Source organism: Lissotriton vulgaris, chromosome 9 (assembly GCF_964263255.1).
Source record: "Lissotriton vulgaris chromosome 9, aLisVul1.2, whole genome shotgun sequence".
NCBI classification, from domain to species: domain Eukaryota; kingdom Metazoa; phylum Chordata; class Amphibia; order Caudata; family Salamandridae; genus Lissotriton; species Lissotriton vulgaris.
In genome coordinates, this window is record NC_141697.1 from 218,615,642 (window position 1) to 218,759,820 (window position 144,179).

Here is a 144,179-nt window from a genome sequence, read left to right on the forward strand (position 1 = left end):
GATTGGTTATGTTTCCACGGATAATGGCGCCAATGTACATGGAGCTGGGTCAGTATTTCAGAGTGCCGTGTTTGGCGCACTGTATAAACCTGGTTGTTAAAAAATTCTTGAGTGATGAAGACAGTTGAGCGTGCGAGTTAGTGGCCACCTGCCGAAAAATGTGCAACCATTTCAGCCATTCTTTTAGGGCTGGAAGCATCTGAGGAGCCTGCTACATGAACGTTGAATGCCAGAGAAAGGACTCATCCAGGAGGTCCCTTTCTCAGACACTCTGTTCATCACCACCCCCTTTTCTAAATCATCCAGGAGGTGGCAAAATGTTGGAACTCAACCTTCTACATGCTTGAGCGTCTGTATGAGCAGTATACGGTACTCGATCACTATTTCTTAACAGTGGGTACAGCTCTGAAGGACCTGAGGCTAGATGCGGCGCAATGGAACCTAGTTAAAAGCCTGACAGACATGCTTCGTCCTTTTGAGGTCTTCACGCGTGCAGTCAGCAAGGAGGACTGCAATTTGGGAAAAGCTATCCCATTGTTGCGCATGCTGCAGCACCAACTGAAGGCGGTGTCTTCTATGTTTCAAAAAGATGAAAAAAAGAAAGACGCTTTTCTTTTGGCGGAGCAATTATTAGAGCGCCTACTTGGTGATGAACATCTTAAAATGATCCACTCAGAACAGCATTACATTTGTGCTACTATTCTGGATCCACGCTACAAAAAGGCGCTGGCAGGCCAAGCATTCTTTCCTTTTGGTGATCAAGATGTTACAAAGTACAAACGTTGGCTAGCCTTCTCAGCCAAGAGGTTTGAAAGAGAATGGCAGAAAATTGAAGGAAAAGGCAGTACATCAGCCATCCCAAGTCAAAAGAATCCACTTCTGCACCTGTGGCTGTGGTACAAGTGACCTCTCAGCCGTTAAAGACACCGGCAACCGGATCATCTGCACCAGACACAACAGTAACATTGGATGCAGAAGAGGATTGGCTAACTCGGCTTAGGTTTGGTTCTCAAAAGGTCACAGCAAAAAGTAAGCAAAGTGGAGGAACCTTGGAGGATCTTGAGTCGATGGTGCAGGACTATCTGAATGACTCAACAGAGGTCTATGTTAATGCTGACCCATTGGCGTATTGGCATGGGAAAAAAGAATTGTGGGCACAGCTCTCAAACCTGGCAATAAACTACTTGTCTTGCCCACTCACAAGCGTGTCTTCTGAACGTGTTTTCAGTGCTGCTGGTGGCATTGTAACTTCCAAATGGTGCCGCCTCTCGCCCGAAAATGTGGAGAGGTTAACAATGATCAAGATGAATCAGCACCTCATACCACCAGATTACAAAGTACGAGAAAGCACGCCGGATGAAGACGAGGTGGACAGCAACGTAGATGAGGGAATTTCTTCTCTGTTAGGTGACACTGACCTCACCCTGCCTGAATTCGCAGAGTATGAGGACGAAGCCTTATTCTTATTCCCTGACACCGAGCCCTGAAAATGAGACAATAAATCAATAACTTTCTTTTTCATCCTTATTCACTTTTATTCCTGTGTGTCTGTCTTTCTTTGTTGTGCACAGTTGATATAATTCAAACTTCAACCCCTTCGATGCTCATGACGAGCTCAGCTCGTCATGAGGCACGGTTGAGCTGTGCTCATGACGAGCTGAGCTCGTCATGAACAATGGGACTCATAGAATATTAGCACAGGAGAAAAATCTCCCTAGCAGCCAAAGTGTTAATCACCTAATCACAAAAACAAGCCCATCAGCAGAACTGTCTTCACTTGTTTGCTTATTGATTTAAAGGTGCCGCAGTCTGCATTCCTCAGGTTCACAAGTTCACAAGAACATGCTCCTCTATCCTCCTCCTCCAGACTCCTATTTCCCTCAAAGCAGAGAGCTGGATTACGCCCATTGAAGAAAGACTCTGCACTTGCGGGGGTGTTCTACTTCTTTGCGGGTGAGTTGACGGCTCTGGAGCCATTGCTGGGAAGCTCTAATACCGGATAGAAGTGGTTTGGACCAAATCGGAGGCAACATTTTTTTTTGCGTTTTTGCTGACTTGCTTGCCTTTGAGGTGCTCTTTGGGGGTGTTCCGGGTATTTGTGGGTGAGTTTTGGGGTCTGGGAGCACTGCTGGGACACTCTAATTTTGATTGCATTTGCTTTTCAGGAAATCCGTGGTGGAAAACGGGAGTTATGACCTAGCTGCACAGCGCGTTTGGACCGAAGGCCGATAAATATTGTAAGTATGAGATTTCCCTTTTTGGCTGTTTGGGGGTGTTGGGCTTTTTTGCGGGTGGGTTGGCGGGTCTTGGGGCATTGCTGGGAAGGTCTAATACCGGATAGAAGTGGTTTGGACAAAATCCATGCAGAATTTTTTTTTGCTATTTCTGACATTTTGCTCAATGTAGCGTTTTCAGGGGCCTGTTTGGGGGGCTTCCTGGTGTTTGTGGGTGGGTTTCGGGGTCTGGGAGCACTGCTGGCTATGGATACTTTAGATTGCAAGAGGTTTGAAGCAAATCCATGGTGGCAGATGGGAGTTAGGGCCTAGCTGCAGAGCGCGCGCGGAGTGATTTTGCTGACTTGCTTGCCTTTGAGGTGCTCTTTGGGGGGGTTCCGGGTGTTTGTGGGTGACTTTTGGGGTCTGGGAGCACTGCTGGGACACTCTAATTTTGATTGCATTTGCTTTTCAGGAAATCCGTGGTGGAAAACGGGAGTTATGACCTAGCTGCACAGCGCGTTTGGACCGAAGGCCGATAAATATTGTAAGTATGAGATTTGAGGGTTTGGGGGTGTTGAGCTTTTTTGCGGGTGGGTTGGCGGGTCTTGGGGCATTGCTGGGAAGGTCTAATACCGGATAGTAGTGGTTTGGAAAAAATCCATAAGGAAAAGCCTTTTGGCCCTTTTTGTAACTTAGGGTTCATTAGGGTTAGCCCTAGCAGCAGGATTGCATGTGTTTCGGGGTGTTCTAGATTTTTGCAACTGAGTTCTGGGGTCTTAGAGCACTCGTGGGAATGTGTAATTTTGGTTGCAAGTGATTTGAAGAAAATCCATGGCGGGAAAGGGGGGATTTGGCATAGTTAAAGAAAGCCTTTGCCACTATTCTTAACTTAGGGCTCGTTAGGGTTAGCAGTATTTGTATTGCATGTGTTTGGGTGGGGGGGTTTGCGAGTCTTGGAGCGATGCTGGGTATGGATACTTTTGTGCTTGCAAGTGGTTTGAATACAATACATGGTGGGTAAGGGGGTATTTGGGCCTACTTTTACTTTCAAAGTACGTTTTGTCACCAGTTTACTAGGCCTCGTTTTTTGAGATCTGATTGGGGGTCTTCTACATTTTTGCGACTGGCTTTAGTAAGGGTCTGGGTGGGAGCACTGCTGGGAATGTCTAATTTTGTTCTAAAACACAGTTTACAGTACACCTAGCTTGAGGGGAAAGATCCGCTAAATTAATTTGCCCATACTTATTTTTCCTTCAAAAGGTGACTCAGACAGAGTACGCACTTTCAAAAATATTGTACTGTCTATTAGGAAACTCAAAGTGTGACTTTTTGCACTACACAGCGTACATACCTTACATTTATTTATCAGTGGTGTTCTAATATCACTTCCTGTTTTTCCGTCAATAATTACAGGCCGGGTTTCAGTCTGTGCAATGGGAAAAAAAGGATGGAGTCAGGCATCACATTAGCGAGCCGCAATTCAGCATCTGCCTGGCAGGCAGTGGACAGGGTGTCTTCTGGTCACCAACATTGATGGACGAAGCGTCAGCTGGAATGGAGGAGTGCCGCTAATAAGAGGAATTGTTTGATGCGTGCAACTTACTTACCAAATTCAACAGGACAACTACAACAACATACAGATACAGTATTCAGTGTTTTCTTCTATGAGTGTGACTGCATTTCTTGGATCTCTCTCTGCTTCTAAATTGATCCCTACAGCCATTCTATAGGTTTTACTTCGGCTATTTTTTAAACCTAATTTAATGTAAGAAGTGTTTCTCTGGGTGCAGAGATAGGCAAGTGAAAACGCTGCAGCCCTGTACTGTCGCATTCTGTCATTCACGGTTGTCGAAAGTACTACTTACTTTTCAGTAACAATGCATGCAGTAGTGCATGCACTTCCTTTATGTCACTTAAAAGATTTATGGTTAGCTTTGTACCCAAAGATTTCTTTATCTTCAATTATTGTTTAACCATGCTGTGCTTTTTTTTCTTCTCTCAACAAAACCTACCCAAAAACAAACCCCCATTCCCATCCATTTTACAAACCCTTTCCCTCTTTCCCCGGGCTGTGTGGTTTTGATTGATGTGTGACTAAATTACATCAATAATTCCACACACTTGCTGGGGAGGATAAGGTCATAGCAACAGGCTGGCGAAGGAATCCGAGGATATATTCTAGACTTACTCAGCTTCAGTACTATTTCTTGTAGTAGTAGCCAATGTCAAAGAAATTCAACGCAAGTACTAGTTATACTTTCAATACTTTACCATTTGTTAGGCTACATTGTGGCACTGTTCTAGTGTACTGTCACCTGCTATATTTTCTATCGTACCGTTGTAATGCTACAGTAAGGACAAACCAGGTTTCATTTTCTTTTTTTCCATAGGCATGCAACTGCCACTGTGTCACACCACTAGTACCACTGCAATGAGTACATTTCATCTGCCCAGGATTGCCAACCTTAATCGCCATTTCCGGTGGAGCCAGCCCTGGGCCTAGCCCTACTTTCAAACACAAATTACAGGTAAGATAAGCGTTTGGTGGGAGGTAGTATAATGGAGTATTAGGAGAGAGGGGAGATTGACGGTAGTACTACTAAAGTCATAGGACTCTTGAATTCACTTACTCTGTGAGAGGCATTTATTGTTTAAAACATTTAGCCATTTACACTTAAAGGAAGAAAATGACACAGACTTAAGTTTTAGGAACACAAACTTTCTGTTAAACCCCCACCCAAAAGACTCAAAAGCAGTAAAAAACAGGTATGCTCAGATAAAGTTTCAAAAAGTATATTTTTGTAGCCCTAACAAAATAATCTCCCGCAAGACCCTCCCTAACCCCAACGATTGTCCTTCAAAAGTCCCAAAAACAACCCAACTCCCAATTCCCACCCCCCAAAAGTCTCTAAAAAAGGGCAAGGGATACTACGGCAGGGTGCTGTTCACTTTTGCGGCCAGGGCATCATACTCCTTGCGGAGGGTGGCATGGTCGGAGCGGAGGCCCTCCACCAAGGTCTTATACGTTCGGACCTCCTGCTCCAGGTAGGACACTCTGAGGCATAAGCGGTGCTGGCGTGCCTTGCGACTCCTGTGGGGGGCAGCTGCTGTCTTTGTTGCTCGGCGGTGGCGGTTGGCTTTGGTAGCCCGGCTCCGTACCGCTGGAGCACTGCGCTGGCTGGCAGCCTGTGGGGGCATGGAGGAGGATGCAGCTGTCCCAGTGGATGTTGTACCAGTAGACTGCATGTCCTCCTCCTCCAGGACCACCAGCCGCCGATATTGGGCGACAGTGGCATCCAGCCTCTGTTGCCGGGCCATTCGAGCCAGCTCCCTCCTTGATGGTCTGTTTGATTTGGAAGGAGCAACTATATGAAGAAAGAAAGACATAAAGACATAGTCTGTAACCAATGCTCCTTAAGATTAATACAAAATGATTGAGCAGAAAGTTGTGTCACAGTACAAGTAGCAAATTGAAAGCACAGTACATAACTATTGAGGGCAGTATCTATCTAACCTCCCACTTCTTCATCCTTGCTCTAACATTAGTGGGAGTTTAAGGAACAAATTCTACGAGCACTATGGACTTCCATTACAGTCGACTATGACAGTACACCAGTCTTATTCTTCTTCTTCTCTCTTGTTTAGGAAAATTGGTACGTTATCTTATGCAAGCCGGCATAATGCCAGCGCAGTGAACTTGCACCCGAGAAAAACAGACGCACACCATGATGAGTGAGACAGACTTGCGTTACTGTACCGGTCCAGTACATTCAGGTGGTGAAGCTCTTACTTTTCTATTACGGGTGGCACTGAGAATACTCTGTTAAAAGGGCTACTGCTTAATTAATTTAGCTTTCACCCTACAGTGCAAATGAGTACTAGAAAAGGAACATGAAGAAGCTAAATAATCTGATTATCTATCACTTCACATGGGATGTATTTGATTACATATGGAATGACTTACTACTACTAAACTAAAGTTATTAGGAGAGGTAGGGAGTGTCCACCGTAAGAACCGGACATATGCTGTGCTTGCAGTTGCAATACAAACTACTGCTACTATTCATGGTAGTATTTGGACAAAATTACAACTTCTTTTCCTTGCCTTTCATACACTGGAACGGACGTGCGGGTGCGGTGTTACATGCTCTTCAAAGTAACACTTAGTTCATCCAGTGACCGTCTACTCTCTCTAGATACACATATGCTATCTAAGAGTATATGCTATCTAAGAGTCAGATAGTACTACGATCCAGGCATCCATCCATTCAAAGTATATGCACACATACAGTTTCTGTTTCACCCACCCAGGCTGTTCTCCTTCCACCGATCCTTGCTTCATCATTCACCCAGCCATGCACCATACCATATTCTTTCCTTCCCAACCACCTCGGGGACCAAGCAAACACATATCATTCTTCTTTGCCAGTCATCATTAAATTTCTCGTCCTTCCACACTTACTTACACCCTTCTTTCGCTTTTCGTTCATCCCATCCATCAAGTTAATCTCAGATCTGATTGGGATTCTTCTCGCCAAAAACTACACAGCTAAGTCGAAGTACATTTAGAGGAGGCTACTACCTGGTTGATTTATAATACACCCGTGCAGATAGCGGGCGCAGGCTCCTTGCACTTGCTGGTGCGCCCCCTCCCCCTCCCAGAGCCCCAGATAGCACACTCTGCAGTCTTCAATCTCAATAAGTAAGGAATATATAGCTTACCTCTGCCCGCCACCACCGTGTGAACCCTCACAGGCACAATGGTGTCGTCCGGCACTTGCACCGCATCCTCCCCAGAAGTGTTCCCCTCATCCACCACCACCACCTCCGCGCTGGCCCCGCCACCAGATGTTCCACCTACAAAGTACATTTAAGAATGTTAGAATACACCACTCACTACTATATAAAATGTGGTCTAGGAATAAAGAAATGTTAAAAAAACAGCAAACAATGTAATAATTTGTGGCTGTCTACTCTAAAGTAAAAATGTCCCTTTTTCCAGGGAAGGCTGTTGTCTTGCTGCACTTTTGGCACAACTGATGAATGCTTGCTTTTTATTATTAACACGCACCACTTTTTCTCCTAACAGACAGAAGCTTGACTTCTAAGAACACGAGCAAGATCAAGTTCAAACCAGGTGAGAGCTCGGCTCGACCACAAGAAATGTGTTCAATTAATCGTCAGCACTAAGCACTTTTCCATTTTCAGTTAAACGTTTAGTTTTATGACAAACTTGATTTTAATAAATGTGTTTACTTTTAATAAAGCTTTTAAACTTAAATAGACTCTGTGGTTTTTGGTCCTCCAGACTAGAGTGGCTGAGCTAAAGGTTTTGGAATTTTTGCAAGCATGAGTCCGTGCCTCTGACACTTCTTGACTCTGACTCCGTACTCTTGTCCTGCTTTGGATAATTTAATCATCATTGGGGATCAATCATCGGTGACTTTGGGAGCTAAATGACTCTGCCACACTATCTAGTCAGTAAGGAGATTGGGGGTTCAACTACAAAGTCTGTTATCACTGAGGTATGAGGAAAGTCTAACAGCGCCTATTATAATTGATAAGCTAAGCAATGCATTATTTAGTGTCCATACTTCTGTTGGCGCAGATTTGTCCCTGCAACAGTAGTAGAATGGATTGTCCTCCTATACAAACCAAAAGTAAAGTAGTATCTTATTATTTCTTGGTGGTCATTCATCTTTTTATTGTTGGCAATTGTCAAAGCATAAATATTTAGAAGACTTGAAAAGACATTATGGACAATCCCAGAGGACTGCACTCAGTGCATAGAGCTATTGCTGACTTGAATGGGAGTCCAATGGAATTGCCAAATGTGCAATCTTAGTTAGATACACAGACAGACTAATAAGAATAATCTAGTAATACCACAGGGAGTCATAGTCGAGGCAGGAAAATAATTTAGATCCAGTCTACAAGAAGATCAAAGACGATTTAGAAAAAATCGAATGAGGAACGCTAGGAAAAAATAGGTACTCTATATTAAAATTAAAACTTACAGGGGCCAGCAAAGGAGCTCTCGCCTGCCTGATCCTGGCCTGCATCCTGTTGAACAGCACTCTCCTCCTCCTCCTGTGTCCTCTTGCCCCTGGGGGGAGCTGATGTACAACATGAAAGAAAGAAAGACCAGAAAACATGGATGATATTTGTCAACCAAATCAAACATTTCAAAAGAACAATAACAAAATATTTTGGCGAAATAGCAAATAGACAACTATTCCACGGGATATATTGACCGATCTCATGTGGCCTACTACGTTATTAGTATTGCTTGATTTCCGGACCGTCGACTTGGAAAGTTCTTATGTAACTCACTAAACAAAGTACTAAAAAGGTTTGCCTAGGACTGGCAGGCAGCAGTCCGCAGCACGCGAAGTGACAGACAAAGTCCATTGTGATTGCAGATCAGCGACAACACTAAAGTTTCCTACTACATTAACCAGTTGTTAAAATACTCAAACTATCAATCCACCACCACTATTTCTTCTTATCGCCATGTGTACAAAGGAAGGACTGGACTTGAGTCTGTAGGGGCTGATTTAGAAGCCCCTTGAGGCTCTTTTGCTCCATTGTTGCGTGACTTTTGTGACGCAGCGGCAGAACTAAAGAGGCGCCATGGTGCGGCGTATATTAACAACGTGACGCATATGGGAGATGCATCACGTTGTAAAGCCCTGCGCCATCAGGGGGCGTTCCGGCGCAAGGGAGGGCGTTCCTGCGCAGGAACGCATCCTAAAAGTGGCAATGATGCGTGACTCAAAACCTGCACCTGCTTGAAGCAGACGTACGGCTTGACACAGCATTGGAGAGATAGGGCACCCCAGAGCATTGATGGAGCTGGGCCATCGTTGCGACGCAACTCCAGCACTGCGCCGCCTTTACGGCACAGATGTGTAACGTTTTGGGCCATTTTGACCCGCATTGTAAATACGGTGCACCATGGGTGGTGTTGGCGTGGCGCACAATTACTGGCGCATCCCTGCTACTTTGCAGGAAAGCGCCGGTAATTAAAAATCTGACCCTTAGTGTCTAGCATTAGGCAGTTCTTTAAACTACACTCATACATAATTTCACAGGCCAATGAAATGAACACAAAATCGAAAACAAATAAGCATAGTAGCAACACTACTGAGAAGGAGAGCAGTGCACCTGAAATGCACAGACGATTTTGAAATATAATTTACCTACAATGTAATCAGCAGCATTATTGCTCTTGGTAAAAAACAAAAATTTGCAATATAATAACACACAGAGCAGGAGAAAACAGAGTAGTAAAGAAATAGCTACTACTACTCACCAAGCCCGGGGATCTCAAGGCCGAGCAGGTCGAGCAGATCGCGTTTCCGGTCCAGGACATCTGTCCAGTGGTGGGTGGCCTGGTTGTAGGTTCGCCGGACGCGAGAGTGGTGGTACATGGCCCGGCACACCTTCTCCCACCGCTTCCGGCACTCCCGGATCCCGTACCCGCTACCGATCTTGCTGCCTTCCATGATGGTCCTGGGGAGGCGGCGCTGAACATAAAAAATTAGTGCGCCCACCTCCTCCGGGCTGAAGATCTCCCGGGGTGCGACCTGCTTCCCCCTCAAACGCCTGCACGGGAGCCGGGCACGGGGTGCAGGACCCTTCCCCTTCTCGGGATGCTTCCCGGCTCCCTTTACCATGGTCTCGGCAGAAAGGAAGCTAAATATTAAAGAAAATAGAATAGGGAAGAGAAGAAAAGAAAAGAGTTTAAAAAAGTAGTTAAAAATTAACCAAAAGTAGCAGAAAACACAAACATATAGAGCTAGAAAAATAGAGGGATAGATAATAAGTAAAATAGATTAAAAAAAACTTCAAACAAGCAAAGGATGGCAGAGATTCAGAGAGGATAGAAGAAGCATGACCAGAACCATAGCAATGAATGAGAAACAAGATGGGCGCGCCGGTTCACGACCGCGTGGGTAAGTTCGCGCGAGATTTTCCTCACGAACACACGCGAAATTGTACTAGCGAGCGGCACACTTTGCGAGATTACACATCGCTCCCGGAAACGGAAATACGTCATGCAAACAAGATGGCCGCGCCTGTGAACGACCGTGAGGGTAACTTCGCGCCGCTGCGCTACAAGCGGCTCGCTAAAACGCACAAAACATAGTGAACTAACACTCCGCAAAAAACAAATCGCATATTCGCACGAATTCGCGGCTTCCGAATTCGATCTCGCGCAGGTTCGCGCCCCGCGAATCCCGCGAAATTGCAGAAAAACGAGCTTTGCAAAACTGAAAGCACTCAGCAGGTGCAAAAGTTCAAACTCATCATTAGTAACCATTCCCTGTAGTGCTTCCTGACTGGGGCCCCTCCAGAGCTCAGTTGCTAGTTGCAACAATTGTATGACCCTGCTCTGACCCTCACAGCAGGCTCATAGAATAGCTACAAGTAGGCCACAAAGGTCCTGGAAAAAAAATTGCACTGCAACAGAAAGCAATTTACAGATAAGGAAGCAGGTGCCAGACTGGAATTTTAAAACAGTGACACATTAATAAATGAACCCCAAATTAATTCATGTCAGTTGATGCAGGGCAGGTGTGCTTGCTTTTCCCCCCCATAATCTACAGTGATGATGAACCAGAGGGTGGCATTGATGTACCAGAGGGTGGCATGGGTGAAACAGAGGGTGGCAGTGGTGAAACAGAGGGTGCTGGGAACCTGTGATGATGAACCAGACGTAGAAACAACATAGTCGCGACCGTTGCGAGCCGACAAGTAAATTTGCAATTGCAAACTGGTACAAAACCCTCGCGAACTGGCAGAAACCCTTGCGAACACAAAAAAAAGAAAAAATCCGCAAATTCGCAGGAATTCGTGGATTTTGCCGACTGCCATTTCACAAATACGCAGATTTGCGAACGCCAGATTCGCAAAATTCGCCCATGCTTAGTCGGCACTGAAACATTCCCATTGATGGAGATGCATCGCCACTCCGAGGACATCTCATTGCTGGCTCCCTGGCTCAATGGTACCACATTGGCTTCATCGCCAAGGGTTTGATGACAACACATCCCCCAACTATGCAACTTTGAACCAACACATCGCCTACAATACTGTTTATCAACTCCGACGCATGACCTCCAACTGCTTTCCTTTATCTTGTTCCTTGATGCAAGCGCTTCCTCCGTGAATGTGCTATTTTCAGCAGATCTTGCTTGGCTCCTGTATCAGACCCACGCTCCATCACAGTCAGCCTGCCTTTTCGGATTCAACCCGGTCTAGTGCAAACAGATTGCCCCAGTTGGCGCTTTATGTTGCTAAGCACTATATTTCTAGACTCAGGTTCTATTTATTGTATTTTTTTTTCTTGCTCTTGTTTCAGTCATTAAATTAAGCTCTATCTTTCTAACCTGGTGTGGGTTATTATTATGTGATGTTTTCACTGTTGTACTGTATTAGGTGCCAATCTACCAGATGGTGAGCACAGGTTAATTTACAGTGTATTCTGACATATCCTGAGTAAGCTTGTGGTCCCTACTTGGACAGTGTGCATACCTCTGCCAAATAGAGACCTAATTTTAAACACGCTCCTCAATTGGTAATCCAATTATTTACAAATAATTTATTAAAATGTACTCCATTTGTCTAAATTGGAGCTGGATTTTTCTTGTTTTGTGTTTCCACTTTGTTACTGTTTGTGTGCTGCAAAAATATATCAAAAAATGGGGGTGCGGGGAGCACTCCTATCCTTTGTGTTCTCGAAAAATATTCCATCCGGTGTATATTAAATTACACAAATGCGTGCTGGTAGGATTAGTGCCAAAACCCTGTGGCACCTGTGAATAAGTCCATGAAAGGGGCAAAAGCGTTCGCCCCATCCGACCGCACTATTGCATGGCGCCTCTCTGGCAAACACTTTCTTCGTTTTAATTATTTTGTTCCAATGTTTTCATTCTTCAACCTTTTTTAATCTATTTATCTGAAATTATCATCCTTTTACTTCCATCCACAGCCGGGATCTTAATGCCATTTTCAAGTTTCTAGTGAGAATGCTGTGCCCATCCGGACCTCTAGCACAAACATGACAGATGCAGGGGTTCCTCCAAAACAGCGTTTATTAAAACCGATGCATTTCAAGCATCTAGTGCTCTTCGTCAGGGTACGCTGTAAACAATATAGAAACACATGTACATTAACTTCATTACACTACTACGTATATAATAAAGTCATTCATAATCATTGCTTGATGCTTGATACCTTACTAAAAAAGCTTAACTCAATATCATTGCGTTTCTGAAAATGACAGTTTTTAAGACAGTTTAAAAAACCATTCCAGACTATTTACTTTTTTTCTATAATGTGTAGACACATAAGCAACAGCACTTTTAACTGAATGTGACCCCCCCCTTTTTTACCATGAATCATTTGTTATCCTATTGCTCACTAAGTAGCCTCCCTGTGTCTTCACTCGTCCCGTGCCATATTAGTTCACCACCTTTCATACTGCATTCATTCTCCGTTCACCATCTTATAAACACCTCGTATAAACACCTCCCTCATAAATCAAACATTCTCCTTCCTTGCACTTGCGTGTATGCTTTCCTTTTAATGCCTGCCCCTCGGTCTTCCAACAGAACCTCCCAATCTCATTCTCACAGTATCCGACTCTCAAATATCTCACTAATCACTCGAAAGAAATTAACAACCACCCACACAGTTTAAGCTTACACGCAACTCTGACGCCTCACAGCAATCATACAACAAAAATAATAATCGATCTTACATACCCTCCTAAACCCATGATGCTCATCCAACAAAAACACACATCAAATCACATACCTGTTTCAGGCGTTTTGCGTCAGCCCGATTCGTATCACTAAATGACCATGGTAATCGCCCTTATTTAAATCCCACCCTTGTGAAATCCCTCCTACTAATTAGGGTAATAATTGCCGTTCTGACGCCTATGTAACGCTTTGGTGTACGCCTACACTAGCCCATGATACTACAATACCCAGAACACAAAAATATATCACATCTTGAAGTTAAGCCCGACTGCATTTATGCCATTCTACCGGATGGTTAAGCACAGGTTCATTTAGTGTCATATGTGGTTCACCCTGACAAGGATTATGGCTGCTGCTTATGAAGGGCTCACACTCCCCTCTCAAAAGTGTGTGCGTGTAGTGAGGTTGTCCAGCCCTCCATTAGGAATGCATGGGGAACGTATGTGTCCCTGGTAGTTCCTGATGCGTGGGGAGAGCAACCTTGAGTTTGGTGTGTGCGGACTCGTGTGATTAAATGCTGCGCGATGATGTGTGCGGCGTTAATGTACCTAGTGTGGAAGTGCCACTTCAAGAAGTTGACCTGTCTGTGTATAAAAGGTAAATTGGCTGTCTGGCTTGTGATTGGCTGTGACTGGCTGGTGTGCCTGGCTCCATGAGTCAGGATGGGTCTGCCCCGGTGGTGAATGGGAGATCTGCATGTTAATGTGAGGGAGGGGTGCACCTGGGACCTGAATAGGGCTGGGCTTTCCCCACACAATGCTGGCTCCGCCCCCTGTGATGTGACTGATGAACCTAGCCTGACTAGTGAATGAAGAGAGGGGCTGAGCACATCAGAGTGCTCCAAAAACAGCTGTGACTGTTTTTCCCCCACTCTACAGACACAGACAAAGGGATTTAGTGTATAAAAAGGGTCTGCGTCTCCATGAAGGGAGTTCTTTCCCTGGGTCTTACTTTGAGGGGGGACTGCTGCTGCTGGGCACCAGGAGGACCGCCACTGGGGACTGCCTCCCTGCCTGGAGGGCCCTGTGAGCTGGCCCCTGCGCCCAGCTTTGCGCCCCCTGCCTTCCTAGGACTTTTTGCTGGACTTCATCTGGGAGTGCGCCTTGGAAGCGCTGGCTTTCTCCTCCAGTGGAGCGCTGTTGTCCCCAGCTGCAGCCCGGAGCTGCAATCTCCTGTCCCCGAGGGATTCCCCGGCATGGGGATCACCCCTTGCTTAATTTCGATGCGCAGGTGCCCAACTTGCGTCTTTGTGTGCTGGCGAGAATTAATTCCTGGAGCCTGCCCTGTTCCTGCTGGTTTATATCCCTGGCAGGTGCCCACCCTGCCAGGGACTTTGTGTGTGCTTTGTACGGGTGCCAACCCCATTTTTAGTATTTAATTATAACGGGAGCCTACCCCGTGTTCAACCACCGCGGCCCACGCCGCAAGAAGAATCACCCCCGGGCCGCTGCCTAGTGCGACCCGGAAGTGCTGCCCACAAGTACCGGAAGCCGACGGGAGCCCACCCCATGCCCTGGTGTAGGAGAAGGTTGCCACCGCTTGGAGCCTCTGAGGCTCCCCAAAGGTGCTGCAGCCCCCGTTGTCAAGGGGGGCCGAGGCACATTGTCGGCGCTGCCCCCCACTGTCAATTAGCCCCGCCTGCAGCCTCCGTGCCCTACTGCGGTGCAGGAAGAGAAAGAGGCCGTAAGAAAAGCAGAGTTCCCAGCACCGCCCGGTGAGTAACGGAGGGCTGGTGGGGGCTCCACGAGGGTGACAGAGGGGCCGGTCCCAACCCGGCTCCTGTTCTGAGCGGGCCCGCCATTGCGGGCCGCTCCAACATCGAGGGCATTCCTGATTAAGTGCACGAGGGCTCCAGGGGGCACATCAGGGCATTTGGTTTATTTCGAGCCGGTCGAGGCTCCAACGACGGGTCCAATTGTATTCAGAGCCCACGAGAGGCATTTCCTGTGTTTTCGAGTCCCCAGAGGGGGGACTCCAACGTTGGGGGCCACATTTCTTCAGGGCCCACGAGCGGCTCCTGGGCATCTTTGTTGTCTCGAGTCCCCGAGCGAAACTCCAACAATTCCGTGGGCACTCCAGAGGGTAGAGCAGCCCCGGTTGGCAGCGGGACGCTCCCCCAGTTCAGAGGGCACATTTTTGTATTCGAGCCCGAGAGGCTCCAGCGAAGGGGCCATTGTTTCCGAGCCTGAGAGGCTCCACCAAAAGGAGCATAGTTATTTCGGAGCCCAGAGATGTTTTACAGCTGCCCAGCACTTAGTGGGCAGCTGCTTCTTTTGGGCTTGCCCCCCCCTTGCGTAATCTTCCTTTGGCTGCCTGCGCAGCCTGCCCCGACAATCTGGACACAGGGCGTTTTAGCCCCTGAGAGGCCAGTTGGCCCGCGGATAGTTCTGTTGTTGTGCCTTTGCGCGGGGTACGTGTTCTGCCCTTTGTGATATTTTGTGCTAAATGTGATTTATGCGCTAATGCTTTGGGTGTTAGAAAATGTACTGTGTGTAGTATGTTTTGCGCACCCTGTGTTCTGACACCTCTGAATGTGGTTTTATGCATCATGTGTGAAGTTTCTGGCCTATACTCCTAAATGTGTTTTTATGCTTAGGTGTTTTTTTCCTAGTATAGTTATACTAGTGAGTTCATGGTTCCCTGCGTGATATTTTCCTAAGGTGGTTAGGGTTGCGTAGGTGGTACTTACCTGTTACCAGTGATTACTGGTAGTGTGCTACGTTTGCTATTTGGTGCTACAGTTATTATATGTTCTATGTTCTAAGCGCTATTCCTACAAGTATTCTATGTTCTACAAAGTGCTAATTCTACCAAGTGCTAGTTCTAAAAGTGCTTATTCCTGACAGTGGTCCACGTGGCCCTGTCCTGTACATATATCCCCTGTAAATTCTGCCCGTGCCTGTTGGCACATTGTAAAGTGTGTGTTTATTATCTAATGTGTTTGGTATAATACAAAGGCTATTTCTATATATAACCTTGTGTGGAGCTTCCTTTATGGTGGGCCTTGGGTGTTGTTGCTGGGTGCGTGCGCAAATACTTAACCTACATTGCCTCCGGGATAAGCCTTACTGCTCGCGTCACATTACCTAGATAGTGAGCAAGGGTTATCTTTGGTGTGTAACTCCCTTGCCCTGACTAGCTGTGTTCCCCTCCTGCTCCAGGAGGGGAACACAGATATTCTAGGAGTTACGGAGACATGGCTGGATGACTCTTCCGTGCCCGACCTAGTGGCCGCCCTCCCACCCAACTTTGGTGCTATCTCTCATAGCAGAAACGATGGCAGAAAAGGGGGGAGTAGCGCTGCTATATAAAAATGCCTTTAAAGCAGAAACTATCTGTGCTGAATGCATTGAGGGAGCAGACATCCTAGGCGTCAAGCTCTGCTCCCCAACCAATTGCCCCCCAACATTTCTAGAACCTTTCTTGGGTCTGGTCCACGACCTCCGTACGAGATATGAGGGTCTCGTGGTGATGGGCGATTTTAACCTCCACTGGGAGGAGCCCATTAGGGATATCACGTCCAAACAGCTCGAAGACGCATTGACCGCACTAGAATTAACCCAGATTGTGACAGGCCCAACACACTTGAAGGGCCATACTTTGGACCTGATATGGACTTCTGTTCCTGCCCTGTGCCCAGTCACTTCATTGCCCTGCATTTGGTCAGATCACTACCTTTTACAGGGTAGCCTACTTTTCCGAAACAAGAAAACATCTCATCCGACAAATGGCGGGTAGTGAGAAGATGGAACTCCATTAATCCGGATACTTTGCTATCAACTTTACAGCAACCTTGCCACCTAAACAGACTACCTGAAGATGACCTAAAGAAGGCTAGTCAAAAGCTATCGCAAAAATTGGAATCTGCAATAGAGGTGGTTGCCCCAGCATGTAAGATAAAAATCAGGGAAAAAGGAAAAGGCGCCCCCTGGTTCAATGACGATTTGAGACTCCTAAAACGGGCCCCGCGACAGTGCGAGAGAGCCTGGCGAAAGGGGTATGATCTTAACTGCCAGACTCTATATAAGGAAAAGCTCGCCTTGTATAAACAAGCCATCAGAACTAGAAAAAGTGAGTTCTATGAGAGCAGAATTGCCACAGCACCTAACCCCAAGAAGGAAATTTTCTAAGTACTTACTGAACTGAGGAAAAAGAAGGAACAACCGCCCTCTTTTATGCAAGAAGACTGCCATAAATTTCAATCCTTCTTTACCTCAAAGATATCTGACCTTCTGATAGAAATCGAAAGCACCCCCAGATTTGACTGCCCGGTAACTCCGCTAACTCTCCCGCCCACAATCACTGAGCCTTTAACCTCCCTACACCTATTTACCAAGGACTCCCTGACAAAAGTGATGAACCAAGTTAAATCAGGTTCTCCAGCGGACCCTTGCCCCCCGCAGATATTTAAACAAGCATGGCCAGGTCTGGAGGAGGATATTTTATCACTCCTAAATAGTTCCCTCACCTCGGGACTCGTCCCCTCTATTCTTAAAGAGGCGAGACTGATCCCCCTGCTAAAAAAGGCCGGTGCCGACACCAAGATTCTAAAGAATTACAGGCCCATATCTCAACTGACTTTTTTAGCTAAAATACTGGAACATCACGTGCTGTCTGCCCTCTCGCACCACCTCGAGAGTAACGCACTACTCGAACCCAACCAAGCTGGGTTTAGAGCCCACAACAGCACGGAACTAGTCATGCTATCAGTGCTAGATGACCTACGCCTTAAAACAGATAATAAAGATCCCTGTGCCCTGGTGCTACTCGACCTCTCTGCGGCATTTGTTACGGTCAATCATGACCTCCTTCTGTCGCGGTTGGGGGAGTTTGGCATCAAGGGCACGGCCCACGCCTGGCTGACCTCGTTCCTTGGTGGACGGGTCCAGAAAGTACAACTGAATGACCTGGTGTCAGAGGCTGCTAAAATTACATGCGGCGTCCCGCAGGGCTCTGCCTTGTCCCCCTTGATGTTTAACACGTATCTGCAGCCCCTCATTTCATCTCTGAATCAGATGGACTGTAATATATATAATTATGCTGACGACACCCAGATCATCATTCAGATAGGCAATTCCCCTATGGCTGATCAAAAACTGAAGAATATTCTAAAATTTACCGTCAACTGGATGACGGCAAACTTTTTAAAGATCAACCCGGATAAGACGGAGGTTCTTCCTATCACAACTTCATCTAGCCCCTGGTGCGACCTCCTCTGGCCCTCAGAATTAGGTAACCCCCCAATACCGGCAACAGCAATAAAAAGCCTGGGCATAATCATCTACACAAATCTCACTATGTCAGCCCAGGTCTCGGCGGTGGTGGGCACCTGTGTAGGCCTCCTGAGACAACTGCGCAAGCTAGCTCCCATCCTAAAGGCAGACACCCTCAGAAGAGCAGTGTTAGCCTTAATTCTGGCCCGACTGGATTATGGCAATGCCATGTATTTCGGCATCCCGAAAAAACTCACCAAGAGACTTTAGATAGTCATGAATGACGCGGCCAGACTTATTTACAATAAACCAAGAAGGACACCAGCCACTCCTCTCCTCCGGGAGCTACACTGGTTGCTAGTGAATCAACGAGCCAAGTTCAAAGGCCTATGCATTACGCAGAAAGCCTTATATGGGCAAGCCCCGAAATACATAAAAAAACGCCTTGTCCCATATGCCCCCAACAGGAACTTACGCTCAGCCAACGCCGCCCTATTGATCTGTCCTAGGATCAAACGATCCACTATCGGTGGTCGGACATTTTCCCACACAATGCCCAAAGCCTGGAACCAACTGCCTGAAAATCTGCGCAAAGAAACCAGACTCCTGCCTTTCAGGAAAAAGCTAAAAACCGTGCTTTTCCAAGAGGCATGGGGTAACACCTAGTCTGTTTTCCTTCTGCCAGTATTCACTCGCTTGTTAAGCGCTTAGAGACCCCGGGGTGATAAGGCGCTCTACAAGTCTAAAATACAAATACAAATACAAATAGAGTGGTACTTTCTGCCTGACTTTGGCGCAAGCCTTAGCCAACCGGAAATCCCATTTCTAATAATATTCTGCTACCATGGCAAATAACCAATGTTTTCTGGATTTATATTTTTTTCAAAACATTGTAGAAGTGTAAAAGAGTTTCCTAAGGAATTCATGGAAGTCTCCCTTGATTTGGCACACTTGGATCACCTCAAGTGAAACAGTTGGAAAAACAGCTATGTATTTTTCTGCAGGAAAGGCATATAAGTCAACTTCTTTACCGTGATTCATTTAGATTGTGCCGTATTTCATGAAGTGCCCCGGGGCATGTTGGTATTACAGAAGGGGCCACAGTTGCTATTTTTTGCCTCTAGCATACCACTTATAAGTTTTGATAGAGTCTTAGAATGCTGGGAACTTGCTAAACATGTTTCAAATCATTATGTTGTTTTTGTTCACCATGTTATACATTACTGCCTTTATCTTCTCATTTTGTGTCGTTACCATTCATATTTCAAGCACCAGACTTGGGTTTTAGATAAAAGCATTTTGAAGATGTATTCCCTTTTTGATAGTGCTATTTTGGGTATGTTGTTCATTTATGAAAGAATGTTAGGAGTTCCACTTTGTCCCTGAACTCACCTAGTGGGACTAGTTGTGACAAGAAAACACCACCTGAACAGTACTGCTCAGCCGGTTGTGTATGGGTCACAGACATACTCCATTTCTAATTAGAATTGGTACATTGAACTTTTACCTTGCACAAGGGGGTTAGCAATCTGGCTCTGTGGCTGTCTGGGCGGCTAGATCATGACATGGGGCCTTATTTATGAAGGCCTTGCATCAGTTTTGCGCCGCCGGTGCGTCACTTTTTGTGACGCACCAGCGGTGTAAAACATGCACCTCGTTGCGCCATATTTAAAAAGTGACGCATCTAGGTAGATGCGTCACTTTTTAAACCCCTGCGCCACATTATACCTGTGTCAGGTATAATGTATGCAGAGGGGGCGTTCCCCCGCAAAGAGCCTCGTAATAGTGACGCAGTGAAATCTATGAGATTTCACTGCGTCACTTTTAGGACGCTGTTGCGTCAAAATCTTGCGCCTGCCTCACAGCAGGCGTAAGACGGACGCAAGTCCTTTCACATGGGGCTTCCCCCATGTGAAAGGACGCATTGCTGGAGTTGCGTCACTTTTGTGACACACTCCAGCAATGCGTCACTTTTGCACTTACAGATACGTCAGAAATACTGACGTATCTGTAACTCCTTGCGACATGATGCCTCATACATTAAATATGACGCATCAGGAATGTCGTAAGGAGTGCGCAGTGAAAAGTGACGCATCGCTGTTTTCACGCAGCGATGCGTCACTTTTCATAAATGAGGCCCATGGTGATTAATGTGACTTGTTGGCTGAGGATATAGTAAAGAAACATTCTTTGATATCTTTATGGACTATTGTGTTTCTAGAATCTTTTGTAATAAAGTGTAGGGCTGGGTGTAGGACATTTTCCATAAGGAGAAGGTCATTTAAGCTGTTCTGGAGTTGTGATTTCCCGCAAGGGGGGATTCACTGAGATACCCATCACCCACAGCATAACTACTCAACAATAATTCCTCAGCTTTAATACCAGTGTAGTTATGGATTGTTGCAAGCAACAGGCTGTCATTGCTAATGGCAGTGGAGTTCTGTCAGTATCTGTTGCCACGCACAGAAGCTACTGAGGTTGATAGTCTGAGTGCTTTAGAGGGGTGTTTTTACCCTCTTGCCAAGTTGCTTTTTTGGACTAATACTGAAATTAGTTTGAAACTAAGGGGCAGATTTATGAAGGGCTTGCGCCACGTTTACGCCGCATTTGCGTGACGCAACGGCGCGGAAACGTGGCGCATCCCTGTGCCCTATTTACAACGTGACGCATCTAGGAGTTGCGTCACGTTGTACAGCACTGCGCCATGAGGAGGCGTTCCTGCGCAGGGGGGGGGCGTTCCTGCGCAGGAACGCCTCCTGAAAGTGGCTGAGTGAAATCTATGAGATTTCACTCAGTCACTTTCAGGGCAATGCTGCGTCAAAACCCTGCGCCTGCTTGAAGCAGGCCTAAGGCTTGAGGCAGCATTGAAAGAATAGGCCCCCCCAGAGCATTGCTGGAGCTGCGTCGCGCTTGCGACGCAACTCCAGCAATGCGTCACTTTTACGGCACAGATGCGTGACGCATCTGTGCCGTTTTTGCCCCATGGTGCGCCGCATCATAAATGCGGCGCACCATGGGTGGCGTAGCTGTGGCGCACTGTGGCGCATGTTAACTGGCGCATCCCTCGGGATGCGCCAGTTAACATAAATCTGCCCCTAATTCTATGAGTCAGTGCTTTTCCATTGTCATCTCATTACAACTCCATTAATAAAAGTGGATACATCTACAACGAAAAGCAATGAAATCTAATCTAGGCTGTTGAGTTCAGTCCAGATTTTCAGCTCTCATACAAACCAATATTTGCATTTGCTGTCTAAAAAGCTGTTTATATTTTCTTACAAAGCCTAACGAGTTAATTTTCGCAACAAAGAAATGATCAGCCCTTATAATTAGTAAAATGTGTAGTCATACTTTCACATAAAACGACTCTTTGTTTAAATTATCCATGTAGACATGATGGTAAATCAGAAAAGCGTCCTCATATACCAGCAAGCAAATGTAACCAAGAGTTCTAAAAAACCCATACACAGATCCCTTGAAGACTGTGCAGTCTTTTCATATCCTTTCACCTCTCTCTTAATAAAGTTAAACTGTGAGCTCTCTTCAATACTCATTATCTGGGACCTTGGAGTTGGAATTCCTTCAAAAGAGGCACAAAATGGAACAAATTGACTCTCTGCTACTCCATAACACAAAATGCCACAGTGGCTAATCTGACCTGCCAGAAACCTTCTCCTCGTTTGTAGAAGCGGCTGGGAGACTAAATTGACAGCACATTGATATGAATGGGAGCCAGTTGTGCACTCTGAGACTAACCTCGCCGAAATGCTGTGTTCGTGTGGAGAGAGTCGCATTTTAGCATTTTAATGTTATGTATTTTTGACAAGTGACCTAGTTTTTGATTAATGAACTGAGCATGATATGTTCACATTCACTGGAAGTCACTGGGTTATTTTTGTCTGAGTACAGTATTCAAACAGAAATTGGGTTAGCCTTTGTGCAGCTGTACTGCTCAGATAGATATTTTATCATGCATATGAAATATTGGGGTTATAATGCACACCAATTATATCTGAACGCATCCAGCGTTCCATCATTTGTAAAGCAGATTACATATGAGAATTTCTTCTTGGTTAAATAAAAATACAGGGGGCATATTACCAAGCCTGGCGATATTAGATTATCGCCGCTTTAGCGGCCGTTTTCGGCTGCTAAGCGGCGATAATTATATCGCCTTATTAGCAAGCTGTCGCTAACTGATGTTAGAGACGGCTTTGAGGCGATAGCGAGCGGTTTGCGGCCCGCTTTGCATGTCAGCGATATTTATCGCTTATGACATGCAAAATGGATGTACCCAACCTGTTAGCGACTAAAAACCGTTGCTAACATCGCTATCGCCTATTATCAACAAAGGCGTAACATTGGAAATATTCGCGCTAAGCGAGAATTTCTCCAAAGCTAACGCCTGCTCAGACCAGTTCTTCGCCATTATATCCATTGGAAGGTGAATATTATGGCTAAGACCCTATTGGCATTAATGCGTGAATATCGCTGTATTCTCAGCGATATTCGCGCATTTCGCCGCTATCGCCGGATATTTTATCGCTTTAGAGATAAACGTTGCTAAAAGCGCGTTATCTCTGCGATAATATCCGGCGATGCTTGGCGATAAAAGAACCTCGCTAAGCCCATTTAGCGATAAATATCACTAGTTGTTGGTAATATGCCCCACAGTGTCAAGTGAGACCAGTAGGCACCGCTAGAAGTCAGTTACCCTTCTCAGTCAGTTGTAGTTATTTCCGTAAAAGTTAGGCCTATATATACAAGAATGTATGCACTAGCAACCAAGTCGGTAAAACCATTAGTAACTTGTCTAAAAATAACCAGCAGGTCTTCTGAAAGCCAAAGTAAGTTTGAATTTTAGACTACAAACTAGAGAAATAATTAAAATTGCATGAGGTATCATAAAGGTACATATATTGCCCCCCTATGAAGTAAAGAACAAGGAGATATTGCCCATGACAATTAGGAAAATCAAAGAACCATCTACAATTAAAAAAAATACCTTCTGAACAAAATCAGTATTGGAGTGCAAGGCAGCAGGCTGCCACATCAAACAATACATTGCGAAGATTTTGTTCATTTTATTTTCTTAAATGAAGATACACCAAAGTTTCATATCATTGAAAATGGTGGCTGACTAGACAGCCCTTTATTGAATAAAGAACCAAAGGCTTGATTATTCACAAAACATTGTTATTAATAGGCGCATATTATACCTTGCTTAGGTGTGACTTTTGCATGTATTTGCAGTACATATATATGCCTACTTGCGTTACTGGAGGTATGAGCATGTCCTACTTTTAAAAACTCCTCAAAGAAAATGCTTTGTGAGTCAGGTCTGGGAGCTCCAAATTTATCAGCTGTTTATGGAATCTCAAATGGCTAGTTTGCCTCGCAGTTTGAAATTTTACTTAGTCAACTGCGTTGGCAACATCAACTAGGAATTGGAAGACCCTGACAGTATACATTTTGGGACAAGGAGTTTGATGAAGTTCTGGCCCAATCTTTCAATTTTCTTACTATCAATGGACCTACTTTGAAGACTGAGAAGAGAAGAGTTTCCCGACAAGTTTAGATCTATATACTGTGTGACCAAATGTGATCACACATTAAGAGTCAGAGTCCATATCTTAAAGTTGAAAAAAGATTGCTTATACACTCAAAGCCAAAGTAATATAAATCAGACAAAAAAACAAACTGTAAATATACAGAATTATTAAAGGACGGCCAAATTGACGTACAATATCGGTCCCCAACAGTAAAGTGCACAAATGATTTCTATTGTTCTCCCCTTACCTGGTAAAGGATTGCAGTAACCAGCTATCTGTACACTGAGTTAAGAGTTAAGGAAACCCTATTAATCCAGAAGCAAGAAAAGGTATCAGCAAAAGTTCATGTATAGCATAACGCCACAACATCAGGTAAGTTTACTAATAAGAAGTGCACAGAAAGTTTGAGGTACATGACCTCACATTATTCAACCTTATTATTTACATTTTCCATGAAGAGTTCTAGAACCTGGTATAATACTCAATTTTCCAGGCTTCACTTCTTAAGCATCCTTGAATCCCTTCATTTGACAGATATCGCCAACATGTACTACTTCCTTGTTCTTTTCATTACATTTAATTGACCTTGCCTGTTCTTCCTTACCTCACTATATTAAAATACAAAGGGGCAAATTAAAAAAGAACAGGGAAAATTAACGCTAGGGGCGCTTAGCGTTAATTTTGTTAACGCTCGCTATCGCTGGATAATATCGACTGGTTATCAAGTTATTAACAACGCTAACCGCCTAGGGAGGTTATCGCTGGTAATGCAGCGATAAAACTACAAGGATAGGAAATCCTTGTTGATAGCCCATGGTGGACTTAGCCATGTATTCCACCTCCTATTGGATTACATGGCTACATCTGAAAATTAGCAGATGTAAAAAAACAGCGTTAACCGTGGTTAGCGCTGCTTTTTTTTTCTCTAACAGGGTTAGAGTGAAGCTTCATAATAGGAGAAATGTCGCTTAGCCACATTTCTCCTATTATTTTGCTCTGGAACGCCCACTTTGCATCTCATTAGAGAGGGAGTGTAGTAAAAAAGGGTGCTAACATGCGATTTTGCATGTTAGAACCCTGTTGTTGATAGGGCGATATTTTTATCTCCGCTTCTTTGGCTTTTAAAGCCCAAAAAGCGGAGAAAAAACCCTTGCTAATATGCCCCATAGTTCTTTTACTAAGAATGGTTTGGTCTGCACCTGTAAGTGGGGAAAATATATCACAAATAACTTTCACATTCAATGTTGAATGTCCCAAATGTAAGCTTAAGGTTCACAGTCATGCTTACCTAGCAAATACTTTCAAAAGCACATCATTGTGCAACACACATACAATCCTGTAAATACATTAATACATATGAGGCCATCCATCTATATAGCACTTTCGTGCATGAATACACTTTCATTTATTAGAACAACCACTGATCATGCTCTAGGTACAATGCCAACACTCTCATGATTAATTGTATTATGCGCATACATGAGGCCAAAAGTACACACACATATGTTGCCTTATCAAGATAAGAGTTAACAAAATGATGCTACCCCAAGTTTCGCATCTACACTAAGTTTTGGGCTTGCAACTTTTGCAATAAAGTTGCATATTTACTTATAATAACTGCACATCAAAGGTCAGCACACAAGCTTTGGAATAGTGTAGCCACATTCGCAAAAAGGAAACTATCATACATGCAGGACAGCTGGCAACCTGAAAAAGAAGCATGATAATATGCACACCAACGTTGTGACCATGAAATACCACTTTGATTAAGAAATTGATCACAGTGTGAATACAGACATTATTTACATACTATGGGAAAGAGCATCGACATGTGAATCCACATCATATTTGTGAATGCAATCAGTAACAGCACCAATACATGGATAGAAGAATGAGAACGTAATGCACTGTTGAAAGGAAAGCATTTCCCATATTTTTAAGATTCAGGACTCAGCCAAGTGAAAAAGAGTAGATTCAAGGTAAAAAGGGCACGTGCCACGTTCCCAGGAAGACCAAGAGCAACATTGGTTCTATTCAGCGTCCCATTCATCACTGCCTTGCTGCTAAGCCTGTTTGCAAAAACATGTGCACACACACACATACCGTGTAACATACCTATCAATATGAGGGCCGCCATTGACTGTAATGAAGACTGAAATTACTAATCTAACTCATGTACACTTTGATAGTAGTGATGTTATTAAACAGACCAAAGCAAATATTACTGATCTTTTAGTTTTTTTATAAACTCGCTCGAAAATACCGAAACACACTACCAGGACCGGTCCTCATTTTCTTAAAACAGATTTTATTGAGTTTCATAGTATCATCAAACCGCTAGAACATGTTTGATATTGTATACAATGCAGTTATTCAAGCCCATCCGCCCTTTCTTGTATTATCCCAATCCGAACTCCCACAACTCCCCAAGTCATGCCCAAAGGAAATCCATACAGCAGATAGTGAAGTCTCATCAGAAAGCATCCCATTATGACATTCAAATAACAGGAGGAACCTGAAGTGCATAGCCAGTAGCTGAGCCATTGGGGAGCAAGCTGCAAGAAATATGCTTGTGATTATATCAACATTTATAAGCAGGGGTCAAAGCCAGGGTTCCCCTCGGGTATGTCATCTGTAATAGGGAATCTGGATCCCTCCCTTAAGCAATACACTAGTGCCTCCCTGGCCTGGGCCATGTTCAATGAGCCACGTCCCCGACCCAGCCTCCCTTAGCAGTACATTGCGCTCATATTCCGTGCACTGCTCGAGTTCTCTGTGGCAGATGATAGCAACCTGGGACTCTTCCAATGCCTGGTGATTTCAATCTTTGCTAAATTAAAGGCCACATCCTGAAATTGCCCGTGACCTTCATCTTGGCTGTGTGTGGAAATCGATTCAGAAAAGGGGGGTGGTGATGAACAGAGTGTCTGAATTAAGCAGACCACTCTTACCCAGTCCAAAGATCGGGGCTTGATCCATCACCGTTATTTATCTCACTGCACCATCCCAGCTCAGAACCTGGCTATATGCAAATCAGTCTGTCCCTTGCCCAGTGCATCATGGGAACAGGGCAGACTAAACTACCAAGCCAATTCTTCACCAGAAAGGAGACAAGCTACCGGGGATCGGTTTCTGGCATTTCAGCCTTCTTCGGCCCGGCTTGCTTGAATCCTGATGGTGCAGTGAGAAAGGGACTCAAGTCTGAGTATACCCTGCCACACCTATAGTGGCCTAAAACGATTCGTGTGTGGAAATCAGCTCAACAGGAAATGTACCAGGGAGCAGGGACCCTCTCGCATAGTAACATCAGCAACTATGGCCATTATCTCTTCCCGCTGGCCAGCTTTGCAGCATGTGCAGGGGTTCTGCATCCACCTCGCCACATCTCGGACATGCCACTCCAATCATGGTGAAAAATCTATGTATTCTCCTCAGGGTTAGATACACCCTATGTAGGATATAGAAGTTGAATCATTTGAATCGGACGTTCCTGGATACCCTCACCAGTAGGGTATTGGAACCCCAAAGGTCCTCCTCCCACCATGTCCACACGGTTTCTAGAGGCTGCAGCATGTCATTCCTAAGTGCCAAATAGAGGCATGTGACTGCTTTGATGGTGCCTAAGGATAAAAAGATGTATTGCTAGCTTTTATGAGTAAGTGACTCTGATGTGCCAGTCCCCAGTGCTTGCGGACCGCAGCTGTCACCGCCCTGTGGAGTAGAAAGTGTTCTTGGATTAAATCAAATTCTGAGCGTAAGTCCTCAAACTTGAGAAGCTCCTCCGCACTGAATATGTCCCTGATTCTCAAGGACCCCACTGCCATCCATTCAGCCAACCCCCAGATATCACCATGAGGCAGACCTTTTAGCATATAGTCACAGATATTTTGGGTGAGTACAGTACTCTCATTTATGTTTTCTGTAGGCATTTTGTACAACAACGCCCCATTGCTCAGAATTCATGGGTCTTGTGATCTAAAGGGCATCCATCCCTGACAAAACTCCAGAGAGTCAATGAAGCTCTGGGACAAACTGCCCAATTGCATGATCCGGTGTCAGCCTGCACGCCAGCCACTGCACCAAGGTAATATGACTCAAAATCAGGGACAGCCATTCTGTGGACAGAGCTACTCTTCCGCAGCCAGATCCCCATATGAAAGTGGTGAGAAGTGAGTTGAGTTCCATAAACAGTGCACGGGGTATCCACACTGGCAGCACTACAAAGAAATACAGCAGTAGGGGGAGCAATTTTAGGCAGTGCTACTTGCTCAGCTACAAATAGAGGAAGTATATTCCAGAAATCGGTGCTTGTTCTAAGTACCCTGATAGCCATCCCTATATTCCCATCCAGGAGATCAGCCTCATTGTTGTATATTTTGACACCCAGATATTGAAGGAATTGGGGCTCCCACTGAAACACCACTAATCCCCCGTGGGGTTGCAATTCACAACTGTCGGTAACAGTCTCGACTTCAGTCAATTGGCCCTCAATCCCGATATTAATCTAAACTCCTGTAACAGGGCCCTAGCACCATCTAAGCCTACCGTCATATTCTGAAGGAAGATGAAGAGATTGTCCGCATGCAAGGCAATATAGTGGTGTTAATAGCCAATCGCTCTGCCATGATACTGGTCCCCAGTTTTAGCATACCTGGCCAGAGGCTCCATGGCCAATGCGAAAAGTAAGGGCAACACAGGGGACCCCAGTCTGATTTCACAGCCCACGCTATAGCTCTCAGAAATGACCGAGCCTGTGCGGACTCTGGCTTTGGAGTCTGTGTATGGCAACCTGGTCAAGGTCAAAAATCTGTGTCCTAACAGTTGGTGCCCCATCACGCAATAAATAAAGTCCCACTAAAAACTGTTGAAGGGTTTTTCCATATCTACAAAAGACACAGCCACCTTCACACTTCATAGGTATCAGCCTCCGATAAAGTCAAGAGGTGCCAAATATTGAGCACCACGTTACGGCTGGCAATAAACCCTTCTTGATAGGGTTGGACACGTTTGGTCATATTTAGAATTAGCCTGGTAGCTAAAACCAGACTGAGAATCTTGTAGCTGATATTGAGCATAGCCAGTTCCCACTAGACAATAGTCAATAAGCTATAAAGTCATGGGCATCTCCAGAGCTTCCGCAGTGGCACCACCAGGTAGACATCCTGTGTCTCTGGCTGCTTTATATAGGTCTACCAGCTTGTTAGCTAGCTCATTGATATGGATTAAATTTTTCAAAGAGCCGCCCAAGTAGCAGCTGGTGCAGTCCAGCAGTTGGTACAGCCTCTCTGCCCTGGTCCAGGGGTCAGCAGGGCAGTCTTTCTTTGATCCTTTCCCCAGTCCAGGTGTCATCTGAGGTTCAGGATGACAAAGGTGCCTCATTTATGGATAGAAAATGCCCTGGGGATGATGCTGTCGCTACCAAATGGGCTTTAAGGTCCCCTCCCTGCTTTTGATGACTTCTGACTAGGCCCTATTTATTGAGTGTGTTTGCCATCTGTCCATCAAAGGTCAAGTCAAGTCATAGAATTTATATAGCGCACTACATACCCAGAGGGTTTCAAGGCGCTTAGGAAGGGGAGGAGGATTACTTGTCAAATATCCACGTTTTAAGTTGCTTTCTGAATGCTAGGTGGTTCTGGGTAAGGCGAAGGTAAGCGGGGAGTGAGTTCCATGTTTCAGCAGCCAGGTTTGAAAAGGATCTGCCTCCCATGGTGGTCTTGTTGATGCGAGGTACAGTGGCGAGGGCTTGGCTGGAAGAACGTAGTTGGCGGGACTGGGGTGTAGAAGGACAGTCGTGAGTTGAGGCATTCTGGTCCGATGTCGTAGAGTGATTTGTGTGCGTGGGTAAGCAGTCGGAAAGTGATCCTCTTATTGACGGGTAGCCAGTGGAGGTCTTTAAGGTGACCAGAGATGTGTTCGTTGCATGGGATGTCTAATATGAGCCTGGCTGAGGCGTTTTGGATTCGTTGGAGTTTCTTCTGGAGTTTTGCGGTAGTACCTGCGTAGAGGGTGTTTCCGTAGTCCAGTCGGCTCGTGACCAGAGCGTGGGTGACTGTTTTCCTTGTTTCGGAGGGGATCCAGCGAAATGTTTTTCTGAGCATGCGAAGAATGTTGAAGCAGGAAGAGGATACGGCGCTGACTTGTCTGTACATTGAGAGTGAAGAATCCAGGATGACGCCTAGGTTCCGTGCGTGGTCTGTCGGGATGGGTGCTTTTCCGAGGGCTTCCGGCCACCAGGAGTCGTCCCATGCAGAGGGGGATGTACCTAAGATGAGGACTTCTGTTTTGTCTGAGTTCAGTTTCAGACGGCTTTGTTTCATCCATTCGGCAACTTCTTTCATTCCTTCGTGTAGGTTAGTTTTGGCGGTGCTGGGGTCATTGGTGAGAGAAAGGATCAGTTGAGTGTCATCCGCGTAAGAGATGATGTTGAGGTTGTGTTGGCGTGCGATGGCCGCGAGGGGGCTCATGTATACGTTGAAGAGGGTGGGACTGAGTGAGGATCCTTGTGGTACGCCGCAGATGACTTCAGAGGCCTCGGACTTGAATGGTGGAAGGCGGACTCTCTGGGTTCTTCCGGTGAGGAACGAGGTGATCCATTCAAGTGCTTTTCCTTGGATTCCGATGTTATTGAGGCGTTGTAAAAGGGTGCTGTGGCAGACTGTGTCGAATGCTGCAGAGAGGTCAAGGAGGATGAGGGCGACTGTGTCTCCATTGTCCAGTAGAGTTCGAATGTCGTCTGTTGCTGCGATGAGGGCAGTCTCAGTGCTGTGTTTTGCTCGGAAGCCGGACTGTGAGGAGTCGAGGGATTTGTTGGCTTCGAGGAAGGCGGCGAGCTGGTTGTTGACAGCTTTCTCGATGACTTTGGCCGGGAATGGAAGAAGCGAGATGGGGCGGTAATTTTTGAGTTCGGTGGGGTCCGCTGTGGGTTTTTTCAGAAGGGCGGTGAGTTCAGCGTGTTTCCAGTCTTCCGGGAAGGTGGTGGAGTTGAAGGAGCAGTTGATGATGTCTCGGAGGTGCGGTGCTATGACGGAGTCTGCTTTGTTGAATATGTGGTGAGGACATGGGTCTGTGGGGGATCCTGAGTGGATGGAATTCATCAGGCGGATGGTGTCTTCAGTGGAGATTGGGTTCCAGTCGTTAAGGGTGTTCACGGGGGGAAGATGATCAGCAAATGGTAGGGTGGGTTGGTTTCCGGGTTGGTTGTCAAAGCTGTTGTGGATGTCTGCAATCTTGTTGTGGAAGAATGAGGCTAGGGAGTCGCAGAGCGTTTGAGAGGGGGTGATGTCGTTGGAGTTGGCCGAGGGATTGGAAAATTCCTTGACGATGTTGAAAAGTTCCTTGCTGTTGTGGGCTTTGTTGTCAAGTCGATCCTTGAATGCTGTTTTCTTGGCTTTTCGGATTAGTTGGTGGTGAGTGGCTTCTGCTTTGAATCTCGCCTTAAGGGCCAACACCCTGTGTGGTTTCCTGTGAGGGGTAGGTAACATCTCTCTCTTCAGTAGGCTTCTATTTCTCTTGTACTTGGGAGTCTATTACACTCCTCCCCAGGAGGGCAGGATGCTGTCTGGTGGCCAGCAGCTGTGATTTGCCACTGGAAAAACTGGGCAACAGAGAGGCAATGTTCTAAAAGTGGCTTTTCCTAGAAAGTGGCATTAAATTCAACTTGGACATCAAGTCAGGTTTAATGCCACAATCAACTTGATATCTTAAAGTACTCCTTTAGTAGTCCCTATCAGAAGTTAGCAGGGCTGATGTGTCAACCTGCACCTCTTTATTGGCAGAGGTGGCTACTAGCCTTACCACAGTAAAACCGACAGTTGGGGTATTTCTTAAGAAAATATATGTCACCCTTAATAACATAGCGCTCATTGCCTTAAGATTATACTAGGAACTTAAGTATGTTATCTTATTGCAACTGGCGGTAGCCAATTCAACATACATTTTGCAAAGGGTTAGAACATGGCTGAGGTCTGGTTAGCAGGCTCTGTGCACTGTCGAAAAACCAGCAGCATCAGTTAAAAACTTTTGGGATGATCATGCTAATTTGAGGCATTTCCTTATAGGAGTTATGCTCACAAAGCTCGAAATTGTTTGAGATACTGCATTGCTAAAATTCCTTTTTTTGTACAAAATTAGTTAACCTGTAAATTTGGGCTAACTAGTGATAATTCTCATACCAGGGTCACACTCGCCTGGATCCATACCAAGTAGAATTGCAGTAGAGGGGCTAGGGTCACAAATGTTAACAGTGGACAAATGTTTTTAGATCTTTCAGCAGCCCTTGGGACCGTCATATCTTCAGTCATGCTGGAACTTGGACCTGCTGAGCTTTTTCGTGAACAACGGCTTAGCCTTTGCAGTTAGTTAATGCAATGTAGCATGTTCAATTTAAAGAGTGATAGAATGCAGAACCTTACAATTAGGGAATAAATAGTGTAATCTCAACACACCTCAGGTCTATTTGACTCTGCACCTACCTATTACTGAAGCCTGTGGTTGCAGAGGGTAAGGTAAGTCACACTCGTAAATAGGAAACACGCAATAATTCTTCACAATCTGGTTCAAAATTATTTTAAGTAGAAGTTGTCCAAAACATGATGCATGTTACTCATATGACTCTTCTAAGTCAACCTCTACAGTGTCACATTTACTTTCTATACTAAATACTTCAGGTACCCTTATATTCACTTGACTGCACCCCTTTCATCTACATTTGGTATGACAGTGATTGATCCCTTTACATCATAGGGAAATCACATCGCTATCCATGTTCAGGAATTCACTTACCCACCACCACCACCGTCCAAATGTAAACAAATTCATGAAAGGGAAAGCAAAAATATAGTGTCATGAAAGAAATGTTGATGAATGGGTCTTTCTTCTTTTCCCATTCCACTTATAGATGCATTGATGGCCTCCAAATCCCATCTAAAGTAAATTCAAAAGTTCATGTGGGTTTTTTCTCTTCCACTGGAACTCACAAAATAGTAAGGATACCTAGGCAATAAATGAATGCTCGGGTACCAGAAAAAAATTCCACCCCCAGCAGGAAAGTCTTAGAAAATGCATAAAACACAAAATGGCGCACGCAGTAAGTAATTATGAAGTAATCACCTTATGATATCATCAAGGCAGGATTACACGTCTCTTAAAAAACTAGGATTTCAAACTTCACACAAGGTTTATTTAATTCCTTAGTGTGCAACAAATGGGTTCTGAAACCTTCTAGGCCAATCTCCAGGCCTAATATGTCAAATATGTTACGTCAAGTAAGTTCAGCTGTTAGAGAAACTTCGAGATGAGGTGAGGGATGTTGACTTGTGGTAATCATTGTCGTTTTGTGAGAAGTTGGGTTCGGGTTAAGCATTGTTGAAACAAAAAAGGATAAAATATTTCTTTGACAGCAAGATCTAGGCCAAGTTCTTTGGCGCAGCCATGACACAAAATGTTAGGTTATATTTACTAAGCCACCCAAGGTCTGATTTGTGTTCTTTGTTGTTGATTGATAAAAAAAATGAAACGCAACACAGCCTCTTGTGCTCTATTGTGTTACAGTACGTCTGGAAGGCATTCCACATATGCCACATGGGCATTCTCACACATACTCCCATAGATTTTGGGCATTCCGAAATTTACTATAGCTAGTAAACCTGGAAATGTGTGAAGATTATATCTTTATTTCTCATGGTTGCTTCTTGATTCGATTTGTGATGCTTTCTAAATCACTCATAGAAAAAGGAAATTGTCTAACAACATTGTTTTTGTGTAGTAAGTTATGCCTTCCTACACAAAAAAATCCTAGAAAGTAATACATACACCGGTGCACCATGGTGCATCAGGGCCTACGTTGGCACTTGGCAGCCACAAGTGTGCCAGTGCTAGGAGGATATGTGGAACTCTAATCCTATTTGTGTTATCCAGGTCTGTGATACTCGACATGTGAGCCTGCAGAAATGTGTTAAGACTGAAATGCCTTTGGTGAACTCTAGTACTTATAGAAGTAAACAGCTTGTAATGCAAGACCTGCTTAAAAAACATCACTTGTGACGTACATTGTCTTGCTAGCCTAGCAACATCCAGCATTAGCCTATCATGCATTTTAGAACTAAGGGGGTCATTAGGATGACGGGGCCACCCGCCATAAGAACGGGGGTCCTATGGTGGAATTAGGATGCGCCCGCCACAGTGGCAGGCGCATCCTGTATTTTTAACATTGAGGCGGGCGGTGTTGAATGCACCGTAACCCGCAATCTCAAAAATACATGTTGTGCATTTCAAAGCACAACGTGACAGGCACCGTGCAGTGCCTGCCACATTGTCGTTTGAAATGCAGGGGGGTACCATAGGTACCCCCATGTGCACCCTCTACCCCCAAAGTCCTTGGGGGGCCCACAACGGGCCCCCAAAGTAGACTCCGCATGCCTCGCCACGGAAAGGCATTGGAAAATGCCCATGGTAATATGGCTGTCAGTGTCTGAGAGACACACCACTATATAAATCCTTTTCTGCCCCGGTCACAAGGCGACCGGGGTGGAAAAGCGGCGGACGGTCTTTCCGTCCGCCGAGGACCCCCTAGCCATACTAATATGGTGGGGGATCATTCCGGCAAGGATGGTGGGCGGATCGCTCCCGTCAGTCCGGTGGTGGCTACCGCCGGCCTGGCGGGGGCAATCCACCCGCCATCCTAATGGGCCCCTAAGTGTTTGTTCCTGATTGGACAAGAGCATGTAGCTCAAAATGCTATTGTCAAGGTTTTGGAAAATTCCCACTGTCCTAATCATGGGGCATTTGAAAATCACGTAATGTTAGACAATATATCACATCGGTGGCATGTCCCACTGCTATTTGCCTATTGGTTATTTTCTTAGTATTTTGCAATTTGTCATGCCTGATCAACAGTACTGGATGTATTTATTCATGATAATTAAGAAATATCCATGTAACTCTATTTTTATTGGATATGTATTACAACACCCTTTGTAGTTTACAGAAATAAAAGGCTGCACTGGACTTCTACAATTTGCACACTATGTTGCCACACCTGTGTCCCTTTGTGCAGGTACAGTAAACATCCTGCCTATGAACCTTGGTGGAGGATGTGTCTCATTTCACTCAAGTTCCACATTTGGTGGTTAATGCCCTGGACCCAGGATTGGTGACTTCAACTTCTTGCCGCTTGCTGCCTTCGCCCTAGACTGGTGGACAGATGACTCCGCCACTGTCTTCAGCCTGGTCACCTACGGTCCTTCACGTCTCTCCCTATTCCACTGCTGGATGCTGCCATCCATGAGTCCCTGACCTCTGTCTGGCCTGCTCCTTGCTACCATACTTTCCCCAGCCTCCTCTGGGTGTATACCCGAGGTATTGCTAGTTTTGTTATTCATTAGTGGCTTTTGTCCTGGGATGACTGATCTATGGATTGGCTCTTTTGTTCAATCTTCTCTCGCGTGTGTTTCTTTTGATTTTTTTATGTATATGAGGTTATGTGTCAGGTGCAGGGCAGGTGGTGCTCAACTTAGGAAGTGCAGGACAGTGGTGCTCCACTGCGCGCCTTCACCTGGATGGAGTGAAATACTCAACCATCAGACCAAATACTAATTATACAGCTAAATACTCAACCATCCTTCCAAATCATTGGTACGCAGTAATACACTGAACAGTCAGGCATTATTCCCTGGGCCCGCTGACCTCACCAGGGCATCTTCATCTATTGTCGCCCTCCTCATGTAACTAGGTCCCACGCACTACATTGCATATGGAGGTCCTACTGGCATCCAGGGGGAGGGGCGCAGTGGAGCATGAGGGACGGTTTTTGCACATGTTTGTATGTTGTTCTGGTACCACTAATATGCTCTCAGTGTAGAATGGAAGATCTGTTAGTGTTTCTGTTATATTGCACATCACCCCTAGGTTGCATTGTGTTCCTCGTGTGGACAGGGATTCTCATCACACTTCTATTGTTGCCATTCCTTCTTTCCTGGGATTAGCGTCCTTGGGTAGGGTACACTGAAGCTGCTAAGGACTAGTTTTCCCCGCTTATCTATATGTGTATAATGTGTGAATGCATCAAAGAAAGTCCCCTCAACATGAGAGGAAAAAGCTGCACTCACGAACTGGGCAAATGTGCTCTTTATTTTCGTTTTGTTAGCTGCTGAAGGGCACTCCTGACGTGTTCCTGTCAGTACGACCTTGACCACAGGTGAAAGCGATCTCGTGGCAGTCTATTCCTTTTATTTATAATCCCGCCCCTCATGGGCTCCTGCATGGGTGTTGGAATGATTGTTGCAATTTGTGGTCACAACAAATATTTCATTTTCAAAGCCCCAGTGGGCAATGTCACTTTCAATATCTATGCAGCAGCACATCACCAGGCCAATAAAAAACACACCAAGCAGCCAGTGGCTCCTTTTGCAGACTGATATCCAAAAGGCTGCAGGGACCCATACCGTAGTCAATCCTCGGTGGCACCGTTACCCAATACTGCTTAACAGTCACACCTCCAAGGTGGGTAAGTAAGGTAAGAAAGTTCCCTCCAAATGAGAGGAAAAAGCACAACTCATGAACTGGGAAAATGTGTGAATGCATGCAGGGTTCACCATTCCTTGCACTTTAATGCCCCGGTTACTTATTGTAATCTTTATTACTCCGAGTCCTAGTCTTCCTCACCACAGCATAGTTTCCCTTCCCTCCTGGCCCTCTGTTGTGGCTTCATGTCTATGGCTTTGTTTACAGGTCGTGCTCTGACTAATGTGTCCTTTTATCTGATTTGTTATTGGCTCTGGGGGCCATATTGGAGAGATAGGAAGACTAGTATGTAACTTTTTACTTGGAGTTTCTGTAGGAGCAGAATGCTCAATGGTAAGTACTGTGGCAAGGAATACGGACGAGGAGGTAATGCTGTATGTGAAAACAGCAGTGGATTTTGCAGAATTCCGTTTGCAAAGAGGCCCAGACACTATCTTCCAACCTTTTCTGTCTTCTCCCTTCAGCTACAAGGACGCAGGTCGCCTAGAAATTTAACACCTGTTCACCGCCATCCTATTATTCCATTGTGTCTAGTGTAAGTGAATTTCTTCGTCGTGCTGCAGGGTCAGCTGCCACCTCCTTCTGTACAATGGGGAGCTCCTTGAGTAAAGATGAACTGCATAGCAGTGAGCTTTCACCACCCAAGTACTCCCGTAGCATTCCTATGGTGTGTACACCCGCTGAGGATGAAGAGGAAGAAGCAGATCCAGTGTTAGAGAATATTATTAAGGGGCGCCTGAGGAGTCCACCCTCATTTGCTCCAGATGATAAGAGCACCGTTCAGGGGAAGACCTCCACAGGTGCTGAACCTCCCTTGCTAACTACAGTCGAGGAGATCGAGGGACGCGCCCTGCCACGGCGTCTCGTAAATAGATCATGATAATATTTCAAACCTCCCTTCCTTTGTATTCATCAGGGAGGAAGCAGCATATGCCATCTGCTAATTGTCAAAAGAGTGTACCCATTTAAAGAAAGCATGTAAAGAGGGAAGCGTGGTGCTGCCAAGATGAATTAATCCTGTATGGCGACAACCATTCAGCGATAAGTCTGTAGACCATTCACTATATTTAGTTTCCAGAAGGCGGGACTATCTTCTTGTACAGATGCCAGCATAACTGACACCTTGCAATATGCCATAGACAGCTGCGCCAGTGGAAGGAATTACTGGACCCCGTTGTTATCATAGGTGTATTGTAACAGTTTTAGTAGCTCTGACACCTACACTGATTCTGCCCCTACAGGAAGTATGACCTGGCGCACATACATGTTACATGGAATTAAACAGGATGGTAGAAATGGGAGGTCTCATTTGGTAGGACTAAGATATTTTGCTCAACATAATAGCACCAAAATACCTATTGGAGGAATGCAAACAAGCAGCAGTGTGGCCTATTGTAGAACTGGAGAGGAAGGATGGAGGAGAACCAGGGGATGAAGAAGAAGAGAAATTGAAGACCTCCTTTGACTGCTGACAACAGGAGCCGATAGAAAAGGTGCTAGCGGCTCCTAAATACTGAACCGACTACCAGGTGCATTTACAGGGAATGCAGGTAGAAAATATAAAGGAAGAAAAGGTACGACTGATGTAGGTGCAGGAACAGTTTTACCAAAATAATGAGCAGCAGAAAAGGGGTAGAAGAAGGCAACAAGTAAAACAGCTGGGAAAATGGGAGAGGACAGTTCAGCCCCCTCAGCCACCACCAGGGACAACTTGCTTCAACTGTAATGAGCCAGACCACTGGAGGGCCAACTGCCACCTGATAAATATCACAACACAAGAACAATGAACGACACAGCAAAGGCCCCATAAACAAACTAAAGTTCCCTAGCAAAACAATGTCCTATACCCACACCACATATTTGACGCAAGCACAAATAAACACTAGGGTCCAAGAACATTTCAACCACAGTATGTGCCAACACATAACCTCCAGCTCCACCGGCCCTGGCACGCAATACAGAACAATGGATCCCAGAAGAAAAGATGGCAAGTTATTACGCACAATACCCCAGTCACCACCGGAATTATTTTCTGATGCTCAAGAGTGGTTGAAATCAACTGCACTAGTAGTGGACCAGGACAGCTAATAAATGAGTACTTGACCAAACCACAGAAACTGGTGGTGGGGTCTATCACTGTACACTACCTGTTCATTTTTTAACAGGACATGCTCTGTAAATATATTGGGCCGAGACCTGCTTTGCAAGTTACAATGTTTTATCCACTGCTCACCAAGGGGGTTTTATTGGAAAGTATGAGAAAGGGGCAATTATTTCAAGCATTCTTGACAAGCGCAGAGCCAGTGAAAGCCCCAGAATTATGAGATAGTGTACCACACCATGTCTGGGCGCACCACCAGGACGATGTAGGTCAGGTACTTGGTTATCCACTGGTGCAGATATAGCTAATGCCAGGAGCATCACTAGCTCATGCTCCCGAGTACAATATCACAAAGGAGGTTGAGGAAGGCATAACTCCAATAATTCAGTATCTCCTACAGCAGGGCACAATAAGGGAAATATGCTTCAGCCCCTGAATCCTATCTATGAAAAAGGATCCCAGAGGCCTAATGCAATCTTCCTTCCAAATGGTGCCCAACCCTGTTACTATACTATCCAACGTCCCAACCACAGCTAGACACTTCACCGTGCTGGACTTCAAATATGCATTCTTCACTATTCCCCCTACACCGCACTAGCCAGTACCTTTCTACTTTTACATACAGCGAAGGATATATACTTGGTGTAGACTTGTGCAGGAGTATACAGAATGCCCCTCAATTTTCACTTATACCATGAAAACAGACCTGGATTCCCTGGTGCTATCAGGGAGCTCCACATTCATTGATGACATGTTGCAAGCTTTACCCTCACAGATGGCATACAGAGTACACTATGTCTCTCCTGTATCACTTGACGCTCAAGGGCCATAAGGTGTACCCCAAGAAGCTGCAGCTCTGTCTCATGATGGTCAGCTATCTGGGACGTGAGTTGTCCAAGGTAACACAAAAACTACTACCTGATGGAATGTCCCCGATTACACACTTCCCCCAACCACATATGCAGAAGAAAGAGGTGCAGGCCGTCTTGGGGGGAGTGGGGTACTGCGGACACTGGATACCAAACGTTTCTTTGATCACCAGCCTCTGCAAGGTTTGGCACGCAAAGGTGTGGCCGACCCAGTGTCATGGTCCCACAACTGCAATAAAACATTCTCTACAAAAGTGTGGCACCGGCAATGGGTGTTCTGGATTACAAACAAAGGAATGTAGGCGTGGCGCACTGCAATGTTGGTTGAAAAATTGGTTGAGACGAAGTTAAGATGGGTTTAGCTAAGTTTATGGTGCTCCTACAGGTGACGTAACTGTTCTGGTGCGTCCTAAAAGGTTGATAGGTTGAGTGCGCTACTGGGGTGTAGGCACATCCCTGTTGTTGGGCACACTTGTGTGGTTCTCGGTGTTGAAACAACACGATAGATTCCATTAAGTTCAAACAAAGTTCCAAATGAGTAAAGTTGTAGGATTTATTGATGTTTATAGTTGTAACGTTTTTAACGCTTTTTTTACAAATCATCAAAGTTCTTGATAAACATCATCAAACGACATTAGATTGATGCTCCAATGCATTTCGAACTAAGAAGTCCTTTCTCAAGGAGCGCTGCAACAAAGAACATAAAATGACCCAAATCAGTTTTTGTACAATGAAATACAAAAATGCATAAACTAAACAATATTACAAAACATGTATGAGTGGGTCAACCACATGCATCCAAAACAACAACAAGCTAATATTGTGAAACTTCAGGGGGGGTTTAGGCAGTGTCGGGAATTAGGGTGGACGTGCTGGAAGGTTGAACAGATCATGCAAGAAAAACGGAGGGTAGCGTGCCTTAAAAAATGCGAAGTGAGGTCGGGGAGTGTGGGGACTATGAACAAAGTGAAGAAAGGGGAAACAAACTACTCGAAGTTGTCGAGTCTTACGTAATCATCTTCAAGATTATGGGTAAATTCTCTGGAAGACATAAAAATGGAGACATCATTAAGAAAAGAAGTCAAAGGGAAAGCAGGTAACACGCGAGAAAAGGTCTCGCTGAAACTTACTGGAGTGACGTCGAAGGCGTGTCTGTAGTGATCGAGTTCAAAGTGCGGTAACTTCGCGGAGTGAACGCGGATTTCCGGGAAGAAATAGACAGAGTAGTAGAAACAGGTGGAGGACTACTCAAATGGCAGAATCAATGGGGAGGACATATTGGAGTGGGGAAAGAATAACATGGTGGGGATTGTGGATGCAAGTAACATTTAAAAAAGAAACAATCAACAGAATACGGATACAATGTATCAAAAAGTGCCCATAGGCTTTACAAGTAGCAACTTAATTCAGTCCGGTCATTAAGACCAAAAGGCTTTTGTGATTGGAGTCTGTATATCCAAGCTGTCTCTCTTTGTAGGAGGGTTTTGTTATTGTCTCTCCCTTCAGTCTTTGGAACAACTTCAAGGACCATGTATTTCAATTGGGCCACGTTGTGGTTGGATTAATTGAAGTGAATGGCCACGTTGGATTTAGTGTTTTTTGTTTGTATGTTTGACTTGTGTTCGTTGACGCGAACCTTAATCTTCCTGCTGGTCTTGCCCACATAGATTTTCCCACAAGGGCATTTGAGGAGATAAATCAAGTTTGAAGAGTCACATGTTGCATCAACACTTAGTTTGATGTTAAAACCTCTCATCGGGTGGCTGATGTAATTGCCTTTTATAATGTTATTGCAATTGTTGCAATGATGACATGGACGTGTGCCAGTGTGTTCCACCTGAGTGGTGCTGGGTTTTGTTAGAATTTCCTTAATGTTCATGGAACGGGTGTATGCAAAGATTGGAGAATCCTGGAAAAGATCCCCGAAGTCTGGTTCAGGTGAGAGGTGCGCCAATGTTTCAGAATGATGTTCTTGTAGGATTTGCTGACAGTAAAGTATCTTGAGACCAGAACCATCCTTTGGTTGTCTGAACGTGAGATTGCAGAAGTTCTGTTGATGGCCTCATTGAGTATTTCGTCGGGGTATCCTCTGTTGTAGAATCGTGTAGCCATGGATTTGATTTGTGCATTTCTGTTGGCCGAATCTGAAACTATGCGGGTTACTCTTAACATCTGGCTGTATGGTAGGTGTCTTTTCAGAGAGTTTTGGTGGAAACTACTGAATAGTAAGGCATTATTACGGTCCGTGGGTTTACGGAAAAGGTCTGTCTGAATGCCCTGAGAGGTGATTTTGATGAGGACGTCTAAAAATGCTATCTCCTGGTGGTTGATGTTCCACGTGAATTCGATTCGATCGTCTTTAGTGTTCAAGTCTGTTAATGCAAGTTCAAGGTTCTCTTGAGAGTCCTTCCAAATGAAGAAGAAGTCGTTGATATAACGTACATAGAGTTTTAGGTTCTCCGTCCAATTTTTGTTAGAATCGAAGTGATTGTATTCGAAGTTGCCCATGTAAAGATTAGCGTAAGTGGGAGCCGAACAATTGCCCATAGCCATTCCGGACATTTGTAAGTACCATTTCTGTTCGAATGTAAAATAACTATGATACAAGGTAAATATCATAAGTTCCAGGATGAACGCTTTTAAATGATCGCTAATGTCAGATTGGAGTAGAGCTTGTTCTACAGCATAAATCCCTCCTTCGTGGGGGATGGAGGTGTACAAGCTTTTTACGTCAGCTGTGCATAAAATCAATTTCTCATTTTCATTGATTTGTAAACATGCAAGTTTGTTCAAAAACTCTGTGGTATCTTTGATGTAGCTATCCAGTTTTGAAACCATGGGTTGTAAATACCGGTCAATGAGTTTGCCGGTTCTTTCGTGTATAGAGCCTCTGGTGGAGACGATCGGGCGGAAAGGAGGGTCCATAAGGTTCTTGTGTATTTTCGGCAACATGGTGATGGAGGGGCTCCTAGGATGTTCTACTATCAAATATGTTTTGGTTCTGTCGTCAATGGTGCCATCCACTGTTGCTTTCTCAACGATTTGGGATAGTTCAGTTTTGTATTCACTGGTGGGGTTCCCATCTAGTGGCAGGTAAATGTTAGAATCCATGACGTGTTCCGTTATCCGTCGATTATACAGTTCTGTGTTGAGAATGACTAGGGCGCCCCCCTTGTCGGCTTTCACTCATTTGATTGAATGATTTGGTGTCCTTGGGGGTTTCTAGAACTTTCTCAAAGCACTTTTAAATTCACAAAAAAATTCCAGTTAAAACATTTCTTTGAGAAAGTTCTAGAAACCCCCAAGGACACCAAACCAGATTTACTTATGGGTCTACGACATCCCAGTACCTTTATGCCACCCAGCAGCCATAAAAGCATCGACACCTTCGAGACTCTGGTCAGACAGGACATCTCCAAAATCAATTGCAGAAAAAAGATCCGCAAAAATCTAACCAATAAGGATTTGGATGCGTTAAAGAACATCGCTAACAATCATTCAATCAAATGTGTGAAAGCCGACAAGGGGGGCGCCCTAGTCATTCTCAACACAGAACTGTATAATCGACGGATAACGGAACACGTCATGGATTCTAACATTAACCTGCCACTAGATGGGAACCCTACCAGTGAATACAAAACTGAACTATCCCAAATCGTTGAGAAAGCAACAGTGGAGCATCAATCTAATGTCGTTTGATGATGTTTATCAAGAACTTTGATGATTTGTTCTGGATTACACCCAGGATTTTCACTTGTTTTGCCATGAGAAAGAGGCTGTTCACTGGGGGCATTGCCATAGAAGCATGGATCATTCTACAACTCAGTGGCCTACTACTCTGGGCACTGTGGCTTCGGCCCTGTCACCTTGCTTGCGGGTAGTGTTCTCCACAGCCTTGGCAGTAGAACAATCTGTGGACACGCTGCTAAAATATACTAAGTCAGAGCACTTAACAAGTGCATGCCTCACTAGATATGAATTGATGCTTTTAGCACCACTCATTGTAATTAAAAGATGCACCACCCTGAATCCTGCCTGTCTTTTGCAAATTGATTATGACAATGATGACCTAACAATCAATCAATCAAATATTGCTTTATTTCGACAACAAGTATCATAAAAGCATCAAACAAGCCATTTAAAAATATGCTATATACAGATAAAAAGTAAAATAAAAAGTCATATAAAGTACATGATATTTGATCAGTCGGGACATACTGACACATCATTTCATCATAATAAAATGTTCCAATTTGATAAAAACATGAGTTACAAATTTTAGGTTTAAAAGGGCAAAACCTGATGTACATTATATGAGTGACAATGCATAGATATTAATTAATTCAAAGAATATATAATCATTCTACTTGTACTATAGTATGTTCTCTATGGGGCTTGTGAAGTGAAGTTAGTTCACCCTTTGTAAAGCTTTATGCCTGACTATCCAGGTGCAACTCAAAAATGTGGCCACTCCGCAAACAAAGAGGGTTCTCGCGTCAGATTTTAAGATACGTAAAGCAGTGCTGTGATCCAGAGTACCTAACTGTTTACAGATTGGTGTTAACCATCTAGACCTTGCCTTTTCGTGCGTTGGACAGGCAAACATTAAATGGGCGGTCCTCTCCTTCGGCGCCCTACAGCAAGTGAAATCTTCCGTTGTCTGTTTCGGAAGGTGCCATTTAGCAGTCAACTCGTGGACAGGAGGCAATCCAAGTCTGAATTGGCAATAGAGCGCCCTGTCTCTGGGTGTCTGGATTACGTCCAAATATGGTTCAAGGCTTCTAGATTATTTGTGCTGGAAAAATACTTCCGTTAGCCTTCCCACAATTGGATTGCTTAGGTCCCTGGCGTTAACCCAGTCCCAATAGATACGTTTGAGCTTGAGCTTGCTTGGGGGATTTTGATTGTCCCAGCAATCCTTAAGGCCGAGGGTTATCATTAGTTTCTTGACATTAGCTATCCACTTCACCCCATGGTTTACATCTAGACTCATGACTTCTGTAAGTGCTTTAGAATATAGGCCATGAGTTCCGTGGTCTGCCTAAGGTGGGCCCAAAAGAGAAACGGGAGCAGTTTAGCGATATCACTAAATGAGCGTCTGCCCATATCGTACATCATAGGAATTAGTGGGGCATTCCGGGGTAACATGGCCAGATCCCTCAAGAACGTGTGCTCTTACCTGCAGATCTCATCGAAATTGTCGAATCCCCATAGCTCGGCTCCGTAAAGTGCCAAGCCAACTGCCTTTGCGTCATAAACCATGAGAGCCGGAGCAATTGGCCTACTTTGTGAAGAGCGGTGTTCTTTGCTCAGTGCCCCGACTGCACGTTTGAAGCTCAAGAGCATTTTGTCGAGATGGGACCTCCATTGTATTTTTTCTAGTAGGTGGATACCAAGATAGTCAAATGTGCTGACTCTCTCCAGAAGTATCCCATCTATGGTAAGATTATTTCTGAAGGATTTGTGGGGGTTTAGTGTCATAAACTTGGTCTTAGAGGTGTTTATGACCAACCCCCAAGAATTACAAAAATATTGTAACCTATTCAGTAATTTCTGTAGCCCAGCTGTGGTCTTAGAGATCAGCAGTGTTTTGTCCGTAAACAGGAGGGTAGGTACCTTATCACCCGCCAGGGCCGGGGCATCAGCTGGCTCTTCCTGCAAAAAGCTAACCACCCCATTCATGTATAACGAGAACAGGGTGGGTGCCATCACACAGCCCTGACGTACTCCCCTGTTTACTGGAATCCTTTCCGTCAACGCTCCTTTGTATTCCCATCTCATGTGTGCATAATTGCCCTCATGGAGATGGGTCAATAAATTGAGGATTGGTGGAGGAAGGGTCAGGTCTCCTAATATTTGCCTCAACTTCTTCCTCGGGACTAAGTCAAAGTCAGTCCTTAAATCTATAAAGGCAAGGTAAAGACTGCCTCTGCCGATCACAACAATTTTCCAGTATAGCAGGAGAAGCCTAGAGACCTGATTGACAGTTCCTTAATCCGTAATATTTACCGATTCGGTAAAATTACCGAAAATGCTATGTAGGTAGCCAATTTTCTATTGGCACATGGCTTACAGAATCGGTATTTTACCATGGAATACAAATCCATGGTAAAATACCGATTCCTGTGTACATGCACATCTGTGCATGTACACATGTGCCATGTGACAGACAGACGTGCCCTTAGGGCATGTCTGTGTGCCACATTGCACACATGCCCGTTTTGGGGGTGCTAGAGGGTGTCAAAGTGACACCCCCTGCACCCTTGTGAATTCATTAATTACCGATTCGGTAAATACCGAATCGGTAATGCCTAATCATTCCTATGGGCTTCAAAGCCCATAGGAATGAATGGGCATTACCGATTCGGTATTTACCGAATCGGTAATTAAAGAATTGTTAAGGATTCGGTAACGAATCCAGATGTTGGGACCTACATCCCATTTACCGATTTTGAAATACCGAATCGGTAAAATTCGGTATTTCAAAATCGGTAAATGGGATTTACCTACATCGGGCCCATACTGTTTCAGGATTACAACATCTTATGGATATGTATACTGAATCAGCAGTATTTACTCTCAATATTCAACAAGATGCACACGAATTTGCCATGGTGATGCTAGGAGTATTGAAGGAAGAAGAAGTAAATGCTAGTAATTTATTTGGATTTAGTTACAAATTAGATCATAAGAGTGAAGATTGGCAATTCATCTCCACTACTGCAATGAATTCAGAATGCTTCCTGTACTTGACATTACCAGATTGTAAAACTATACCTTTTCAGTAATTAAAAAAAAAGCCTACCAAAATATGACTTGCTCAAACTGCAACTCACTGCTTCTATCTACATTATTTCCACAAAGAACAGAAATACTGAAATAACAAACTTTACAGCTAGACAAAAACCATTTTAAAGAAGAACTTTTACTACTTTGGCAATCATCTTTCATGAAGGAATAAATATAATGTCTGGATACTACACTTTGTATTTAAGATGTCAATCTGAATGGACAGAATGCAATGACACTGATCTAAATTTAAAAAAAACAAGACTACCTAAGAAATTACCAAACTCCTTTCTGTCGTTTCCTCAACCCAATTTCTGAGGATTATTTGTAAATAAAGAATGGTGTACTGTACTTTTATTACAGCATTTATGGTTTATTAGAAATTATTCGGCCTATTGGGGGTAACGTCTTTAGAATATTGGAAATGCAAAAGTCTTTTTACGTTCAACAAAGGAGTTTATATAACATCTGAATGCTACATTCTCTTATTCCAGTTAAATACTGAGTGGGTATACTGCGATAACAGCATTCTTAACCTAAAACTGTCTTGAAAAATAAGATAACCCTTTTGTTTCTCCAACAAGAACTTCTACAAAGTATTGTATGCTATTTTGTTTATATGGATCATCATCATTTTCCATAATATTTTAGCTAGAGGAAATGATATTCTCAACAGCATCTGCTTCACAATAACGTTTCATAAGGTACCAAATATATCAATACAAGAAACAGTTAAAAATTGCAGTGAGTGTTATGCATAGTATTCTTTATTTTAAAATTGTACTAGACAGCATTGATTTTTAATCCATTGATTGTTTTTTCCCTACTGTTTGTTCACGATGCTTCATAGAGGCCCCTGTTTATAGTGAACAAGAATGAAAGTTGAAAATAGTAAAATGGAGAAAATAATGTTTACACTATATTGTATTAAAATGTTACAGTATAAGTAATGTTTGTCAGAATAATGTTGTAATTTTCAAGATCAAATACTAACATATTTTTTCTTTCTTTTTGTTTTCGTTATTTAGACCTAAGTAGTTTGCCCCGCGATATTCTGTAGTCAATACTTTGATGGATTACACCGCAAGGTCCTTGTAGTACTCTAGCAGGCAATTCTTGTGCTGCAAGAGATTCTATAGGAATCCTGGACTTCCTTACTAAAAAAAGAGGAACTTGCCCACCCCTAATCAGGACAGATGACCACACTCATAAAACATTCATGCAATGACACCTGTGGCTTTACTTCCTCAACTGGGTGCAGATTTACACAATATACAAATTCTCAATTGTACATCTGGAACTCTCCCATAACCGCAGGAACAGCCGTGCCGGTGGAAAATGTTTATGAATTCCCAATTGAGTGCATGCATAGGCAGTTTTACATGTGTAATTGTACATAGTGTGCAAGTTTGCCAGCGAAAATGCCTTTTCATTGCATAATGCCATTATTGCATTTTTCATCTTTCTTCCTATGTGGAAACTATTTGTCTCTGTAGAAAAACTGCTTCACATTCACCCCATCATATGTGGAAGTCTTCTCTCCCATTCAACCCAGCAAATTGGGATTGACAGGAGTCCATCTCTGAATGTTTTTAAGGTAGGGACAGTATATGGTGAAGTATCTGAATACCAACATGAATGTGGGTTTCTGTTTGCATCCCTTCCCCAATACGTACACTTCCCATCATTTGGAAATAGTTTATTCATACTACTGGGACTCTGGAGTAAATCCATTTACAGGAACAAGTTCACTTTTTGTCAATTTCATAAGTAAACCTGCACTAGCAAGTCCAACCATTTGCTTGTGTAAGTGTAGCTCACATATGCAAATGGATACCTAAAATGTCAGTGTTAAATTGTGTACTTTATATGCTTCTAGAATATTTGGAATTACATGCGAAGTATAGTTTGTAAAGGTAGCAAATGTTTTATGCAAATGTGCACAAATGTATTTGATATACTGAAGTTCTCTCCTTTCCCACACTCCCTCACTTTGAAACCAGAGAAAGGAAAATGAAACATAGATCTCCATGTCAAAATAAACAGCAGTTTTCAGAAGATATTGATTGAGATCAGACATTCGGGCACAAAAAATGTTGCCAGAAGAAAAACACTGGAATGCCCCCCTATTGCTCTATTACCATTTCAATTTTACTTGTGGTTCTCTGTAACCCAACTGTCGATTCAAAGCATTCCTTTAGAAATGAGTAGTTGTGAGGAAATCCAAACTCAATGTTGCAATATTATCACACGGTTTAGTAGGAAAGTACATTGTGAGCAGATATACCTGATTACCCAAAATGACCACCACGTCTCTGGGACAAGCAAGAGTGCATGCCTTGTGGGGATTTGTAGAAGTCCCTCTGCAGCACGCAGACTCTCAGCACATCCTCCATGTAGATAATGGCCAACTAGGACCTGCACTCTTTGATGACCATCAGCCTTTCTTTATCTGAAAGGAGCTTAGGGCAACCAGAGTTGGGGTGCCACCTCCACACACCTCGGCCTCATTAAAGTGGTAAACCAAACCTTCAGTCTCACAAGCTCCTGACATGGTTTATTCTCCTGGATAGAAGGAGTGCTGACATAATGTTGTGGAGTACTGATGGGGTGAGCTGGGGATTCTGTAAGGGATATTTGTACGAAAAGAAATGGAGATGATGGAGCAGCATCATTCTAGATCAGGGGTGTAACAAATGCCCACGCAGGCCCCGCGGTGTAGGGGGGCCCACTCTTTTCATTAAATGAAGGGGGCACCGCCCCCCCCCCCCTCAGCTCTTCAGTGAGAGCTGTGAGAGGGGCTTGCGCTAAAGCAAGCCTCTCTCCCTCTAAAGCAGGTGCAGGCTGTCTGCAGCCTGCTCTGAGCCCCTCGCCCCCTCCCTCTGACTGAAGAGAAACAAAGTATCAAATTACATTGTTTCTCTTCAATCAGAGGTGCCAGGCTCGGAAAGAGGATGGGTGGGGGCCCCAGAGAGCAGGAGGCAGCACAGAGCACTGCTCAGAACCCTGACAAGGACAGGGGCTGGGGGCCCCAGAGAGAGAGGAGGCAGCACAGAGCACTGCTCGGGACCCTGACATGGACGGGGGCTGGGGGCCCCAGAGAGAAGAGGCAGCACAGAGCACTGCTCAGGACCCTGACAAGGACGGGGGATGGGGGCCCCAGAGAGAGAGGAGGCACCACAGTGCACTGCTCAGGACCCTGACAAGGACGGGGGTTGGGGGCTCCAGAGAGAAAGCAGGAGGCAGCACCGAGCACTGCTCGGGACCCTGACAAGGACGGGCCCCAGAGAGAGAGGAGGCAGCACAGAGCACTGCTCGGGACCCTGACAAGGATAGGAGCTGGCGGCCCCAGAGAGAGAGGAGGCAGCACAGAGCACTGCTCAGGACCCTGACAAGGACGGGGGTTGGGGGCTCCAGAGAGAGAGCAGGAGGCAGCACTGAGCTCTGCTCGGGACCCTGACAAGGACGGGGGCCCCAGAGAGAGAGGAGGCAGCACAGAGCACTGCTCGGGACCCTGACAAGGATGGGAGCTGGTGGCCCCAGAGAGAGAGCAGGCAGCACAGAGCAATGCTCGGGACCCTCACAAGGACGGGGGTTGGGGGCCCCAGAGAGAGAGGAGGCAGCACAGCGCACTGCTCGGGACCCTGACTAGGACGGGGGCTGGGGTCCCCAGAGAGAGAGCAGGAGGCAGCACTGAGCACTGCTCGGGACCCTGACAAGGACGGTGCTGGGTGCCCCAGAGAGAGAGGAGGCAGCACAGAGCACTGCTCCGAACCCTGACAAGGACGGGGCTGGGTGCCCCAGAGAGAGAGGAGGCAGCACAGAGCACTGCTTGGGACCCTGACAAGGACGGGGTGGAAGCCCCACAGAGATAGCAGGAGGCAGCACAGAGCACTGCTCGGGACTCTGACAAGGGTGGGAGTGGGGGCCCCCAGAGAGAGAGAAGGTAGCCCAGAGCACTGCTCGGGACCCTGACATGGACGGGGCTGGGGAGCCCAGAGAGAGAGCAGGAGACAGCAACGAGCACTGCTCGGGAACCTGACAAAGACGGGGACTGGGGGCCCAGAGAGAGAGGAGGCAGCACAGAGCAATGCTCAGGACCCTGACAAGGATGGGGACTGGGGGCCACAGAGAGAGGGAGGAGGCAGCACAGAGCACTGCTCGGGACCCAGATAAGGACGGGGGCTGGGGGCCCCAGAGAGAGAGCAGGAGGCAGCACCAAACACTGCTCGGGACCTTGACAAAGACGGGGGCACCAGAGAGTGAGGAGGCAGCACAGAGCACTGTTCAGGACCCTGACAAGGACGGGGTGGGGCTGAGGCTGGGGCCCCAGAGAGGGAGGAGGCAGCACAGAGCACTGCTCGGAGCCCTGACAAGGATGGGGGTGGGGGCCCCAGAGAGAGAGCAGGAGGCAGCACAGAGCACTGCTCGAGACCCTAACAAGGGTGGGAGTGGGGGCCCCCAGGGACAGAGGAGGCAGCACGGAGCACTGCACGGGACCCTGACAAAGACGGGTGTGGGGGCCCCAGAGAGAGAGCAGGAGCTGGCACAGAGCACTGCTCGGGACCCTGACAAGGACGGGGGCTGGCTGGGGGCCCCAGAGAGAGAGAGAGAGAGGCAGCACAGAGCACTGCTCGGGACCCTGACAAGGACGGGGGCTGGGGGCCCCAGAGAGCAGGAGGCAGCACAAAGCACTGCTTAGGACCCTGACAAGGACGGGGGCTGGGGGCCCCAGAGAGAGCAGGAGGAAGCACAGAGCACTGCTCGGGACCCTGACAAGGATGGGGGCTGGGGAGCCCAAAGAGAGAGCAGGAGACATCAACGAGCACTGCTCGGGACCCTGACAAAGACGAGGACAGGGGGCCCCGGAGAGAGAGGAGGCAGCACAGAGCCCTGCTCGGGACCCTGACAAGGAAGGGGGCTGGGGGCCCCAGAGAGAGAGCAGGAGGCAGCACCAAGCACTGCTCGGGACCCTGACAAAGACGGGGGCACCAGAGAGTGAGGAGGCAGCACAGAGCACTGTTCAGGACCCTGACAAGGATGGGGTGGGGCTGGGGCCCCAGAGAGGGAGGAGGCAGCACAGAGCACTGCTCGGAGCCCTGACAAGGATGGGGGTGGGGGCCCCAGAGAGAGAGCAGGAGGCAGCACAGAGCACTGCTCGAGACCCTAACAAGGGTGGGAGTGGGGGCCCCCAGGGACAGAGGAGGCAGCACGGAGCACTGCACGGGACCCTGACAAAGACGGGGGTGGGGGCCCTAGAGAGAGAGCAGGAGGCAGCACAGACCACTGCTCTGGACCCTGACAAGGACGGGGGCTGGCTGGGGCCCCAGAGAGAGAGAGAGAGAGTCAGCACAGAGCACTGCTCGGGACCCTGACAAGGACGGGGGCTGGGGGCCCCAGAGAGCAGGAGGCAGCACAGAGCACTGCTTAGGACCCTGACAAGGACGGGGGCTGGGGGCCCCAGAGAGAGAGGAGGCAGCATATAGCACTGCTCGGGACTCTGGCAAGGACGGGGGCTGGGGGCCCCAGAGAGAGAGGAGGCAGCACAGAGCACTGCTCAGGACCCTGACAAGGACGGGGTCTGGGGGCCCCAGAGAGAGAGGAGGAAGCACAGAGCACTGCTTAGGACCCTGACAAGGACGGGGGCTGTGGGCCCCAGAGAGAGAGGAGGCAGCATATAGCACTGCTCGGGACTCTGGCAAGGACGGGGGCTGGGGGCCCCAGAGAGAGAGGAGGCAGCACAGAGCACTGCTCGGGACCCTGACAAGGACGGGGGCTGGGGTCCCCAGAGAGAAAGCAGGAGGCAGCACTGAGCACTGCTTTGGACCCTGCCAAAAACGGGGGCTGGGGGCCCCAGAGAGAGAGGAGGCAGCACAGAGCACTGCTCAGGACCCTGTCAAGGACGGGGGTTGGGGGCCCCAGAGAGAGAGGAGGCAGCACAGCACACTGCTCGGGACCCTGACAAGGACGGGGTTGGGGGCTCCAGAGAGAGAGCAGGAGGCAGCACCGAGCACTGCTCGGGACCCTAACAAGGACGGGGGCCCCAGAGAGAGAGAGGGCAGCACAGAGCACTGCTCGGGACCCTGATAAGGATGGGAGCTGGTGGCCCCAGAAAGGGAGGAGGCAGCACAGAGCACTGCTCTGAACCCTCACAAGGACGGGGGCTGGGGGTCCCAGAGAGAGAGGAGGCAGCACAGCGCACTGCTCGGGACCCTGACTAGGACCGGGGCTGGGGTCCCCAGAGAGAGTGCAGGAGGCAGCACTGAGCACTGCTTGGGACCCTGACAAGGACGGGGCTGGGTGCCCCAGAGAGAGAGGAGGCAGCACAGAGCACTGCTCGGAACCCTGACAAGGACGGGGGCTGGGTGCCCCAGAGAGAGAGGAGGCAGCACAGAGCACTGCTCAGGACCCTGACAGGGACGGCGGCTGGGGGCCCCAGAGAGAGAAAGGAGGCAGCACAGAGCACTTCTCGGGACCCTAAAAAGGACGGGGGCTGGGGGCCCTAGAGAGAGACCAGGAGGCAGCACCGAGCACTGCTCGGGATCCTGACAAGGACGAGGGCTGGGGGCCCCAGAGAGAGAGGAGGCAGCACAGAGCACTGCTCAGGACCCTGACAAGGATGGGGGCTGGGGGGCCCAGAGAGAGAGGAGGCAGCACAGAGCACTGCTCAGAAACCTGACAAGGACGGGAGTGGGGGCCTCAGAGAGAGAGAAGGTAGCCCAGAGCACTGCTCGGGACCCTGACAAGGACGGGGCTGGGGAGCCCAAAGAGAGAGCAGGAGACATCAACGAGCACTGCTCGGGACCCTGACAAAGACGAGGACAGGGGGCCCCAGAGATAGAGGAGGCAGCACAGAGCAATGCTCAGGACCCTGACAAAGATGGGGACTCGGGGCCACGGAGAGAGGGAGGAGGCAGCACAGAGCCCTGCTCGGGACCCTGACAAGGAAGGGGGCTGGGGGCCCCAGAGAGATAGCAGGAGGCAGCACCAAGCACTGCTCGGGACCCTGACAAAGACGGGGGCACCAGAGAGTGAGGAGGCAGCACAGAGCACTGTTCAGGACCCTGACAAGGACGGGGTGGGGCTGAGGCTGGGGCCCCAGAGAGGGAGGAGGCAGCACAGAGCACTGCTCGGAGCCCTGACAAGGATGGTGGTGGGGGCCCCAGAGAGAGAGCAGGAGGCAGCACAGAGCACTGCTCGAGACCCTAACAAGGGTGGGAGTGGGGGCCCCCAGGGACAGAGGAGGCAGCACGGAGCACTGCACGGGACCCTGACAAAGACGGGGGTGGGGGCCCTAGAGAGAGAGCAGGAGGCAGCACAGACCACTGCTCTGGACCCTGACAAGGACGGGGGCTGGCTGGGGCCCCAGAGAGAGAGAGAGAGAGTCAGCACAGAGCACTGCTCGGGACCCTGACAAGGACGGGGCTGGGGGCCCCAGAGAGCAGGAGGCAGCACAGAGCACTGCTTAGGACCCTGACAAAGACGGGTGCTGGGGGCCCCAGAGAGAGAGGAGGCGGCATATAGCACTGCTCGGGACTCTGGCAAGGACGGGGGCTGGGGGCCCCAGAGAGAGAGGAGGCAGCACAGAGCACTGCTCAGGACCCTGACAAGGACGGGGGCTGGGGGCCCCAGAGAGAGAGGAGGAAGCACAGAGCACTGCTCGGGACCCTGACAAGGACGGGGGCTGGGGTCCCCAGAGAGAAAGCAGGAGGCAGCACTGAGCACTGCTCTGGACCCTGCCAAAAACGGGGGCTGGGGGCCCCAGAGAGAGAGGAGGCAGCACAGAGCACTGCTCAGGACCCTGTCAAGGACGGAGCTGGGGGCCCCAGAGAGAGAGGAGGCAGCACAGAGCACTGCTCAGGACCCTGACAAGGACGGGGGTTGGGGGCCCCAGAGAGAGAGGAGGCAGCACAGCACACTGCTCGGGACCCTGACAAGGACGAGGTTGGGGGCTCCAGAGAGAGAGCAGGAGGCAGCACCGAGCACTGCTCGGGACCCTAACAAGGACGGGGGCCCCAGAGAGAGAGAGGGCAGCACAGAGCACTGCTCGGGACCCTGATAAGGATGGGAGCTGGTGGCCCCAGAAAGGGAGGAGGCAGCACAGAGCACTGCTCGGAACCCTCACAAGGACGGGGGCTGGGGGTCTCAGAGAGAGAGGAGGCAGCACAGCGCACTGCTCGGGACCCTGACTAGGACCGGGGCTGGGGTCCCCAGAGAGAGTGCAGGAGGCAGCACTGAGCACTGCTTGGGACCCTGACAAGGACGGGGCTGGGTGCCCCAGAGAGAGAGGAGGCAGCACAGAGCACTGCTCGGGACCCTAAAAAGGACGGGGGCTGGGGGCCCTAGAGAGAGACCAGGAGGCAGCACCGAGCACTGCTCGGGATCCTGACAAGGACGAGGGCTGGGGGCCCCAGAGAGAGAGGAGGCAGCACAGAGCACTGCTCAGGACCCTGACAAGGATGGAGGCTGGGGGGCCCAGAGAGAGAGGAGGCAGCACAGAGCACTGCTCAGAAACCTGACAAGGACGGGGACTGGGGGCCTCAGAGAGAGGGAGAAGGTAGCCCAGAGCACTGCTCGGGACCCTGATAAGGACGGGGCTGGGGAGCCCAGAGAGAGAGCAGGAGACAGTAACGAGCACTGCTCGGGACCCTGACAAAGACGGGGACTGGGGGCCCCAGAGAAAGAGGAGGCAGCACAGAGCAATACTAAGGACCCTGACAAGGATGGGGACTGGGGGGCCACAGAGAAAGGGAGGAGGCAGCACAGAGCACTGCTCGGGACCCTGACAAGGACGGGGGCTGGGGGCCCCAGAGAGAGAGCAGGATGCAGCACCAAGCACTGCTCAGTACCCTGACAAAGACGGGGGCACCAGAGAGTGAGGAGGCAGCACAGAGCACTGCTCGGAACCCTGACAAGGATGGGGGTGGGGGCCCCAGAGAGAGAGCAGGAGGCAGCACGGAGCACTGCTCTGGACCCTAACAAGGGTGGGAGTGGGGGCCCCCAGAGACAGAGGAGGCAGCACGGAACACTGCACAGGACCCTGACAAAGACGGGGGTGGGGCCCCAGACAGAGAGCAGGAGGCAGCACAGAGCACTGCTCGGGACCCTGACAAGGACGGGGGCTGGCTGGGGGCCCCAGAGAGAGAGAGAGAGGCAGCAGAGAGCACTGCTCGGGATCCTGACAAGGACAGGGGCTGGGGGCCCCAGAGAGCAAGATGCAGCACAGAGCACTGCTCAGGACCCTGACAAGGACGGGGGCTGGGGGCCCCAGAGAGAGAGGAGGCAGCACATAGCACTGCTCAGGACCCTGACAAGGACGGGGGCAGGTGGCCCCAGAGAGAGAGCAGGAGGCAGCACAGAGCACTGCTCGGGACTCTGACAAGGACGAGGGCTAGGGATCCCAGAGAGAGAGGAGTCAGCACAGAGCACTGCTCGGGACCCTGACAAGGATGGGGGCTGGGGGCCCCAGAGAGAGAGGAGGCAGCACAGAGCACTGCTCAGAACCCTGACAAGGACGGGGACGGGGGGCCTCAGAGAGAGAGAAGGTAGCCCAGAGCACTGCTCGGGACCCTGACAAGGACGGGGCTGGGGGCCCCAGAGAGAGAGCAGGAGACCGCAACGAGCACTGCTCGGGTCCCTGACAAAGACGGGGGCTAGGGGCCCCAGAGAAAGAGGAGGCAGCACAGACAATGCTCAAGACCCTGACAAGGACGGGGACTGGTGGCCCCAGAGAGAGAGAGGAGGCAGTACAGAGCACTGCTCGGGACCCTGGCAAGAACGGGGGCTGGGGGCCCCAGAGAGAGAGCAGTAGGCAGCACCAAGCACTGTTAGAAGAAAAACAATGGTTTTTAGTGGTCAGAGAATGGGCGCACTGCCAGAATAGAAGCACTATAGAATAGAGTTTGGTGGTGGTGCAACTGGGTGAGTGGACAACCATATAACCACCCAAAGGAGAAGTAAGCAAGCTATACTACTCCAACGTATCAATAAGAGGCATACTCTATGCACACACTATGTAAGTATAAGAAGGTCACAATGTGGCCCTGGACAATTCAACAATTAAATGCAGAGGAACAACATTGATGTATTCAATATCAAGCAATTGGTTTACAAAAAGAACATATATAGACAGAAATGGTCTTGGTATCTTGGTTTAATTAGTCATAGCTTGAAGACAACCAGCCGACACGTGTTTCATCGCATCTCGCGAATCTTCAGGGCTCTAAATGGTTGTGCGTAGACCACGAGGTCGCTCTTCCGGTGATACTTCCGACCCGGAGGGGCCCAAGACCAATATTGAATTCAAAGGTTAGGTTGAGTTAAATAGCTGATGAGCGTAATGCGCTTTTATGGATAACCCGGGAGAAGATGTAAGGTTATGAAAGTATTCAGAACGTTCGGTATCCAAGTTATAGCAAGCGAGGGCTGAAAGAGGTCGCTCTATCGCCTCGTGCAGGCAGCCGTCTAAAGACGTCTGGTTCGCTTCGTGTCTCCCGGGTGACTGTGTTCGTAGTGCGATCGCTATAACTTGGATACCGAACGTTCTGAATACTTTCATAACCTTACATCTTCTCCCGGGTTATCCATAAAAGCGCATTACGCTCATCAGCTATTTAACTCAACCTAACCTTTGAATTCAATATTGGTCTTGGGCCCCTCCGGGTCGGAAGTATCACCGTAAGAGCGACCTCGTGGTCTACGCACAACCATTTAGAGCCCTGAAGATTCGCGAGATGCGATGAAACACGTGTCGGCTGGTTGTCTTCAAGCTATGACTAATTAAACCAAGATACCAAGACCATTTCTGTCTATATATGTTCTTTTTGTAAACCAATTGCTTGATATTGAATACATCAATGTTGTTCCTCTGCATTTAATTGTTGAATTGTCCAGGGCCACATTGTGACCTTCTTATACTTACATAGTGTGTGCATAGGGTATGCCTCTTATCAGCACCAAGCACTGCTCGGGACCCTGACAAAGACAGGGGCCTCAGAGAGAGAGAAGGTATCCCAGAGCACTGCTCGGGACCCTAACAAGGACGGGGCTGGGGGCCCCAGAGAGAGAGAGGAGGCAGCACAGAGCACTGCTCGGGACCCTGACAAAGGACGGGGGCTGGGGGCCCCAGAGAGAGAGCAGGAGGCAGCACCAAGCACTGCTCGGGACCCTGACAAAGACGGGGACCCCAGAGAGAGAGGAGGCAGCACAGAGCACTGCTTGGGACCCTGACAAGGACGGGGTGGAAGCCCCACAGAGATAGCAGGAGGCAGCACAGAGCACTGCTCGGGACTCTGACAAGGGTGGGAGTGGGGGCCCCCAGAGAGAGAGGAGGCAGCACAGAGCACTGCACGGGACCCTGACAAGGATGGGGGTGGGGCCCCAGAGAGAGAGCAGGAGGCAGTACAGAGCACTGCTCGGGACCCTGACAAGGGTGGGAGTGGGGGCCCCCAGAGAGAGCATTCTCCAGGGCAAAGCTCATATGAGAAGGGATGAGGCAGCAAAATGGTGCCCTCAGGTAAGCACTCTTGTTAGAAGCACCATGTGGGCGTCCGCAGGGGGGGCTGAGAAGGGTGCAACGTGCAAGGCATAGGGGAGAAGGGTGCGAGGTAGAGAGGAGAAGGGTGCAAGGTAGAGATAAGATGGGTGCAAGGTGGAGAGGAGATGGGTGCAAGGCGGAGGGGAGAAGGGTGCAAGGCAGAGAGGAGAAGGGTGCAAGGCAAAGAGGAGAAGGGTGCAAGGCAGAGCGTAGAAGGGTGCAAGGCAGAGATGAGAAGGGTGCAAGGCAGAGGGGATAAGGGTGCAAGGTAGAGGGGAGAAGGGTGTAAGGTAGAGAGAAGGGTGCAAGGTAGAGAGGAGAAGGGTGCAAGGTGGAGAGGAGATGGGTGCAAGGCGGAGAGGAGATGGGTGCAAGGCGGAGGGGAGAAGGGTGCAAGGTAGAGAGGAGAAGGGTGCAATGCCGAGAGGAGATGGGTGCAAGGCGGAGGGGAGAAGGGTGCAAGGTGGAGAGGAGAAGGGTGCAAGGCAGAGGGGAGAAGGGTGCAAGGCAGAGGGGAGAAGGGTGCAAGGTAGAGAGGAGAAGGGTGCAAGGTAGAGGGGAGAAGGGTGCAAGGTAGAGGGGGGAAGGGTGCAAGGTAGACAGGAGAAGGGAGCAAGGTAGAGAGGAGAAGGGTGCAAGGTGGAGGGGAGAAGGGTGCAAGGCGGAGGAGAGAAGTGTGCAAGGTAGAGAGGAGAAGTGTGCAAGGCAGAGAGGAGAAGGGTGCAAGGTAGAGGGGAGAAGGGTGCAAGGCAGAGGGGAGTAGGGTGCAAGGCAGAGGGGAGAAGGGTGCAAGGTAGAGAGGAAAAGGGTGCAAGGCAGAGAGGATAAGAGTGTAAGGCAGAGGGGAGAAGGGTGCAAGGCGGAGAGGATAAGGGTGCAAGGCATAGGGTGAGAAGGGTGCAAGGCAGAGGGGGAGAAGGGTGCGAGGCGGAGTGGGAGAAGGGTGCAAGGCGGAGGGGGAGAAGGGTGCAAGGCAGAGGGGATAAGGGTGCAAGGCAGAGGGGAGAATGGTGCAAAGTAGAAAAGGGTACAAGGTGGAGGGGGAGACGAGTGCAAGGGGGAGGGGGGAAAAGGGTGCAAGGGAGAGGGCGAGAAGGGTGCAAGGCAGAGGGTAGAAGAGTGCAAGGGGCATGGTGATGAAGTTAACATGAAGGAAACATTTCTGCGGACGCCCATGGCAACGCACACTATTTTGTGAGAGAGAGTGGAGTGAGAGAGAGAGTCGAGTGAGAGAGAGAGAGTCGAGTGAGAGAGAGTGGAGCAAGAGAGTGAGTGGAGCAAGAGAGAGAGTGGAGCAAGAGAGAGCGGAGCAAGAGAGAGGATGGAGCAAGAGAGAAAGTGGAGAGAGAGAGAGAGTGTAGAGAGAGAGAGTGGAGAGAGAGAGAGTGGAAAGAGAGTGGAGAGAGACTGTGGAGAGAGAGGGAGAGTATAGAGAGAGGGTGGAGAGAGAGAGAGTGGAGAGAGAGAGAGTGGAGAGAGAGAGTGGAGAGAGAGAGTGGAGAGGGAGAGTGGAGAGAGAGAGAGAGTGGAGAGAGAGAGAGAGTGGAGAGAGAGAGTAGAGAGAGTAGTAGGGGTAGAGATAGAGTGGAGAGAGTAGAGGGGGTAGAGATAGAGTATAGAGAGAAGAAAGAGTGTATAGAGAGAGAGTAGAGAGAGAGACAGTGGAGAGAGACAGTGGAGAGAGAAACAGTGGATAGAGAGACAGTGAAGAGAGAGAGTGGAGAGAGAGAGTGGAGAGAGAGTAGAGATAGACAGTGGAGAGTCGAGAGAGAGTGGAGGGAGAGTGGCAAGAGAGTAGAGAGAGTAGAGAGAGAGTAGAGAGAGAGACAGTGGAGAGAGAGAGTGGAGAGAGAAAGGAGAAAGAGAGTGGAGAGAGAGAGAGAGTGGAGAGAGAGAGTAGAGAGAGTAGAAAGAGTAGAGGGGGTAGAGATAGAGTAGAGAGAGTACAGGGGGTAGAGATAGAGTAGAGAGAGTAGAAAGAGAGTAGAGAGAGAGAGTAAGGGTGGGCGTAGTGGGCGTAGTGGGGCTACGTGAAGCTACGCGAAGTGGGCGAAAAACTACGCCCACCTACGAACTTCGCGTAGCCCCACTATGCACCACCCGCCTCCATCCCGCCCTCCCTAAATGCTTCAATTAGCTTAAAAAAATATTATAAACCACTTACCTTGTCCGCCGCTGCGTCCCTGGGGCTCCCTCTCATCATTGCGCCGCCGGCGCCGCCGTCTTGGATACTAATGCGCATGCGCGGCCGCCCACGCATGCGCATTTCTCGCGAGAAAAGCGCATGTGTGGGCTGCCGCGCATGCGCATTAGTATCCGTGACGGCGGCGGATGACAAGAGGGAGCCCTGGGGATGCAGCGGACAAGGTAAGTGATTTTATAATTTATTTTTAAGGTAATTAAAGCATTTAGGGAGGGTGGGAGGGAGGCGCGTGGCGGGCAACTTCGCTACGCCCACGGAGTGGGCGTAGTGTTGCCTGCTACGCCTACTTCGGACAGGGCGAAGTAGGCAACACTACGCCCACGGTGGGCGTAGCGAAGTACGTCACCCAGGGTTAAGAGAGAGTAAACAGTGGATAGAGAGACAGTGGAGAGAGAGAGTGGAGAGAGAGAGTGGAGAGAGAGTAGAGAGAGACAGTGGAGAGTGGAGAGAGAGTGGAGGGAGAGTGGCGAGAGAGTAGAGAGAGTAGAGAGAGAGTAGAGAGAGAGACAGTGGAGAGAGAGAATGGAGACAGAGAGTGGAGAGAGAGAGAATGGAGAGAGAGAGTGGAGAGAGAGAGTGGAGAGAGAGAATGTATAGAGAGTGGAGAGAGAGAGTAGAGGGAGAGCGAGGAGAGAGAGAGAGTGGAGAGAAGGAGAGAGTGGAGAGAGAGTGGAGAGAAAGAGAAAGTGGAGAGAGAGAGAGTGGAGAGATAGAGAGTATGAGAGAGAGAGGAGAGAGTGGAGAGAGAGGAGAGAGTGGAGAGAGAGAGAGTGGAGAGAGTTTAGAGAGAGAGAGAGTGGAGAGAGAGAGTGCAGAGGGTGGAGATAGAGAGAGTGTGAAGAGAGAGAGTGGAGAGAGAGAGTGGAGAAAGAGAGTGGACAGAGAGAGAGTGGAGAGAGAGAGAGTGGAGAGAGAGTAGAGAGAGAGAGGGAGTGGAGAGTGGAGAGAGAGAGAGTGGAGAAAGAGAGAGTAGAGAGAGTGGAGAGAGAGAGAGTAGAGAGAGTGGAGAGTGAGAGAGTAGAGAGAGTAGAGAGAGAGTAGAGAGAGTGGAGAGAGAGAGGAGAGAGAGAAGGGAGAGTAGAGAGAGAGAAGGGAGAGAGAGGGTGGAGAGAGAATAGAAATAGTGAGAGACAGTGGGGAGAGAGACAGTGGAGAGACCCAGTGGAGAGAGAAAGAGTGGAGAGTGAGTGGAGAGAGAGTGGAGGGAGAGTGGCGAGAGAGTGGAGAGAGTAGAGAGAGATAGTGGAGAGAGAGAGTGGAGAGAGACATTGGAGAGAGACAGTGGAGGGAGACAGTGGAGAGAGATAGAGAGAGCGGAGAGAGAGAGTGGAGAGATAGAGAGTGGAGAGAGAGAGAGAGGATAGAGAGAGAGAGTGGATAGAGATAGAGTGGAGAGAGAGAGGAGAGAGAGTGGAGAGAGAGAGAGTGGAGAGAGAGAGAGAGTGGAGAGAGAGAGAGAGTGGAGAGAGAGAGAGAGAGTAAGTGGAGAGAGAGAGTGGAGCGAGAGTGGAGAGAGTAGAGAGAGAGTGGAGAGAGTAGAGAGAGAGTAGAGAGAGAGAAGGGAGAGTAGAGAGAGAGAAGGGAGTGAGTGAGAGGCAGCGGAGAGAGAGACAGTGGAGAGAGACTGGAGAGAGAGTAGAGAGAGTGAGAGAGTGGAGGGAGAGACAGTGGAGGGAAGGACAATGGAGAGAAGGACAATGGAGAGAGAGACAGTGGAGATAGAGTGGACAGAGTTGAGAGAGAGAATGGAGAGAGAGATAGAGTGGAGAGAAAGTAGAGTCTGACTGAATCAGAGTCTGAATACTGACTGACGGAAAGACTGACTGGCTGAGAAACTGACAGAGAAAGAGAGACTGACCGACTGAGAGAGACTGACTGACTGAGAGATAGAGAGACTGACAGGGAGAGAGAGACCGAATGACAGACAGACTGAAAGAGAGAGAGAGAGAGACTGACAGACTGACTGACTGACAGACTGACTGACTGAGAGAGACTGAAATACAGAGAGATAGACTGACTGACTGAGAGAGAGAGACTGACTCATTGAGAGAGAGAGAGAGAGAGAGAGAGAGAGAGAGAGAGAGAGAGAAAGAGACTATAATGGAATTGGGGTCACAGTGTGTATGAAGCTATGCAATGCCTCTTACGATTGTTATTGCCTACTAATAAAAATGTATTATCAAAATGTTTTTTTTGTAGTTACATCTGCTTTTGAAATACTGCATTGTCGCTTTGTCCAATGTTTTAAAACGGAAACGAGAAGGAGCAGTGAATGCACTTTTGTCAAAACTGAACGATGAGTGGGCCAGATGTTGTATATCATGACAGGAGTCTGCATCAGAAAACCCACCTAAAATTGGGCAAACTTCTCTGGTGTACTGATGGCAGGGACCCTGTAATGAATGGACCACCACCTATGATAGCCTGCCGGCAGACTAAGCCCAACCTTTAACTCCACCATCCAGTGTTACTTATAATGGCTGTATTGGTGACAGTGACATAACAATCGCCCCGCATCCCCTGCAGTATGGCGGGTCGCTGGCCTGAGATCTCTAGAGCGGCACGGAGGATGGGAGGGGCCCCCCTCCATGTAGTTTGCAGGGGGCCCTCTCCAGTTTCGTTACGCCACTGTTCTAGATATATATTGCAAATGGACTCTACTGTGTGTGCACGCTAGACAGGCCCATAGCCCTAAGCAAGCAAAACAGATTGGTCTCCTGCCAGCCTTTGAAAAGACATTTAAGACCACCTGTATTCTAGTGGCAAATGGTTCTACTCTGAATATTCATGTTCGTCTCAACCAAGTGATTGACCCTGGCAGGAGAATTATAAATCTCAGAGTGACTCGAGGACAAAGCACCACTTGGTCAGCAGGGCACTGGTTTGCATGGCCAGAAAAAATATCATCTGAATACCTGCTTATGCTGATCAGTGTTAACAATGCCAGGCTCAGGTACAATTTCAACGATTTAGAAAAGGGGGTGGTGATGAACAGAGTGTCTGAGTTAAACAGACCACTCTTACCCAGTCCAAAGATCAGGGCTTGATCCATCACCGTTATTTATCTCACTGCCCCAACCCAGCTCAGAACCTGGCTATATACAAATCAGTCTGTCCCTGGCCCAGTGCATCATGGGAACAGGGCAGACTAAACTACCAAGCCAATTCTTCACCAGAAAGGAGACAAGCTACCGGGGACCGGTTTCTGGCATTTCAGCCTTCTTCGGCCCGGCTTGCTTGAATCCTGATGGAGCAGTGAGAAAGGGACTCATGTCTGAGTATACCCTGCCACACCTATAGTGGCCAAAAACGATTTAGAAAAGGGGGTGGTGATGAACAGAGTGTCTGAGTTAAACAGACCACTCTTACCCAGTCCAAAGATCAGGGCTTGATCCATCACCGTTATTTATCTCACTGCCCCAACCCAGCTCAGAACCTGGCTATATGCAAATCAGTCTGTCCCTGGCCCAGTGCATCATGGGAACAGGGCAGACTAAACTACCAAGCCAATTCTTCACCAGAAAGGAGACAAGCTACCGGGGACCGGTTTCTGGCATTTCAGCCTTCTTCGGCCCGGCTTGCTTGAATCCTGATGGAGCAGTGAGAAAGGGACTCATGTCTGAGTATACCCTGCCACACCTATAGTGGCCAAAAACGATTTAGAAAAGGGGGTGGTGATGAACAGAGTGTCTGAGTTAAACAGACCACTCTTACCCAGTCCAAAGATCAGGGCTTGATCCATCACCGTTATTTATCTCACTGCCCCAACCCAGCTCAGAACCTGGCTATATGCAAATCAGTCTGTCCCTGGCCCAGTGCATCATGGGAACAGGGCAGACTAAACTACCAAGCCAATTCTTCACCAGAAAGGAGACAAGCTACCGGGGACCGGTTTCTGGCATTTCAGCCTTCTTCGGCCCGGCTTGCTTGAATCCTGATGGAGCAGTGAGAAAGGGACTCATGTCTGAGTATACCCTGCCACACCTATAGTGGCCAAAAACGATTTAGAAAAGGGGGTGGTGATGAACAGAGTGTCTGAGTTAAACAGACCACTCTTACCCAGTCCAAAGATCAGGGCTTGATCCATCACCGTTATTTATCTCACTGCCCCAACCCAGCTCAGAACCTGGCTATATGCAAATCAGTCTGTCCCTGGCCCAGTGCATCATGGGAACAGGGCAGACTAAACTACCAAGCCAATTCTTCACCAGAAAGGAGACAAGCTACCGGGGACCGGTTTCTGGCATTTCAGCCTTCTTCGGCCCGGCTTGCTTGAATCCTGATGGAGCAGTGAGAAAGGGACTCATGTCTGAGTATACCCTGCCACACCTATAGTGGCCAAAAACGATTTGGAAAAGGGGGTGGTGATGAACAGAGTGTCTGAGTTAAACAGACCACTCTTACCCAGTCCAAAGATCAGGGCTTGATCCATCACCGTTATTTATCTCACTGCCCCAACCCAGCTCAGAACCTGGCTATATGCAAATCAGTCTGTCCCTGGCCCAGTGCATCATGGGAACAGGGCAAACTAAACTACCAAGCCAATTCTTCACCAGAAAGAGACAAGCTACCGGGGACCGGTTTCTGGCATTTCAGCCTTCTTCGGCCCGGCTTGCTTGAATCCTGATGGAGCAGTGAGAAAGGGACTCATGTCTGAGTATACCCTGCCACACCTATAGTGGCCAAAAACGATTTAGAAAAGGGGGTGGTGATGAACAGAGTGTCTGAGTTAAACAGACCACTCTTACCCAGTCCAAAGATCAGGGCTTGATCCATCACCGTTATTTATCTCACTGCCCCAACCCAGCTCAGAACCTGGCTATATGCAAATCAGTCTGTCCCTGGCCCAGTGCATCATGGGAACAGGGCAGACTAAACTACCAAGCCAATTCTTCACCAGAAAGGAGACAAGCTACCGGGGACCGGTTTCTGGCATTTCAGCCTTCTTCGGCCCGGCTTGCTTGAATCCTGATGGAGCAGTGAGAAAGGGACTCATGTCTGAGTATACCCTGCCACACCTATAGTGGCCAAAAACGATTTAGAAAAGGGGGTGGTGATGAACAGAGTGTCTGAGTTAAACAGACCACTCTTACCCAGTCCAAAGATCAGGGTTTGATCCATCACCGTTATTTATCTCACTGCCCCAACCCAGCTCAGAACCTGGCTATATGCAAATCAGTCTGTCCCTGGCCCAGTGCATCATGGGAACAGGGCAGACTAAACTACCAAGCCAATTCTTCACCAGAAAGGAGACAAGCTACCGGGGACCGGTTTCTGGCATTTCAGCCTTCTTCGGCCCGGCTTGCTTGAATCCTGATGGAGCAGTGAGAAAGGGACTCATGTCTGAGTATACCCTGCCACACCTATAGTGGCCAAAAACGATTTAGAAAAGGGGGTGGTGATGAACAGAGTGTCTGAGTTAAACAGACCACTCTTACCCAGTCCAAAGATCAGGGCTTGATCCATCACCGTTATTTATCTCACTGCCCCAACCCAGCTCAGAACCTGGCTATATGCAAATCAGTCTGTCCCTGGCCCAGTGCATCATGGGAACAGGGCAGACTAAACTACCAAGCCAATTCTTCACCAGAAAGGAGACAAGCTACCGGGGACCGGTTTCTGGCATTTCAGCCTTCTTCGGCCCGGCTTGCTTGAATCCTGATGGAGCAGTGAGAAAGGGACTCATGTCTGAGTATACCCTGCCACACCTATGGTGGCCAAAAACGATTTGGAAAAGGGGGTGGTGATGAACAGAGTGTCTGAGTTAAACAGACCACTCTTACCCAGTCCAAAGATCAGGGCTTGATCCATCACCGTTATTTATCTCACTGCCCCAACCCAGCTCAGAACCTGGCTATATGCAAATCAGTCTGTCCCTGGCCCAGTGCATCATGGGAACAGGGCAGACTAAACTACCAAGCCAATTCTTCACCAGAAAGGAGACAAGCTACCGGGGACCGGTTTCTGGCATTTCAGCCTTCTTCGGCCCGGCTTGCTTGAATCCTGATGGAGCAGTGAGAAAGGGACTCATGTCTGAGTATACCCTGCCACACCTATGGTGGCCAAAAACGATTTAGAAAAAGGGGTGGTGATGAACAGAGTGTCTGAGTTAAACAGACCACTCTTACCCAGTCCAAAGATCAGGGCTTGATCCATCACCGTTATTTATCTCACTGCCCCAACCCAGCTCAGAACCTGGCTATATGCAAATCAGTCTGTCCCTGGCCCAGTGCATCATGGGAACAGGGCAGACTAAACTACCAAGCCAATTCTTCACCAGAAAGGAGACAAGCTACCGGGGACCGGTTTCTGGCATTTCAGCCTTCTTCGGCCCGGCTTGCTTGAATCCTGATGGAGCAGTGAGAAAGGGACTCATGTCTGAGTATACCCTGCCACACCTATGGTGGCCAAAAACGATTTAGAAAAGGGGGTGGTGATGAACAGAGTGTCTGAGTTAAACAGACCACTCTTACCCAGTCCAAAGATCAGGGCTTGATCCATCACCGTTATTTATCTCACTGCCCCAACCCAGCTCAGAACCTGGCTATATGCAAATCAGTCTGTCCCTGGCCCAGTGCATCATGGGAACAGGGCAGACTAAACTACCAAGCCAATTCTTCACCAGAAAGGAGACAAGCTACCGGGGACCGGTTTCTGGCATTTCAGCCTTCTTCGGCCCGGCTTGCTTGAATCCTGATGGAGCAGTGAGAAAGGGACTCATGTCTGAGTATACCCTGCCACACCTATGGTGGCCAAAAACGATTTAGAAAAGGGGGTGGTGATGAACAGAGTGTCTGAGTTAAACAGACCACTCTTACCCAGTCCAAAGATCAGGGCTTGATCCATCACCGTTATTTATCTCACTGCCCCAACCCAGCTCAGAACCTGGCTATATGCAAATCAGTCTGTCCCTGGCCCAGTGCATCATGGGAACAGGGCAGACTAAACTACCAAGCCAATTCTTCACCAGAAAGGAGACAAGCTACCGGGGACCGGTTTCTGGCATTTCAGCCTTCTTCGGCCCGGCTTGCTTGAATCCTGATGGAGCAGTGAGAAAGGGACTCATGTCTGAGTATACCCTGCCACACCTATAGTGGCCAAAAACGATTTAGAAAAGGGGGTGGTGATGAACAGAGTGTCTGAGTTAAACAGACCACTCTTACCCAGTCCAAAGATCAGGGCTTGATCCATCACCGTTATTTATCTCACTGCCCCAACCCAGCTCAGAACCTGGCTATATGCAAATCAGTCTGTCCCTGGCCCAGTGCATCATGGGAACAGGGCAGACTAAACTACCAAGCCAATTCTTCACCAGAAAGGAGACAAGCTACCGGGGACCGGTTTCTGGCATTTCAGCCTTCTTCGGCCCGGCTTGCTTGAATCCTGATGGAGCAGTGAGAAAGGGACTCATGTCTGAGTATACCCTGCCACACCTATAGTGGCCAAAAACGATTTAGAAAAGGGGGTGGTGATGAACAGAGTGTCTGAGTTAAACAGACCACTCTTACCCAGTCCAAAGATCAGGGCTTGATCCATCACCGTTATTTATCTCACTGCCCCAACCCAGCTCAGAACCTGGCTATATGCAAATCAGTCTGTCCCTGGCCCAGTGCATCATGGGAACAGGGCAGACTAAACTACCAAGCCAATTCTTCACCAGAAAGGAGACAAGCTACCGGGGACCGGTTTCTGGCATTTCAGCCTTCTTCGGCCCGGCTTGCTTGAATCCTGATGGAGCAGTGAGAAAGGGACTCATGTCTGAGTATACCCTGCCACACCTATAGTGGCCAAAAACGATTTAGAAAAGGGGGTGGTGATGAACAGAGTGTCTGAGTTAAACAGACCACTCTTACCCAGTCCAAAGATCAGGGCTTCATCCATCACCATTATTTATCTCACTGCCCCAACCCAGCTCAGAACCTGGCTATATGCAAATCAGTCTGTCCCTGGCCCAGTGCATCATGGGAACAGGGCAGACTAAACTACCAAGCCAATTCTTCACCAGAAAGGAGACAAGCTACCGGGGACCGGTTTCTGGCATTTCAGCCTTCTTCGGCCCGGCTTGCTTGAATCCTGATGGAGCAGTGAGAAAGGGACTCATGTCTGAGTATACCCTGCCACACCTATAGTGGCCAAAAACGATTTAGAAAAGGGGGTGGTGATGAACAGAGTGTCTGAGTTAAACAGACCACTCTTACCCAGTCCAAATATCAGGGCTTGATCCATCACCGTTATTTATCTCACTGCCCCAACCCAGCTCAGAACCTGGCTATATGCAAATCAGTCTGTCCCTGGTCCAGTGCATCATGGGAACAGGGCAGACTAAACTACCAAGCCAATTCTTCACCAGAAAGGAGACAAGCTACCGGGGACCGGTTTCTGGCATTTCAGCCTTCTTCGGCCCGGCTTGCTTGAATCCTGATGGAGCAGTGAGAAAGGGACTCATGTCTGAGTATACCCTGCCACACCTATAGTGGCCAAAAACGATTTAGAAAAGGGGGTGGTGATGAACAGAGTGTCTGAGTTAAACAGACCACTCTTACCCAGTCCTAAGATCAGGGCTTGATCCATCACCGTTATTTATCTCACTGCCCCAACCCAGCTCAGAACCTGGCTATATGCAAATCAGTCTGTCCCTGGCCCAGTGCATCATGGGAACAGGGCAGACTAAGCTACCAAGCCAATTCTTCACCAGAAAGGAGACAAGCTACCGGGGACCGGTTTCTGGCATTTCAGCCTTCTTCGGCCCGGCTTGCTTGAATCCTGATGGAGCAGTGAGAAAGGGACTCATGTCTGAGTATACCCTGCCACACCTATAGTGGCCAAAAACGATTTAGAAAAGGGGGTGGTGATGAACAGAGTGTCTGAGTTAAACAGACCACTCTTACCCAGTCCTAAGATCAGGGCTTGATCCATCACCGTTATTTATCTCACTGCCCCAACCCAGCTCAGAACCTGGCTATATGCAAATCAGTCTGTCCCTGGCCCAGTGCATCATGGGAACAGGGCAGACTAAGCTACCAAGCCAATTCTTCACCAGAAAGGAGACAAGCTACCGGGGACCGGTTTCTGGCATTTCAGCCTTCTTCGGCCCGGCTTGCTTGAATCCTGATGGAGCAGTGAGAAAGGGACTCATGTCTGAGTATACCCTGCCACACCTATAGTGGCCAAAAACGATTTAGAAAAGGGGGTGGTGATGAACAGAGTGTCTGAGTTAAACAGACCACTCTTACCCAGTCCAAAGATCAGGGCTTGATCCATCACCGTTATTTATCTCACTGCCCCAACCCAGCTCAGAACCTGGCTATATGCAGGTTCTGATGCAGTTTTCTGATGCAGGTACAATTTTAACAAATGCCCTTAGCATAATATTTCCCTCATACTGAGTCTGGGTGTGGTGGCTCTGTGGATTAATGTGTCCACTGCAGGGGCCTGTGTTCGACCTCATGGCCACAGTTTTAAATCCTGGTGGGTCCACTCAGCCTTTCATCCATCTGAGGTCGATAGAATGTGTACCATTGAGTTAGATAACAATGGACATCTGTTACTCAGCATCAAGATGCCTCCGGGTGAATGTGTGCTTTACAAATACACATGTTATGTTATGTTATTATGTTATGTTACTGAACAATAAGACTAATGTTGTTAAAACCAGCCATATTTTGATCAGTGTAGGGGTGTGCTAAGACATAGGCACAGGGTAAATGCTCAAAATATCATAATACTTTTTTGAATATCGTATATAATATCAGTTACTTTAATATAATTGTGTAAAAATGTTTTGGGGATTTTATTATATATGTTATTATATTATTTGTAAGTATTAATATCATAATAATAATTAGTATTATTTATAACTTTAATGTTTAATTATACATTTTTTACATTCAATTACCATTTTTTTATTTAGTAGCGGATTGTTATGTAATTTTTTTATCTTAATTAATGATTCGTAATCAATTATGGTAATTATTTAATTCATTGTTAGTTTTGTCAGTGATCTTTTTAATGAAGTTTTCACTTTTAGGAAAAATACAAAAATAACAGTGAAGTGAATAAACATTAATTTACATTCACCTGGACATCCTGAATGTTGCCTGTTGGCAACACCCCCCCCCATGTACATTGCAAAGGATCAACGATTTATCTCCTGATACCGCTGCCTCCCATCCCACACCTTTTCATGTTTCTTGGAGTATCCCTGAGCCATATTGATAGATTTTTCACATACGCAGGACAGGTCCATCTCAGCTCGCCACCGTTAGCTCTCCAGCTCGTAGGTTATCTCCACAGACAGGCTATATCATGCTTTGTAAATACCAGCCCAGTCTTAGTAATGTTTGTTCAGCATGTAAGAATACCTCATCATGCAGGTTTGGAGAGGGCCAACCAGGGCGTGAGAGCTAGACACCAGCCAAGGGTGTGTCCCAGAGAGGATTCAATTGTACAGGCAAAGGTTGCACAGTATGTAAAAAGTCTCCAATCCCCCCGCCACATTGTAATCAGGATGGATTATCAGCACTTTGCCTGCTCCACAGGCACTGTGGAGTCAAGTATATATGGTATAGATATATGCCAATAATGCAGTTATAGCAGCCTCTTTCATGCTCATGAACGCAGTCGCTCACACTCGTTCATGTAGCTACCTTATGTCACCCTCCCATCTTTCCTGTGTAACCCTCCCATCATTCCTGTGGCATCTGGAAGGAGTTTGGGGTGTTTGAGGCACACCAGGTGGTGGCATCTTAAGTGCGTCTCTAATTGAGCGTGATCAGACATGCTCCAGGCATGTAACTGAGGGTAGGAATGAGAACCCCCCAAGAGAAAGGTGATACCCTGGGTTTAGGGCGGTGGGGTTGGCACAAAAACATGGCGGAGAGATTTCAGGATGGAGAGTAGCAAAGTGGTTGGAGGCAGCAGCCCCTGACAGTCCAGGGTGGCATTGGCTAAGTCATTGTAGTCACAGCTAATGATTGTAGGACCATTCAAACTGCAAGCACCCCCCACTGAGGGCTGAGAGAAATGATTGTGTGAGAGGTGTTGGGACTTAGACCAAGCAAAAGACAATAGAGGAACTCCAGAGCGGTCCCGCCACTCTCACAAACTGACTGCTGCCATCCTAACATACCCACTGCACCCTGAAGGGGATCCGGCACAAATTAGAATCACCATCCCCTTAATGGAAGTGGCCTTTAGGGGCACCTGGGTTATGTACAACCACCTGATATGCCTTTCCAAGTAATGAACAGACGGACAGACAGTAGAGAATACAAGCAGGCGTTTATTAGTAATACTCTGCAGAGGAGTCGAATCTGACCTGCACCCTAAGATGTCTGCCGAGAGACTGACACCCAACAATCTACATCACATAAACATTCTTCCCAAGAGCCTCCAACCACACCCACAGTAGAAAGTTACCCGCCTGGGCCAAACATGAACAAAGGAGGCACAGAAGGATGGGCTACCACCTGCCAGATGGGTACATGCTATCTGTAACTCAAGGTTACCACGCTGAGTCACAGTGTCTCCTAACATGGGAGCAGAAATGCTCAGGTAGGTATGCAAGGGAAGAATGGCTATTTTATTAGAAAGTCAAGAAACAGCCTTGAACAAAGGAGAAAATAATAAAGAAATGCAGTGTTCTGCTGAGGCAAGCAATATGACTAATGAGGCCTGGTACAGGCACATCCTAAGCAGCCTAATAGGAATTAAGAATTACAAAATGGAGTAATGCTAGCTAACTAAAGCTTGCACGTTACAGGGATAATTCAGTGGGTTGCATAATGTGAATACAAATGGTGTCTATTTAGCCACACACTACTAACTTTATATAACATGAAATAAGTGCATAGCTGGAATGGGGTTTTCAAACCTAACAGACATTCCTTTTAGCATGGGTGGCTAAATACTTTATTGAGGCTATCTGGTAGGGACTTTACACTTCTAAGTGGGGAGAAAGAAAGTGCATAGTCACTCAAGTTACAAGGGAGAATAAGGCAGCGCATGAATATCACAATCTACTTAGTATTCAAAAATACCTTTGTCGATAAACATCACGTCCTGTATATCCTGCATCATCATAATAGAGACCTTATTATCTTTGTCAATTTAGGGGCAGGGGTAAGCTTGATCACACAGTAGGTGCAACAGGCTGGAAGGCAATCAATACATAAGCAACATGTATAGATGACACTTGCAATGGCTACTAGGCCAAGTTATATCTTCCAACCCCATGATGTCAGCAGACCCGAGAAGCACAATGTGAGGGACCATGAATCATTATCCTGATGAATATCTAAAGCAAGCCTGTGTAATTTCTGTATTGTGGAGTATACCCTAGGGGCGTTATCAGGAATGTAAACACAGCAACTGCTGCCGATGACTCGGCAGGCTCCACCCCTATCAGTAAGAACAATGTCTAAAACCATCCGGTTTTGAAGAGCGATGCGCCTCGTAGCCTGAATATCGACTGTAAGATTAGTCAGTATACCTGCAGTAGTATTAATAACTCCCTCAACTACTCTGGCAAGGCAACAAATATTACAACTATTGAACATGGGGCCCCAGAACAGCAGAATGCCCTTCATTATGTCAGTAAATTGCTTTAGGGAAGTATCTGTCTGATCTATATCTTCTGCGTTGGCAACTCTTTTAACTCAATGCATATGATCTTTGTGATAATAAGATGGTGCAATGTAAAAGGGGGTAAAATAAAGGAGACATAACACCGGGCAGACCATCCCCTAGGCAGCCATGTATAAGCCTGTTCCCCACAAATGAAGTATACATTTGAGTAGTGTCCAATCAGTAAGTGTAGTTACAATTGCTCTGTCCTACTGGATGTTCCCTGAATCTTCAACACAGAAACTAGCTGCTGTATTGATCACAGGGACGGGCATGGCTTTGTCTTCAGTGATATTTCGTTCCTGGAAACCTTTAAAGTATTTGGTAACATTAAATCATTGAAAATCCAACATCTCATTTTGTAACCAGGTGACATTTTTATTATTTTCATAAAGGTTCATGCAAGCTTCTGGATGTAGATTACCCACCTTGCCATCTACCCCTAGTGTATATCCTTGGTGAATTACTACACACTCCACAGTGCTTCATAATCAAACTGTACCATGTTCATAGCGTCATCATGATAGTGCATGCACACCATAGAAAGCAACTGGAACCAGGCCTCACAGCTACCTAAATATGACAGGGGTAATGACACCAGTAAATCTTTTTTGTGCATAACTGAGGGGTGTAACCCACACACCAAACAGTTTGTGGCATTAGTGGTGCTGTGTACCTGGTGGAGCATCTGTAAAAAGGCGTTCTCAACATAAGTCTGCCAATGTCTCTCTTTATGCTGTGTAATTAACAGGTGCTTAGGTGGAGCCAGGGTAGTCCCTATCAAAGTGTGCATAGGGTGCTGTTCTTCTAAATACCATACTACCCAAAATAGTGTTAGCATTACTATGAGAAGTACTACGACCACCACTACCCTACTGCCAGTTGACCAACTACAGCACACAGGATTATTCTGCTGTAATGGAAGGGCCATCAGGAGCTGTTCCTCCTACATGACTGCACGGCCAAATGTGTACATAGAAAGAAACCTTAGGAATTCAAGCCACGAAGAAACAACCGACCAGAGGGGCACAAGTAACCCAGTGTCCTTCAGATCCTCATTGGTAGACTCCTATTGTTCATCAATGACGGTGCTATGAAGCACTCCCATAGAGGAGCTGCGCGATCGCAGCCCTTGCTGGAAAACAAATCCTCTTCTTTCAGGATAGGGCACCCTCCCTCCTTGGCAAGTACCCTCAACAATACTGTCCAATGTCCAGGAAGTGCACCAATGTAGCTCTCTCTATTCTAATGTAGGCACCTTAGACAAAGCACCTACACCCTAAGCTTGAGTCCTTCCCTAACTCTTGGAATGTCCTACTGATGCACTGTCATTCTTTTAAGCTCAGCAAACCCAGGAACTTCTTCATCAACAAAAAGGGGAAGAAATTCAGGAGCAGCAGGGCATTGACAGTCAGATGCCTGTGACTCACATAGGGAAGATGCCGAGGCTGCTCTTATCTCCAGGGGGACCGCCTCAAGCAAGGCAGCGTTGCTTCCTTCATCAGTCTGCGCCCACCTCAATCTAGCATCAGAGCAGGGAAGAAAATGGGGCACTCGCGCCCCTTCCTGGTCGGCAGTGCCATTGAGGACCCACTGGAAGTGGGAAAGGGATCCTCTTGACGTGTGTTCCCTGCACCCAGTGTTCCGGCCTTCAAGCTTTACTGTGGTACAGGTGGCGAGGAGAACCAACAGGGGCCCCTTCCAGCGAGGCTCCAGGCAGCTCTTGCTGGAAACTCTTCACCAAGACGTGGTCCCCGGGCTGTAGCTGATGCCCGGGTCCCTCTGTTACTGGTTGCTGAGTGTTGTAAAGCTGATGGTGGATAAAACGAATATGTTTAGTTAACTCTTAGTCCACAATCAGGGGGTACTCCATCTCGGAGAAGCGCTTGGGTCTTGGGATGCCCCAGATGTTGGCGGGCGTTCAAAGACCACTTCGTACAGGCACAACCCTGTTCCAGAATGCGCTGTTGCTCTGGTAGATAACAAAGCCAAAGGTAGAGCATCGGACCATCACAAACCTGTACTTTCTTGAATCTTTGCTAGTTTGAGAGTCGTATTTTTCCACGAGACCTGCTGACTGGGGGTGGTTAGCTGCATGGAACTTCTGTTTAATGTGCAAACTCTCACACACTAATTTGATAACCTTTGAATTGAAGTGACTTCCATTGTCACTTCAAATCAAACGTGGCAATACGTAGCGCAGGAAGAACTCTTTTAGAAGCGCCTTCACCGTCGCCACGGCCGTGTTCTCTTTAGTTGGGTAAGCTTCAATCCATTTACTGAATGCACAAATCACAACCAGCACATACTTCAAATTGTTTACTCATTCCATTTCGATGAAAACCATCTGGAGGACCTCGAAAAGGAAGGAAGGCGGTGCACAGTTGCAAGCGGATGTAGAATTGCCTTTCTCAGGAATTATTTCATACAAATAATGCAGTGCTTCACTAGGTGTATTGCTACCTTAGAGATATTATCGTTCTGCCATACTGGGTTCAGTAGCTTACATATTCCTTTGCCAATAATGTGTGCTGGGCCGTGGGCCAAGGTAACAACAGGGAGCACCTAGGCATTAGGCAGCAAACATCTCTGTTTCCAAGACAGGTTAGTCCAGCACCCTTACTCATCCAAACACCATGTACTCTCCTCCCATATTGCCAGTTCATCTAAGGTGTCCTCACTCTGTATTTCCCTGACATTTTCTAATGTGTCCTTGAACATTTCATTGTCTGCGACCCACCTAGCGGGACCTGCAATGAACATCTTTTTCATCTTCGATCTAGCTGTCTCCTTAGGTGTCTGATCTGCAAACGCATTTCCCTTTCCAACGTCATCTGTTACTGCTTTGTTAGCGCAACATTTTATTACTGCCAACTTATCAGGAAGTGTCAATGCTGACAACAGTCTATGTATCAATGGACGATGCTGTATTCACAACACGTGCGCGGTCTCCGCCCAGAGGCGCCCACATTTATGGGCCACCCCAATGGCCTACTAGCAGTCGGTGTAGACATTGACAGTCAGTCCCTTACTCAACTCACAAGCCCTAATGAGGGCGACCAACTCTGCAGCTTGAACCAATTGGTATGGGATACGGGATGTCTCAACTACAGTGTGTAACGCTGTGAATGCATAAGCTGTAGTGGTAATTAATTTATGTTTGAGCTTGTAAAGCGCACTGCTAACCGTAGGTTTCCTGGCGCTGTATAACGCTGGGGAACCCGTCCTGGCTTTCCCTGTGAGATGGTCCCTGCTGGGAGTCCCCAAGGTGGAGCCAGGCATCCCCGGCGTTGATGGGGCCGTTGTGGAGATTAGGCAAGCTAATGTCCAGAGTTGCCGAGTGGGACCCCTGATTAGAGTAGGCACCGAAGCGAGAATGATCGAATCCGCTGACCCAAGTCCACGATCCTGCCTCATTGGGAATTGAACCCTGGTCCCGGCCGACTTCTGCTCCCGGGTCTGCCGCCTCTAACCAGTGAGCCACTGGTAGTATCTGGTAGTTAGAAACAAGAGCCATCGACATTCAGTTCCCCTTGGGGGTCAGGTAAGGGAACATCAGTCAGGTCTGCCCACCCGATCGTTTCTTCCTCAGTCTAAAATAAACAATCATGAACATCATTGTCCTTTTCATCTGAAGGGAGGGGTAGTAACGTGGCTGGGTTCAGATTATCACATCGTTTGATGGTAATGTGCGGAGCACACAAGGTTAATTAATATCCAGTCAGACGTGCACCAGTAAAGTGCTGCATCTTTGTCTTATTCAATATCGTATCCACAGCATGAGGTACCAATACTGTGAGATTAGTATCAAGGACGAGTCCTGCCAAATGTCTGATAGAAACTGCCACCGCTGCGGCAGCTCTCAGGTAGCTCGGGAGAGCCCTGGCGACGTTATCAAGAATAGCAGAGAAATAAGTTCAGGATCTCTGCTTACCACTGAAACCCTGTGTTAGAACAGAAAGCACGTAACCATCTGCCTTGTGTACGTAGAACACAAAAAGCTTCTGGTAATCAGGAAGATCAAGCACAGGAGCAGAGCAAAGTGCAGCCTTTATTTGCTCAAACGCTTGCTGGCATGCAGATGTCCAAGGCAAGGGTTCATGCAATTCTTTAGTGGTCAGGTAAAGGAGGGGTTCGGTTAGTAAGGAATAATTAGGGATCCAGTGACGACAATACAAAGTTATATCAATGAAAGCACGCACCTCACATTTACAGGTACATGCATCAAACTCGGCATTTGCGATTCCTTAATTGCGATTTTTAAGGAATCGCAATTAAGGAATTGCAAATGCCTATGCATCAAGAAATCGCTAAATAAATTGCGATTTCTTAGAATTCCTTAATTGCGATTCGCATTTTGCGAATCGCAATTAAGGAATCCCTTCCCATTCATTCCTATGGGCCTAGAGGCCCATAGGAATGAATGGGAAGACAATCTCAATTTGCGATTCGCAATTAGCTAATCGCTAATTGAGATTGCGATTTCAAGGGTGCAGGGGTGTCCAAAGGACACCCTGTTGCACCCCTGAAATCAAACAATGCACATATGTTGTGTACACACATGCCCTAAGGGCATGTGTGTGCACAACATGAAAGTTAAAAAAATGCAAAAAATTGCATTTTTCTAACATTTCGCAAAATTACCATGAGGTCCAACCTCATGGTAATTTTTTCTCTCTAATTGCGAATTCGCAATTTTTTTTAGTTTCATGCATTGCTTTTGAGGAATCGCAAATTTGCGATTCCTTAAAAGCAATCGCACTTGAAAAAATCGCTAAAATAGCGATTTATTCACTTTTAAGTTGATGCATCCCAAATAGTGATTTGGGAATCGCAAACGGACGAATTTTGCGATTCGCACCGTTTGCGATTCCCAAATCGCTTGATGCATGTGCCTGTTGGTCTTAGGAACAGGCATATTAGTAACAGCATGTATGCGTTCGGGTGTTAGTCTGCGACCCTCCTTCGACAGTAGTTGACCTAAATAGGTCAATATTGACATTTTAAAAAATGACACCTCGTGTCCATGGTGTGTCAAATGTAACAGTAATTTAACTGTGGCCTCTTTACAACCATCTTCAGTGTCCGATGCCACAAGGAGGTCGTCAATGTACTGCAACAACACATTATCAAGGGGAAGTTCCAAAGATTCCAATTGAGCTTTCAAAGCTGGGCTATAAATACTAGGACTTTCTGGATAGGCTTGTGGAGCACAGCAGAATGTAAAGCTCCTAACGGCTATTGCAAATCCAAATAGATATCTGGCTAACTGCATGGATTGGAATGCTGAAGAAAGAATTCTACAAATCGATCACAGAACTGAATTTTGTACTTAAAATGGTAGGTTTAGCTTAGTTCTCTTTAGATCTTAAAAATGCGACACACTTCTACAACGAAAGTGTTGTAGAGATGGAGATGCAGCAAAGATCTGGTGCAAAGAAATAAAAATATCAAGTTCTTCCTGATGCGGCCCGCTTCTCCGATGTTGCTAGAAGTCTTGACTTGATGCGTCAACTGCAGCGGCGACACCCTTGTTCGTGATTTGACGACAGTGGCTTTGGCGGCGACACTCTTCTCCGACGATGCGAGATGCTTCTGCTCGATGCGACTGCAGCGGTGACACTCTTGTTCCATGAGGCGACGACAGCAGCTCCAACAGCGGCACTCTTCTCCCTGGATGCGAGGTGCTTTTCTTCATGCGATGCAAAGTGACAGGTAGAGCGACGACATCCATGATGCGACGGCAGCGGCTGCAACGGCGACACGCTTCTTCCTTGTTGCGAGACACTTCTCTTGATATCGTGCAATGCGACAGCTATAGCGGAGACATCCAAGATGCGACGGCAGCGGCTGCGACGGCGACATGCTTCTTTGGGGTTGAGGTATGGGACTTCAGCAGGAGGCAAGCTCTTCTCTCAAGCCCTTGGAGATCCTTACAAGTTGAATAAAGCACACAAAGTCCTTTTGCCTTTCTTTGGCAGTCAGGCAACCACTGCAGGCCAATCCCCCAAGCAGCACTACAGCTCCTCAGTTTCTTTAGGTTCCTCTCCTCAGCAAATATTTCTTCTTGTTGTCCAAAAGTAATCTAAATACTTGGGATCAGGGTCCCAATACTTATACCCCAAAATCATTTGTCCTCTGAGGGCAGAGGGGCCTTTGCCTAGTACAAACCAGTTCTGGTCAGTCCTGGAGCACTTTGTTGACATGTCTCCTTCTTTCCTTTCACAGTGCAGGGCAGAGACATTCGATGCACCACAGGAGGTGGAGCCAGCATTGCGGAGGGAAGGCACAGCCCTAGTCAGGTCCCAGGTGCAACTCCTCCACTGGGCTGACTCATCCTGTCTCCTGGAATCCCCCTGCCCCTGTCACTTAAACTCCAGACAAGGAATACACAACCTAGCAGAGGCAGGCTTCGATAGTTAGACAAGAAAATACCTACTTTCGAAAAGTGGTATTTTCAAACATAGAATGTTAAAATAAACTTCACTAAAATATGTCTTTTATCATTCTGGCATACTAAACTCGAATTTCCACCATGTTCCCTGAGTCAGTTAGGATTATACAATATAATAATCTAGCTGCCTATTCTGGCCCATGGAGAACAGGTAGCCTTGCAATAGTGAAAAACAAAAATGGCTGTAATTCACTATTAGGACATGCCACACTGAAATGAAGATAATTCAAAGGAATTAAAGTAGATCCTTTATTCAATCGAAGAGCACAGTACATGTAATCCAGCAAGATCAGCATCCAGGAATAACTGTCCTTTACAAAGGATGCACATCAACATGACATGTATAACATTCTACATTCAGTAATGACATAACTAGAATGTGTATGATTAAAGGGAAAGCACCATAAGTAAGCAACACAACACATCCCCCTTTCTAATAATAAAATAAAAAAAATTATAAAAGAAGAACAAGGAATAACATACATAATGTGGACTAAAACTTCTACAACAATATGCTATAAAGAAAAACAAAAACTACTGCCTATTGCTTGTGATATAATCCTTAAGCTAGCAACAAGGGTCTTGGAGCTGTTTTAATGCAAATAGATGAAAAAGGAAAAGAAAATGTGATAGCTTATGCTTCTAGATCTCTATCTCCCTGTGAAGAAAAGTACCCTATAATAGAAAGGGAAGCCTTAGCTTGTGCCTGGGCGTTAGATCATTTTAAGTCTTTCGTTTGGGGAAAGATGTGTTTATTACGCAGCGACCATAAACCGTTAGTAAAGATTTTGACTACAGAAGGTGTGATCAACGCCTCTGCTCGTTTGGCTAGAATTTCTATGAGGTTACAAAACTTCATTTATAAGATTGTTTATGTTCCAGGTAAAAGCAACGTTCTTGCTGATTTTCTGTCAAGGATGCCTGTAATGTTGGAAGAATGTGATAATAATGAGTGGAATGAGTTACATGTAGCCTTTGTTCATGATGAGGGCCTTTCAGCTTTCAGCAGGGAAGAATGGAGTAGTGAATACTTGGCTGATGAGTGTTTACAGAGGGTGATTTCTTACACAGTTGATGGTTGGCCTAATAAAAAGGAATTGTTGGATGATGCTATTAGACCTTTTTGGGAGGTTAGGTCTGAACTTTCTGTTGCACATGAGACATTACTAAGGGGTGAAAAGATCATTCCCCCTAGTGGGTTACGTGAGGGAATTATTGAACTGTGCCATGAGGGTCACCCTGGGATTGTGTGATCTAAGTCATTAGTAAAGAATTTATTCTGGTGGCCGGGTTGTGATTCTCAAACTGAAAAGATTGTGAGAGATTGTGTTATTTGTGCTTCTGCGGACAAAACTTTGCGTACCTTTCGCCCTTCTATGTTGGAGTGTTCTTGTGGTAAATATTTAATTACCGTCCTAATTTCTATGCAGGTAAGTACTTATAAAATAACTCAGTCAGAAAGAAAGAGACAGAATCCGTGGTGTTAGAGTTCTTAGGGGTTTTATTCCTTAAAAAGGAATGGTTCAGAACCGGATATCGGGTTCCTGACACCGCTGGGGTTCAGGAAGGGATAGAGCATACTTTATTGACAATACATAACTTTTATACTTAAAGCACATAATGGAAACCAATACAGAAGGCGTAACAGCTGAGAGAAACAAGATAAGAACACACACGTGTTAGCAATACGTAATCAGAAGGCGTGAACTAGGGCGTGCACAGAGGTGTGTGCTAGAAACGTCACATGAAAGTGTCACAAGTGGGTGTGTACATAGCAGAATCTTGCAATTTCAGCAGAAATCTGAGGTCTGGATGCGCGCGCAGCTGCATGACGTGTGATTGACGTGAAGCTGGAGGGTGCAGGGGACTTGACATTTACACTAGAGGAAAGAGACAGAAGTCTGGCATGTCAGATCAACTCGTTCCTATATCATATCTGATATCTGATGTTTGGGAACCATATTATCTGGAAGGAAAGGTCTCTTGGGCAGAGGCTATCCTATACTGACTATGAATGCGTGCATATGTGCCTACGTGTCTGTGGGTAAAGCGAGGGGGCCATGGGCCTACCATGGTAACGGGAGCTATGAATTACTTGCATGGAGACAGAAAGGCCGGGCCCTTTGCTCTGCAGCTGAGGGGTTGTTTATCTACCCTGCTAGACTGGAATGTGTTTTCGGGAAGCTGAGCTTGGCTATGCTGATAACGTGAAGGTAAAATACTGTCTTTGGCAGGCAAGCAGGCCGAGCCTGGCCCCGCTCGCCTCGCAGGGAGTAGGACAGAGTTCATGGGGGCATCCCACGTTGCAGTTTCAGGAGGCAGAGATGACTTTGTAAAAGAAAAGGCTCGATGACAGAAATCGGGGCCTAGCTCACACAGAGCCAGGAATACAGAAAGTGCACCATACAAAGACGGTGGCAAGGCATACTTAGGAACGGAATATCCGACCCATTCAGGGTGGATCTAAAAGAGGACATGTTAACGTTGGACGCAAATGTATTTGCGTCTTCATAGCTGGCACAGGAGGGAAGTTACATCCACTTTAAGCTCGTACATGGAGACGGTGGGGTACACGTTAGGGAACATTCTTGACCATAAAATTTCTATTTCCTCATTTCCTCCTTGTTCCCTACGGACCCTTCATGATATATCAATCTTCATTAATCCATTTATCTGTGTAGTGAGCATCATCTGCTCATCCTTTCTATAACGGGATTTAGAACGTTGACTTGAATGGGGAGTGCAGGATGTGGCGCACAAGCCGCAAATCGCTGGCCCACATTGTAAACATAGACAGCAACTGAATACTATAAGTAGTATTGTTCCAAGGACTAACAGTATTTTCCATCCCCAAGCTGAAATAGTAGTCCAGAGCCAACCGGACCAAGTCCAGGTGCCTGGGTTCTGATGTATCTGACTAGCTATCTTATGGAGACGGGTAATAGCCTTATATACGGACGGAGCATTATCTGGAATGAAAACACAACAAGCTGACCCGAGGACCTTACAGGCTCCTCCTCGATCGGCTAGTATGACGTCAAGGACAAGACGATTTTGAAGAACGACAAGTCTCATAGCAGACTGTTCTTCGGTCAAGTTACCTAGGGCAGAAGTAGTCTCTTTCACTACTGCTTCGAGAGTTCTGGTCAAGTGACGGATAGACTTACTATTAAAGATAGCACCTAAATAGGGAAAGAAACCTTTCTTGAAATCTGTGTACTGTTCCCATGCTGTCTCAGTATAGTCGACAATTGGGAGATCTCTTTTGGGTCTGTGAACTAGACGAGAATTTCTATGATAATCAGGTGGAGCTAGGAAAACGGGTGGCAGTAAGAATCCAATATAACAGGTACCATCCCAATCTAGTGGCAAATGTATGTATGCTGTCTGACCACAAATGAAATAGGAATGACGAGTGGCTTTGAATGTGGACTTGCCCTTGTCACTAAATTCGATCACAGTAGTACATTTGCTATGACCCAGGTGTACTGAACCATTCTTTCTGACACATAATTCACCCTTGACTGGTAATACTGACATAGTGGGCAAGTCTGGCTTGGTTTCGGATTCAACATTCAGAATCATGAGGTTAAGTGTAAAATTTCCTAATCCATATACTTCATTTTCTAGATCAGTCCCTGTCCTTTTGGGAAGTCCCTCCTTGTCAGGATAACATACTCTATGCAGAACTGTGTTCAGGTTTCCCCATACCCAGTTACCCTGATAAACTACGGAATTTGAATCTAAAGAATTAATCAAACTAAACCATGCGCCACATGAACCATTGTGTGTGAACGGGTACGGGAAAAGGGGCAGAACTCCCTCATATTTCTGGTAGGGGGGGAGTCGGCCACATATCCAACAATTTGTAGCGTTGCTGGTCTGATGAGAGTGATGTAACATACTAATGAATGTATTGCTGCGCAGCGCAAGTCGGTAAGACAACTCGTGAGGGGGTAACTCGCTAAAAGAATGCTCGGCAGTGTTATTAGAAGAAGAATGTGCACGTGTAGCAATAGGAAAATAGATATGCAAAATTACACTTGTGACAATAATCGTAAGACTTAAAGAAAACATGATCCATAAGGTAACAATACAGTAACTTTTAATAGATTTGCAATATCGTTGCTTCTTGATCTGTTTCTCTCTATCTCTCTCTCTATTGGGGTCTAGGGGATACATGTCAGAAACTATTTAACCGATTCACCTAGGGGAGGACTTAAACAATTAAACTGTCTGACTTGCTAGACCGCAACTTTGATTTATACTCCTCTTGCGGAGTTTTCTCTACCATGGGAAGTTTAGAGTCACTAGAATCTGGGCAGTCCTTTGAAGGGGTGGAAGAGTCAGTCTCTGGCAGCAGTTCATTACATTTTTTAATATGACTCGAATGAATCCACCCCTTACGGCCTTCAACCTTGATTGCAGTCCTCGTGGTCAGAAGGACGAGCTTCGGTTCCTGCCAGCGGGGCTCCAGCGGACTCCGCCTATCGAAATTTCTCACTAGGACAGTATCTCCTGGACGGACATAATGTGGCTTTACATCAGTGTTGTCGTGAAAAGCTGCAGCAACCTGTGAACGACATGATTGGAGTGCAGACATCAAGGAGGCAAGGTAATCTGTCAGCATATTACAGTCAACATCGGTTATTTTCTTAGGCATGGGCGTCCCCCACATATTTGGTGGCCGGCCAAAGACCACCTCATACGGGGATAGTCCTGATCTCGAATGTGGGACCATTCTCATATAGAATAGTGCAACTGGCAGGGCGACTATCCAGTCGACCCCTTTCTCTTTACATATTTTAGCAAGGCGTGTTTTCAGTGTCTGGTTGTGCCTCTCTACAAGGCCAGCTGCCTCGGGATGTCGGACGCAATGGACTTTCCACTGATATCCTAGCAAGAGTGAGACCTGCTTCATAAGCTCGGATGAGAATGGCTGTCTGTTATCTGAGTACACGATACGAGGCAAGCTGCTTGGCAGTGGTCGGGGCAGTGTAATCTGGGACTGGATATGCTTCTGTCCAACGGGAAAGTGCACAAACAACTATGAGGACGTACTTGAATCCTCGACAACGTTCCATCTGGATATAATCCATCTGGAGGACTTCAAAAGGGTGATCGGGAGGATGAAATCCACCTTGCTCTACAGGGACGCTTTTACCTGGATTGAACTGACAACAGATCATGCAAGTACGCACTTTCTGTTTCGCTGCTGCTCGTAAATGTTTGTTGTACCAGAGATTCTGTAAACTGTCTAACATAGCTTTTTCTCATAAGTGTGCTGGACTATGTGCTGTATTAATTATGACTTGAACCATAGAGTCGGGGAGAAACCATGTGGCTTTCCCTTTTGTCACCCATCCCTGGTCTGTCTGGATCCCTCCTAGTTCAGTCCATTTCTTGATTTCGTCTGGAGTAGCATGTGTCTGAATGTCAATTACATCTAGTGTGGGATCCCTAACTGTCATACAATGTGTCGGTACTATTGTCTTTGTCACATCAGTTGTCTGGGTGTGAGTCAATGCTGTATGTTTTGCTGTTTGGTCTGCCAAGTCGTTACCCTGGGAAATAGAATCCGTAACTCTAGTGTGTGCTTTACACTTCATGATGGATATGCCTGAAGGCAGATGTATCGCTTCTAACAGTGCTTGAATGAGGGGACCGTGTTGGATCTTGGCTCCGTGAGAGGTCAAAAAACCTCGTTCTTGCCATAACATTCCGAAGTCGTGTACAACTCCGAAGGCATAACGTGAATCTGTATATATGTTAACATTCCTGTTCTTGGCTAGAATACAGGCTCGGGTCAGAGCGATAAGCTCTGCTGCTTGAGCAGACAGTATATCAATACGGTGTGTTTCTTTGACTTCAGTTTCAGTGGTCACTGCATATGCGGCCACTAATTCTCCTGTACTTGTTCTCATACATGAACCGTCCACGTAAAGTGTCAGGTCTGGATTAGTCAGTGCAACATCTGTCAAGTCTCGTCGGGGCTTTGTTACTGCATTAATGATCTCTATACAATCATGCGGGGCTGAATCTGTCATAATCGAGGGTAACAATGTGGCAGGATTGAGTATGTTACAGCGTCTGATTTCTATGTGTGGCTGGAATAACGTCAGTTCATAACCTGTCAATCGTGCTATAGTCAGGTGTTGAGTCTGTGTTCTATTTAGCAGGACTTCTACAGAATGTGGAACTTGTACTGTCAATGGATGTCCTAATACTATTGAGTCGCTTTGTCTGATTGCTAGGGCTGTCGCTGCAACTGATTTTAAGCACGCACGCAGAGCCTGGGCCACTGGATCTAATGTACTTGAAAAATAAGCGCAAGGCTTATGTGAACCTGCTTGATCTTGTGTGAGGACAGACAACGCTGTACCATCACGTTCTGTAACAAAAAGTGTAAAAGGTTTGCTGTAACATGGTGTCGCTAGAACTGGTGCTTGACATAAAGCTTTCTTTAATTCCTCAAAAGCCTGTGTATGTTCCTGAGTCCAAGGGAGGACAGTCGAAGTCGCTGCCTCCTGTGTTGTCAACTGTATCAGTGGTTTAGCTAGAAATGCATACTGAGGAATCCATTGTCTGCAGTACGAGGTGAGGCCTATAAAGGCCCGCACTTCCTTTTGTGTCTTGGGTTGTGGTAACTGTGCAATTAACTGAATGCGATCAGGTGTGAGCTGTCTCCCCCACTTGGACAGCAAGTGCCCAAGGTACACCACTTGCTGAACACAGAATTGTAGCTTCGAAGGAGACACCTTGTGTCCCTTGTCAGCCAGAAAATGTAAAACTGTCAGTGATGCTTGTTCACATTCGGGTTCACTTCGTGCGGTGATCAGCAGATCATCGACGTACTGTAGTAAGGCAGTGTTAACTGGCATTTGGATACATTCAAGTTGTCTTTTCAGTGCTTGGCTATAGATGCTGGGGCTTTCTGTGAATCCTTGAGGTGCGCGTGAAAATTTGAAGCTTCGGCCATTTAAACAGAATCTGAAGAGATATTGGCTCTCCGGATCAATGGGTACACTGAAGACGGCGTTCTTGAGGTCAATTACAGTAAAGAACGTCGCCTCTGAGTCAATAGCAGTCAATAATGATGAGATGTCGGGAACCACAGGATACTGTGGTACAATGCATTTATTCAGTTCTCGTAAATCAATCACCAGCCGATATACAGGCGGTGCATTGGGATCAGTACGTTTAAGAATCGGAATGATAGGGGAATTACAGATATTGGAGTCGGTTTCTACGACCACTCCTTGGGTAATGAGCTCTTCAATGATTTCCAGTAAAGCCACTACAGCATCGGGTGGTAACTTGTATTGTCTGATTCGGGGTAATACAACTCCTGGCTTGAGTGTAACACGGTATGGTGTGATGTGCATACAACCTACATCGGTTGGGCCTTGTGCCTACGGGTGTTTCGGTACAGTTTTCAATCTGACATCAAACTCTAGTAGTACATAGTGACCTTTAAAGTCACGTAGGAAAAGTCTAACTCCCTCTGGAGAACAACATATCACTGCTCCTAGAGCCTTCAGTGTCTTGATACCTAGCAAGTTTTCTGGACATGACTTCGTGAGTAACAGGTCTGTAACACGTGATAATGGACCTACTGCTAGGGGGACAGGTTTTGATACTTCATTTACAATAGGCTGTCCTGAAAAACCAAGGGAAACATTCTGTGAGCCTGAGAGGGGTGCCCCTGGAACTTCGTCATGACTGATCGTCGTGCGACTTGCCCCTGTGTCAATTAGAAACTTTCTGTCTTTTCCCAATACTTGACTATGTACATAAGGACCCTCTTGATATAAAGGAATTTCAATAAGAGGCAAGCCAACCTCCCTCTCTAGGCTGTTTCATGTGTATCGCTGATAATCGGGATAATCAGATTGGGCATACTGGTACATCTGCTGAGAAACTTGCTGCGTCGCGGCAATAGGCTGTGGCTGTGATACCGCTACGGTCTGTACTGACTGAGGTGGAGCATGCGTAGGCTGTATGTTCTGGGAAGTCTGTTGCTGGACCTGATCTTGTCTAGGCTGACGGGGTCTTTCTTTAGTTTTACCTGTTGCTATATTATATTTTAGGACCGAACATTCATGCACGTAGTGACCTGGCTGCTTGCAATAGTTGCATGTCCCTTTAACGGGAGCCGCTGAATTACTTGTCTGTGTATGACCCTTTTTCTGACCGTCAGCCGGAACTGACTGAGCAACTAGCATTTTCATTTTCGTGTCTTTCATACGTCTCTGTTCGTGATCTTGTTCTTCTCTAATTCTGTTCTGGTGATATTGCAACATTTGTAACATCTGGGATGGCGTATTTGCTTGCCAAGTACTTTCGACCTTGTATACACGATTCTTAACATGTGTCAGGGAATTCTCGACTAATTTTGTTACAAAAAGGTGCGGGTATGACTCGCTACTTGGTTTCAGGCCACTATTAATAATAAAACATTTCTCGAATCTTGAATAGAAATCACTAGTATCTTCATCGTGTTTCTGTTTACAGGCTGAGATTGCGTCCCAGTCTTCCTTTTTAGTTGTCAGTAGTCTTGGCAAAACCTGTACTATTAAACCTGGTAATGCTTTAGCTTTGTCCCCAAGGCCTAGCCCTGGAGTGCGACCTTTTTCCTCGTCCTCTATTTCAGTCCAAATAATCTTTTTATCTCCCACCTCCCATTCTTTTTCCTTGAGTTTCTCGTAAATGCCTGTGGGCAACAGTACTTTTAACATTTTCATAATATCCGTATACGTGTAATCTCCCATGAGTAACATGTCTTTAATTTCTCGGTGGAAACCTGCCGGGTCTTTATCGTGGCAGGGTACTAGTTTCTTCATTTCCAGTAATTCCATTTTAGTTAAAGGTGTATATACAAATACACGTTCTAGCGTGTCATCATTTTTCCTTACTGGATGTACTTCTCGTAAAGGATTCTGTCTGTCGAGGTGAAACATTTTTCTTTCTGGGGGCGGAGCTGAAACATATTGTGGGCCTAAGAAAGCGTTATATCTGTGCCGTTGTTCTAGAATTATTTTAATTAACTTGGTACTTAGGCCTCTCCATCTATTCAAAAGTAATGCTTCTAATGTATCAGGTAAGGGACCTGGATCAGAATGTTGATTTCTGTATAACGTGATGAGATGCTGAATCATGTACATACCAGCTAATTTCTGTTCGTCTGGGGGAAGATTTAAAAATGTCTGAGCTACTGTATCATCACTATATGTGCTGGGATTGTCAGCCCATTGTACTGCTGACCGGGCTAGTTCTTGTTCATCCATAGAATTGAGTACATGGTACCCCATTCGTTCTTGAAGTATTTTATCGGTAACCTGAAACAGATATTCAGGAGAGCTCGTTTTTGAGATGCCAGAGAGAAAAACTCTCTTGCTTTCTGGACGAATGCCTTTCTTAAGGTAATTTCCCTTACCTACATATGCTATCATTTCTTTGGTCGAGTCGTTATCCTCTGGTTCTTCCTCCTCTGAGGACTCAATCTTGTCGCTATCTCCTTCCTTTTCTGGTTCCTTTCTTTCATGTATTTCTATCACTGCTTTCCTGATTCTTTTGTATATATTTGCTATACTGCTCTGTTTATCATGCTTTCCCTCGGCTATATTCTGGCCCCACTTGTTTAGTGCATCCATATCGTCCTTGTCTACACCAGGCCTGTCTTGTTCTCTTATTAGACAATTTATGAAGAAACGTAATATACAACCTTGGGTGTCAGTTTTCTGATGAGCCATGGCCTCTTTAATACTTTCAGGACCTTCCCCTGTCTGGATAAAATGGTATATTCTGTCTAGATGATCAGTCATTCCTGGTAATAACATTAAATAATCTGTAACTCGTCGTAGGCGTAGTGATGCTAACTCCATTCTATCGGTTTTACCGGGTACTGGATCGTATCTGCAATCTGGAAGGGGTTCTTTAAGGAAGTTGTAATTCTGTATTTGGGGTGTACGTTGCTTTGCTAGGTCCCTAAGGGTTAATCTGTGTGTTTGTGGCGGGGTCTGATAACCTCCTGTCGCACCTCCTGAAGCGGAGGCTTGAGCATGGCCTGTCTGTGGAGCCTGTATGTGTAACTGAACTTGTCTTTTACCAGGATCAGACCCGAAAGGATTTAGTGGATTAATAGTGGGAGCAGGAAGTGGTGGGGGAATAGGTGGTACATGATGTTGAACGGGTGTAGCTTGTTGCGGTACTGGCTGGGCATTGTCTTGGAGTAGGTTGCCATCTCCGTCACCGTCAGTAGGCGGTACATGGGCACGTGGATTTGTATAAGCGGGAGCTACATGGTCTAGATAGGAAGAAAGAAATATGTCTTTTGTGGTCTTGTGCCTTACTTTAGTCGGAACCAATGGTGGCGGCAGATCTTTCGGTATTTCTGCAGTGGCTTTAGGCGAACCCTCGGCCACTAGATACATGCCATTTGCAAGAGTGTTTCGCATACGGTCTACTTGTTCTGCTTGTACTCGGATACCTTCAGCAACTAATTCGTTTTCTCGGACTTCATCCGACTCTTCTCTATGTTTTTCTGCTTTTCGAAATGCCTTTTCTGCACGTTTATGCGATTCTTTACGCCACAATTCTATGGCGTCTTTCTGAGATTGTCTGGCTTTCTTTTTCCATAGTGCTTCCTCTACTCTCATGATGCACTCGGCATCCCATGTCCCTGTAACAGGCCACCTATGTTTCTCTTCTAGGTGCTTGGTATAATCGGCCCATAAATCTAGATACAGTATGGCATCTAAGCCATGCTTATGGTACATAAAATTTCCGGGAGTGTCCCTAGGTGGGACAGGAACTGCTTCCTCTAGTATCCCTTTCCTAATTCCTAACTGTCTTAATTTATTGAATAATGGCATCCTGTTGCTTGGTACTTGATACTCGATACTTGTTACTTACTCTACCTCGGACACAGTTAATATACAAAAACACAATAATGTACATCAAAACAGTCACTCATACCACGACATTAATCACATGAAACATTTTGGACACATATGGGTTATCCTTGAAAATCGAACCCTTGAATACTTTATATACTGCTAAACAGTACAGATACACTGTCTAAAACAGTGCAGACCGTGTTTGTGTACCCAAACCCGTCTTTACCGGATACATAATAATGCACCCGTCTAGATGCGTCCCCAGCAACGGTACTCACTGGGAAGCACGGAACGGAAGGCCTCGGACAACTCGACTGGACTGGACCGGACTGGACACGGCTCGACTCGATACGTGAAAACTTCGGAACTGGTGGGCCTCTTGACACCTCGGACCTTGTTTCTTTCGGCTAGGCTCTGGTCGGGATCCTCCTCACTCCTCACCGCCTCGTCTGGGTGCTGATCGCAGTCTCCGTCACCTCCGTAGGCCTGAGGGAGATACAGGAAATCCTGCGGGTACGCGTAATTGTCCGTCTTGACTGTGGCAGGGGGCAAAGGCTGCAACGCACCTACCGGCGCGTGGGGTGGGGGAGGTGTCCCTATTCGGGCGCCAAATTAATGTGGTAAATATTTAATTACCGTCCTAATTTCTATGCAGGTAAGTACTTATAAAATAACTCAGTCGGAAAGAAAGAGACAGAATCCGTGGTGTTAGAGTTCTTAGGGGTTTTATTCCTTAAAAAGGAATGGTTCAGAACCGGATATCGGGTTCCTGACACCGCTGGGGTTCAGGAAGGGATAGAGCATACTTTATTGATATAACATAACTTTTATACTTAAAGCACATAATGGAAACCAATACAGAAGGCGTAACAGCTGAGAGAAACAAGATAAGAACACACACGTGTTAGCAATACGTAATCAGAAGGCGTGAACTAGGGCGTGCACAGAGGTGTGTGCTAGAAACGTCACATGAAAGTGTCACAAGTGGGTGTGTACATAGCAGAATCTTGCAATGTCAGCAGAAATCGGAGGTCTGGATGCGCGCGCAGCTGCATGACGTGTGATTGACGTGAAGCTGGAGGGTGCAGGGGACTTGACATTTACACTAGAGGAAAGAGACAGAAGTCTGGCATGTCAGATCAACTCGTTCCTATATCATATCTGATATCTGATGTTTGGGAACCATATTATCTGGAAGGAAAGGTCTCTTGGGCAGAGGCTATCCTATACTGACTATGAATGCGTGCATATGTGCCTACGTGTCTGTGGGTAAAGCGAGGGGGCCATGGGCCTACCATGGTAACGGGAGCTATGAATTACTTGCATGGAGACAGAAAGGCCGGGCCTTTGCTCTGCAGCTGAGGGGTTGTTTATCTACCCTGCTAGACTGGAATGTGTTTTCGGGAAGCTGAGCTTGGCTATGCTGATAACGTGAAGGTAAAATACTGTCTTTGGCAGGCAAGCAGGCCGAGCCAGGCCCCGCTCGCCTCGCAGGGAGTAGGACAGAGTTCATGGGGGCATCCCACGTTGCAGTTTCAGGAGGCAGAGATGACTTTGTAAAAGAAAAGGCTCGATGACAGAAATCGGGGCCTAGCTCACACAGAGCCAGGAATACAGAAAGTGCACCATACAAAGACGGTGGCAAGGCATACTTAGGAACGGAATATCCGACCCATTCAGGGTGGATCTAAAAGAGGACATGTTAACGTTGGACGCAAATGTATTTGCGTCTTCATAGCTGGCACAGGAGGGAAGTTACATGCACTTTAAGCTCGTACATAGAGACGGTGGGGTACACGTTAGGGAACATTCTTGACCATAAAATTTCTATTTCCTCATTCTTCTCCTGAGTTTACTTGGGAATGTGTTGCGGTGGACATTATGGGTCCTATTCAGGAACAAGATGGTTCTCATCGGTATTTGATTGCCCTTATTGATTTGTTTTCTAAATGGCCCGTTATTAAGGTGGTAGAGAGAGCAGATATTGATTCTGTTCTAGGTTTCCTGGATGAAACTTTTGTTACAGAGGGAATTCCTTCTTGCATTCTCTCTGTTAATGGTGTTCAGTTTTTGTCTGAAAGAACGAAAAGATATTTCAGTAAACTTGGTATTAGGCATAGGACAACTTCTCTTTATAATCCAGGTGGTAACGGTGTTGTTGAACGTTTTAATAGGGTGTTGAAGAATACTATTCAGCTTTCAATTAGTAATAATCTGGATTGGCCAACTCAAGTTGGGAAAGTGGTTTGGAATTACCGTATTACCATTAGTGATTCTACTGGTGTTTCCCCTTTTGTTTTAATGAAAGGTAGGAACCCACGTTCTAAAACTATCCCTACTTGGTTATTTTCAGGTGAAGTTGAACCTTATTCTAAGGACTTAGTTAAGGCACGGTTGGTACAGGTCCATGACAAAAGTAAAAAATATCATGATTTGAAACATGGATCTAAGGAAGTCAAGATTAATGTTGGCGATTGGATTAGAATAAAAAAACCTTTTAAGGTGCAGAAAGGCGAGTCTACTTTTTCTGAACCCTTTCAAGTGATGGAAGTTTTAAAGAATTCTGTTAAACTTAGCAATGGAAAGGTTTGGAATTTGAGTAGGGTTGCAAGGTGTAATCCGAGTTGTCCTTCTAGACCTGATAATGGTTGCCTAGAGTTATAGCTAAACCTCTTTTTATCAGTAGCATTCACCTTGCCAACCACTTCATTAGTCAGTGCACTGTTATCATTCTTTATCACGTTAGCGCACCTGCCAGACATTTCTGCTTTGCGTGCAATATCAAGAATATCATCTAAAGAAGAATCTCCATTTATCCATAACCTATCCTGTATGGAAGCATTGTAAGAATGCATAACAATTGGTCTCTAATTAACTCCTCTTGTAGTACACCAAATTTGCAATCCAATGACAATTTTTTAAGATCAGCAAGAAAATGGTCAATGTTTTCATCTTTAGTCTGTTTCCTAGAAAAAAATTTGTACCTCGTTACGCCAATACACACTTTAGGTGCAAAGTAAGTGTCTAAATGTAAAAGCGCTAACATCTAAACATTCAAATCACCAGGAAAAGAGGGTTTAGTCATGGTTTCATATACTTTTAGTCCAACAGGACCCAAAGAATGAAGAAGAAGTCTCTTTTTTTGAACATGAGACATTTTTCCATCCTCATCTAAAGCATCTATATAGTTACAGAAATAAGGCTTCCATTCCAACCATTTAAGTGGTGGTTCATTGCCAGAAACACAAAATGCCTGAGGAGGACTAATGTTATAATTAGGTTGAGTCATTGTAAAATATAAAACCTAAAACAATAACAATTTAAAATAAAAATGTTGAGTAATGCTGGATTAAGTACTTTAAATATTAATAGCAAGAATGCTAGTGCAATACAAATAATTAACATATAATATACTTATAGTGGTTCAATAGTGTAACACACTAATTTAAATCATCATCACTGTACTGAATAAAATAATTAAAAAAATAAGAAAAATGGAGAAAGGTGTGCGAATCACCGTCGATGGTAACGCGCTGATGAGAGTGTGGAAGGTGTTCGAATCACCGTTGATGGTAATGCGCTGATGAAAGAATTGTGCAAACTTCCACCCGATCATTTAACTTTCTCTCCAAGTCTCTCACGAAGAACTCCGTAACTTTTCTCTCGACTTCAGGTTTACCTAAGATGGCCGCCAAAACGTGTTACGTCACACGCAATTACCCATAATTCCTTAGAAAAACAAAGCGGAGCATCAGAGCGTCGAATTCTGTGCATCGAAGATGGAACCAGAAGGGAGAAGCTGACAGCAGTCACGAGGAATCAATAAGAAGGTGATTACTTTTGAAAAAATGGTGCGAGCTGTTGAGCGAGCAGTAGTGTGAGCTGTGACGTGCTAATGGCAATATAAACGGTAAAACGCTTTGTTTCTTTAACATCAAAAGTCACACCAATTTTTCAATTCCACTCGCATTCAAAGTTAAGTCAATGTGAAATCCTTTTTTCAAAAGCGAATACATTCGATAATTAAAACGCTTGCAATATTTAAAATGTTTGCAATTTCTTAAAAGCACAGCGCTATGAAGGAGTTCAGAAAAAAAAAAGCTCAAGCATCCAAAAGTTAATTCAAAAGAATCGCCAATAAGTAATTGGTATATTTACCAAAGAAGATAGAAGCCCATGTCCTTTACAGTCCATTTGAGGATAGAAATCAATGTCCTTTCCAGTCCAATTGAGATAGAACCACAAAAAAAAAATAATTATCAAAATCAGGTTAAAGTAAGTATCCCACGTAGGTTCTGCTCTTCGAATCCCGTCACCAGTGAAATGAAGATAATTCAAAGGAATTAAAGTAGATCCTTTATTCAATCGAAGAGCAAAGTACATGTAATCCAGCAAGATCAGCATCCAGGAATAACTGTCCTTTACAAAGGATGCACATCAACATGACATGTATAACATTCTGCATTCAGTAATGACATGACTAGAATGTGTATGATTAAAGGGAAAGCACCATAAGTAAGCAACACAACACACACAGGTTGTCCTACCTTATACTTACAATGCACCCTGCCCTTGGGCCTACCACAGAGGTGTCTGATATGAAGAAAGGGGAAGGTTTAGGGACTGGCAAGGGGGTGATCTTGCCCAGTCAGCTTGGCAGTACCAGACTGCACACGGGCTCTGCAATGGCAGACCTGAGACACACTTTACAAGGCTGCTTCTGTGGGTGACCCCCAGCAGCATTTGGTTTATAAGCCTTGGGCAAAATCAGTGCACTGTACTAGGGTCTGAAAAGTAAACCAAATCAGCCAATCATGGAGTCACTAATACATACATCAATTTAGCATAGGGAGTGCATATGCACTTTAGCACTGATCAGCAGTGGTTAAGTGCCCAGAGTCATAAAAAAGCCAACAACAGGTCAGAGAAAATAGAGGAGGAAGGCAAAAAGTTCAGGGATGAGCCTGCAAAAATGGCCAAGTCCAACAGTAAGCATCAGAAGAATCCAAGGGTGTCTTTATAAGAATAGGAAGAATAGGGCTATTACACACATTTGCCACTGTCTCCTCAACCACACCAGACTTAATCAAATTCTGTATTATTTGCTATAAGACCTTTTCTCCTGCCTGGGATATCTTGTACTAGGAAATATGTGGCAATACAGCATTGTCTTTGATCTGTATGGAGACCAGTGGGATATGGAGAAACCCCACTTCCGTGTCTCCCGTAGCCCATAATGTGCGTGGCACATCATTAATCTCAGCGGGGAGGGGGGCATCCTTTGCGAGGCATTGTTTAGCACGGGCCACTTGTGGTCTAATAGTCATGTAAACGCCATCTGGAGAACAAAAAATTGCAGCATGCAACCTTTTTAACAAATCCAATCCCAACAAATTCTCCCCACAATTTGACGTTAATAAAAAAGGTGAATCAACAGTGAATGGGCCAATAGTCAAAGCAAAAGGTTTGGAAGTGGGGCTAACAACCGGCATGCCTGAAAAATCTACCAACACATTATTTTGACCAGACAGATCTGCTCCTGGGACCAGCGAATGAGAACCAGAGATATTCATAGCACCCATGTCAATTAAAAATGTCTTAGCTGTGCCTTGCAGGTCCTCAGTGACACAGGGCCTGCGTTGATCTACAGGCACTGGAACTGTTCTCTTGCCTTGTCCCTGGCTATCCTAGTTGTTAGGCATCCCCGTCACTTCGTCCATGTCATAGTCATCATAATAGTACTGCCTCCCTCGGGGTTGTCAAAATAGTTCCCGCTCTGTCGATTAGACAATGTATTCTCTGGCTGCATCTCCCCCCCGGCCTCCTCCTCCTCTTCCACGTCCTCTAAACCCCGACCTCTCAGGGCCTCACCCTTTTGCAATAACTCTGGACACTCATTCCGCCAATGTTCCACCAGCTTGCCTAATGCACATTGGTTGAGCCCAATGGGTGCACTTGAAGTACCACATCCCTAATGCACATTGGTTGAGCCCAATGGGTGCACTTGAAGTACCACTCCTGCTAGACTGGGGCAGCCTCTGGGCCAAACTCGAACCGCATCTTTTTCCACTTCCCCTCGCAACTTGCTGCATCAACAAACTCTTTTTCAACTCTTTTGACTTTTTCTCCACTTTCTCCTTCTCTTCATTCTCTCAATGCTCGTAGTACTGTGCCATACTCAGTATTACCAGTGAGGAGGAGTTGCTCCAAGTACTTTCCATACAGTCTAAAACCTAGTCGCAATCTCAGGGAGCATGTTATTAATGAACCTGCTGACAAACAACCGGACACCACCTTCCAACGACAGATCCTAAAGTCGAGAAACACCCCTTCTAACCAAGTAAAGAAATTTAACAACCTCATCCTTCTTCTGACGGCATGCAGTCAACTTGTCCCAATCCACCCGTATCAGCGGGATAAGGGAATGCATATCAGTGATAATGTGACCCGGTAAAGCCAATAACTCCGCCTTTGGCTTCTCGCCGGGCTTGTATTCCTTATCCCACGCCCTGATCTGATCCCATGTTCCTTCCAATTCCACTACATGATCCTCTGTATGCACTTGCCTCCAAATATCCACTGGTACCAACAGGCCAAAGAACAGCTAAATATCGCTAACTTCATCACCGTGGAGGAGGCTGCGTCTGTCAACTCTTTGTGGTGCACAGTCGGGTTTTTCTGAGGGTCAGAAAATTGACCATTAAGGTATATTACCTCACTCCTCTTCCAAGGAGTATAGATCCACTTTTCCTGAAACCGAGCGTCGACTGGTCGCCTAATAAGGGTATTTGTTTTGCAGGTCTGGTATTTCAGGATGCTAAATGGGATGGACCACCCTCATGTGGCATTGGGTCACCAACATCGGAACCTTTTGGAGCAATCTGCCCGGTAACCCACCAATGATGTTACATTGCTAAACACCTCATTGGGAGCCATACCTGTAGCATATACCCTTTCCCGTATGTCATAGATGATCTGCGGTGCAACACTCTGAAAACACTGCTCCCACAGTCCAATTTGCGTGGTCGACATGAGTTTAAGAGCATGCTGCTGTATGAAGGCCTCATAATCTTTCATCACACTCCACACATCTTCAACTCTATAGATTGCATTCCACACCCACTGAGCTGCTTGAATCGCCACCATTTGCTTTTCCCCATCACCCACAGCATAAAGCACCAACACTTTCTCCATGTGGTCTTGTGCTGCCACCCAATTCCCTTCATGTATCCAACGTACAGGGGTCTCGGCATTCTGCAGTGCTTGGGTTGTCATACTTGAGGGAGAAAAAGCAGACAAAGAAACAGGTATCATCATTTATTCCACAATGTGCAAAACATAAAAGGGCCAATACTGTGCTTGACATAGACAGTCGTTCATAGCCTGGAGGGTGATGCGGGTGGAGGCTGGCTCACCTCCATCAATGGTCAGTGGCATTGGAACTCCATCAGCATTGGAAGGTGCAGCGATGGCTTGGGTTGTATACTTATCAAATCTTCTATTGAGACAGCATTGAGGCTGATCTATTGCGTCTGCCTGGCATTTCATCCGGGGGTATGGGCAGCAAGCCCAAGGAATAGATACTGCAGGCCACTCCTCAGAGCTATGTACCAATTGTCCACTACCTGGTATGTTGTAGGAGGGGGTTTAAAAGCTTATTAGGTGGCTGAGAGGAATGTGTAGGTCCCATGTGGTAGCCATAAGGGTACTTAGTCCAGGGCCCTCAGGTCTCCAAGCCAGGGGGCTGGCTTCCCAGGCCCCCTGTCCCCTGAGCTGTCACTGCAGCAATAGTTACCCCTGGCCTGCTCTCTCCAATGGTGGGATCTGCTTAGCAGGAGGGGCACCAACAGCCAGGGAAAGAGAGCTGATCTGAACTGCACTGCCTGCCTGCAGGGACAAATCTTGCTCCATGCACCAAGAGGCCTGCCGGGGCTGCGTCTTTGTAGACTGTCCGGCCCTGGCCCGCTTCCCAGTGCACACTGTGCATGCCAGCATGTGCAGGTGGGGGCATGAGGTCCATGGGCTGATTAGGTCTCTCAGATCTCCCCCAGGCGTACAAGGAAGGAGGCAATAGGTGCCCGGTATTGTGGGGCCAGGGCAAGCACCTCTACTCACTGTATGGGTCACGCCAACACCTCTAGGGGTCTGCAGCCGGGATCTGCAGGGCATGACATGACTAAAAAAGCTTAGTAAGCCAGGAGCTGACATGTTGGAGAGTGCAGCTCCAGAAGACTCTCCTTGCTCAAAATGTTTGTCTTGGCCCACCAGGTGCCAGTCTTCAGGAGTGGTCCATCAATGGTAGTGCTGGGGCAGAGGCAGTTTAGAAGTTCAGCACTGTAGGATGATTGTTGGGCCTGGCCCTTTTTGCAGGGCTATTCCCACTCTTTTTGCCTTCTTCCATCTATTTTCCTGACTGTCTTTTGGTTGGTTTTAATACTCTGGGCACTTTACCACAGCTAATCAGTGCTAAAGTGTAAATGCTCTCTCCTCTAAACATGATATGATTAGTTTACACCTGTTTGGTATATTTGAATAATTTTTTAGCCCTGTGTAAAGTAGCATCACATATGCTCAGTTCCTGTAAAGTAAATGCTACTCGTGGGCCTGCAGCACTGCTTGTGCCTCACACAGACGTAGCCTTTCAAACCTATCTCCAGCCTGCCACTGTAGGGTCTGTGTGTGCAGTGTAATGCCACTTTGACTTGGCATTTAAAAGTATTTGCCAAGCCTTAAACTCCTGTTTTACTACATGTAGCTCACCCCTAAGGTAGGCCATGGGAAGTACTAACGGCAGGGTGCTGTGTAAGTGAAAAGTAGGACATATGCCTTTATTGTGCGGCAGGTCCTGGTAGTGACAGCCTATTTTGCTTCTAACTGCTGTGATGCCTATGGCTCTCATAGGCTAGCATTGGGAATCCCTTAGATGTGTTTAAGTGGTAATTTCTGATCTGAGAGGAGTAGCAATGCCATGTTTGGTATGTTTAGTATGATAGTGATGTATCCTGCTGACTGGCGTAGGTGGGTTTACTATTTTAGAAATGTTAATTTTAGATAGAGGGAATTTCTCTGTGCTTATGACTCTGTGCTTTGCAGCCTGACTGTAATCCACGTCTAGGCCTGGGTAACAGCTATACATGTGTATGCTTTCCAGACAGCCATCACACAGGAAGGGTGGGGTGTGACAGGGCTACATCTGAATTTACCTGAATACTGATGGTCTCCCTGGGCTGGGAGAGAAAGAGAGGTTCACACTTTACATTTGTATAGGTTGTGTCCTACCCACACATAAATGGATGATTTGCCCCGATTGATGTCTGAAATAGAGCAAGGGCTGGGTTAAAAGGGGTTTGTAGTGAAATTAAAAGGGGTTCCTTTAATGTCACCCCTAGATCAAATACATTTTTATTAAAAGTACAGGGGCTCTGACCCCAAGATTTTAGACATTGCATGGGACTTGTAATCTGAAGCTGCTGGCTCTACATACTGGAGTATCCACGAGTCTGATCAATCCAAGAGCAACATTTGGCCTAGAAAGACTGTAATCCTGTTCAAAGGGAACAGTTCACTGAGAACTGATCTCTTTATACAGGATTACAGTCTTTTTAGGTCAAATGTTGCTCCAGCATTGATCAGACCTGTGGATACTGTGGTTGTGTTGTTGTGTTACGTAATTTGGTTGAGGAATATATCTACGCTTGGTCTTTAAATGTTCCCTGAGACCCTCTTTTCTCTTTAGTTTTTGTTGGCTCTACAAACTGCAGATTTCTAGGGACTGCTGTGCTGCAATGAGGGACCGCCATTGGGACTATTTGCGTTGTTGTGCCGGCCTGTCTGTCTACTAAGCTGCTGAAGAGACTGCCACTTTGCAAGTTGCTTCTTTGTGCTGTGCTGGTCTGCTACTGTTGCAGGGATTCTGCTCATGCACAGAACTATGCGCAGGAAATCAGGACCTTGGTGTATTGTGGGATACCAAAACACACCTCAGGGCCCAGAACCCCAATCCGACTACCATCAGCGTTTCATTCATTTTCCATGCTACAGCGAAGCTACCAATGATTAAACAACCCAGAACAAGCAACTTAGAGAACTCTCAGTAATAGTGGGAATCAAGCACACTCTTTTGTTTTTATTGTCATACAAGTCCACAAGGTGAGTAATTAGAGACACAGTATAGTTTTAAATGTTTATTTTAACTATGTGCTCTAAGATGCAGTATTTTGGCCAACATTAGCAAACAAATGCATAGAAATAAAACAATCAGCCTTGTTACAATTCCATAAATGACAAAGGGAGAAATCATATTATAGTGATAGTGGAACCAGGTCTATAGCGCCTTGTGTACCCCCCTCCCCTTGCTAGGAGCTAGCTTTTATAACAATAGAAGTTCTCTAGGTTAAAACGGGAAACCCATACCTCCAAGATCAGGTGAAGTAAATCTTATCCCAGGGTCAGCACAGCTCTCTGTAGATGGAAAGGTTTTCTTCAAGTGCCCCTGACATGCATGCAATGCAATATTAAAGGCACCCGAGTTTCAGTTATTTGCAGCTGTGTGCGTCTTATGTCTAGAGCGTGAGCCGATTAACCTGAATCAACAGCATACATTGTTATTTGACCATGAACACTCTGTACAGACTTGAGGTTGTGGTGTAAGTCTAGAGATGAGAAAAACAGACCGTTTTCATGTGAAGAAAAGCAAGCAGTTTGACTTACAAGAACAGAGGCATGTAGTGTTGTGTGCAAAAGCGGTAAAATGGCGTTTAGGCATCTAATTCACCTATGCTAACATTGCAATGTGTGCAAGCAGACTTGTGTCCTCACTACACTACCTGTCCCCTGCTTGTGCCCCAAGTGTTCCCCCAGGAGCGTTGTTTATTGTTCCTTGTCTTTTCTGGTTCAGCACGTTGTGAGCGCTTCACTGTCGCTGCCTACCCTACACTGCACGTGTAGAGCACTTTGGTCTGCCTGTAGCCTAAGTGTGGGGACTGTTTGCCAGATACATCAAACAGGCAAGCAATCCCTTTGTGTCTCTGGACACAGACTTTGATTTGGGGGACTATTTACCACCGGCTTGCCCAGGCTCCAAGTTCTCTGCTGCAGATGAGATGCGTGGCCTCCAACGGAATCCACTGGTAGGGTTGCTTCCTCACCTGCCCTTGTGTTATTGACAAACCAGAGTGGCCAAACAAAGAAAGGAAAGCTGGCATGGCACCAGAAGTATCCCATGTGGCTAATTGGTGAAATGTAATTTTCCCGCCGCAATTTCCCTGAATCAACCATACACGATCAAAGGCCGCCGCCTTGGGTAGTGCCATGCATGGGGTACCCAGTGAGGTCTCCCTGTGAAGCCCTTGTGCTGGTGCTTCCCCCCTCAATTCACAGTGTACACCGTGGGAGCATTATAGTTGCACATACTCACTCTAGGGGCATCTTTTCGCTTTGCTGATACAATGGTCAGAACTAAGCATGGGCGAATTTTGCAAATTTGCGATCCGCGAATTTGCGGATTTGCGAATTCGCGATCCGCAAAATTCGCGAATTTGTGCGAATTTGCGGATTTTTGGTTTTTGCGTGTTCGCACGTTTTTTGCGTGTTCGCGGGGTTTTTTGCGTGTTTGCGGGGCTTTTTGCGTCTTCGCAAGCCGCTTGCATAGCAAAGTTACCCATGCAGTCGTTTATGGGAGAGGGAGAGAGATAGATAGATAGAAAGAGAGAGAAAGAGAGGGAAAGAGAGAGGGAGAGAGAGAACGAGAGAAAGAAAGAGAGGCCGGATCTCTGAAGGGCCAGGTTCCTGAGTTGCCCCTACAGAACATACAGCTTTTTATTTTTAGCAAAATGCATATGAAAATTGTGCTGTAAAGGTCTCTTTTAGTTTAACCCCTCCTAACAACTCAAAATGGGTGTATTTGCCATCCTCTCCCTTCTTCCTGTTTTTTATATCTGTAAGTGCTTCCTGATGAGGTTTAATTCCTTGGACAGGTGCCTCGTTGCCTACTATTCTCTGACCCTGCTTCAAAGGTCAGAGCAGGGTCAGAGAATAGTTGCAAGTAGGCAACGAGGCGCCAGAAAGCAATTAGCAGCAGGTGTCCAAGTTGAAGTTATTTTGTTTGTAACCCTTTTGTAAAAGGTTACAAAGAAATTAGGTTCAACTTTTGAACCTGCTGCTGTAACCCTTGCTTGGCTGAAAATTCGTCCCCGCTGATTCGCGGATTTTACCGCGATTTCGCGAGATTCGCGGATCGCGAAATCGCGGAAAATCCGCAAATTCGCCCGCGAAACGGATTTTACGCCCACCCTTAGTCAGAACCTCGACGGAGGTCCCCGATTTTCATTGGAAACTTGCCACATCTAGGAAACAGCCTAAAACTACAGCATATCGTATAATTGGCACACAGGTATTCAGGCTCCCTACATTTTGGGTTGAAAGGTCCTTTTGTCCAAAGGTTTCACAAGAATCTACTTTATAACACATAATAGAAGTGCAGGTGTGTTGCACTATATGTTCTGGTAGGGGTATTTGGTTATCTAAGACTTTATGTTGACTGTGGTGACCTACTTGTTTTTCCTCAAATCTAAGTTAAAGTACTTGTGCTCATATTATTATTCATATGCTTTTTGTTCTAACCTAACTGCTGCATTTCAGGCCCTGATGTTCTGATGTATGCAGTTCTGATCATTGCGCTGCCAGGATAAATAGTATAGTATAGTATAATCAATTAATTTGAAATGATAGCAATGTAAAACAATATGTTTCTTGTACTATACACCTGACAACATTGCTAAATGGGTTGATTTAGTTGGATCCCTCTAACAACACTAATCTAAGAAATGTAATTTGATCTGATTACATCATTTTCTAGGCCTAGGACTTGCTTAGTCTTTTGAATTTATTACAAGTTTTAGCAAATGGGTCTTTTCTATGCTTTTCTATGCATTACTTGATGTTGATACCTACCTACTAATAAATTTGTGTTCCTATTGATATATTTGTCATACTGGTGTATTTTTGAATTAGCACATGGAATAATGTATATGAGATATGTCTAATGATTCATTGTCAAACCCCAGCCCTAGTCAAGCCTATATTGCAAATAGAAATTTTTCCATACTTTTTGTATGATCATTTTTGAAGACATAAATAGACATCTAAAAGCAACAGCAATTATGATTCATGTCATTTGGGTCTATAATTTATGTACAATATACTGTATCTATTTTCAAACACCCTTGTGTGGAGACTCTTTTGTGGTGTGTTCATTGTGTTTCTGTGTGAGTGTGTTGCACAAACGCTTTACACATTACCTCTGATGATAATACAACACTGTACCCCAGTAAATTCAAAGATATCTTTTCAGAAAATATTAGCACACAAAATGAAACAGGTCAATTTGTAAATTATTTCTTTTTCCTTTTTTATGTGGTCTTCTTGTTGTGTGTTGTTTAATTTTTTCATGCCAAGCCAACACATGTTTCACTCGAGTAGACCGGCGTGAGGTACGAGGACGTGGAACGGCGCCCAAGAAAACTTTGCCAAACTCGGGAGACCGGAAAGCGGAGGCGCCGCATGGAAATATACCCGGCATTTTGAAAAATAATTTGATTTCGCCTCACGCCACAGGAGCTCTTGTGGCCTGGAATTATCGCTATATGTAAAACTATAAAACAGCAAAAAAGATCAGCCGTGAACAAGTCGCATGTACTACCTACAAGAGGCGACGAAACACGTGTTGGCGCCAAAGGCAAGCCTGTCTGCGCCCATTCACGCCGGGACCGAGCACAGCGCACGAACTCCTAGACCCCGCACCCGCCATGATGCCAGACTCTGATATGACGCCAACACCCTCCACGCTCACAACACCGGCCGAGACCACCGCTGCTTCCAGGCCACCCTGAAACGCACCCACGGACCCTTCCCCTGCCACACCTGCAACTTCACATGCGACAGAACCACCAAGCCTCCAAGGACCTGACCCAACCACCTCCGCTTCATACTCCTTAACACCCGCTTCGCACGCAAACATGCTGTCGAGCTCTGGAACCTGCTCGACACCTCCACCCCAGACGTTGCCTTCCTGACCGAGACCTGGTGGAACGACTCCTCGGCACCTGACATTGCCATAGCCATCCCGGATGGCTACAAGATCTCCCGCAGAGACCGCACCAACGGAATGGGAGGAGGAATAGCCATCGTCCACAAATCCACCCTCCAGGTCCACACCCTCGCAGACGACTCCCTCAACTCGGCAGAACACCTGCACTTCCGGATCCACACCAACGCCAACATCACCCTCAGAGGAACACTCATCTACAGACCCCGGGCCCTCTTCAGCGACTCCACCGCCGACCTCGCCAGCACCAATGCACTCGCCTCCACGGACTACACCCTCCTCGGGGACCTGAACTTTCACCTCGAGAACATTAACAACGCCAACTCCACCACCTTGATCTATAGCCTCGCCAACCTCGGCCTTCGACAACTTGTCACTGAACCCACTCACGCTGCAGGCCACACACTCGACCCCGTCTTCTCCACAAGCCCCCACCTCGCCTTCAACCACACCACCAAACTCCACTGGACGGACCACCGATGCATCCACTTCACCTTTAAGAAACCAACCACACACCAACGCACCTAACAGCTGCCTCGCTGATGGTGGAGCAAAGTCACTGAAGACCAGCTGACTTCCACCCTCGCCCAGAACACTCCCCTAGACCCCACCGACACAAACGCTGCAGCCCAAAACTTCAGACAGTGGATCAACGACTGCACCAACAACCTAGCCCAGATCAAGAAGCCCTCCACCAACAACCCCAGCAAGAAAGTCGTCTGGTTCACCGAAGAACTACAGATCTCCAAAGGAACATGCTGGAAGCTGGAGAAGAATTGGCTCCACCACCACGCACCAGACAGCAACGCAGCCCACAGGGACGCCATCTGCAGACATCACCACACCTCATCAGAACAGCCAAGAGATCGTCCTTCAAAGCCCGACTGGACAACAATGCAAACGATAGCAAAGAACTTTTCAATATAGTGAAGGAACTCTCCAACAACAGCGCCAACGACATCCCGCCCTCGCAAGATCTGTGGGACTCACTTGCCACCTTCTTACATCGCAAGATTGCCGACATCCACGACAGCTTCAACACCTCTCCTGCCTGACCGCAGCAGACCCCACCTCAAACACCACCTGCACCAGCCACCTGACCACCTGGTCCCACATCAAAGACGAAGAGACTCTCAAGGTCATGAACTCCATCCACTTAGGATGCCCATCAAATCCCTGCCCGCACCACATTTTCAACAAAGCCGATGCAACCATCGCACCCTACCTGTGGAAGATCATCAACATCTCCTTCGACACAGCGACATTCCCGGAAAGCTGGAAGCATGCCAAAATCAACGCCCTCCTCAAGAAGTCCAAGGCGGACCCCAAGGACCTCAAGAACTTCCGGCCCATCTATCTGCTCCCCTTCCCGGCGAAGGTCATCCAAAAAATCGCCAACATGCAACTGACCAGCCACCTCGAGGACAACAACATCCTAGTACCATCCCAGTCTGGATTCAGATGCAGCCACAGCACCGAGACTGCCCTCATCGCCGCCACAAATGACATCAGGCGCCAGCTTGACAACAGCAAAACTTCAGCCCTCATCCTCCTGGACCTGTCATCTGCCTTTGACACAGTCTTCCACCGCACACTAAGAAAACACCTCCAAGAAGACAGAATCCAGAAGAAGGCCCTGGACTGGACCACATCCTTCCTCTCCGGCAGAACCCAGAGAGTTCGCCACCCGCCCTTCCGTTATGAAGCCACCGACATCATCTGCGGCATACCCCAGGGTTCATCCCTCAGCCCGACCCTGTTCACAAGTGGCCCGCCAGCACGACCTGAACATCATCTCCTACGCCGACGACACCCAGCTAATCCTCTCCCTCACCAAGGACCCGCACACTGGCAAAACCAACCTCCACGAGGGAATGAAGGCCGTCGCCGAGTGGATGAGGAGCAGCTGTCTGAAACTGAACTCGGACAAGACGGAGGTCCTCATCCTAGGTCCCACCCCCTCTGCATGGGATGACTCCTGGTGGCCGACCACACTGGGAGCAACTCTAACACCCATGGACCACGCACACAACCTAGGATTCATCCTCGACTCCGCCCTCTCCATGTCAAAGCAGGTCAACGCCATCTCCTCCTCCGGCTACAACACCCTCCGCATGCCTCAGGATCTACAAAGGGATCCCAACCGAAACAAGAAGAACAGTGACCCAGGCCCTCGTCAGCAGCAGGCTGGACTACAGCATCGCACTCTATGTTGGAACCTCAGCCAAACACCTGCGACGACTACAACGCATCCAAAACGCCTCTGCCCGACTGATCCTCAACGTCCCCCGCCGCAACCACATCACCCCCCAACTAAGAGACCTACACTGGATCCCCGTCAACAAGAGGATCACCTTCAAGCTCCTCACCCATGCACACAAAGCACTCCACAACGCAGGACCAGCCTAGCTGAACAGCAGACTCAACTTCTACAGCCCCGCCCGCCAACTCTGCTCCTCCAGCCTCGCCCTTGCCGCCGCGCCGTCCCACGCATCCAACACACAACCTCCGGCGAAAGATCCTTTTCCTTCCTCACCGCCAAAACCTGTAACAACCTCCCACCCCTTCTGCGACAGACCCAGGACCTGCTCACCTGCAGAAGGTTCCTCAAAACCTGGCTCTTCAAACAGTAGCAGCACCCCCCACCCCCTCTGCGCCTTGAGACCCTCACGGGTAAGTAGCGCGCTTTACAAATGCCTGATTGATTGAATTATTGATGTTTCTGTGAACTAGATTGGGAAGTGTATTTTTGTTTTGCTTCATATTTCTTCAATATTATTGTATTATGACATTTGTTTCTTTCGTGGAATTCATTTTTTATCTATATTGCATGTTTTCTTTCAAAACATGTTTAAATATTTTTATTGTGTACTGTATTTTAATTTTCTTTTTTTTAAATCAGAAATTGGTATATATTACGCATTCAAAGAGGCACAATTTTCCTACTGCTGCTCATACTGAAGTGGGAATCCTCAAACTAACCCCTCCAATGTCCACCAGTTTCCCTGCTTTTGCTTTTTTTTTTTTTTATTACCATCGTTGGGTCATTTGACAAAAATAATACATTCACAACATCAAAGTATAGACATTCAAAATCTTCTTTTACAATATTGTTTGAAGCGGACGGGTAGGGCAGGGTTACCAAATCCAAATACAAAATTCGTAAATCCATAAAATTATTCCTCTAAATACTTTTTAAGTGCCCCCAAGTCAATATACCTAATCATCTTTTCCTGACACCCTTTAGAGCATACAGATTCCATTCTAATTCATATGTATTAAACAATTTCCTTCTCCAAAATTCAAACATCGGTGCTTCAGGTTGTAGCCATTCCGTAGCTATACATAGCCGAGCTATAGTCATTGCCACAAATAAGAAGTTCCTAAATTTACACAGGTTCTCATTTTCATTGACACATTGCCCTCCCCCTACTAACATAAGTGTGGGGGATATTTTAATTGCATAATGAATGACTAAAGATATAAACCTTTCTATACTGGAGATGAAAGACGATAATTTAGAACAATTGTAAAAGACTTGAACAATATCTGCATCTTCCCCTCCACACCGAAAACATTTTCCATCATACATAGGTCCCCATGTTGCCATACGTTTGGGAGTATAATATAATATAAATATTGTCTTATATACCTGAGCTTTCAAATTAGCTGACAAACAAAGCCATCAAAATAGGATCTAAAACATTTAGATTGGTTTCCTCCAACTGATTCTGCCAATATACATTATATTTGTTGAAGTCATCAGGCTTATATTCCATCAGCAACCGATATATCATACCTATCTTTTTTTTTAATTGAATTGCCTCTATTAATTTATTAGGACTGGGTCTATTTAGTTTCTTTAAACAAAAATCTCTGATTTGGAGATATTTAAAAAAAGAAGAATGAGGTAGTTGGTATTTACTACCCATATTAGAAAAAGAATTAAATATTCCGTCCGCATCATATAGATCTCGGATTCTACCCACCCCTTTCTTGCTCCATTCCTTCGCTACATTGTCCCAAAATATTGATGGAAGTATTTTTCCTACAGAAAGGGGAGTATAATACAAAATTATCTCTAACTTCATGATCCTCGCGACCTTTCTCCAAACTTTATATGCAGACTCGACCACCTTAAAACGAGTATGTTTGTAGTAGTTCCCCTCCAACTCTTTTAACAAACATTCCTTTGCATCTTCCCCTAATAATAGATAAAATATCGGCGGGGACTCTGCCGGGTCCTCAATTTGTTCTCCAGTCAACAAAATTCTCATTCTTTGTAGAAAACAAACATAATAATAAAACACAAAATCCGGAATCCCATGCCCACCTCTCTCTATAGGCAAAGTCAACAATTTCATTGCTCGTCTAGTTTTTCCGGGTGCCCAAAATAATGTTATACATAAGGTTTGCAGCTTATAAATATGATTCAAGGGTATCTCTAAGGGAATACTGCGATATACATATAATATCTTGGCTAATATATTCATCTTGATGATGTTACCTCTCCCTATTATAGACAACTGGAGTCTCCCCCACCTATCTAAGGATTGCTTGATTTGTTGCATTATTTTACCCCAATTAACGTCCACTATCTCTTGTGTATGGGATTTAATTGTAATTCCTAGAGATGTCACTTCGGGGGTAACCCTGTAGTCGTTAAATTGAACAGTATCTGTACAAAGCACCTGAGTTTTTGCGGCGTTTAACTTATAGCCAGAGCTGCTTCCAAAATCTATGGCCAAGCGTTGAATCTCTGTCATTGCCTGTCCAGGATCCGTAGTAATGATGGCAATATCATCCGCATATGCGAATACTGAATGAGGTATGCTTGAGACAATGAATGGTTTAATGTGTGGTGACTCTAATAGTTTTATTAAAAATGGGTTAATAAACAATGCAAAAAGAAGTGGGGAGCAGGGACACCCCTGACTTGTACCTCTTGTAATAATTATCCTTTCCGAATTTCGGCCCATAACTACAACTCTCGCATTAGGTGACCGATACAATACTTTAATAGCTCTCAGAAAGTTTTTACCAAATATCATTCTATTCATTACTGCCGACAGATCTGTCCACTCTACGCGATCGAACGCTTTCTCGGCGTCAAGTAAAATCAACGCCAAATCTCTTCTCTCGGTTTCTGCTATATCTATCAAGGTGATCACTTTATTAATATGTGCTATAGTGCCTCTGTTTGGGATACACCCATGCTGACTCAATGATACTAAGGGTGTTATAACCGGTTTGCAAGCATCTTTGAATAAATCTTGCTATCGCAATTTAGTAAAGATATGGGTCGATATGAGGCGGGTTGCTCTGGTGGTTTCCCTTTTTTAGTGAATACAACAATTGAGACATCATCCCATGACTGTGGAGCTTTCCCCAATTGTGCCATTCTGAAAGTCCCCAACATAAAGTTTTTTAAAGGTTCAAAAAACATTTATACACCTCCCCTGGAATAAAGTCAGGGCCAGCTGCCTTCACATTCAGGATATTTTTTACTGCTCTTTCCAGTTCTTGCATTGAAAAAGGCTGATCTAACACCTCTTTCTCAAGATCTGTTAATTTACTAAAAATAACATCATTCAAAAAAGCGTCAGGAGATAGATTAGATTGACGAGTATATAATTTACTATAAAACTGATATAATATTTTCAATATTTTCTCTGGATCCTTAAACATAACTCCATTTTTATCTTGCAATTTCACAATTTGGCGAGCAGATTCCTTAATTTTTAATTTTAGGGCCAATGCCCTTCCTATATTCTCTCCATACTCATGGATATACCTTATTTATGTTAAGTATTTCCTAGCTATCTCCTCACACCAAACTCCTGTGATATTAGCACGACATTTAGCAATTATCCCCTCATACTCCTGGATTTTGATCATATTATCCCTCTTCTCTATTTCTTTAATCAGACATTCTTCCGCCTTACACAACTGATCATACAAGTCCCACATTTTCCCCGTTGCTGATTTTGATGATAAAGTCCATAAGTCACTGCTTCCCCTCCAAAACTGGCTTTCCATGTATCCCATATTATCTCAATATTAGCGGAGCTCCTGTTGTTCTGTATACATTCTGCAATCCATTTACCCATATATTCTCTGTAATGTTCATCCAAGCACAGTTTCCTATCGAACGAGAAGCTCCTACTTTGTTTTATTTCTCCAATATGGGAAATCTCGATTATCAGTGGGGAGTGGTCCGATGTTACCCTGGGATATAAGTGAATCTTAATATTGGATTGGATGCTAGTTGAAGTAAAAAAATAATCCAAACGTACAAATTTCCTATGTGGTGAGGTGTAATACGTATACCCTGGTAATGTTGGAAATTTTTTACTCCAGATATCAACCAGCGCATGATCCTTAACTAGGTTGTATACTGCTTTAAACACACAAGATTTTCGCCCCTTATAATTCTCTACACCAGCATCTAACTCCCCCACTGCCAAGTTGATATTTAAGTCACCACACACAACCAGGGGAGAACTCCGATTAGCCAACTCAGAGTTTAGATATTCAAATACTTACCCCTCATCCAAGTTAGATCCATAAATAGAGCATATCGTTATGTGTGTACCTCCTATATTTAATGTCACTATCACCCATCCACCCCACTTATCCGTTAGGCTGCGCACAAGCTTGTTTGCTGGGATGCTGCCAACACTGTATACCCTAACTCGGCAGCTAAGCCCCTTTTCTCCCAGGGGAGATGGGTCTCTTGTAAACACAAGATGTCCGGCTTCAAAAAACGAATTTCAGATGCAATCCTTTTCCTTTTATTTATATTGTTGAGACCCGAAACGTTGAAAGAACAAATTTTAATATTCCTAACCATTACAGTAGTTTCCTGTCCTCTTTACCTTCTGCATTTGTATAATTTATTATTGCTTTGGTACATCCCATCCTACCCTTGGCTAATACTCTGTTACTAGATCTTTGTCTTTTTGTCAATTCTATAGTGTCATTTGACCCCAACGTGGATTTTTTCCCCTTTAACCCTAGTGCCCCCCTCTACCAACAACCCCTTGACCCCCCGGTCCCCCTCCCCCCCTCCATTACCGAGGCTTTCGGACTCCTAGTTCTGGTGATGGTAATGAGCAGCGCTCCCCCCCTGTCGTCACCCCACAGGCTTCTTTCTGTTCATATTTTAACTTATAAAGAAACGGTGTATATCGTCATATCCAGTACTTCCTATTCTTACTCTCAAAGAACAAGAGATAAACTATACATCTCCTAAGTACATGACCATTCCTTTTAGTAGAGACAAAGAAAAAATTATAACGACCATTCTATATTGTACATCATACAAAATGCATACCCGTTATCTAAATCACTAACTGGTGCCTAAAAATTCATTCATGAACAGAATCTAAGGGTCCTTTATAGCATGCAAATATTCCTTTCTGGTTGCAACATTAGTGAAAAAACGAGTGTTCTCCTTATAAATCACTTTAAGTTTAGCCGGGTTCATAAAATAGGCTTGTGCACCCTTTGTTTGAAATTGATTCACCAACAGTCGAAGCTGCCAGCGAGTATCCATTGTGTATTTACTATAGTCTGGTGTTGCAAAAAAAGTAAACCCTTCGCCCATGCCTTTAATATTTGGTTGAGTGTGCATGTATATATCTTCTCTGGTGCGGAAGCTTTGAAAGCCACAAGAAAAGGTCTAGGTTTAGTAACATTCTGCCCAGGTCTAAGTTGAATATTGAAGGGGTATCTATGGGCACGCTCAATCTCTCGCTCCCAGTCCCGTTTTTTCAAATCCGGGAATGCCTTCTGAAACAATTCCACAATAAACTTGCGTGGATACTGCCCTTCTTTACCTTCAGGGATTTGCATGAGTCTTAAATTATTGCGCCGTGCGTGGTTTTCAAAGTCGGCCATTTTCCATAGTAAGTCCTCTTTATTAGCACTTAACGTTTCGGTGGCCGCTTTCTGTTTTTCCAATTCATCCTCAATATTAGATATTCTGGTTTCAACCTCAGTAAACCTTTCCTCCAAGTCTGACTGTGATTTTGCTAGTCTCCGGATAGAACTTTGGAGCTTCCGGCTAGAGTTTTGAATTTTATGGCTTTCTTGCTCAGTTTTGTCCATGTGGCTCAAGATTGTCTGATATATCGTAGCTAAAGTAATATTGTCTGTCGGACCTTCTTGATACCCTCCAACAGCCCCCTCTATCATAGACGCATCCCCTTCACCCCCCATAGTGATAGGGCTTTCTTCTGTGTATTCGTCGGCTTCATCGTCATCATCACTCTCAACTTCCTTCATACGCATTTGCTTAGAATACTGTATAGCCAAATCTTCACATGAAGAGGCTGAGTTTTCTGAGACTGAGTAGAAATCCACTGATTCTGCCTCATTAGTTGCAGTTGTATCCACTTTTGCAGCCAAACCTTTCTCTGCAATAATTGAGCTATCTATAGCACTCTCCAATAATCCGGAGCTCCGCTCACCATCTATTGTAGTTATACCAATGTTTTAATTTACAGATGAAGCACCAAGTGGTGTGATAGCATTTTGCAGCACAGCGGTTGATACTTGCTCTTGTGAATTTTCATTCAACATCACCTCTTTTAATACCGACGTTGTGGTTTCTCCTGTACAGTTTTTTGATGGTGCAGCTGAACGTAAATTACGCGCTGCTTCCATGCGTTTTTTTTCCTCTGCCACCAAAAACAAAGTGGAGATCGTTTGTTTAACTGCGCCAGGAGTTTCCGAAACTACCCCAGCCCCAGTTTTCTTTGCAGCAGCCCCACTCAGGTCTTTCTCACCTCCACATGCAGTCAGGGTGGTGTTCACCTCCTGATCTCGTCTTTTGCGTGTACCTTTCGGGGCCATAACGTCAGAAGCTTTTGCGGCTCCTCCATCCTCTTGAGCTCCAGTGAAGCGGCGTTCGCAGCGTTCACAACAAATCCAAGCTGCAACACCTTTGTGAGTTACTGCCCACCAGGCTCAGTGAAGTCTCGTCAGCGCTGTAACTGTTCTCCGCATCAGCGTCAGCGTTCTCTGCCTCGCCGCACCTGCAATATTATCCACAACCTTCTGAGAGGGTAAGAAGGGTTACTCACGTTTCTTTGCCGTTTCTTTCCGTTTTCGAATTTATATCATTACGCTGAATATCTTGTCTTTCCAATGTAACTCTACGGGATTAACCTGTGGGTCAGGGAGAGAGGTCAGCTCACACGTCCGACACGTCTGACGATGCAGGCGCCATCTTGCCTCCTCTCCAGAGTATGAATAGGAGATTTAACCCCTCTAATCCCTCCTGGTTTTTGATGGGAGTGGTAATATTAGATCCAACTCCTCCTAAGTCCAACACTTTCCCTGCTTTTGTTACATTGGAGTGGAAATAATAAATCCAATCCCTCCAAAATACAACACTTTCTGTGCATTTCCTTAGATTGGATTGGGAACAGTAAATCTGAAACTTTTGAAGCCTTTTATACTGTTGCTCAGACTGGAGTAAGAATAGTGAATCTGAATCTTGCAAATTCAAACACTTTCCCTGATTTTGCTTACATTGGAGTGGCCATAGTAAAGGTAACCCCTATAAAGTCTAACACTTCACTAGTGTTGTTAATTTTGTATTGTGGGTATTTTTTATTCTGAATGCCTCCACCGCCTTTGGGACCTTCCCAGTCGATTGGAAACATGCAACTGTCCTCTCATTGCTGGTGAAACCCTTCACAGACTTTTGAATGTTCGACAACTCCAGAGCAATCTCCCTGATACTATTCCAGGACAAGGTCCTAGAGAAAATCATTAACAGACACCTGAGCAAATACCTCAATGACCACTAATTCCTCAACACCACTCAGTCTGGTTTCAGACCTAGCACCAGCATGGAAACTGCCCTCATTGCTGCCACGGATGACATCTGCATGACTCTGGGCGATGGACCTCATCCTTCTGGACCTCTCCAAAGCATTTGACACAGTCTTCCACCTCATCTTCATCCAATGACTACATGTCATTGGAACCTAAGCACATGGACTCCAGTGGATCTGCTCATTCCTGACTGGAAAGACCCAGTCAGTCCCCCTGGCACAATAAACCTAAGTTGTCCACAACCTCAGGGAGTTCAATAAAGATCCTTCCTGAGCTAGGCCCTCTTCGACGAATACATGATCCCTCTAGACAACATCATCTTCTCTCACAACATCAACTCATTTACTCACCTCATGGACAAGACGCCCAGTACCTAGATTAAGTTCAATAATACATTCACAACATCAAAGTATAGACATTCAAAATCTTCTTTTACAATATTGTTTGAAGCGGACGGGTAGGGCAGGGTTACCAAATCCAAATACAAAATTCTTAAATCCATGAAATTATTCCTCTAAATACTTTTTAAGTGACCCCAAGTCAATATACCTAATCATCTTTTCCTGACACCCTTTAGAGCATACAGATTCCATTCTAATTCATATGTATTAAACAATTTCCCTCTCCAAAATTCAAACATCGGTGCTTCAGGTTGTAGCCATTCTGTAGCTATACATAGCCGAGCTATAGTCATTGCCACAAATAAGAAGTTCTTAAATTTACACAGGTTCTCATTTTCATTGACACATTGCCCTCCCCCTACTAACATAAGTGTGGGGGATACTTTAATTGCATAATGAATGACTAAATATATAAACCTTTCTATACTGGAGATGAAAGACGATAATTTAGAACAATTGTAAAATACTTGAACAATATCTGCATCTTCCCCTCCACACCGAAAACATTTTCCATCATACATAGGTCCCCATGTTGCCATACGTTTGGGAGTATAATATAATATAAATATTGTCTTAAATACCTGAGCTTTCAAATTAGCTGACAAACAAAGCCATCAAAATAGGATCTAAAACATTTAGATCGGTTTCCTCCAACTGATTCTGCCAATATATATTATATTTGTTCAAGTCATCAGGCTTATATTCCATCAGCAACCGATATATCATAACTATCCTTTTTTTTAATTGAATTGCCTCTATTAATTTATTAGGACTGGGTCTATTTAGTTTCTTTAAACAAAAATCTCTGATTTGGAGATATTTAAAAAAAGAAGAATGAGGTAGTTGGTATTTACTACCCATATTAGAAAAAGAATTAAATATTCCGTCCGCATCATATAGATCTCGGATTCTACCCACCCCTTTCTTGCTCCATTACTTCGCTACATTGTCCCAAAATATTGATGGAAGTATTTTTCCTACAGAAAGGGGAGTATAATACAAAATTATCTCTAACTTCATGATCCTCGCGACCTTTCTCCAAACTTTATATGCAGACTCGACCACCTTAAAACGAGTATGTTTGTAGTAGTTCCCCTCCAACTCTTTTAACAAACATTCCTTTGCATCTTCCCCTAATAATAGATAAAATATCGACGGGGACTCTGCCAGGTCCTCAATTTGTTCTCCAGTCAACAAAATTCTCATTCTTTGTAGAAAACAAACATAATAATAAAACACAAAATCCGGAATCCCACGCCCACCTCTCTCTATAGGCAAAGTCAACAATTTCATTGCTCGTCTAGTTTTTCCGGGTGCCCAAAATAATGTTATACATAAGGTTTGCAGCTTATAAATATGATTCAAGGGTATCTCTAAGGGAATACTGCGATATACATATAATATCTTGGCTAATATATTCATCTTGATGATGTTACCTCTCCCTATTATAGACAACTGGAGTCTCCCCCACCTATCTAAGGATTGCTTGATTTGTTGCATTATTTTACCCCAATTAACGTCCACTATCTCTTGTGTATGGGATTTAATTGTAATTCCTAGAGATGTCACTTCGGGGGTAACCCTGTAGTCGTTAAATTGAACAGTATCTGTACAAAGCACCTGAGTTTTTGCGGCGTTTAACTTATAGCCAGAGCTGCTTCCAAAATCTATGGCCAAGAGTTCAATCTCTGTCATTGCCTGTCCAGGATCCGTAGTAATGATGGCAATATCATCCGCATATGTGAATACTGAATGAGGTATGCTTGAGACAATGAATGGTTTAATGTGTGGTGACTCTAATAGTTTTATTAAAAATGGGTTAATAAACAATGCAAAAAGAAGTGGGGAGCAGGGACACCCCTGACGTGTACCTCTTGTAATAATTATCCTTTCCGAATTTCGGCCCATAACTACAATTCTCGCATTAGGTGAGCGATACAATACTTTAATAGCTCTCAGAAAGTTTTTACCAAATATCATTCTATTCATTACTGCCCACAGATCTGTCCACTCTACGCGATCGAACACTTTCTCGGCGTCAAGTAAAATCAACGCCAAATCTCTTCTCTCGGTTTCTGCTATATCTATCAAGGTGATCACTTTATTAATATGTGCTATAGTCCCTCTGTTTGGGATACACCCATGCTGACTCAATGATACTAAGGGTGTTATAACCGGTTTGCAAGCATCTTTGAATAAATCTTGCTATCGCAATTTAGTAAAGATATGGGTCGATATGAGGCGGGTTGCTCTGGTGGTTTCCCTTTTTTAGCGAATACAACAATTGAGACATCATCCCATGACTGTGGAGCTCTCCCCAATTGTGCCATTCTGAAAGTCTCCAACATAAAGTTTTTTAAAGGTTCAAAAAACATTTATACACCTCCCCTGGAATAAAGTCAGGGCCAGCTGCCTTCCCATTCAGGATATTTTTTACTGCTCTTTCTAGTTCTTCCATTGAAAAAGGCTGATCTAACACCTCTTTCTCAAGATCTGTTAATTTACTAAAAATAACCTCATTCAAAAAAGCGTCAGGAGATTGATTAGATTGACGAGTATATAATTTAGTATAAAACTGATATAATATTTTCAATATTTTCTCTGGATCCTTAAACATAACTCCATTTTTATCTTGCAATTTCACAATTTGGCGAGCAGATTCCTTAATTTTTAATTTTAGGGCCAATGCCTTCCTATATTCTCTCCATACTCATGGATATACCTTATTAATGTTAAGTATTTCCTAGCTATCTCCTCACACCAAACTCCTGTGATATTAGCACAACATTTAGCAATTATCCCCTCATACTCCTGGATTTTGATCATATTATCCCTCTTCTCTATTTCTTTAATCAGACATTCTTCCGCCTTACACAACTGATCATACAAGTCCCACATTTTCCCCGTTGCTGATTTTGATGATAAAGTCCATAAGTCACTGCTTCCCCTCCAAAACTGGCTTTCCATGTATCCCATATTATCTCAATATTAGCGGAGCTCCTGTTGTTCTGTATAAATTCTGCAATCCATTTACCCATATATTCTCTGTAATGTTCATCCAAGCACAGTTTCCTATCGAACGAGAAGCTCCTACTTTGTTTTATTTCTCCAATATGGGAAATCTCGATTATCAGTGGGGAGTGGTCCGATGTTACCCTGGGATATAAGTGAATCTTAATATTGGATTGGATGCTAGTTGAAGTAAAAAAATAATCCAAACGTACAAATTTCCTATGTGGTGAGGTGTAATACGTATACCCTGGTAATGTTGGAAATTTTTTACTCCAGATATCAACCAGCGCATGATCCTTAACTAGGTTGTATACTGCTTTAAACACACAAGGTTTTCGCCCCTTATAATTCTCTACACCAGCATCTAACTCCCCCACTGCCAAGTTGATATTTAAGTCACCACACACAACCAGGGGAGAACTCCGATTAGCCAACTCAGAGTTTAGATATTTAAATACTTACCCCTCATCCAAGTTAGATCCATAAATAGAGCATATCGTTATGTGTGTACCTCCTACATTTAATGTCACTATCACCCATCCACCCCAATTATCCGTTAGGCTGCGCACAAGCTTGTTTGCTGGGATGCTGCCAACACTGTATACCCTAACTCGGCAGCTAAGCCCCTTTTCTCCCAGGGGAGATGGGTTTCTTGTAAACACAAGATGTCCGGCTTCAAAAAACGATTTTCAGATGCAATCCTTTTCCTTTTATTTATATTGTTGAGACCCGAAACGTTGAAAGAACAAATTTTAATATTCCTAACCATTACAGTAGTTTCCTGTCCTCTTTACCTTCTGCATTTGTATAATTTATTATTGCTTTGGTACATCCCATCCTACCCTTGGCTAATACTCTGTTACTAGATCTTTGTCTTTTTGTCAATTCTATAGTGTCATTTGACCCCAATGTCGTAAATATTTAATTTACCATCTTAATTTCTATGCAGGTAAGTACTTAATCAATAATAACTCAATCGGAAAGAAAGAAAACAGAGTCCGTGGTGTTAGAGTTCTTAGGGGTTTTTTTTATTCCTTAAAAAGGAATCATTCCGGAATTGGATATCATGTTCCTGCAACCACACGGGGTTCAGGAAGGGATAGAGCAATGTTTTATTGACAGTACATAGCTTATATACTTAATTTACATCATAGAAAGCAATGTAGTAGGCGTAACAGCTGAGAGTAGACAAGATAACAGCATCCACGTGTTACTAGTACGTAATCAGAAGGCGTGGACTAGGCGTAACTGTAGGTGTGCTTTAGAAACGTCACAGGTAGTTGTCACATGTGGGTGGCACTAAACAGAAATGTTGCAATGTCAGCAGAAATCGGAAGCTTAGAGGCGCGCGCAGCTGCATGACGTGTGATTGGCGTGAAACTGGAGGGTGCAGGGGGCTTGACATTTGCACTGACGGAAAAGAGACAGAAGTCTAGCATGTCAGATCAACTTGTGCTTCTATCGTATCTGATATCTGATGTTTAGGAACTGAGCTATCTGGGCGGAAAGGTCTCTGGGGCAGAAGCTATTCTATACTGACTGTGAGTGCGTGTATAAGCGCCTGAGTGTCTGCATGAGAAGCGTGGGGGCATGGGCCTTCCATGGGAGCATGGTAACAGAGGCTATGAATTACTTGCACGGAGACAGGCCGGCCCTTTGGCTCTGCAGCTGGGGAATGTTTACTGAAACTAGTAGGCAGGAATGTATCTTCGAGGAGCGGAACAGATAACTCGAAGGTTGTAGTCAGTTTTGGCAGGCAGCAGGCTGAGCTGAGCGTGGTGGGCCGCGCTGGAAGTAAGGCAGAGTTCACAGGTACGGGGGCAGCCTGGGCAGCCTGGGCTGAGGCTTTCAGAGTCAGGAGGAAGAAAAAGGCTCGATGGCAGAAATTCAGGGCCTACTTCGCCAGAGCTGAAAAAACATGTAAAGTACACTACAAAAAGACGTTGGCATAGCATACTTAGGAACGGACTATCTAACCCATTCAGGGTGGGTCTGAAAGAGGACATGTTAACGTTGGACGCAAATGTATTTGCGTCTTCATAGCTGGCACAGGAGGGAAGTTACATGCACTTTAACTCGTACATGGAGATGGTGGGGTACACGATAGGGAACATAACTTGACCAAACATTTATATTTCCTCATTCCCTCCTTGTTCCCTACGGACCCTTCATGATATATCGATCATCATGAATTGATCAGTTTGTTCTTGTAACATAATTTGTTCGTCTCTCTTCCGTTGTCTGTTTGAGAGAAAACTGGAATGTTCAATGCACGATGTGGCACACAGTCCACATATCGCCGGCCCACACTGTAGGCACAGGCAGCAGCTGAATACTATGACAAGACCAAAACCTAGGAAGGATAGGATCTTCCATCCCCAAGCGGACAACGTTGTCCAGAACCAACCGGACCAAGTCCAGGTGCCTGGAGTCTGATGTATTAAACTTGCAATTTTGTGAAGACGTGTAATAGCTTTGTATACAGATGGCGCGTTTTCTGGAATGAAAACACAGCAACTTGACCCGAAGACCTTACAGGCTCCACCTCTATCTGCCAAGATGACGTCAATAACAAGACGATTCTGAAGGACAACAACCCGCATGGCAGATTGCTCCTCTGTTAGGTTACCTAAGGCGGAGGCAGTTTCATGTACTACAGCTTCAAGGGTTCTAGTTAATCTACGTATTAATTTACTGTTTTGGACGGGGCCTAAAAAGAAAAAGAATCCTTTATTAAAATCGGTGTACTGTTCCCATGCCGTTTCTGTATAGTCGACAAGCGGGAGATCTCTTCGGAGTCTATTCTTTACTAGATTTGGGTTTCTGTGATAATCAGGAGGGGCTAGGAAAACAGGTGGCAAAAGGAATGCAATATAACAGGTACCATCCCAATCTGGAGGCAGACGTATGTATGCGGTATGACCACAAACAAAATAAGAATGACGGGTAGCTTTAAAGGATGATTTACCATGATCACTGAATTCGACCACAGTAGTACATTTACTATGACCTAAGTGTACTGAACCTTTCTTTCTGACACATAATTCACCTGTGACTGGTAATACTGACATAGCGGGTAGAGCTGGTGCAGCTTCGGATTCAACAGTAAGAATCATAAGGTTAATTGTGTAATTACTTAATCCATATACTTCATTTTCTAGATCAGTTCCTATTCTAATGGGGAGTCCCTCCTTATCAGGGTAACAGACGTTGAGCAGGACTAAGTTCAGGTTTCCCCAAACCCAGCTCCCGTCAAGAACAGCAATATCAGGATCTAGGGAATTAATTATTCTGAACCATGCACCACAGGAGCCGTTATGAGTGAACGGGTACGGAAAGAGGGGCAGAGCTCCCTTGTAATTCTGGTAGGGAGGGAGTCGGCCACATATCCAGCAGTTTGTAGCGTTATTAGTCTGATGGGAGTGATGTAACATACTAATGAATGTGTTGTTGCGCAGCGCAAGTCTGTAAGAAAGTTCATGTGGAGGTAACTCGCTAAAAGAATGTTCAGCAGAAACATTGTAAGCAGATTGTTCACGCTTGAAAATAGGGCAATAGATTGGAAGAAGTACACTTGCAACAATTATCAGAATACTTAGAAAAAACATAATTAATAATGTCACTATACAGTGACTACGCAGTGATTTGCAGTATGTACGTTTCTTGAATTGTCTCTCTCTCTCTCTATCTCGATCTAGGGGATACATGTCAGAAACTATTTAACCGATTCACCTAGGGGAGGACTTAAACAATTAAACTGTCTGACTTGCTAGATCGAAGCTTGAGTCGATACTCCTCTTGGGGAGTTTTCTCTCGTTCAGGTAATTTAAAGTTACTAGGTTTAATACAGTCTTTGGTGGGGGTGGGCGAGTCAAGGTCTGGTTTCAGTTCGTTGCATAGTTTAATATGACTCGTGTGGACCCACCCCTTTCTGCCTTCCAACTTCACTGCGGTCCTCGTAGTAAGAAGGACGGTCTTCGGCGCTTTCCAGCGGGGCTCCAGCTGGCTTTTCCTGTCAAAATTCCTCACTAGGACCATGTCGCCAGGACGGACATCATGCGGCTTTACATCAGTGTTGTCAGGAAAGGCTGCGGCAACCTGTGAACGACATGATTGGAGTGCAGACATCAAGGAGGCAAGGTAATCCGTCAACATGTTACAATCAACATCGGTAATTTTCTTAGGAATGGGCGTCCCCCACATATTCGGTGGTCTGCCAAAGACCACTTCGTACGGGGATAGTCCTGATCTCGAATGTGCAACTGGCAGGGCAGGGCAGGGCGACTATCCAGTCGACCCCTTTCTCCTGGCATATTTTGGCAAGACGAATCTTAAGTGTCTGGTTATGCCTCTCTACAAGGCCTGCGGCTTCGGGATGTCGGACACAGTGGAATTTCCACTGATATCCTAGCAAAAGGGAGACATGCTTCATGAGTTCGGATGAGAACGGCTGTCCGTTATCTGAGTACACGACACGAGGCAGGCCGTATCGTGGGAAGAATTCTCAAACCAGCTGCTTGGCAGTGGTCGGGGCAGTGTAATCTGAGACTGGGTATGCTTCGGTCCAACGAGAAAGTGCACAAACAACTACGAGGACATATTTGAATCCTCGACAACGGTCCATCTGGATATAATCCATCTGGAGGACTTCAAAAGGGTGATCGGGAGGATGAAATCCACCTTGCTCTACAGGGACGCTTTTACCTGGATTGAACTGACAACAGATCATGCAAGTACGCACTTTCTGTTTTGCTGCCGCTCGTAAGTGTTTGTTGTACCAGAGATTCTGTAAACTGTCTAACATAGCTTTTTCTCCTAGATGTGCAGGACTATGTGCTGTATTTATCATGATTTGAACCATTGAGTCGGGGAGGAACCATGTAGGTTTTCCCTTTGTGACCCATCCTTGATCTGTCTGGATCCCTCCTAGTTCAGTCCATTTCTTTATTTCATCTGAAGTAGCATGTGTCTGAATATCGATTACGTCTAGGGTGGGATCCCTGACTGACATACACTGAGTTGGTACTATTGTCTTTGTCACATCAGTAGTCTGGGTGTGAGTCAATGCTGTATGTTTTGCTGTCTGGTCTGCCAGGTCGTTACCCTGGGAAACAGAGTCTGTAACTTTAGTATGTGCTTTACACTTCATGACTGATATGCCTGAGGGCAAATGTATTGCTTCTAATAGTGCTTGAATGAGGGGACCGTGTTGGATCTTGGCACCATGAGAGGTCAAAAAACCTCTTTCTTGCCATAACATGCCGAAGTCGTGTACGACTCTGAACGCATAGCGGGAATCAGTGTATATGTTAACATTTCTGTTCTTGGCTAGACTACAAGCTCGGGTCAGAGCGATGAGCTCCGCTGCTTGAGCAGACAATGTGTCAATACGGTGTGTTTCTTTAACTTCAGTTTCAGTGGTCACTGCATATGCGGCCACTAATTCCCCTGTACTTGTTCTCATGCATGAACCGTCCACATAAAGTGTCAGGTCTGGATTTGTCAATGGAACATCTGTTAGGTCTCGTCGAGGTTTTGTTACTGTATCAATGATCTCTATGCAATCATGCGGTGTTGGATCGGTCATAATTGCAGGCAACAATGTTGCGGGGTTCAAGATGCTACAGCATCTGATTTCTATGTGTGGCTGGAATAGTGTCAATTCATAACCTGTCAATCGTGCTATGGTTAAGTGTTGAGTCTGGGTTCTGTTTAAAAGAACCTCTACAGAATGTGGAACTTGAACTGTTAATGGGTGTCCTAAAACAATTGAATCGCTCTGTCTGATTGCTAATGCTGTTGCTGCTACTGACTTTAAGCACGCAGGGAGTGCCTGGGCTACTGAATCCAATGTACTTGAAAAATAAGCGCAAGGCTTATGTGAACCTGCTTGGTCTTGAGTGAGGACAGACAGTGCTGTACCCTCACGTTCTGTAACAAAAAGTGTAAAAGGTTTGCTGTAACATGGTGTCGCTAGAACTGGTGCTTGGCATAACGCTTTCTTTAATTCCTCGAAGGCTTGTGTATGTTCCTGAGTCCAGGGAAGGACAGTCGAAGTTGCTGCCTCCTGTGTTGTTAACTGAATGAGTGGTTTGGCTAGAAATGCATACTGAGGAATCCATTGCCTGCAGTACGAGGTGAGGCCTATGAAGGCCCGCACTTCCTTTTGTGTCTGGGGTTGTGGCATATTTACAATTAACTGAATGCGATCGGGAGTGAGCTGTCTCCCCACTTTGGACAGCAAGTGACCCAAGTACACAACTTGCTGAACACAGAATTGTAGCTTCGAAGGAGACACCTTGTGTCCCTTGTCGGCCAGAAAATGTAAAACTGTCAGTGATGCTTGTTCACATTCGTGTTCATTTCGTGCGGTGATCAGCAGATCATCGACGTATTGCAGTAAAGCGGTGTTAACTGGCATTGTGATACAATCAAGTTGTCTTTTCAGTGCTTGGCTATAGATGCTGGGGCTTTCTGTGAATCCTTGAGGTGCGCGCGAAAATTTGAAACTGCGTCCATTTAAACTGAATCCGAAGAGATATTGGCTCTCTGGATCAATAGGTACGCTGAAGAAGGCGTTCTTGAGGTCAATTACAGTAAAGAACGTCGCTTCTGAATCAATAGCAGTCAATAAGGATGAGATGTCGGGAACCACAGGGTACTGTGGAATAATGCATTTATTCAGTTCTCTTAGATCTATCACCAGCCGATATACTGGCGGTGCATTGGGATCAGTACGTTTAAGAATCGGAATGATGGGTGAATTACAGATATTGGAGTCGGTCTCTACGACCACTCCCTGGGTAATGAGCTCTTCAATGATTTCCAGTAAAGCCACTACAGCATCGGGTGGTAACTTGTATTGTCTGATTCTGGGTAAAACTACACCTTGTTTGAGTGTAACACGGTATGGGGTAATGTGCATACAACCTACATCAGTTGGGCCTTTTGCCCACAGGTGATCTGGTACATTTTTCAATCTGACATCAAACTCATGTAACATATAATGACCCTTGAAATCCCGCAAAAAGAGTCTGACTCCCTCCGGGGAACAGCAGATTACGGCTCCTAGAGCCTTCAATGTTTTAATTCCTAACAGATTTTCCGGACATGATTTCGTAAGTAACAAGTCAGTAACTCGTGATAATGGACCCACAGCCAGGGGAACTGGTTCTGATACCTCATTTACAATGGGCTGTCCTGAAAAACTAAGGGAAACATTCTGTGAGCCTGAGAGGGGTGCCCCTGGAACTTCCTCATGACTGATAGTGGTGCGACTTGCCCCTGTGTCAATTAAAAACTTTCTGTCTTTTCCCAATACTTGACTATGTACATAAGGACCCTCTTGATCTACAGGAATCTCAATAAGAGGCAAGCCACCCTCCCTCTCTAGGCTGTTTCATGTATATCGTGGATAATCGGGGTAAGCGGACTGGGCATACTGGTACATCTGTTGTGAAACTTGCTGGGTCGCGGCAATGGGCTGTGGCTGTGATACCGCTACTGTCTGTGCTGTAGATGATGAAGCATGCGTAGGCTGTATATTCTGCATGGCCTGTATATTCTGTGAAGACTGATGCTGGTTATGGTCTTGTCTAGACGGATGCGGTCTTTCTTTAGTTTTACCTGTTGCTATGTTATGTTTCAGAACTGGGCATTCGTGTACATAGTGACCTGGCTGCTTGCAATAATTGCATGTCCCTTTAACGGGAGCTGCGGTGTGACCTGTCTGGGTCGTACCCTTTCTGTGGCCGTCTGTTGGGACCGATTGGGCTACTAGCATTTTCATTATCGTGTCTTTCATACGTTTCTGTTCCTGATCCTGCTCTTCTCTAATTCTGTTCTGATGGTATTGTAACATTTGTAACATCTGTGATGGCGTATTGGCTTGCCATGTACTCTCGACCTTGTATACACGGTTTTTAACTGCTAACAGGGAATTCTCGACTAACTTTGATACAAAAAGATGCGGGTACGACTCGCTACTTGGTTTAAGACCACTATTAATAATGAAACATTTCTCGAATCTTGAATAGAAGTCACTAGTATCTTCGTCGGGTTTCTGTTTACAGGCTGATATTGCATCCCAGTCTTCCTTTCTAGTTGTCAATAATCTTGGCAGAACCTGTACTATCAGACCTGGTAATGCTTTAGTTTTCTCCCCAAGGCCTACCCCTGGGACACGTTTGTTCTCTTCGTCTTCTATTTCTGTCCATACAATCTTTTTCTCTCCCACCTCCCATTCTTTTTCTTTTAGTTTCTCATAGATGCCCGTGGGCAGCAGTACCTTTAACATTTTCGTGATATCTTCGTACGTATAATCCCCCATCAGTAACATGTCTTTAAGCTCTCTATGAAAACCTGCAGGGTCTTTATCATGGCACGGGACTAGTTTTTTCATTTCTAACAGTTCTAACTTAGTCAGAGGCGTGTGTACATACACTCGTTTCAAGGTGTGATCGTCACCCATAACTGGGTGCACTTCTCGTAAGGGGTTCTGGCTTTCAATGCCATGCCGACGTTCCATATGATACATTTTCCTTTCTGGGGGCGGGGCGGGAACATATTCGGAGCTTATGAAAGTGTCATATCTATGGCGTTGTTCTAGAATTATTTGAATTAATTTGGTACTTAAACCTCTCCATCTGTCCATGAGTAGTTCTTCTAATGTTTCGTGTAAGGGACCTGGATCAGAATGTTTATTTCTGTATTTCGTGAGGAGGTGCTGAATCATATATACACCTGCTAATTTCTGCTCGTCTGGGGAAAGGTTCAGGAATGTCTGTGCTACGGTGTCATCATTGTATATATCCGGATTGTCAGTCCATAATATGGCCGACCGGGCTAGTTCTTGTTCCTCCATAGAATTGAGTACATGGTACCCTACTCGATCTCGAAGCCTTTTATCAGTTTCCTGGAACTGATGTTCAGCCGAATTTGGGTTTGTTAAGGCAGAGAAAAGAACTCTCTTGCTTTCTGGACGGATGCCTTTCCTAAGATAAGTTCCCTTACCTACATATGCTATAGTGTCTTTAGTCTTTTCTGGTTCTTCAGGTTCTTCTTCCCCCTCGGAGGAAGCCTTTTCTTTCTCTTCTTTGTGTACGTCTATCACTGCTTTTCTTATTTTCTTGTACATACTGGCTATGCAAGTCCCCTTGTCGTGTTTTCCTTCAGATATATTTTGACCCCACCTGTTGAGTGCATCTAATTCACCCTGATCTGTCTCAGGCCTGTCTCGTTCTCTTATTAGGCAATTTATAAAAAAGCGTAGTATCTGTCCTTGAACGTCAACTTTCTGATGCCCCATGGCATCCTTAATACTGTCGGGGTCTTTCCCAGTCTGAATAAACTGATATATTCTATCTAGGTGCTCTTTCATTCCTGGAAACATCAGCAGGAAATCAGTAGCAATCGTAGTGATGCCAGTATCATTCTATCGTCTTTGCCGGGTACTGGATCATATCTGCAAACTGTAAGTTGTCCTTTGAATATATCGAGACGGGGTGATTTGTACGTGTAGGGACTCTGCAAGTCCCCGAGCTGTAACCTGCGTGTTGATGGCGGGGTCTGGAGACCCCCCATCGCACCTCCTGAGGCGGAAGCTTGGACATTATCTCTCTGTGGAGTCTGTATTTGTACTTGAATTTGTCCTTTAGTAGGGTCAGGTAAACGTGGCTTTGGTAGATTAACTTTAGGTAGGGGAAGCGGTGGAGGGGGTGGAACAGGCGGAATCTGATCTTGGGGCGGGTTACCACCCCCGTCCCTGTCCCTGTCGTTAGGCAGGGCGCGGACAGGCATATTGGTGTAAGCGGGTGCTACATCCTCTAGATAGGAATTCAGGAATATGTCTCTAGTAGTCTTGTGAGTTACTTTAGTTGGAACCAATGGTGACGGTAGATTTTTCGGTATTTCTGAAATGGCCTCAGACGAACCCTCGGCCGCGAGATACATACCGTTTACGAGGTTATTTCGTGCACGGTCTGTCTGTTCTGATTTTACTCGGATCCCCTCAGTAATTAATTCGTTTTCTTGGGCTTTCTCTGATTCTTTAAGTCTGTCCTCTCTACGTAGTTCTTTTTCAGCACGCTTACGTGATTCCTTACGCCAAAACTCTATGGCGTCTTTCTGAGATTGTCTGGCTTTCTTTTTCCATAATGCTTCCTCTACCTTCATGATGCACTCAGCATCCCATGTTCCAGTAACTGGCCACCTGTGTCTCTCGTCTAGATGTTTAGTATACTCAGCCCATAAATCTAGATACACTATGGCATCTATGCCATGCTTGTGATACATAAAGTTTCCAGGAGTATCCTTAGGGGGGATAGGGATCTCTTCCTCTAGTATCCCTTTCCTAGTTCCTATCTGCTTTAACTTGTTGAAAAACGGCATCTTGTTTACTCAGTACTGAATGCTCAATCCTTGCTACTTAATACTAGATACAGCTAGTTATATAAGAACACAATAATGCACATAAAAACAGTCACACTCATACCACGACATTAATCACATAAAAAGACATTTGCGACATATACGACTACCCCCTATATCAGATGTACTGCTAAACAGTACAGATACACTGCTGAAAACAGTGCAGGAACTTGAATCATTGGATGTACTGCTAAACAGTACAGATACACTGCCTAAAACAGTGCAGACCTGACTTGTGTACCCAAACCCGTCTAGATACGTCCCAGCAATGGTACTCACCGGGAAGCACGGAAAACAGAAGGCCTCGGAAAACTCGACTGGGCTGGACTGGACCGGACTCGACTCGACACGTGGATACTTCGGAAAACTGGTGGGCCTCTTGACACCTCGGACCTTGCTTCTTTCGGCTAGGCTCTAGTCGGGATCCTCCGCACTCCTCACCGCTTCGTCTGGGTACTGATCACAATCTTCGTCACCTCCGTGGGCCAGAGGGAGATACAGGAAATCCTGCCGGTACGCGTAGTTTCCTTCTAACTGATGGCAGGGGACAGAGCTTGCAACGCACCAACCGGCGCGTGAGGTGGGGGAGGGGTCCCTGTTCGGGAGCCAAAATGTCGTAAATATTTAATTTACCATCTTAATTTCTATGCAGGTAAGTACTTAATCAATAATAACTCAATCGGAAAGAAAGAAAACAGAGTCCGTGGTGTTAGAGTTCTTAGGGTTTTTTTTTATTCCTTAAAAAGGAATCATTCCGGAATTGGATATCATGTTCCTGCAACCACACGGGGTTCAGGAAGGGATAGAGCAATGTTTTATTGACAGTACATAGCTTATATACTTAATTTACATCATAGAAAGCAATGTAGTAGGCGTAACAGCTGAGAGTAGACAAGATAACAGCATCCACGTGTTACTAGTACGTAATCAGAAGGCGTGGACTAGGCGTAACTGTAGGTGTGCTTTAGAAACGTCACAGGTAGTTGTCACATGTGGGTGGCACTAAACAGAAATGTTGCAATGTCAGCAGAAATCGGAAGCTTAGAGGCGCGCGCAGCTGCATGACGTGTGATTGGCGTGAAACTGGAGGGTGCAGGGGGCTTGACATTTGCACTGACGGAAAAGAGACAGAAGTCTAGCATGTCAGATCAACTTGTGCTTCTATCGTATCTGATATCTGATGTTTAGGAACTGAGCTATCTGGGCGGAAAGGTCTCTGGGGCAGAAGCTATTCTATACTGACTGTGAGTGCGTGTATAAGCGCCTAAGTGTCTGCATGAGAAGCGTGGGGGCATGGGCCTTCCATGGGAGCATGGTAACAGAGGCTATGAATTACTTGCACGGAGACAGGGCGGCCCTTTGGCTCTGCAGCTGGGGAATGTTTACTGAAACTAGTAGGCAGGAATGTATCTTCGAGGAGCGGAACAGATAACTCGAAGGTTGTAGTCAGTTTTGGCAGGCAGCAGGCTGAGCTGAGCGTGGTGGGCCGCGCTGGAAGTAAGGCAGAGTTCACAGGTACGGGGGCAGCCTGGGCAGCCTGGGCTGAGGCTTTCAGAGTCAGGAGGAAGAAAAAGGCTTGATGGCAGAAATTCAGGGCCTACTTCGCCAGAGCTGAAAAAACATGTAAAGTACACTACAAAAAGACGTTGGCATAGCATACTTAGGAACGGACTATCTAACCCATTCAGGGTGGGTCTGAAAGAGGACATGTTAACGTTGGACGCAAATGTATTTGCGTCTTCATAGCTGGCACAGGAGGGAAGTTACATGCACTTTAACTCGTACATGGAGACGGTGGGGTACACGATAGGGAACATAACTTGACCAAAAATTTATATTTCCTCACCAACGTGGATTTTTTCCCCTTTAACCCTAGTGCCCCTCTCTACCAACAACCCCCTGACCCCCCGGTCCCCCTCCATCCCTCCATTACCGAGGCTTTCGGACTCCTAGTTCTGGTGATGGTAATGAGCAGCGCTCCCCCCCTGTTGTCACCCCACAGGCTTCTTTCTGTTCATATTTTAACTTATAAAGAAACGGTGTATATCGTCATATCCAGTACTTCCTATTCTTACTCTCAAAGAACAAGAGATAAACTATACATCTCCTAAGTACATGACCATTCCTTTTAGTAGAGACAAAGAAAAAATTATAATGACCATTCTATATTGCACATCATACAAAATGCATACCCGTTATCTTAATCACTAACTGGTACCTAAAAAGTCATTCATGAACAGAATCTAAGGGTCCTTTATAGCATGCAAATATTCCTTTCTGGTTGCAACATTAGTGAAAAAACGAGTGTTCTCCTTATAAATCACTTTAAGTTTAGCCGGGTTCATAAAATAGGCTTGTGCACCCTTTGTTTGAAATTGATTCACCAACAGTCGAAGCTGCCAGCGAGTATCCATTGTGTATTTACTATAGTCTGGTGTTGCAAAAAAAGTAAACCCTTCGCCCATGCCTTTAATATTTGGTTGAGTGTGCATGTATATATCTTCTCTGGCGCGGAAGCTTTGAAAGCCACAAGAAAAGGTCTAGGTTTAGTAACATTCTGCCCAGGTCTAAGTTGAATATTGAAGGGGTATCTATGGGCACGCTCAATCTCTCGCTCCCAGTCCCGTTTTTTCAAATCCGGGAATGCCTTCTGAAACAATTCCACAATAAAATTGCGTGGATACTGCCCTTCTTTACCTTCAGGGATTTGCATGAGTCTTAAATTATTGCGCCGTGCGTGGTTTTCAAAGTCGGCCATTTTCCATAGTAAGTCCTCTTTATTAGCACTTAACGTTTCGGTGGCCGCTTTCTGTTTTTCCAATTCATCCTCAATATTAGATATTCTGGTTTCAACCTCAGTAAACCTTTCCTCCAAGTCTGACTGTGATTTTGCTAGTCTCCGGATAGAACTTTGGAGCTTCCGGCAAGAGTTTTGAATTTTATGGCTTTCTTGCTCAGTTTTGTCCATGTGGCTCAAGATTGTCTGATATATCGTAGCTAAAGTAATATTGTCTGTCGGACCTTCTTGATACCCTCCAACAGCCCCCTCTATCATAGACGCATCCCCTTCACCCCCCATAGTGATAGGGCTTTCTTCTGTGTATTCGTCGGCTTCATCGTCATCATCACTCTCAACTTCCTTCATACGCATTTGCTTAGAATACTGTATAGCCAAATCTTCACATGAAGAGGCTGAGTTTTCTGAGACTGAGTAGAAATCCACTGATTCTACCTCATTAGTTGCAGTTGTATCCACTTTTGCAGCCAAACCTTTCTCTGCAATATTTGAGCTATCTATAGCACTCTCCAATAATCCGGAGCTCCGCTCACCATCTATTGTAGTTATACCAATGTTTTAATTTACAGATGAAGCACCAAGTGGTGTGATAGCATTTTGCAGCACAGCGGTTGATACTTGCTCTTGTGAATTTTCATTCAACATCACCTCTTTTAATACCGACGTTGTGGTTTCTCCTGTACAGTTTTTTGATTGTGCAGCTGAACGTAAATTACGCGCTGCTTCCTTGCGTTTTGTTTCCTCTGCCGCCAAAAACAAAGTGGAGATCGTTTGTTTAACTGCGCCAAGAGTTTCAGAAACTACCCCTGCCCCAGTTTTCTTTGCAGCAGCCCCGCTCAGGTCTTTCTCACCTCCACATGCAGTCAGGGTGGTGTTCACCTCCTGATCTCGTCTTTTGCGTGTACCTTTCGGGGCCATAACGTCAGAAGCTTTTGCGGCTCCTCTCTCCTCTCGAGCTCCAGTGAAGCGGTGTTCGCAGCGTTCACAACAAAGCCAAGATGCAACACCTTTGTGAGTTACTGCCCACCAGGCTCGGTGAAGTCTCGTCAGCGCTGTAACTGTTCTCCGCATCAGCGTCAGCGTTCTCTGCCTCGCCGCACCCGCAATATTCTCCACAACCTTCTGAGAGGGTAAGAAGGGTTACTCACGTTTCTTTGCCATTTCTTTCCGTTTTCGAATTTATATCATTACGCTGAATATCTCGTCTTTCCAATGTAACTCCACGGGATTAACCTGTGGGTCAGGGAGAGAGGTCAGCTCACACGTCCGACACGTCTGACCATGCAGGCGCCATCTTGCCTCCTCTCCAGAGTATGAATAGGAGATTTAACCCCTCTAAAGACCATCACTTTCCCTCCTGGGTTTTGATGGGAGAGGTAATATTAGATCCAACTCCTCCTAAGTCCAACACTTTCCCTGCTTTTGTTACATTGGAGTGGAAATAATAAATCCAACCCCTCCAAAATACAACACTTTCTGTGCGTTTCCTTAGATTGGATTGGGAACAGTAAATCTGAAACTTTTGAAGCCTTTTATACTGTTGCTCAGACTGGAGTAAGAATAGTGAATCTGAATCTTGCAAATTCAAACACTTTCCCTGATTTTGCTTACATTGGAGTGGCCATAGTAAAGGTAAACCCTATAAAGTTTAACACTTCACTAGTGTTGTTAATTTTGTATTGTGGGTATTTTTTATTCTGAATGCCTCCACCGCCTTTGGGACCTTCCCAGTCGATTGGAAACATGCAACTGTCCTCTCATTGCTGGTGAAACCCTTCACAGACTTTTGAATGTTCGACAACTCCAGAGCAATCTCCCTGATACTATTCCAGGACAAGGTCCTAGAGAAAATCATTAACAGACACCTGAGCAAATACCTCAATGACCACTAATTCCTCAACACCACTCAGTCTGGTTTCAGACCTAGCACCAGCATGGAAACTGCCCTCATTGCTGCCACGGATGACATCTGCATGACTCTGGGCGATGGACCTCATCCTTCTGGACCTCTCCAAAGCATTTGACACAGTCTTCCACCTCATCTTCATCCAATGACTACATGTCATTGGAACCTAAGCACATGGACTCCAGTGGATCTGCTCATTCCTGACTGGAAAGACCCAGTCAGTCCCCCTGGCACAATAAACCTAAGTTGTCCACAACCTCAGGGAGTTCAATAAAGATCCTTCCTGAGCTAGGCCCTCTTCGACGAATACATGATCCCTCTAGACAACATCATCTTCTCTCACAACATCAACTCATTTACTCACCTCATGGACAAGACGCCCAGTACCTAGATTAAGTTCAATGCCTGAATGACTGAAAATGCCTCTTGATGAAGACCAACTGTCTGAAGCTAAACATCGACAATACTGAAAATGTGACTTTGAGAAGTCCACATCACTGTGGGACTTCAACTGGTGGCCAACATAGCTAGGACTGACACCAATTCCTGCCACCCATGCCAATAACCATGGGATCATCATCAACAGCAAACTCAACATGACCTCGCAAGTCAATGCCATCACGACCCCATGCTTTCATGTCCTGAAGATTCTGAGGAAAATTTACAAATTGCTCCCAAACAAAACAAGGAAACAGTCACATGCCCTGGTCAGAAGCAAGCTGTGCTACACCAACACCCTCTATGCTGCTGGGATCAACATAAAACTTACCACAAGGCAGTGGACCATTCAGCATTTGGAGCCAGAATCACTCTTGGCCTCCCAAGCTGCAATTACATCACACCTCACATGATGAAGCTCTACTGGCTCCCCATTCAAAAGCAGGGAAAATTCAAAATCCTCACCCAGACTTCCAAGGCACTAGCTAACTAGACCTGGGCAGCTCACTTACCGAAGTGGAATTCAGCAGAGTTACCAAGATTCCGCAGAATTCCACCAATGGGTGGAAAAATGCACCTCATACCTTTCGTGCTGTTCTTTTACACATCAGTATCAAATTAAATGCTGAAAATCAGCACGCACTGCATCATGTGGTGCGCAAGGGTGCAGCCATTTTTTTTACCTGTTTCCGCTTCTCAACCTGGCCTGCTCATACTTTTTCTAATCTTACATAATCCTCCCCATCTGATTACCCCAATCGCAATCTCACCTGTTGTTTACTTATTTTTAGCACTGTCTGTCCTTCTGTATGAATTTACATTTCTGTCTGTGGTTTTCGTGACATTTTTGTACTTTGCTTTTTTTTTCATTTCCTGACCTGTACTGTCCTTCTCCTGTTCCTTTTTATTTTTTCCCATCCCTCTCTGACTTCCACCGATATGGCAGAAGCAGGCAGCTGCGACACCAGTGCCACCCACTCCCCCTGTGGGCAATGCAGGCGTGAAAGGCATAGATATATAAATATACATGTATTATCACTGAAAAAAACATAGGTTTCAGGAATGTTATAGTTAGTTGGACATTTCACTCGTACAAAACTATAGAACTTCTGACGTTATAGTTAGTTCGGCTAACTATAACTCGCGCCCCCTCAATGCACTGCTGATGACGTCACATATTACATCATTTATGACATAGTCATGAATGTTGTCACTGATGGCATCTTAAATGACATTACTGATGACATCATCCAGTGACTCTGTGTTTCTGTAAAGTTTAAGTTTGTTTTATATATATGCCAAGCTGTATTGAAGAATGAGTGGGTGTATAAGTGTCTGTATTGAGGATTGAGTAGGTACGTGAATGTCTGTATAAGTAAGTGGTTAAATGTGTCTTACTGAATGCATGGGTTAGTGACTAAACTGTGTGAAAGTCTGTATCAGTCTGTTGTTGTGTAAACTGCTGAATGGGTTGGTGAGTAGCTGCATGAGTGTCTTTATGGGTTATGTATTGCTTGCCTGGGTATTTGTATGGCTGCCTGAGTGTGTGTGTGGGTGGGTGGGAGGGAGGTGTGTGACTCTGTGCATAGATGTGTGAGTGGTTAATTAACTGGGTGTATGGGTTCAAGGGTGCATGTGGAAACAGATGTATGGGTGGGTGAGTGTATGTGTGGGTGTGTTGGTGAGTGAATGGATGTGTCAGAGGTACATGTGCAAGTAACTATATATGTAAAAGGCAGTATATGTGAGTGATGGTGTATATAAATACCTGTATGTGAGAGTCAGTAATTGTGAGAGTGGCTGCATGGATGAGAGTGTATTTGTATCAGTGATTCTATAAGAGAGTAATTATGTGTTAGTATATGTATGAATAACTGAGGTGGTGTCTGCATAACTGTATAGGTGAGTAAATGGAAGTATGATTGATTCTTTGCATGACTGACTAGTTGTGTGAGTAACTCAGGATATGTGGCAGTGTGTGAGTGTCTGTATAGGTATATGAGTGCATATGATAGTTGGTAGAACTGGCTATTTCTGGTTGGCTAAGGCTGACGCCAAAGCCAGGCAGAAACCACCTTTCTAATCAGGGCAAGGGAGTCACATGCCAAGATAACCCCTGCTCACCCCCTTGGTAGCTTGGCACGAGCAGACAGGCTTATCCCGGAGTCAATGTGTAAAGCATTTGCGCCAGCACACAACAGCAACAACATCCTAGGCACACCACAAAAGGAACTCCACACAAGGTTATATGAAAATAACTTCTGTATTGTAAAAACACATCAGATAGAAGTCACACATGTACATTGTGCCAACTGGCATGGGCAATATTCACAAGGGATTATTTACAGGACAGGGCCACTGTCAGAATCAACACTTTTAGAAATAGCACTTCTAGAACTTAGAATAAGTATAGCACAAAATAACAGTTATAGATCACATCCAGTAACTACTGGGAACAGGTAAGTACCACTTACGCAACCCTAAACACCTTAGGACAATGTCACGCAGGGAACCAGGACCTCACTAGGACCACCTGTACTAAAAAGAACAACCACCTAAGTATCACAATACAGTTATGGGTATAGGTAAGAACACATTATACATGATGCATAAACATACATTCAGCGGTGTAATAACAAGGCACATGATGCATCAAAATCAAATTCAGAGGTGCAGGGAAGGAAAAACACATGATGCATAAACCAACACATTCAGAGGTGTAAAATCAAGGAAGATACATGATGCATAAAAACATTCAGAGGTGCCAGAACATAACTCAATAGCGCAAAAACATGTGATGCCTAAAAACATTCAGCGGTGTAAGATCAAGGTGCGTAATCATATTAAATGCATTACATTTCCTAGCACCACATCACATTGCACAAAACTCACATTAGGCAATTACCATCACATAGATAATCACATTGCGCCTAAATAAAATCACATACCAGCCCCCATCTAATAAAGGGACTAAAGAGCCCTGTGACCAGAATGTCAGGGCTCGCTGCCAATGCAGCGCCAGTCAGAGGGGCGCCACCGGCGCAAAACCTAAACGTTGCAGGTGCCCACTACTTGCTGGGCACCTGGGAACAATCAAACTGCGACAGGGTCCTCACTGACCCTTAGGCACCAACTGCGCCCACTACTGGAGCCACACAGGCTCTGGGCATATCACATGCGCCACACGTTGGAGCCACACAGGCTCTGAAAGAAATAATATGTGCCCCCATCACTGGAGCCTCTTGTGGGCTCAAAAGGAATGCTCCTTAGCTGCTGGAGTCCCTCGCTGGGGACTCAAAATGCCAAACATGCTCAGGAGCCTCTCGTGGGCTCTAATTAGCACCATGCCCAACTTTGGAGCGGCCCACTGAGCGCACGGGGCCGCTCTGTCTCGGTGCCCTCAACTGGGACTTCACAAACCGGCTGCTCCCTCATGGAGCAGCAACAGAACTGCCCCCGCATCACCAGCCCAGCCCCGACGCACCGGACCTCGGCGGCGCTTCTCGGGCGAGGGGGCGCGGGAATTCTCTGCCGGGGCTCCCTCCAGGACACGGGAGCCCCGCAACACCTCTCCTCTTTTCCTCCGGCGGGCGCATTCGACGAGCAGCGCGGAGGGGCAGGCACCGGCATTGTGCCTCCCGCCCCCCCAGGCCAGACGACAGGCTGCACGTCTTCTCCCGGGGCTTGCTCCAGCACATGGGAGCCCCGACCAGCCACCGTGCTCTTCTTTTTTCCCCCGGGGCTCCCTCAGCACACGGGAGCCCCGCAACAGCCCGCACTTCCTCTTCCTCGGGCCTGCAGCCAATCAGTGCACGGCGGCGGGCGGGACTTCCTCCGAAAACCGGAAGTCCCGCCCCGCGTCAGGCATTACGATGCCTGACTTCCTGATGGCGGCGCGAGAGGGCCGCGGCGGTGATTAACAAGGGGCAAAATGAGGGGTGGGCTCCTTCAGTTTCAAAATTAAACGTAGAAACGGGGTGAGCACCCGTTAGACACGTAAATAAATGGGGTGGCACCCAGCACTAAAAATAATTAAATAAAGGCGCCGGGTGGGCACCGGCACTTGCACATAAAGCGCTCCCAAGCGCTAAAGGACCATCCACAGCGCTCCTAGTGCTAGAACAGCCAAAAAGCGCTTCCAGGCGCTTTAGGCTATAATAAGCCCTGGCAAAGGCAAAAAAAATTCTCTGAAGGGAAATGCAGCTTCTCCATGCTGCCAAAGGTCCCAGAGATTCCAAGGGGCAAAACAAAGTCCCCCCTATCAGCCCAGGCAAGGCAGAGGGGTCCCACAGAAGTCCTCCAGGCATCCAGGAAAGTCCATCAGGTGTCCAGGGGCTGGGCAGGGCTCAGGGAGGCAAGCCTTCCCCTGAGCCCAAGCAGCAGCATGCCCCTAGTAGGATTCAAGTCAGAAACAAGAACAAGAACAAATTGTAAGGGGACACAGCCCCTTTTTATACAGTAAATTCCTTTGTCTAGCAGTGTGCAGGCAGTGTGAGAATCATCTAGAACTGGTTATTGGGAATTCCTTTCACTGGCCAGGCTAGGGACATCAGACGCACCCCAGGGGGGGGAGCCAGCATTGTGGGGGGAAAACCCAGCCTCATTCAGGACCCTCAAACCAGACGGTCAATCCACAAGCAGGCCCAGGCTCACTCCTCCCCTCACATCAGCATGCTAAACACTCCATTCACCACCGGGGCAGACCCTCCCAGACTCTTGGAGCCAGGCTCACCAGCCAGCTTCAGCCAATCACACGCCAGACACAAATTACACAAATATACCAACTTCTAAAAGTGGCACTTCTACACTAGATACAATCATGCCGCATATACCATTACGCAGCATTCAATCTCACGAGTTCGCACATACCAAACTCGACCCTGTACTCCCCACACATCAGGAACTACCATGGGCATACATATTCCCCATTCATTCCTATGGGAGGGCAGGTCACTCACCACACATGCACACAGAGCTCACGCACTTTACACTGTACCACAGTGAAAAAGTGCGCAGAGGCCTAAAATCACCACCACCAGGTTCCAGAAACAGGCTAGGAAAACGCAAAAAGTCTCGGGTGAACCTGCCAAAAGGGCCGGGTCCAACAATAGTGTTGTATTGATGAGTGACTGCATGTATGAGTGACTATATGGGTGACTGAGTGGATGTGTGTGTAGACCTAGGAATCCGTCAGTGCGTATTTAGTAACTGGTATTGATGTGTCTATTGTTTTGAAAATGGTCGTTTTTTTTAGAGTGGGTGTATCAAAGGTTATATTCAGGTGTGAGGAGGTACATCAGATTTTCATGTGGATGATGTCATCAGTGATATCAACAGTGATGTCATTTGAGATGTCATCAGTGATGTAATCAATGATGTCACTGACCATGTCATAAATGATGTAATATATGAGGTCATCAGCAGTGCATTGCGGGGGTGCGAGTTATAGTTAGCTGAACTTTCTATAACACCGGAATTTCTATGGTTCTGTACGAGTGAAATGTCCAACCAACTATAATGTTCCTGAAACCTATGGTTTTTTAAATGCTAATTTCTTACTATAACGCGCCTGAAAGCTATGGCTTTTTTCAGTGAATTTCAAAGGTTTTTTAAATGAAAATGTGTAAGTCTGATGTACCTCAATCCTATGTTTTTTTATTTTATATATACATTTATATAGTATAAATCAATTGTTTTTGCACTTTTCACTTATAAACTTTGCACTATGCTGGTATAGCTGCTCCTTGCCATACCTTTTGGGGTATTGAAGAGAATGTTTACATTAGCACATTGCATTTGAACTAAATGAAATTGTGTCCCACTTGGGATATATTTCTTGCACATGAAGTCGTTTAGGAACAGGTGTCTCGCAAAACAATGACATCAGCTATATTTGTGATGATATGCATATATTAATATATTTATATATTTATTATTTTATTCCACAAATTGCGTAATGTTGCACATTTTTAACATTCAATGTGTTTTGCATTTTTGATTTATTTAAACTCACTATGAGTTTTATTGCTTGAGACGATTGAACTACGATTGAACTACATGTGATATATGTAGTCTTTCTTTTGTTTCCTTGTGTACTTCATGGTAATGTGGGCGTTATGATTTGAGTCCGCCCTTTGTGTTCACTACTTATACCCTGTGTGGCCTTGCAATCACATCATGTGATCAAGACTGCGGACGCAGTCGAAACGCGTAATGGCGGGCATGCTGAGCTTTCATTGATTTGAATAAACGCACTTGACTTGGCACCATTACCTGGGTTCCTCTTTTCGTTTCTTTCCAGCTCGGCAGGATTGCGCTGTAGCTGGGGGCTACATGACGAGTTCGATTCATACATATATGTATATATATATATATATATTTACATGTGAGCAAGGCCACCCCACTGGCCGAAATGCATCATTTGTCAGGCACTTTGCACTTTCTATATGGATAAATAAATATGTTACTGCGGCCGGCAGTAGCAGAAACTATTCAACGAGTCCGACTCTCTCTTTTTGGTGACTGAATGCACCTGAGCGGTAACTGGATATATATATATATACAGCGATCCAACAACATCTAACCAGTGCCTAGCGGAGTCAGTTCAAAGGTTTCTTCAGCGCGGCTACAAGTTAGATCTTTTGAACCGTGCACTCTTGAGAGCTTCATCGCGCTCGAGGGATGAATTACTGGCTCCTAAAAACATGGCCATATCTGATTTAACTTCTGTTGGTTCTGTCCGTCTCATTACCACCTACTGTTCACAGGAACGCAAACTGAGACGGATCATTAATTCTGAATGGCCTATCGTTTTAACAGATGTTACTGGTCTCCTTATATATCGCCCACCTGGCAATGCAACCCCTTTTTGTAACCAACTTATAGAAACAGCTACTCAATTAGCTATAAAACATAACAAATTTATGATTTTAGGTGACCTGAATCTTCACTTCGAAGATAATAATGCTAAAGAGGCTCAAATGCTCAAGACAGCATTACACGCGCTGGGAATAACATTGCTATCGACCTCCCCCACGCATCAACATGGTCACCTTCTCGACCCTGTCTTTGCCACCTGGGAAGGAATTGAAATGTCCCCCCCGGTCCCGATAATCTGGTCTGACCACCACATAATTACTTTCAACATCCCTACTAACAATACTAACATTGTTCACAACAAACCACTGTATACAAAGCGTCGAAATTGGAAAAATTATACCCCTGAACGCTTGACCAGCGAATTAAAGAAACACCCTCCACCCATAGGACAGTCCTTACAAGACACTTGGAATAACTACGAATTATGGCTGAGTAAGGCATTAGATAAAATCGCCCCGTGGACTTCCAAGCCCCCAGTCAGGAGAACCAGGTCTGAACCTTGGTACTCAGAAAAACTAAAAATCGCTAAGACTCACTGCAAAGCGATAGAACGCAAGTGGAGAAAAAACTACTCTCCTGAACTTAAGGAAATTTATAAACTGGAATTAAAATCATACCAGAAAATGGTAAGAGAGGAAAAATGCGCCTTCTATCAAATCAGAATTGAAGAAGCAACCAACCCTATGAAAGAACTATTCCGCACCTATAAGGAACTTACAGATACTACAAGTCTAGATACGCAGGACACATATTCAAATGACATGTGCAAACAAATAGCTGATTTCTTTGTCGAAAAGGTTGAGAAAATTCACGCTACTTTTCCTAAACCCTCTATATCAGGAAAGGAAACAAAAGTCCACCTTCACCCAATTTACCACACCTGACAAAGAAAACCTGACCAGCATTATTAACAGTATCCACTCAGGTTCCCCTAATGATGTGTGTCCTCTAGTAAAAAGTAAAGACATCATGGAAAATGTTCTTATTGATCAAATAAGACACATGATAACCCTTTCCTTCCAAGAATGCTATGTACCAGAGGCTTGGAAAACAGCACAGGTCATTCCTCTCAAAAAAAAAACTAACATCCCGGTCACCCAATTTCAAAACCTCAGGCCCATCTCCCTCTTGCCACAATGTGCCAAGATAATAGAAAAAATAGTCAACAAACAACTAATGGCTTTTTTAGAAACAGAAAATGTACTTCATCCCACACAATCAGGTTTTAGACCTGGCTATTCCACGGAATCAGCTGTTCTATATTCCACGGAATGCATTCGCAAGATGGTGGACGAGGGTGAGACAGCAGCGTTGGTCATGTTAGACTTAAGCGCAGCTTTTGACACTGTGCTACATGCCACGCTGCTGTCCCGACTTTCGGATATAGGAGTGAAGGACCATGCACTGGCTTGGTTCAAGTCTTTTCTCACCAATAGATCATTCCAGATACATTGCCCACCCTTTAAATCATCTTCTCGTGACGTGAACTATGGGGTTCCACAGGGCTCTAGTTTGAGCCCCACCTTGTTCAACATCTATATGGAGCCCCTGGCTCGCGTCGTGGAGAACTTTGGGGTGGGCATTGTTAGCTACGCTGACGACACTCAGCTCATGTTTAAGCTCACTCCAGATAGCGAGAAATTTGCCACCAATTTCTCTGGCTGCATGGCTGCTGTCGCCACTTGGATGGATAACAACTGCCTCTGTTTAAATGGAGATAAAACGGAAGTGTTGGTGGTAGGGAACAAAACTTCAATATGGTCCCAGGCTTGGTGGCCTACAACTCTGGGTGATTTCCCCCGCCCTGTAGAAAAGGTCAAAAATCTAGGGATTATGATTGACTCGGATTTTTCGGGAAAATCCCAAGTCAACAAAATAATAGGTAAATGCATTGGCACGCTAAAAATCCTGCGAAAAATCATCGATCTCATCTCTACTGAAGCCAGAAAAACTATTGTACATGCGCTCATAACACCCCACTTGGACTACGGAAACGTTCTCTTATTAGGTCTGAACCAAAAGCAGCTACACCAGCTTCAATGCATTCAAAATGCTGCCGCCCGCATGGTACTGGGTCTTCCCAGAAGAACATCTTCCAAAGCGGCCTTGTCCAAACTGCACTGGCTCCCTGTTAGGGAAAGAATTAGATTTAAAAGCCTTTGCTACGCCCATAAGATTGCCCACAACAAAGGACCTACCTATCTAAGAAATCTTCTTACTATCCATCGTCCGACCAGAGACCTTAGATCCTCGGGAATGACACAATTCAAACTTCCCCGTATCCACAGAGCGAAACTGGGTGGTCGTTCCTTTCGCTACCTTGGAGTAAAACACTGGAATGCCCTCCCTGTTCATTTGAGAATGGAACCTTCAGAAACTCTTTTCAGAGCCAAACTAAAAACTCACCTCTTCCCCCAATAATACTTTTCTGCTCCTTTTCTGTCCTTTTTCCGCTGTGAGTTTTGTTGGCAGTCAGCGCGGGGATACACAGTTGTGCAGCCATGCGCTTTATAAATGTTCTATTATTATTATTATTATTAGATGTTATTTTAGGTCCCATCTTGCCCAAGTTACCTGCTATCACCTTCAGGAGGGCTCCCTCCATGAAGGATGCACTGGATAAGACTCAACCTAAGTTAACACCCAAACGTACTTGGCTGCCCAAAACAGGTTTTTTGAAGTGCACGTCATGCCGCGCATGTACTTTTGCGACAAATGGCGCGCATTACAAATCAGCGTTTAGTGACAAACTTATCGCCATTAATGAATATCTTACTTGTCGCAGCGAGTTTGTCATCTATCAATTAACATGCACTTGTAATCTGTCTTACATTGGCAGCACTAAGTTGCCGGCTAACCAACGTATCCTGCAACATGTACGAGCCATAGTTAATTCGGACAGCAATTATCCAGTGGCTGGCCACTTTAAAGCTGTCCATGGCAACAAATTAAAAGACCTGCATTATACACTTTTGGGTTCGGTCCCCAACCCAGGACGGTGAGGCGACTGAGAAAAACTTCTCAGGCAAAAAGAGACTTATTTTATTTTGCTGTTAGATTCAAAGGCACCAAATGGATTGAATATAATAGAGGAATTGCACAATTTTCTGTAAATAGGGCATCTTTGTTTTTATTATTCTGTGTCTGTAGAGTATTTTCCTTTTGCAGGTCATTTTTGAAAGTGAAAGTTTTTTGAATTCGTTGACATTTAGGCCCACACAAACTGTTATGAATTAGCATGTTGAATAAGATCGTGTCTCAGCCGTCATTGTCACATAGTTAATATTTCTTCACCCATTAGGCACTAGCACTTTAGTTAAACTGGCATGCAACAGACTGTGATTGATACCTTTTGTGCATCGCTTTCTATCAGCAATACATATATAACGTTTTGTGGCCTTAGTGAATGCATCTGCACTTTACCTCTTGTTCTTTTTAGCGTACCCTGTTTACATATTTATTGAATATTGCATTTGCACTTTATTCTTGCTATAATCTGTATGCAATGCTACTAACTTGCTACGGGTAATGCTGCTTTTTGTTAGTCTCAGATATAAGGCACTTGCCATTATTTGAGAATTCTTTTCGGACACATCATCAAATTGAGATAGGAGCACTTTGCTCTCATTGCTGTTTTGCACTTTTCAAGTTTGTATTTTATACAACCTGTTTTGATCGTTTTAATAGTCGTTACCATGCCATTTTGTTTACTTTTGCTTTTCAACCCTGTTTCTATGGGTGATTGAGCTTTTAAAACACTTTATATTGCAACACCTACTTTTGGCGCGTCATGTGACCAAGCTCCGCCTGCGGAGCGAAACGCATCGAGGAGAGCACCCGCTCTGTGATTGCTGATTAAAATCACCACTGCTAACACGATTGACGGTGTGATGGTGCTTTATTAAGAAAGCTTGAATTTCCTACAAGGAGAAGAGGTCTGCGCCTGCTTTAGTCGCGCTGACAGCGGCCAGGATTGCTTTTGATATATATATATATATATATATATATGTATTTTTTTTAAAGTTGTGAATCATTTTTAGTTAAGAAAACTATATTCATTCTTTTTTTTTTATATTATACAGAATTCACGCATCCTACACGAGGGCTGCGTGCATTCCGGTAGCCATTAAGAAAAGTCGCGCTGGGGTAGCGACTTTGGCATTATTTTTAAAGTATGAAATATTTAAAATTAATTATAAATAACATTTTTCCTTTAAGTGTTTGTCTAAATTTATTAATAAAAGTATTTTTTAAGCATTATTTTCAATATAATTTTGATGAAAGTAAAGTTCTGAAATGCGCGGTGTAGCAGCATAATGGGCACACCATCTTCCCGCACGTATTTCCGGGGTCATGCCGTGATCGCACTGAGATCGCGCCGAAGTCACGAATTCGCCGTATTTTTAAAGTTGAAAAAATTACTATAGAAAGTTTTAATATCATATTAGACTAAACAGTTTTGCTAATACACTTATTAAAGGTTTATAGAAATGCTTATTTATAGTGTATAATGATATATATGATTTTCGCGTGTGTGAAAGAGTGCGTGACGAGTACGCTCATCCTACGCGACTTCATGTCAGCAAAAGAAAAAAGGATTCTGATTGGTTGAAATC